Consider the following 129,825-nt stretch of genomic DNA (forward strand, 5'->3'; position numbering starts at 1 on the left):
GCTATTAATACGAGTACATTTAAAAAAATAAACATAAAACATAAAAGTCATAATATTAAAATCTTTATTTCGATCCAATGTATTGATCGACATACCTCTGTTTAATAATGTTTACTTCTTTACTTGTTGAGCCATAACAATCCGTTACTAGGTTTCGGTCGTATATCAATTCCGGTTAGTGCTCCCCCAGCTTGATCATTCCACTGGAGAGTGATCAGAGGTCTTACATAAACTGATACCGGTGTGGACTAATAGGTCCATACGTGACTGACTAAGTACAGATTAATCTAATCTAAACTAATACAATCGCCTTATTATGTTCAAGAAAATCAATTCTTCAGAATTTTCTCTAGACATTGCAAACTGATTGACTTTTCTATTGAAACGTTTCTATTGACATTGCATGAGCATAATGCATAGATATATAAACCATTATAAAAATCAGGAGTTTATAATAAAAAAACGTACCCAAAAGAAGTTTTTTCTGTAAGTTGGCAGCACTGTAAAAAAAGATTCCAATTTATTCCAAGCCTTATAGTGATCATCAGTTGTAGTATCATTCGTTTGCAAATATAAATTCAGTATTTTGAAAGAGTCTTCTACTTCAGAAGGCTGATGAATAATTACATCCACGGAACGAACCCTCATTACTTTCCGTTGCGCTTAGAATTGGATCCAGTAATTTAGAGCTATAGTGCTCAATAATATCGTCATCTGCAGGAAAGCTTGATGTACAAATTTCACAAGTTCAATATAATCATTAAGAGTAGCATTGGAAGTTATTTTAATTAAGAAAAAAAAATTGAACATTTGGTTTGGAAAAAGGGACTTCCCCTAACAGCAAAATGCATTTATACTTAAAACGAAAATTCGACTTATGGAATGCACTTTCTCATATTCCTATCGGCACGGAACAAAATTTTTGTTCGGTTATAGAGAAATTCGAGTTATAGAAGTTCGAGTTATGAAAACAGAATTGCCTTAGTGCACTGTTTTTGGTTCGAGGTATGGAAAATTCGAGTTATAGAAATTCGAATTATGGAAGTTTACTGTATTAATATAGTATATAATGTGTACTCATTATGCTTTTATCAGCTGTTTTTCTAATAATACTTTAGATTGTTCTAAGAATGCCCACAGCCATGTTTATGTGTTTTGAGCTCAAAAAATCAATGAATGTGGTCGACCATGTAGCGTTCTCACTGGACAAGGACTTCTGTCTATTCCTGTCTGTCTGTTTCTGAAATGATCATTTCAGGCATTTAGATTATTTAGAGTTGATTATAGTCTTAAAAAATTCTTTGAAGTATTTGAAATGAATTCAGATTTTGTATTTTATTTCATAATTCCGGATACATAAATAAATTAAAATATTAATTAAATTTAAATTATAAGACTTTGTTTAAGGAAAAGGATTAAGTATAGTAATCATGATAGTAACTAATTGAGTTATATGCACGTTGAAATTCGAAAATGTATCCACAATTACATTTTGTGACGAAAAGAAGCATTAGTCAAACTGAATGTGTTATAACAGATCAGTAGCAAATATTCTTGTATCCACTCTTTTTTTATGTATATTGTAGTAAATTAAATTAGAAGATATTATGGAACTTTGATTATGCTAACGTGTTTCGAAACGGTTGCTCTTTTTTCGATTTTTATAAGTCAGTTTTTTTATGGAGTATTCCTGCTTCTTGGCGACGCCCAAGAAAATAATAATAAATTATTGGCTTAAATTGAATAGCAATTGTAGTAAAAATTTAAGATAAATATAGTTCGCTGATAATATCTAGATTTTCTAGATATCAACTTAACAGAAGCATAGGAGAGATACAGTAATAAAAATAATAAATCTAAGATATTCTTTGGACCACAACACATAAGACAAATAAATTAGAAAATAAGTCATAATCAAAGTATCAAAGTCCGAAGACTACTTTCTCTTTGCTGAAGACAACCTCTACCACTACTGGCAGATGTATTTATAGTCTCTTTAAATTTAACTAAAAAGCTTACTGCCACATTGTCAGTGGACTAAGTTATATAATTGAATGCATTTACTTCAGTTATTAACTCAAAAACAAATCACCAACTTAATAATTTATTATAACATTAGATCCACTACTTAATTATATAATCTGTTATAGTCACGGTTACCGAGGTATTGATGCGAGACGTAATCTTTGGGTCTTACCATCTGGGGAATTGCTTTATTATGTAGCCGCTGTAGCTGTGTTGCTCGATCGTGATGAAGATGCGCAGCGTCATTATATTGGACATACAGAAGATATCATGTGGTAAGTAAACATATTCCATAAAATTACTTATTAATAAAAACAAAAACTTTAAATAACTTATATTCTTAGCATGGATGTGCATCCATCAAGAGAACTTGTTGCATCCGGACAGAAAGCAGGTCGAGATCGTAAATCACAAGCGCACGTACGCATATGGAGTACTGAATCTTTACAAACCTTATATGTGTTCGGAATGGGTGAATTGGACAGTGGAGTTACTGCCGTAGCATTTTCACAATTGGTAAGTAATTCCCAATATAACTATATTATTTTAATTAAAAAAAAATTAATTTGTTTGATTATTCAAATAATAATTCCATAGAACGGTGGTAGTTACATTTTAGCTGTGGATAGTGGACGTGAAAGCATACTATCTGTTTGGCAATGGCAATGGGGACATCTATTAGGAAAAGTAGCTGTAAGTTATTATAAAATATCCTACATCTATTATACACAAACCATTTTTATTTATATATTTTTTCTGAAGACATTGCAAGAAGGTTTGTCGGGAGCAGCTTTTCATCCATTAGATGATAATCTTATTATAACACATGGACGTGGTCATTTGGCTTTTTGGCATAGACGTAAAGATGGTTTCTTTGAGCGTACCGATATAGTGAAACAGCCCTCACGTTCTCATGTCACAAGCGTTCAATTTGAACCGGATGGCGATGTAATCACTGCTGATTCGGATGGTTTTATAACAATCTATTCAGTCGACTCTGATGGTGCTTATTTTGTGCGTACCGAATTTGAAGCACATAACAAAGGTATTGGTTGTCTCATCATGCTGGGAGAGGGTACTTTATTATCAGGTGGTGAAAAAGATCGAAAAATCGCTGCATGGGACTCACTGCAAAATTATAAAAAAATTGCCGATACAAAGGTAAGCTGGAATTCTAAATTATTATTATTGAATTAAACTACTAAATCACTAATAATAGCAAATAATTTTATTGTACATGTACTATATATTATTTAATTTCACGCAAGGGTAATTTATTTTTAAAGGGTTGCATTCAACATTTTTTGTCTTAAATGGCTTGTTTTATATATAATAAGATCATTAATATGAAAGCTCTTTGTATAGTAGATTATGCTCATTATACCATGTTTCTACTGCTTACTTAGTAAGCTACTTAAATAACTTTAAGATTTTGAGGTTTCCATAGACGTAAGTTACTTATTGCATGTGAAAAAGCTTTTATGTGTCAGTAAGTTCACATAAAACGAAGATGCTTTTTGTAAGGTTACACTTACTGAGTAAGCAATGGAAACATACTATTCTGCTACGTTTCTAGTGGCTTACTTGAGATTCAAATAATTCAATTAATCTCAAGTAAGTTAATTGTTCTATCAAAGCCAGTGGAAACGTATTATTACATTCAATATTTTGGGTCTAATTTCCTTCGTTTTATTTTTAAGTACGTTAAAAAGCACGGAAGCTCTTTGTGAGGTTAATGAAATTTACTTAGCATCCTTAAGTAAGTTAACTGGTCTAACAGTAACAGTCGAAACATGCTGTTAGCCACGTTAAAAAGCAAAGCTTTCTAAATGAGACAAATAGAAACATTATATTAGTCCCTATGATTTCTTTTTATACGAAGCTATTTTAAGCGGACATTTCGGTTAGCCGCACAGATATGGTAGTTTCGTCTGGACACACTTTAGAGAGTTTTCATTATATTGAATACTTTTAAGAAATATCTCCTATATATTTGTTATTATAAATTCTGTAATTCAATCATTAATAACTACATGAGAGATGCCCTGAATGATTGACTCAACAATAATAAAATATTTAAACATTTATTGTTATTATAAATTTAATTATCAAATTTATTGCATTGATATTAAGATATTGAAATTGAAATTGAAATATATTATTTACCTCATTACATTAACAATAAATAACACTTAAATTGCGAGTAAAATAATTCTTTACAATAAATAAACAGAAAATTAATCGGAAAACATTTTTTTTAGCTGCCGGAGTCTGCTGGTGGCGTACGCACTATTTATCCCCAACGTCCGGGCCGGAATGACGGCAATATATACGTTGGCACCACACGTAACAATATCCTTGAGGGCTCTTTACAACGGCGATTCACACAAGTTGTTTTCGGACACGGCCGTCAATTGTGGGGTTTGGCCGCACATCCTGAAGACGAGCTTTACGCTACCGCTGGCCATGACAAACACATCGCCTTGTGGCGTAAAAATAAACTTATTTGGAGCATACAAACGGGCTATGAATGCGTTTCGTTAGCATTTCATCCATTTGGTACCGCTCTGGCTGCTGGCAGCACTGAGGGTCATTTACTTGTAATAAATTGTGAAAATGGTTCGGTGATGTTGACATTGCGAGTGTGCGGTTCACCGTTAAATTGTGTTGCCTACAATCAAGGTAAGTCTTAACACTTTGATGTATTTGACAGCGAATCATTTGTTGCAAACAAGTGACCTGGAAATTTTATTTTTATTGAAAAATCTATTAAATACAGTAAATATATTTTTTTTTGACTTAAATCAGAGAATATAAAATTTAATATTAAAACAATTTTTAACTATTGTAAATAGATTTTACTATTTTATATTATATTATATTCTAATGGTGTTTCAATTGGTAAAAATTAAGAGAATGAACTTAAATCTAGATTGTATTCAATCTATATTTACTCTCGATCTGTCAAATTTTATTGTCCAGTCGAACATAGAATCAATTCAGACTTTATTTGCCAAGTCATTTAAAACAGCTGTTAGTTTCAGGGTGATCGGAGGTACTTTAGCGAAATATCTAGAGTGTTATAAATTTATTTCAAGTGTTATTTATTTCAGCTGAGATTGACAGCCGAGAGATTTTGCAATTGAAAATGAATATTGCTCTAAAAATGAATCTCGATTAAAAAGTTGCCCCAGATTTACTAATCGAAAACCGCATAAGTGTTTACAAATAAGTCATATATTTTTATAAATGACATAACACTTCGTTCAATAATGTGTGTGACTGACACATAGATGGTTGCACTAATACTAAATAAATACTTTTTTTTCGAAAGTGTCAACCTTTTTAGGCTTACTGTCAAAATCATATGTTAATCCGACCATTTGTTTACAAGTTACAGTGCTTTAAGTGACGCTACTTTTGAGTTTTCAAAAAAAAATGAATTCAAAGCAATTCCGTGTGCTGATTTATCATTGTTTTTTAATGAAAAAAAATACTGTTCAATGCCAGGAATGGCTTGAAAAATATTATTCGGACTCTGCTCCATCAAAAAGAAGCATTTGTTATTGGTATGCCGAATTCAAACGTGGTCGTACAGACACCGATGACATTTCATCTACTGGACGGTCAAATGACGCTGTTATTCCGGGAAACGTTGAAAAAACACTGAAAATCATTATGTCCGACCGTAAAGTGAAAGTGAGGGAGATTGCTGACATTCTATAGATATCAGCAGGCAGTGTACACACCATAATACACGAACATTTGGGTATAAAAAAGGTGTTTTCCAAATGAGTGCCGCGTTTGCTCACACCGGAGTAAAAACAACAACGAATCGATGATTCAAAGAGCTGTTTGGACATGTTTACGCGCAATAAGTCGGAGTTTTTGCGTCGGTACATCACGATGGATGAAACATGGATCCACCATTTCACTCCAGAGTCAAATCTGACTCTGGATGCGCATGGAATAATATTCATCGACTATCTCCAGAAGGGAAAGACCATCAACAGCGACTATTATATAGCGTTATTGGAGCGTTTGAAAGACGAAATCGCAAAGAAACGATCTCATATGGCGAAGAAACAGTTTTGTTCCACCAAGACAATGCACCGTGTCACAAGTCAATGAAAACGATGGCAAAATTGAACGAATAGAGCTACGAATTGCTGCCGCACTCACCGTATTCCCCAGATCTGGCCCCCAGCGACTACTGGCTCTTCGCAGACCTCAAAAAGATGCTCCGTGGTAAGAGATTTGGCTCTAATGATGAAGTAATCGCCGAAACTAACACCTATTTTGAAGGCAAAGTAAAATCGTTTTACAAAGGCGGTAGATTGCAAAACCGTTGGAATGATTGTATCTCCCTAAAAGGGGACTATGTTGATGAATAAAAACGAATTTTGGCAAAAAAATGTGTTTTAATTAGTTAGTCACACACATTATTGAACGAAGTGTTATATGATATATTTTTCTTTAGTATGCAAAAGTGTACATATGTGCTTTATAACACAAAACACAAATTTCTAACGAGTAAACATTTTTGCCTTAGACATCCGTCCTTATAGAAAAAAAGAAAAGAAATTATAGAAAAAAAGCTGTTTAAACAAATATTTGAAAAAACTCTCTTTTTGACATGAAAAGAGGGAGATTTGGAAAATGCTGTCATCCAATAGTTTAGTTATGGTTCTAGACAATTTTAGACATAGAAAAAACAAATGTTTTGGTGTCTTCTTTACGAACCCCGGTAGACATCTAATATAGAAGATACCACAGGCCATCCTATAATCCAGTGTCCTATTAGAAAAATGATGATAACCTTAATATTTCTGTTTTTCTTCTGTGTACCAAGTCAGAAGTTCGACATTTTGAGTAAAATGGCCAAGTAGCTCTTGTCCTGGCTCCTGAAGAGTCCACTTCCTATTTGCCGGTCGCAGAAAATGATCATAAATCAATCTACGGCCTCTATGACTGACAGGAGCAGAGATTAAAATAGGAGTTTCCGTTGAAGACGAGCCCGGTCGGGTTGGTTTATCTGCCCGCTCATTTCCTACTATATTGTAACGCTTAATCCTGGTTTGTTTAAATTGTTCTTATAGCTTTAGAAAGCGATTTAGTGACTAGTTTTATAGTATTTTTGGTACAAAGTTATCAAATATTTCGCACACCTAAATCTTTTTGCAATATATTCAAAAATCAAGCAACTCAAGTACCCATAGCCTCAGCAAGTTTCTTTGATTTTTATACGGCAAGATTTCTTCATACGATTTTCTGTAGTCATTTATGTTTTCATTAAAGGTTACAGACAGGTATTAGTCTTTAAGATTCTGCAATTTAGTAACTTCTTTTTGTATTTTTTTTATATTATTTTAAAATACTATTATTATAATATATAATATATATCAACAAGATATATGTATAACTGTTTTCAAATATGAACTATTGATATCTTCTTTTAATAAATAAACTATTATTTTTGTTTGATTTAAACAAATGAAATTATTAGTTTAATACACGTATGAATTATTTTTTAATATTATTTATAAAAATATAAATCTAAAGCTGGCAAAACCCAAATAGTTACATATATTTTTATTAATTTTTGTTTATAGTTGGTGACATGATCGCAATGGGCTCACAAAATGGTAGCATTTATCTTTTCCGTGTCTCTCGAGATGGTTTCTCATACAAAAAAGTGAATAAAATTCGTGGCTCCCAACCGTTAACGCATTTGGACTGGAGTATGGATGGCAATTATGTACAAACAGTAACAATTGATTTCGATTTACTTTTCTGGGATGCAAAGTCACTCTCACCAGAGCGCAGTCCCATTGCCATGAAAGACGTTAAATGGTTAACAAGCAACTGTACAGTCGGCTTTTTGGTTGCTGGCATGTGGAGCAATCGCTACTACAGCAACACTACTTCGATCATAGCCACCTGCAGTCGTTCATCTACACAGGATATGCTAGTTTCAGGCGATGCAGATGGTTATTTACGTTTGTTTAGGTAATATTTACATATTTTTTTTTATTAACTTTTCAATACTCATATATTATGTGGAAAATACCTGTTTATTTTAGATATCCATGCATTAGTCCACGTGCAGAGTTTCATGAATCAAAGGTGTACTCTGGTATGCTTGCATGCGCACGTTTCCTTTACGGGGATCAAACAGTTGTTACAGTGGGTGGCACAGACGCTTCCCTCATGGTCTGGGATCTTGTTGAGGAATAGCTGAAATGGCCACCGTGGCGACCCGCTGCACAACATGAGGCGCGCTATAATGACTATTGGCATAGACGTTTCTCGAAAGCGTCGTCAACCGGCTTAGATAGTGACTCCAACGAATATCAATAGCTGGAATTGAATGTGCTCTAGTTCTTAATAGCAATGACCTTAGTATAAGCGCAGCTTTTTATATAATCAGATCTAAAATAAATCGAAGAGGCATTATTTTTTGTCTATTTTGTTATAGAAATTATCAAAAGAAATTTTAAAATTGAAATTAATAATCGTAAAAAAAAAACCTTTAAAATATTTGCAAATAAATTTTTCTTTTTAAAAATTTTATAAATAAAATTGTCCCAAAAATATAATATTTTTAATTGAAGGTTGTTAAATTAATTGGAATTGGGTTTCAGTAAAAATGTACTAAAATAAATTAAAAAATACATATCGAAATTACACTAGAACAAAACATTTTTTATATATAATATTTAAGAAGCCTTCAATTAAAAAAAAAATCAGAATAATTATTTCATTTGAATTAAAGAATTAAATTACTTCCGAAACAAACTTCCAGAGGAAATTAATTACAAAAAAGCTTCCATTTGAATTAAATAATTAATTTGCATAAATTTTACAAACTTCCATTTTAAATTGCCTGTTTACTGCATTCGATATTCATCGAATGCTAAATGCAACATATATATTTAATTTATACATTAATTTTTCTATTTTATAAAATATATTTTTAAAAATTACTCCGCATCCTTTTATAATAGACTTACAGCCACTGGTGGATTCAACAGTTAAAATCAAATATTTATACCTAACATGACATTTTTACTAATCTATTTTTATTTCTTTATACTATATATAGTTTTATATTATATATTCATACAAACTGTATACATATCAATATATTAATGACTTCATATAAAAGCATTTGTGTTCAATTTTAATTCAATTTAATTTATGAAAGTACATTAATAATTTTAATTATGGAGGAATAATAAAAATTATAAACAAGAAATTAAAGCACCTTTGAACAAGTTTAAGCAAATATTGTACTTTATTATAGACAAAATGTTGAAAATTAATAAAATCAAATAAATAATTGTTATAAAAAAGTTTTTTTCTTATATTTGTTAATAAACTTAAAATAGAAATAATAAACTCTAAAAGTAGCCTTTCGACTTATACCATGTTCTCACTACAACTAAATCAATTTATGTTAATCAAAGTAACATTCGGTCTTTTTCATTGACATAAGTTGGTTTAAGCATGTAAAAGAGCTTTTAAGTGTCAGAAAGTTTGTATAAAAGTTTTTTCTTAGATTTATTAATAAATAGATGAAATATTGGAAGGCATCTTTTTACACCAAAGCCGACTTATACCATATTCTCACTACAACTAAATCAATTTATGTTAATCAAATTAACATTCGGTCATTTCCATTGACATAAGTTGATTTATGCACGTGAAAGAGCTTTTAAGTGTTAGAAAGTTCAGTGAAAGTTCTAAGAGAGCTTTTGTTTGTTCACATTTGAACTGTATTGTTAGCAAAATTAAATGATTGATCATGGAAAACGCAGAAACTACAAAATATGTTGTGTATAATATTTATTTAAAAAAAACAAACATTTTAAAAATTCTTACTCTTTGTTTATTTTTTGCTTATTTACATTTTGTTTTATGTGTCAAATATGTCATTTCAATAATTTCCCTTTTGGAAAACATGTTTTGCAATTGGCTTTTTCTTTTGTAAGCAAATCACAAAAGAACAACCGTTTATTTTTATAATAACATATGAAACAACAACACTGCTGGCTTATTTAGTCCAATTTTTTTGAAACCGCTTAACTAATGACCAGCTCAAATTGCATGATTGATTGCCAAGATTAAAAATTCGTCTATTTGGAACGGTTTTTGGAAGTACGTACAAAATTTCCAGTTAACTGTCAACAAATATTTTACAAATAATACTCAATTCTTTTTCATTTACTAAAATTAAAAAATTATGCTCATCTCTCAAAAAGCTCAAAAATACAAATTTCATTCACAATCATGTAAATAATTAAATATTCTTACCTATAATTGTAAAGAATTATTATTCATTTTCGAAAACTTTAAATTTAAATTTTATAACATGTTTTGCATATATAAGCCTAACACAATTTCCGGTTCTTCCAGAATTGCCGCCAGAGGTAGTACTTATTTTATGTTGTTCTTTTGCGACATACTCACAAAAGAAAAGGACTAATGTTGCATTCGACATTTTAAGAACAATTTCCCTTTATTTATTCTTAAGTAATGCCGTGAACGAATGCCGTAACATCTTAATGTTAAAGATCTTTAGTGAACGAACTTTGCTACTGTTGATTCCCAAAAGTTAAAGTTTTACATTATCGTTTCAGGTTTTCATTTGGGAAATTTTAAGTTTCAAAAAAAAGTTCAATTTCTAAAGTATAGAATATATGTTTAAGAAATAGAATAAATATTTATCTATTTCATTTCAATGTTTTAACTAAAATATTAAATATCTCCAAAAAAATTTAGCAAATATATCATATATTAAAATTTATTCATAAATAACAATCCAGCATATGTGCAAAGTAAATATGTTATTTTGTGAAAGTAGTTAAAAAGCGTGAACATATGATAAATTTAATAATCAAATTACAATATTAAGTCGTGTAAATCGATATTTTTGCTTTTTAATTTCAGATGTCAATTCAAAATTTTTAAAAGCTAAAATTACAATCAAAACTCTTATGTGAATCTAATATAAACTCTTCTTGTATGAATTTTTATTTCTGTTGATATTTGCTTATCGTTTTTTATAACTTAAAATTTTTAAGTAAATTAAAATTTTGTGCAACACTTCACTGATGTTATACCGAATACCAAACAAATTATCAGACTTGATGCCTCCATAATTCATAATAATTGACCAAAAAACAAGTTTTGGTCGAGATTAAATTTTAATCTCCTAAGAAATGATAAATATTTTTCTGTGCAACTCTACAAATGGCCTAATATCGTAGATTTTTTTACGATCTTAGAAGAATTGGAAGAAAAATATCAAAATCTATTTAAAACAAAAATTGAAAATGCCGAAATGAGTAAATTTTTGTTAAATTTGTTTAGTAATAGTTTTATACATAATTATAACTAAAATTTTTTAAATTATTGTTATAAAACTATAACAATAAACTATACTATTTTGTACAAAATTATAATTAAATGCTTTATATATACCATAGAAATTTATCAAAGACACGAAACGAAACATTACAAGAGAAAAACATCAAAAATAATCTCCAATGTATAATGTAAACGATGGAGATTAAAAATGCAGATTAACTTAATCTGGTTCTCTTAATCTCACAATGTAAACGTAGTATTAGACTACCAATAGCATTCATGTTTTTATACGGACAAATTGCAATTATAATATTGTGCAGTAAATCCAGTCAGAAATTTTATTTCTTAATTTTTGTAATACGTTTTTGTCACATATAAAAATATATTTCACAAAATTCCGCATATAATAATTTTTTGTTTAAATTGATGATATAATTTCGAAAAAACAAAGTTACTTGTAAAAATTCAAAATGCAAAGTTCAAATTAATATGACAAAATTATAATCTGGTCACCTTAGCAAAAATTACAAATGAAATATGAAATTTGATTGGTAAAAAAAATTAGTTTCTTATTCCATACTGTGCGTGTGTGTATAACTCTTTTAGTAAAAGATTTGAATTTGAATTCTAGATTTTAATTTCGCAAACAAGTAATTTACGGTAAAGTCAAAAGAACAATATATACTACTTTGTTTTATATTGTTATAAAGTGCGAATCTTGATTGTAATACAGACAATTAGGTAATATAAAAAGAGAAGAGGTAAGTTTTACCATTAATATTGATGATTTCTTCTTTTGCTTTTTTATATATAAAATTAAAATCTATAAATGCTTCATTCCAACCATGAGTTAATGTTTTTCTAATATTTTGAAATCTATAATAATCAGGAAATATTACATATTCATAAGTTTAAACAATAATATTTTATATACCATAAAAGTGCTAAAACATTAAATTGACATACAAATTTCAGAATAATGGCGTTTTTGTTTGGTAAATCTAGATTCAATCTAGATTTACTCTTGATATTTTAAATTTTGTCGTCCAATGAAACATTTTTGAAATAAACCAACATTTTTGTAGTAGTATGAGTAGACATTTATATATTCCATGAATATATTGCATCAAATTACACTTTATTTGTAAAGTCATATAGAACGGCTGTTAATGTTAGGGTAATTTTGCAACTCTTGCAAAGTGTCTAGAGTGTTAATAATTAATCTCGAGTGTTTTACATTTCGCTCGAGATTTACCAATCGAAAATAAAATCGAAAATTGCATTAAAAGCGAATCTCGATTGATAAAGTTGCGCCAGATTTTCCGATCGAAAACCGCATAAGTTCAAAGTATTACTAATGTAATTGTTAGCTGCGCTGCAAAACAATAACAATGGGGTGAACCAGCAATTAAACTGCGAAATGTCGTTGGCAATGCGATTTTAACATATGATACGGTGCAAAAAAATAATATAAACAAAACGACAAGTGAAAACGGAGTTTCGCGAAAAAATAGCGTTTTATTTTTATTTTTTTAATTAATAATTATTTCCATGTTGATGCACCTCATCCTCAAAAGTTAATACACATGAACTAGTGTTAAATAAGCGAGTGGTAGAATGTCATTGTCGCTCGATAATTCTATTAAAATCTGCAGTTTTCATTTATTTACTACAGAAGTTAAGTTTTAAAGTAAATAATAAATAAAAGACTTACATTTAAAATTTCAAACATTTCAGCAGATTTTATATTTTATATATACAGTAGATATATACATATATACAGTAGAACTCTCACAAATTCGAACTCTAAAAAGAACTTTTGGTTATTTTTAGAACTTTTAGTTTAAATTTTTGAACAAATTCTGCTTTCCGTTTTTTTTTTTAAGTTTTGTATAAATTAGTTAGTTAAGACATGTTATTGTGCGTATTTTGTGTCAAAAAAAATAAAAGGGGGAACTCCCATAATGAAACGCATTAAAAAATGGAAGTTCAAAACGGATCTGAGTTTTTAATACCGATAATGATAATTCAAACAACATTGAAGATAACGTTCCCAATCTCACACCAAATATGTCTTATTCTGAAGCGATTAAAAGCATTAATATCTAAATAAATTGGTGCAAAAAGAATGATTCGTTTTTTACTGATCACATGACCAATCTTTTAACTGTCCGTAACGATAACATTGTAAAAAATTTGACTAAAACTAAAAAACAAACAAGTATTACTCAATATTTTATACAATAATACCTAAAGAGAATTGATTTCAACTGTAAAAAAAATTTTTTGTATAGAATGTTAATTTTTTGATCATTTTTTATAAAGTTCAGAAATTATAACTGCTTTCGAACTATTCGAAAAACCAAATGGTTATAATTTGAGATCTTCTACTGTATATTTTTTTATTTTTTATATATAAGATTTTTTCAACTATTCTTTAAACGCCAAAATTATTCATATAAATCAAAATAAAATTTTGTAAATAAATACAGCTGACATGTGTGATGCGTTGCCAGTTACTTTCGCATGTAATTCGTATCATATCAGCAAAGAAGATCCAGATCATTGTTTGCTGAAACGCAGCTATTAATAATGCCATTTAAATGTATGGACGGCGGCTATATTTTAATAATTATCGTAAAACTGTTTTGCAAATTATTTATTTGTTTATTTTTAACTTCAATTAATGACAAATATTGATGTTCATATTAATCTAAATCTTATATAAAAATATTTGCTTTTCACAAAACATATTTTACAACTTATCAGCTGTCAACCTAAAGTTCGCGCTTTGTGCTAACGATACATAAGTAATATTTAAAATTGTGTTAATAAATATACAATGAAACGTGATTATGAATCAGTGGCAACACCAATTTTCTAAAAATGTGAAAAAGTTAATCTAGTAACGTGTACGTCTAAAATTTAAATTTAATATATATATCATTCTATTTAAAATAGATATGTATTTAGTTTTCTACATCATTTGTAAACAATTATATGTGGTTAACGTTAAAATAAACTCTTCAAGCGCTTTGAAATGATTTTAAGTATAAAAAAAAATTAATTTAATTAAGTTTGCTAATCATAAAATAAATATGTTTTAAATATTATTAAAATTTTTTGTTGACATAAATAAATTTATTAAAATATTTTTAAGAAAAGATTTAGTTTTCTATTTTAAATGTAAGCAAAAGAATTAATGTAGTTCATGTTAAAATAAGTTCCTCAAGCGGTTTGAGTTAATTTGAAGTATGAAATGAATGAATTAAATTAAGTTTGCTAATCATGAAAAATATATTTTTTAGCTATTTATTTAAATTTTTTAATAACATTAAATAAATTTATTAAAACATTCTGAAAAAAGATTTTGCTATAAAGAACATGTTATCAGAGCTGTCAAAATATTTTTTCCACATCGTACTTGCATATCTTGCTTTGAACGAAAAGAGATTGAATGATAACTAGACATCATTTTCATTCGTTTCATATTTTTCTCAGTGCGTGCTGCGAGACTTTGTGCACTAATATTTAATATAAGAAATAATAATAATCATCTAATTAATATTAGCATAAATTTATAGAAAATATGCCTTCGGCTGCCGGAAAGTCATCGAGCGGTTCTATAACCGCTACTGAGAAAAGTTCAGACCCGTCGATTAGCAGCAATGCTGAAAGCAGCACCAGCATTACAAAGGAAAAAAGCGTTGCTATTACTGGAGTTGGCGTATCAGGATCTAATACAAGCATTGACATCAATAATCCAATAAAGCAGTCTATTACTACCATTGAACATAAAATACGTAATTTGGAAAAACGCAAGGTAATTAACATAAAATTAATTTTATAAATAGTTCTACAGTGTCTGGGGTACAATAGTGATGCCCTAAAAAGCAACTGTTAAGTGTACAATTTTAATTGTTATTATTTTTTTTTTAATATAATGCTTTTAAGTCCTTTACTCTATATATGTTATGGTTTAAATAGTAGAACAAAATGCAATATAACCCGGCAAAATATGAAATTCATTTGAAGTGCATTTATTTATTGAAAATAATTGTTTGACAAAAGTGCTTTTAAGTTAAGTCAAAGTGTTAAATTAAAATATATTTGAAGTTCTGAATTGTTTTATACCACCATTTTTGTGATGTCGCTCTTTGTCGTGTTCTATCGGTACGTTTCGCAGATTTTCGCGACGCCATGTTTATTGCAGTTGCCACCTTGTTTATACACAAAAAATAATACACGAAAAGTGTAAAGCAGGTAAAAAAACAAAAATTGATAACAGAATAAACAAAATATACAAAAAATTTAAATAAAATATACAAATTGGCTAGAGATGTTGAATGAAAATGTATGGACCTTAAAAACTTTGCATACCACTTGTCTCAGTACTCAATACGAGTGAAGAACTTTTGTTTTGTTATTGTGTGATTTGTCACTGATAAAATCCCTTTCGCAGCGGCCTTTGTTTAAAATACATTTGTAACGAAATGCCAAATGCGTCATAAACAATATTTTATGCTCTTTTGCATTACTACTGTTTTCTGCAACTGTTTATGAAAATAAAATGAATCTGCCAGTAAACAAACACGTATTGCGCATTTGTCTGCTAATGTTTGCTTTCGTTGAATCCCCGCTATTTGCTGATATACTAATTTATTTATTTTTGTTTACTTTATTTTACTAAGCAAGAGAGTTCAAGTAAAAGTAATAAAAATATGTTTTTGCTTATACTATACTTTATACAAGTGTTTAATACTATTAAATTTTCGTGAATAACTAGACAAAGTTGGAATCTTACCGTGCAATACAAGCCACAGGAAAGGAGTTGAGCTCCGATCAAAGAGCTGCGGTGGCAAAGTATGACGGTGTGATCGCTTCTTTGGAATTATGTCGAGATCTTGCTAAACAAATGCAGCAGTTCATAAAGGATGGTGAAAAGGAGCAGAAAAAGCAAGCACGCAAGGTAAGTCATTATAAAACTACTTTACTCAATTATTATGATATTATGACTCACTGTCTGTCTCTCTATTTTTTGTAGGATATAGTAATAAAGGCGCAAGCCGAAACGGCCAAAATTCGTGAAGTGCTTATTATACAAAATATCCTAACTTGTTTTTCTGACGAAACCATTCGTGCTGACTTCCTTAATGGTGACAACGATGCGATTAAGTTGGAAGCAAGTGATTTTGAAGCATTGGATAAATTGTACGTCTATACAAATTATTTAATTAAATTTATAAAATAATTATTTGCTTAATGTCACAGTTATGTTGATGTTCAAATACGTCGTCCTGAAACAGTTGATGATGCTTTATACGCTGCTTCTGCACAAAAAGCTGCTGAAATCTTCTCCATGACAATTGATAATCGCCCAAAACAGTACGGAGAGACAACATTTGAAAATTTGCATAAGATTTTCAATCAAATTCAGGACTGTGGGTATTTGGATAAGATTTACTTGCATGGTCCGGAACCAGTTTCGGATGAAGCAGTTGGAAATTTGATTGAAGATACTGTAGCTGTAGAAGAATCATTAGAAGAAGGTGTAGAGAAAATGAATTTGTCGGATGGTGATAATGGAAATGCTGAGCTACAATCCGTCTCAGTTTCGAGCAGTGACAGTTGTGGTTTATTGCAAAATCCCCTTCCCACGTTGGAGTTCACACAGCAGAAAAATATTGTAAAAGAAGTTGAGGGTCAGTCACAACAGTTAAATACCCAAACTTCCACACAAACTCCAACTGGCATGCAGGCTCCAGCGCAAGTTGCAGTTGTAACTGGGCAAAATTTCCAACCAGGACCACCTTCCGGTACAGCAACTCCTGTCCATTTAAATATGTATCCTCAGCAAATGCAAATACAAGCTCCTACTCAGTTACAGCAGGTACAGCCAGGTGGTATCATTAATGTTCCGCAAGTTCCACCACCACCTCAGATAGTTGGAGGCCCACCCACGCAGCAGCGTCAACTAGCTGGTAGTCCAGTAGGAGCCCAACTATCTCAAGGTGCACCAATGGCATTGCACGGAGCCCCACAACCAGGCCATTATCCACCAACAACGGTACGTGCTGTCGAGCAGGGCTTTTTTAAGCAGCAATATTTGCAGAACATACGTCCGTTAGCAGAAGTAATTGGTGGTGGTAATTTCTACTTCCTGCAGGACAGTGAGTTGGATTCGCCGGAAATTGGTACTGTAACAGGTAGCGCTGTACCAGTAAACAATGTTGTCTATGATCAACAACAGCAACAAACTATTCAGCTGCAGCAACAACAACAACCAGCACCTGTTAATATTATGAATCCGCATACTGAAATTCATACGCCTACTGAATTGCATAAAGTTCAAGAATCGCACTCGCAACAACAGTTAATAGTAAATAACATGCAAACACAACAACAACCCCCCACACAACCGATTCCAACACAAACGTTCACTAATCAGTCATTCCCGCCCATTCAACATGTACAAACACCAACAATCAACAATAACAATACCCCAACTCTAAGCAGCACCACACCAAGCCCAATGTTTCAACAAAAACCACAATTATTTTCCCCTGTTAGCACATTGCAGCAACAACAACAACAACTTTTGCATCAACAGGATGTAATAAATGTGGGTAATAACGCGCAGCAGCAAATATTGCTTAATGACCCACAACAACAACCAATGATGATTATGGCACGATTAGCTGCGCCTCAAGCAAGAATACCACCTCAGCAGGCACCACCTCAAACTTTAGGTATGCAACCAGGTGATGTTACTACTCCTAGTGTCGGATTTTCTTTTGATAATCCAGTCGTTTCATCTCTCTCCTATGAACAACAAGTTCAACAACTGGCAGCAACAGGAGCTTTGAAACCGAATCCAACAGAAGAAACTAAAGGCACAGAGGAAACTCATAACTTCAGTTCCGATTCAGTTAAAGAATGGGAAGCTTCGCTTACTTCAACACGTCCAGTAACAAATAGTTCATCGTTAGCTCAAACAAATGCTACTGCTACTGCCGCTCTTACAAATGTTTTGAAACCAGGGGGCTTAGATGGTAAGTGGAGTACTGAAGTAAGTAGTGTAGTAGCACCGCAGCCATCAAATATAGTACCACGTAAGAATGAATGGGCCAGTGGTGGCAACAATAACAACAACAACAATAATAATAATAATGGCGGCGGTGCCAACAGTTATGGTGAAGCATCTACATCATCCGACAATTCGCATGAAACTAACCATTGGAACTCAAATCAACCAGATGGCGGCTATGGTGGACGCGGTGGTGGTCGAGGCCCTTATCAACGTCGTGGCGACGATCGACGTGATCGTGATGACCGCCGTGATGATCGTGGACGAACAGGAGGAAGCGGTGGATATCGTGGTCGACCTAACAATTACTCATCACAGCAAAACGGTAACCGTGGTAATGGCAGTAGTGGTATGTACTTCAGAAATAATGAGAGTTCCTCAACCGGTACATATTACCAAAATGGTGGTGGGAACATTTACGGTAAAGACAACACCCGTTATGAGGGCTCCAACAACTACCGCAACACTCGTAACGGCTCTAATGTTCGTGGCAATGGACCACCGCGTGCAATGGGACGCAACAATAATGGTAGTAACAATGGTGGTTCCTCCAATGCATCTTATATGAATCCCCGACAATCCAATAGGATGCCCATGGGTGGTGGCTTAGACAAAAACTAAAACAAGCAGCATTTTATTTGTTTTAAAAACAAATCATGTTTAGAGAAATATAAGAACCCAGAGTACATAAAATTAATATCTAAGAAAAGCGCAAAAATAAAAAAAACCTAATAAAAAGTTGAAAATAGCAAACATCATGAATTACTAAAAGAGTTATATATCTAATTTATACGAAAAGTAATTATTATACAGAAAAGTAAGAAACATATATACTTCAAAAGAAACGAAAAACATACTAATTTCATTAAGAAACTTTATTTTATGTTCATCGTTTTTAATAAATAAAAGTAATTACATTAATTATATTCAATGGTTAAATTGTTCTTAAAATAGCTAAGAATTTAGTAATTAGCTTCTACTACTTAAGAAATAAACACCTATTAAACTGCTTAACTTACTGCTCCAGATCTGTAAAAGGCTGCGCTTCAGAGGATTTGTAGCAGAGTGGGCATTTAATAGGAGGAAAATAATTTAAGACGCAATTTTATGATTTCATGCAATCTTAAGTATAATAACAGTATTTTAAAAAGAAAACAGATCCGAATAGTAATTAAATATGAGAATTAATTTTTTTATTTGTTAAATAAAAATTTGTGTTTATATATCTATATACAAAACAAAAAGGATTTTTTTAATAATAACATAAAAAGATGGAAGGTCGCTTAATTTAATGTGGATTACATTTATGTTTTTGAAAAAAAAAATTGAATGTTGATTATTCAGATTAACATAAAGCATATCAACCATTAACAACAAAAATTTCGCTCGTAATATTTTGCAGAATGAATGAACTGTACAAATTTCAGATATAATGTAAGAGAGATGTACTTATTTAGCGAATTAGACTATACGTATTAGTTTAACGGTCAATTAATTTATGTTAATATATTTTTTCAACTGAAATATTCTTCACCGCGTAATAAATACATTTGAATTGAGTTGATAAGCAAAAGAAAGCGAAAAGCAACAATACGCATGCAAAAACTATGTAAAGAAGAAAAATAATATGAACAACGATGTATGTCTTGCATACCAAAATTTTGTATTAAATTCATTTAAGTTGAGAGTGGACAATAGTAAAGTCTCTGTCTATTGCAGGAGAGTTATTGCAAATTAACAATAATATTAGAGTTTATTTTATTGAAATCAGATGGAACTGCTGCCATATAATGTACTTTTGCAAAACTTCACTTATTTAATATGATTATAGAGAATTTGGGAGAGCTGATCTCATGAAAGTGAAACATGGAAGAGTATTATTACACAGAGAGTCCAATACCAATCTGTGGACTCGTACAACCTAAATTTGAGCTACAGAAGAAATGTTGACATCAAATAGGATAGAAGGATGGAGGAAATCAATCTCAAAGAAATAAATAGTAATATTGTTTAATAAGCATTGAGATGGAACCAAGGAACGAGTTAATAAATGCAATTAACCCAAAAAAAAATTGCTGCAAATTACTATATTAGAGTAAGATTTTAATTAATAAAAGTTACTCTGTGATTTTCCTAGTACAGAATTACATATATACATATTAACAGGAACGTAACTTAGATTAGTCATAAAAATCTTTTTATTTATCATAATTTCTTACAAATGCTTAAAGCAGACATAAATCATTTAAATATACATCATTTCTGATTAAATACATCACTTTATTTATATAGTATATAAAATTATATAGATTATACATATATCCATATATAATTATTTACAATATATACTTAAATAAATATATAAAAATATACTGCAATTATTTTTACATTCAAATTATACATAATTTCTGATTAAATACATTACTTTATTTATATAGTATATAAAATTATATAGATTATACATATGTCTATATATAATTATTTACAATATACATTTAAATAATTATATAAAAATATACTACAATTATTTTTACATTCAAATTAAACATAATTTCTGATTAAATACATTACTTTATTTATATAGCATATAAAATTATATAGATTATACACATATCTATATATAATTATTTACAATATATATTTAAATAATTATATAAAAATGTACAGCAATTACTTTAACATATTATATATTACTAGTCTTAATTATAATTTATATAATCAATAATAATCTATTTACTGTTATTTGTATTTATAAATATACCATTGCATAGGTGCATTGCTATATATATTTACATATACATGAAAACTATATATATATATTAATACAGTCAAACCTCTCTATAACGAAGTTTTGTTGAAGACAGTAATTTTTTATTTTTTTTCATTTATTTAAACCTCTCCATGGCGAAAACCAAGTTCAACACTGAACTAACACGTTTTAACTTATGAGAAACTTCTTTCCGAGCTGTATCCTAATCGATTTGAGCTTGTAAATATGTTATTCAGATTATAATTGGGATGAGGACATTATGCGCATTTGCTGACAGTAAAAATTTTAAATGAAAGAGTCATCACTAAACACACCTGTGTGCTCTCGCTTTTAAGACTAGTGCTAGAGAATTTTTAGAGATTTAGAAATCTTGAGTCTATTAACTTGGTCAAATTTCTTGACAATAAAAAAAGTTAAAATGTCCAAACAAGCAAGAATAACAGATTTTTTTTTGAGCTGAATAAAATAATTAATTATAATATATATAATAATAAATTTAATAGTAATTATTAAAAATAATTATTCTAAATACAAACCAGTATATGATTAATGTTTTTAATATAATATATGTTTATAGGAACAAATATGAATTAAATATATTTTTAAAATAAATACGTATATAAATCCCAGTAAAAAAGACAATTAAAAGAAAATTTGTCTATAACGTAGTTTTTTGCAGGCATTACCGACTTCGTTATAGAGAGGTTTGACTGTATATAAATATGAAAACCCTTTTTTATGGGCATCTATTTCAGCCTTGAAATGTTGTTAGGCCTCAGTTTCTATTTTGCGTACGTAGTACGTTCCATAAAATTAATAATTTTTTTAACCAAACTGACTTTGCTGATTTCATCGGTGCTCATTTAAGGGAGCTGGCACTATATTTTATATATCTAAAATACGGTAATTTGTCATAGTTCAAAATTTTGTAAATAGTTTTTAGTGTGTTACCACTTTAAAGTGCTAAAACAGCAGCATAAGTACTTTTTATCACAGTTTTTCTTATTAGATTTTGCTACTCTACTAATTTTGATAATCGGAATTCTTTTATATTTTTAAACATGTACTGCCAATTAGTATCCAGTACTGCTTCTTATTTGGATTTTTTATTTATCTCTTGACTACTGCACAAAAACCACAGCCCTCCAATAATAAATGTGGTACCAATTGTAGATAAAAAGGTGATGACTTCTTGATAAATGAATGAAGCTAAAACAAACTGAATATATTAAATTAAATAAAAGAATATCAAAATATTTTAAATATATTTTACCGAGACAATATAATTTGTTGCGGTTGTAAGCACGGTTACGAATATTGTTTGTTCGGCTGTTTGCAACGCTTTCAAAAAATATCTCCAATTCATAACATTACATAAAATCATTAATAAAATTGGCAATACACGAAACACATATTCTGAACAATAAAATATTAAATAAATAAGTATTAACAAATTAAATAAAGAAGAAATATATTACCCAAGGAAGTAGCATATGCAGAATTGTTGAGGGGTAAATGTGATAGGTATTGTTTTTCCACTAAAAAGGTAGGTAATTTCCCAAAAAAACTGCCACCAGCAGCAAAAGTTCCAGCGATGATACTGTACCGATATTTATAAAAAGCATCCATTATTTTTCAGTGATTAAAATTTTTCTATTTATATTTAATATTATGCGGCAAATAACAAACGATTCAGTGTAAGTCTGACAGCTCAACAGCTGATACACGAAAAAGTAGTGTTGATAAACGATTTCATACGAAACTAGTGCCAAATTTGTGTAGGAACAAATTTTTAGTTTAGTTTTATATATTTATGTATTTAATATATAATAGGGGTATTCAGGATGTCTGTGCATCGTTGAATGTGCATCATTGCAAACTCAAATATTCGTGAACGCACTTTGTGCATATTGGTCTTGAAAATATTTAGAACAGCTGATTTTTGTTTTTGTATTTATTTACTTGTAAAATATAACTCAAATTCGATTTGCATAATTTTAAAAATGCCAAGAAAAAGTGAAAAGCACAAAATATTGAATACTGTGCAGGATTTTACGGTTGCGGAATTAATGGGTAATTTAGATTGGTGCATTTATATGTTTAATATAGCAGTATATTTATATTCATACAAATTTCAGAAACTGATAGTGATGATGACGATGCAATGAGTGAAATTTTTGATAATTTAGAAGAAGACATTTCCACTGTGCTTATGTGCCGTCGTGGAATTTCATCAAAAGTTCCAAAATCTATTGAATGGTCCACTGATCATCGCCTGTGATTATAAGCTGCATGTTGTTGTTGGCATGATGAAAATATAAATCGTAAGACTTCAATTTTTAAACAAAAAGAAAATTTTTTTCAGATGGAGATTCAGTGTGATGCATCATGGAGAGGTTGCGAGTGATTCAGCATATCCTTTATCAGAATATGTATTAACTCCAAATAGATATAATGCGCATCAGATGAGTAGATACTTAGGAATTGCTTTCAATGTGGGACATAGCACCTACCGAATATGTATTGAGCACTGCTTTGGCATATTAAAGGAAAAATTTGAAAGTCTTAAAGAACTACGGATGCATCTCCATAACATTAATATCTATAAGTATTGCTCCAAAAATACCACAACTGAAAATGAGATTGTGCCGGAAATATCAGCATCATTTAGCAGAAATGGTGAAATGAAACGGCAAGAAGTATTTTCATTAATATTTAATGGTTAAATATAAATATTTGTAATAAATTATCAAGAAAATAAAAAAAGGAAAGAATACTCAATAGTAATAATATTTATTATATATATGTATACATATAGTAATTGATAACGTAATAACTTAAAAAATTAGATTTGCCGAACATGATTTCTATATTTCAGATCTAGCTCGTACTTCGCCAAACGTTTCTTCGATTGTAATTCTGACATTTTTATATGTACACTGCTTTATATTTACAACTTTAACAGTTCAACAGGTATCAATTTCTTCAAGACCTGCGCCTGTTGAGTTACACCTCTGACTTTATTTCCTGTAACTTTGTCTTAAATGGCGTACTTTAAACCGCAACATATTCCAAGTTGCGATAATATTTTTTGATTCTATAAGTTTCCTATAAAACATTTGCGCTGTTGGAGTCTAATAGAATACAAAAAAAGAAATGAACTCTATAGACAAATATATAACATATAATATATACCTTTTAATATACCTTAAAACCTTCAGTTTCCTCAAGGAAATCTAGAATGAGATTTACCTCATTGTTGGTCCACTTTTTGTTGCTATATCTCCGAATATTTTTGGCCAGCAGCTCCGACATTGTTGGACGTAAAATAAATACAAAATCCAACAATTGCATAAAATCATAAAATTACAAAATGACAAAATAAAAAAAAACGACCGTTTCGCTAAAGTATTGCCCAGCGAACAATAAAAAAGTAGTATCATTCACAATAGAGTCTTGAAAATCAAATATGCAAGAGGTAATTGGTGTTGAAAATATGGTCTTGAATATTGTCTTGCAAATCAAGTGCAGAATTATTTACAAGGGAATTGTTTTTGTAAAATCAAATAATTTTGCACATGCAACGATGCACAGACATCCTGAATACCCCTAATATTTATATTATATATAAAAATTTGTTGTTACTATAATGTCACTTAATTAGCCAAAATTTACATAAACAATAAAACAGTAGCGTCAGAATTATTAATTAAGTTAAAATTATAGTAGAAGCATTAAGTTATTTTACTTTTGTTTGTATATTATTTATATATTATTTCCAGTGAACATTCACAATAGACTGATTTTAAATTTGGCTGCACTAAAACTTAAGCCGAAAAATCGTTTGGGAATAAAACCTAAATCTGAAGATTTTTAAGAACATTGTTGTTGTTGCTTCACATGTTTTCAGGAAATGTAAAAAGCAGGGAATGTAGAATGCTGTGCTGGAGATTGTTGTTGCAGAATTAATGGGTAATTTAAGTTTGTGCATTTATATGTATATTATAGCACTATCTCGGTCGCAAAATAGATATAAAATCAAACAATTGTGAACAAAACTTGAGAGTTTCGCTAAAATATTGTCCTGTGAACAGTGACAAAAGTAGTTTTATTCACAATAGAGTCTTGAAAATCACATATGCAAGAGGTAATTGGTGTTGAAAATATGGTCTTGCATACTTCCGTGGAAATCAATGCAGAATCATAAGAAAGGGATTTTTTTTTTGATTTTTGTAAATTCAAATAATTTTACATATGCAACGATACACAGAATACCTCTAGTAAAGCAAATGTCGCCGTGTTTGAGGTGGCGTCGAGAATCTGTCACCGTTTACGTGCGAGCCTGGCACGCTGCGCTTAAATAAACAGTGTGCGGTTTACTGTGTGCACGTATATCGTGTTTATTTATTTGAATTATTGTTATTGAAAAGAAGTAATGGTAAGTTATTCAACATAATAAAATTATTTTAATAATAAACTAAATATTCAAATTAAATTGTTTTTAATTGTCTGCATAAAATTATAGATGTCTGCTGAAGAACTAATAGAAGCAGTAAAAGAGCACAAAGAGCTATACGACACGAACCATCCTAATTATATGAAAACAAAACTGAAATGGATAATATGGAATACCATTGCAAAGCGTTTACATTTTACAAATGGTGAGTGACTTTAGGGTTTTGAGATAAACTCCACTAAAATCCGATTTGAATCAAAGCAATTCAAATGTTGCACGGGTCCCCTGTGCATGACGTATTTCAGGCTGGACTTCTATTCTAAACATTTTTTTGCATATACAAAATATTAAACTTTCCATTTATCTCGGAGTTGTATAATTAAAAATTTCCTAATAAGTGTTAAAAACAATATTAATTTATTACAAAACTGAATAGTGCTACTCTCCCAATCATAATATATAAACATATGTGTAGAACCACACCTTTACAGTAGGTTTTTTTTTTATTATTAAGCATTAATGTGCAGAAACCCCACAACTTTTTAATAGTGGCTATACATATATATATATATAAAGTTATTAATAAGTAGTAATAAAACTAGTTATGTGGAATGAGAATTGGTAGTTGATAGAACTTCACTAGCACAAGTAGTGTAGTTCCAACAGATGCTACAATAAGTAACATATAAACCTCATACTGAAGTATTTCCAGAAATGGAAAATAAAGGTCAATAATGAAAAAACCAAGGCTCTGTTTATTACGCGTAAGTGGAGACAGAACCCGTCGAGAGTGAGAGTGGGAGATATGGTAATAAACTGGGAGAATAGTATTAAATATCTAGGCATCACGGTGAACAAACGATTCACATGGTTTAAACATCTTCAACTTCAAGAATTAGCTGTGCCAAAATTGTTCATCATCTCCAATCACTATTCAAAAATAAAAATCTGAATACTAAGAACAGGAAACTGTTATATAACCAAATAATGCGACCGTTATTTCTATATAGATGTGTAGCGTTTAGCAAAGCCTCAAACACTACTATTCACTACCTAGAAATTACACAAAGCCAGACTCTGAGAAGACTTTTCAAGTACCATGGTACATATGGACAAATGACATCCTCATGGACCTCAAGATTGATTCGGTCAAAAAATTCATAAAGGATAGAGCATTGAAATTATTTACAAAAACTGACAGAGTTACCGGCACCGCGTTATCGAATCTCAGAATGGTTACAGGCTCCTCGGGTAGGTATGCAGATCTGAGGTCAATTATTCTACGAATTCTCATATCACCTAACTATACTTTTATTATTGCACCTATTAATCAGTTCTTATACCATTGAACTCCAAAAAATATCTATATGTATATCTAAATTTAATTTAAATCTAATATAAATTATATAAAGCCATGCAATAAATTGTATAAAGCTTGATTAATTTTTTTTTCTTATTGATTTTGCAGGAGAAAATGCAAAAACCATGTGGCTTAGATTAAGAGGCAGCTATCGAGATGCAAGACGGCGACAAATAAAAATGCAGAAAAGTGGAGCCGAACATATAAAGCCATGGCGATATCAAAATAAAATGTCATTTCTTGAAAAATTTACATCAGTTGGAAACCGTGAAGGTTATACCTTTGATCATACCTGCAATGATTCTCAATTTTCATATGATTCCACAACATATCTACCTTTTGAAATGGTTGAAGTAGAAGAAGAATGTAAAGATGAAAGTGAATTACAACCTCAAGATGACGATAATATTGTTGAAGTGGGTAAAGAAATTAATTACGTAAAGGAAGAAAAGAAGAATTTTGATAATGATTCATGTGATCTTATTAAACGTTCAATGCAGCCTTACCATCAAAGTTTAGAACAATCAGCAGAAGATACAAAAAACATAAATCAAAATAAAAATAAAAATAAAAAGAGCGAAGAAAGTAGTGAGAGAGATCCTCTTTATACATTTTTCATGTCCATGTATCAAGCTACCAAACAAATGCCACCCATATATCAGCATAAGGTAAGATCACAAGTTTTTCAATCAATATCTGATGCAGAAGCAGATATTCTAAACATGACTCCTCATCGACCATATTCAACGGTTTCTAATTACTGCCATTTGGATTCATTTGATAATTCGTAATATAATATAATATTATATTAGTATTAATAATTAGATAAGATAATGTAAGTCCAGCAATACATTGCGTTCTCTATTTTTTAGAGATGTTGTTCCATAATTATAATAAATAAGAGAGTATAATAAATTACCTCAAATAAAAGAAAGGCTTTAATCATATATCCATTATTCCAAAATTATAATAATAAAGTATTTTTATTATAAATTGTTTGTAAGATTTGAACTTACCTCAAACGAGAAAAAGCTTCTGTTCTGTTGTAATTATATCTGAAGTTAGATTAATTAAAACGTATTTTTTACTTCTGAACCGATATTTGCTATCGGCTCTCAAACTGAGTAGTTTCTATAAAAATATTTAATAATTTTTTTATACTCTATACACAATACTAAAATTCATAACTTGAGCTTCGTATCTAATACTGGATTCTCAAGATAGTTTTGCTTGTAATTTTAGCTTAGATTACTCCAGATAGAATATCGCACAAAAAGCTCCAAACCCCCAAATCGAATTATATTCCTATTCCTTTTATAATTTTCAATCTAGTTCCTTAACGCTTATATTCTTGTGTAGTATTATTATGTTACATTCTAGGTATTTTATTTTTTTTAGTCTCCTAACTCAGGCTTCAAATACAAAACTCAAGTATCCATATGAGTTATCTTTAAGGATCTCGTTTTTCAAGGTTTTGCAAGAAAGGTCTTGTTCACTATTTTTTTTAGTAACTTACATTACATCATCATTACAAAGTTACTAAACATTCAGCATCAGTTTTAGTATCAGTCTGTAACGAGATTTTTTTTTTAATTAGATTCAAATAAGCTAAGCTCGTCTTGGAATTTTTGTTTTTAAAAATTTACTAGTCTTTAATAAGATTTTTTCTTTAAGCTATGAGAAATTTTATATTTCCGAATAATTTTTTATCTGTAATAAGAATCTCTTTTCGTTTGAGCGATGACAAATTAGACTTAAATAGGCTAAATCGTCTAGAATTTTTTTATATATTTTATAATATTTTTTTACATTTTTATAATATTTTTTTATATTGTTGTATTTTTTTATATTTTTATAATATTTTTATAATATTTTTTTATATTTTTTTATATTTTTATAATATTTTTTTAATATTTTTATAAACTTTTTATTTTTATAATATTTTTATATTTTATAATACTTTTTTATATTTTTTATAATTTTTTTTTTATATTTTTATATATAATTTTTATATTTTTTTATAAATTTTTTTATATTTTTATAATAATTTTTTTATATTTTTATAATAATTTTTTTATATTTTTATAATATTTTTTTATATTTTTATAATACTTTTTATATTTTTATAATATTTTTTTATATTTTTATAATATGTTTTTATAATTTTATAATACTTTTTTATATTTTTATATATATTTTTTTATATTTTTATAATATTTTTTTATGTTTTTATAATTCACCAGTCTCTAATGAGATTTTTCCTATAAGTTATGAGGAAATTTTTCCGATTTACCAATCTGCAATAAGAACGTTTTTTCGTTTACGCCACGACAAATTAGATTCAAACAGGCTAAGTTCGTTCAGAAATTTTTTTTATAGATTAATAATTCTGTAATAAATCTATTTTTCCCTTTGATTGGAAAAAAAACGATTCAAACCAGCTAAGTTAATCTAGAAATCTAAAAGATCTAAGATCTAAAGAGGCTACGTTTGTCCAAAAATTTAACTTTTATAGATTCATAAGTCTATTGTGAGATTCTTTTGTCCTTTGTCCTTTGATCTGTGAAATATAGATTCACATAAGCTGAGCTCGTTCAGAAATTTTATTTTTAATGATCTTGAAACAGAACCGTTTGCCTACATCAAAAAAAGTATTCACAATATAATACTGAGCTATCCAATTACTATAATTTAAACTAGTTTTTAAAATTAAATAGATGTAACAGTACCAAAAAGAAATATCATTAGTTGAAGTTTATGTCCAAAGATATTCCATATATAGAATTATTTTATATATATATTTTAAAAATTTTTACCTATATTATATATATATATAAGATTGTTTTCAAATAACATTGCTTATTTAATTATTACAAATATTCTTCAGTTATTTTAATATTTCTTAAATAATTCATATAAATCATAATTTATAAATAAGCATAAAAATATTTTTTTATTTATTATAATTTAATGTCTCATCTTTTCGCTTATTAACAATTAACAAAGTCGATCATGTTTAATTTAAACCAGTCCTTTTAGAAAGTAATTGCTTATACGTTTCGATCATTTAAGCCTGATAAACTTACACAATAAAATTTATAAATATATACTAAGATATTTATATATTTGGAACAATGTTTTTTTAATGTTTATATTAAGCATAATAATAAAAATATAAAATTATTAATGCTTAACATATGCATAACTATCTAAGATATATGTATGTTTTAATTTATAGATAAAATTACATAAAATTTTATTAAATAATTTAAAACAAAGGGTATTGGATTATTATTCTAATACAGTTTGTTTGAACAATTTTAATGTGAATTATAAAAAATTAAATAATTAATTATTTTTTTATATAGTACAAACAATTTATTGATATAATGCAAATATTTTATTATATATCTATTGAAAAAGAAAAACATAAAGCAAACAAAAGTAAAAGAATTAAACTTTGTATATATATTTTTATAAATAAAATTTATCTATATCTATATTTTATAAATACTTCAATGAATTATAATAATGCTCTCAAATAAGGCCATTTAATTATTTTGTCGTGTTCTATTGAACGATTTAATTGAGTTTTAAAAGTTCAAATTTTTTTTTTAAAAAAATTTTTTAATACTTTTTTGATAATTTTTAAATGATAAAGGAGATATGCACGCTTTCATGTTTAGTTTAGTTGTGTTTAAGGTAATATATAAAAAATGATAAATTATGCAGACAATTTTTATACTACTAATGATGCATATCTACATATAAAAGCTGAAATTATGCATCAAGTATAAGGAAAAAAGTGGCTAACATAGCTTGCAGGCTAAGCAGAATTAATTCTTAACAGTTAGGGTTAACATAAATATTTGGGATCATTAACAATAATAATAAATTGTGGAAAAAAATAAATATTAAAAAACTAATTATTTTGTTGGAATGTAGCAACATATAAAATATGTTGTAAAATAAAAAACAAAAAAAAATTAAATAAAAATATCTCGATTACTATTTAATATCATAATATAAATAGATAGTTAAAATATAATAGAATTTTATTATTAAGAACTGTTATAATAATAAGTCATAACTAATTGGCTTCTACTATTGCTACAAACTGTACGAGCATTTGTGATGTTCGAGTAGACTTAGTATATCCTTTTCGAATATTTGGAGAAAACATATTTATGTTTAAATTTTTAAAAAATTCAAAATTTTTGAACACAGCAAATTTGCATTGTTTCATTTTATTTTCGTTGTTTTTTATACAAATACAAATAACTGCAAATATTCGAACATTTTCGAGTAACTCGCTATGTTAGAGAGAGACAAATGCTCAAAGCTTGTTATAGCACGAAGCATTAGTTTTTTACATATAACATAAAAGGATAACAGATAACAATTTTGTTATTAACTTAACAATTTTAATATTTAATCAAAAAGAATAATCTATAACAATATAATCAATAAGTAATCGAATTCTATAAATAATTCAAAGCAACTAAAATTTACATTGGCATTGCACAATATTAATTTGAAGCGTGAATGTCTCCCTTTCAATCCGTTCCATCGTATATTAATATTTAAAAAAAAAAAACTATACTGGCTTTTATTTTTCTATAATTTCTTTTTTTAATCAATTATTTAAATTTTAACATAAATTAATTCAGAAATATATTTTAAAATAAAAATAAATTTACTAAATTATTAGGAATCGTATAGACTTTAAGTCATATTCTCAATTTAATTCTTATTTAATTTTTAGGATCCTTAATGTTTAAATTTTTTTTCTTTTATTATATTACTAATTTTTTTTAAAAATTGTTTTATTTATAAGTTCGACATTCAGTATTTATTTTTGTGTATATAATTGAAATTACAATTGAATAAATTCTTTTTTTATATGTATATTTCAATTATAAAATTGTAAACATATCTCTGCAATAAAATTGATATAGTACAAGATAATAATATTTGAATTTAAATAAAATAAATAATGAACTATATAATATAAAATAAATAAATATTATTAATGATATAATATAATATACCATTGCTTTTGGAAAATTTAAGCTGTGATGTTATAACAAAAAATATATTGAAAAAGAATATATATACAATATTTTTCTTTTAATGTTATATTAAGTTTTTTTTTTGAAAATTTATTGATTTTTATTTTGAGTTTGATATTCAATTCTATGTGTATAATATATTACTATATATTTCAGATTTTTATCATATAATATATATATATATATATATATAATAATAATATATATATATATATATATATATATATATATTAATATATAATAATATATATATATATATATATATATATAAATATTAATATATAAACTAATATATATGTATAAGTGAAATTCAAAAATTAAATTTTAACTTTAACAATAATAAAATGAACAGTTCTTAAGAAGTGACTAAAGTACTAGCTTGAAATAATTTATTACAAATAATAAATAAACATTTATTTATTACTGTTGATATTAAAGATATATATTGTATAATTTTATAATCATTGTTTATAGGAGTTTGTTCTGTGATGTTTTAAATTAAAAAAATTTGAATTAATTCCTTAATTTTTATTTTTATTTATTAAACAATTATGAAACGGCAATGGCAAGATGTTTTTGGCATTTAAAAAAACGATTTTATAAAGAAAATTATTATTGTGTATATTAATTAATTACTTCTATGAATATTTGCTTAAAAAAAATAAGCAGTACATATATTTTAAATGCATTCGACATTTTAATGAATAAGAAGTTTAAGATTATGTTAATATATGCAAAGAATTAAATTTTATGATAATTAATTATTTATATATTTTTTAAAGTGAAAAAATACAATTTTTTTTTTGTAAATTTATTAATAAAATAAAAATAAAAATTAAAGAATAATTTTAATGTTTTTCAGTTTCTTAGATAACTATATACTATATGTATACATACAAATAGCTCCTTAAAAACTTAAGATCTTAATACATAATGCGCTATTAATAAATATTTACTTTTACATAACTGTGCAACATTTTTTTGAACTAGTACTATCACTGACCACGTCGCCCGTCACACCGCTGAATTTATTCACTGACGATGCAAATGCCGGATTCTCAGCACTGTTTATACTACCAAAATCTATTGCATTTGGTAACAGACCTCCACTTAAAGGTTGGCTGCTTATCGTATGTCCATCGCCCATAAAATTGTTATTGTTGTTGTTGTTATTATTAGTTGAGGCTCCTAAAACAGAACCATTTTCATAATTAAGTACGTTTGTACGTGATAACGAACGTTGTTTTTTTAAATTAGCCAATGTGGCACCCGCAAAGGATGAATCCAACTGCGCTTGCTGTTGATGAAGATGATGGGTGCTTGCTGTATCTGCATTTACGTATGAATTTTGTTTTTATAATGTATAGGCCATCAGATGCACGATGATCATTTTTAGTACAACACAAGGAAATGGTAGATATATATAGATGTATTTATATATACATATATATATTTTTTTTAATTTGTTAATGTGGTTTTTAAAGTTGTAGAAAATTATTCGTTGTACATATTTAAAGCGATTAACAACATACAAATGTGGTATGGTAGAATGCAAAAAATGTTATGAAAAGAGAAAAAAAAAGACAATGTGGTTTATTTACAATACATAATTTACATATACATATGTATATATATATATATTTATATATATTTTTAAATGAGTGTGCTAGTGTAATAAATAGTAGGGCATGCATATGAGGCGTTAAGTATCATATTAACAATGCCCTGTTGAATAAGATATAGTTCAGAAAATCAAAGCTAACACGTAATTAAATGTGTGTACATATGTGATGTGTCGCAAGCTTAATGTAATGGTGTACCACTTACCGACAAGCACTGTCACCTGCACATTTATTTTACCATTTGTTGCCTCTTTGCTTGATTGTATTTGTACAGCTTCTGATGCCAAAGTTGCACCCGCAGTTGTCGCATTACGATCTGTAACTATGACAGCAGCTGCTGATGTGGAGCGTTGATGTTCACCACCGCCAGTTTTGTAGGCACTCATTTGTAGTTCATCATTCTCTCGACCATCTGGTGGCCGTCGTGGTATTAGGGAATGCGTTGAATCTATTGCATCAGCAGACTTTGAATGTGTTAACAATAACCCACCGTTAAGCACCAAACTACCTTGTTGTTGTTGTTGTTGTTGCAGTTTCTTATCGTTATTATTATTCGTATTAATGGTATTGTTATTATTATTTGGTCCTTTACTTAACCAACTAAGGCCATTTTCTGTTGTGGTTGTTGCGTTCGCTGTATTTGCTGTTATATTATCATTGTGTATATTTGAATTTGTACGTAAGATATCACCATTTGGATCTAATGAAGTGTTTGTGCTATCGGGTGCTATATAAACCTCTTGTGCTTGTAACCGTAATCTAGCTTCTTCAACTGCATCTTTTTTGGTTGTTAATGTTTTATCACGTAACGAAGTGCGACGAACCGATTGTGCTCTATTAGAATTAACAATGAAGTTTAGTTTAGTTTATATTAGATTATGCTAAAATTGTTCATTTCTTTAGTTACCTTGTATTGTTACTCTGTGAACGCCTGACACGGCGTCTTTGTGCTTCAGCTAAACGTTTACTTTCCTGTTCCGTTTTGAGTTGCTCAATACGTTCGCGTATTTCTGGATCTTCACAAATATCTGATAGTAAATTAAAATTAAAAAAAATGGTAAAATGAAAAATATATATTTTTTGAAGTCCATACCTGACGGCGTTTCATCATCTTTATTTCTCACATTTAAATCTGCACCACACTGTGCTAGCATTTCTAATACTTCCAACTTATTTAAAAAAGGAAAACATTTTTTTATTCACATTTTAAATTTTACTATAGTATTAATACTTACATGTCCCCAACAGGCCGCTGCGTGCACTGGTGACCACATATCTTTATCTAAGGCATCTACATTAACGTGTTGTTCTAGGAGGTATTCGACTACATGAACATAACCATTTGCGGCAGCAATATGCAGCTAAAAATAATTATACGAAATTGAATCATTAATGGATATGAATATGTTAAAACATAATGAACATGATTAGCCATTGATGTAAAATATATATTTATAGTATCGTGGAAATAACCACAGATTTTCTAAACTAAGCAAAGGTTTACCAAGGATCATGTTATACAGACAGTCATGATCACGTCAAATGAGAAATTGCTGTTTTCGAGATTTTCGTTACGTTGATCAAATGAATGTTGTTCGGTTATAAAAATTAAAAGTTGGGTTTTGAAAACCAAATAAGTATAATTTTGTGTGTATATATAAGACCCATAAGGTAGAGTGTCATGGGCTCGTGAAAATCAAAATTGTTGTAGTCTTCAATGCAAATTATAAAATTAAGACAGAGAAATAAAAACAAATGACAGTTTCAATTCGATCATGAGAGCTGAGAAAGAAAGAAAAAGATAAGGAAAGAGAGCGAATGACAAGATAAGGAGAGAGATAGAGAAAAAATAAGGAGAAAGAGATAGGAAAAAGATAAGGAGAGAGAGAGAGAAAAGATAAGGAGAGAGAGAGAAAAGACAAGAAGAGAGGATAGAGAAGAGATAAGGGGAGTGAGAGATAGAGAAGAGATAAGGGGAGTGAGAGAGAGAGAAAAAAACAAGGAGAGAGAGAGAGAGAAAATAAGGAGAGAGAGAAAATAAGGAGAGAGAGAAAAAAAATAAGGAGAGAGAGGGAAAAAAAATAAAGAGAGAGAGAGAGCAAAGATAGGGAGTGAGAGAGAGTAATAAAGAGAAAAGAGTAGAGGGACAGGGAAGAAAGACAAGGAGAGACAAAGAAGGAGATGAAGATAAAAGTAGTAAAATAAATAACTAACTAGTAAATTATATTACATATAGAAAAATATATAAATAGTGGCAAAATAGCGGTTAACTAATGCAGATAAATATAAAACTAAATAAAGTCACTCTGGATTATAAAAATAAATTTGTCCAATTGTTGAATGAAGAAATATATAATTGCACAGTATCATCAATTAATCATTGCTAAGTAATTAGCAGAGATAATGAAAAAGATATACAAGGGAACAGAAAAAAAATGATAATAAAGAAAAATATAAAGTAGTCGAAACAGAGCAAAATTAATAAAATTAACTATTCCATTAAATAAAATCAATGTATATTATGGGAATGGGTTGATCACTGTAAAGATGGGTTGAAGTGACCATATGTAAAACGTTTAGGGAAGTTCAATATACGCGTCATATAAACTTCACTTTAAAGTAATGTAATACTATTTTACAGTTCTAATACAAATCGGAGAGCGTAGAATTTTTTATATAAGAATTCTATACAACACATCTAGCAATTCAACGGTTTTCAAACGTACATATATTATGTGTTTATATATATATATACAGTTTGTCAACCTTGTGTTTGCAAACTGTATATTTATATATTATTCTATATTATATATTTATTATATTATATGTTTATATATACATTATATTCTTGTTTATATATATATTATATTATATGTTTTATATGTAAAAATATATTTCAAACTTACAGGTGTGGCGCCTTGATAGTCTGGTTCTTCTAAGTCTTTACCACTTTGCGCTGCATCCATTAAATCCCTTAACATTTGTCGTTCTGTCGACGAACGTGTTTCATCGATAAGTTCCTGTGTAACACCACGTTTCGACATTTCAGCCTCAATATAATCTAAGGTATTCTCATCATCACATAAGTCATATGGCATATTACCATCGGTATTAACTGCCAACAAATTAGCACCATGATCAATAAGTATACGCACAAGCTCCAAATGGCCACAAGTAGCAGCTGCATGTAAAGGTGTCCATTTATCACTGTCCTGTGCATCAACATTAGCACCATATTCCAATAATAATTTTAACATTTCAACATTATTGTCAATACAACACTGATGCAACGCAGTGAGACCGTCCTCATTGGCTGCATCTGGTGTGATGTCATGCTCCAGCAATTCCGCCACTTCTTGCATATCATTGCGACTGGCAGCTTCCAGTAGCACAACACTATTCTCGAAGGATATATGCCTCCCGCTGCTATTACTATTACGAAAATGATGTGTTGTGGTATTGTTGCCAAGATTATTCAAATTGCCCTTGGCACGCTGCAGTTTCAGCCATTCCTTATCTTTCTGTCGTGCCACTTTCAACTGTTGAGCGCGTCGTCTAAAATAACAAGTAAAAGAAAATAAAATAATTCAAAAAAATGTTTGCCAACAAATATTTGCAATTGCGATTTGGTTTAGATACTCACAATCTGGCCAGTTGTAAACGTTCGTGTGTGGGTAAATTTTCCACTGTTTGCATTTCAGCTACCAGATCGGCATGCTCCATTTTAAGTTGGGACTTAAGCGTCTCATCGCTTTTGCGATTCACCAATATACCCTTGACCATTGTGCTTTGTTGCTTCTGTTACTTGGCCGTTAAAGTTTTATTTACAATGATTGGTTATGATTATGACGTTGTGATATTTGTATAAGTTCTTTTAAATTTCATAATTGAAGTAAAACTGCAACTTTGATATGTCTGTGTTTATTTATATTTTTGATTAGTAATTATATGTTACTAATTTTAGTTTTATTTTTGTATGCAAATTGATTATTTACATTTTCCCTTATCTGTGTGCTATAGTATACAAATGCTGCCCAATCGTTCCTTCGCTATAACTTGGATAAGCTCAATTATCATATTTCTATTAATTTCTGAAAGTATCTCTAGATAAGAAGATGAGATACTAATTATTTGGTTTTGCTTCTGTTACTTTTCTCTATGAAAAAAATCTGAAAAGAAAAAGTAAATATAAATATCAAAATAAAATTTTATTAAACTATTTTTAACGTATAAATATGTATATTAATTTATACAGAAGTAATATAGAAGGCACGTCTAACAGTTCATCACGGTTTTTAGACTCGACAAAGACCATATGGTTAATTATGTCTTCATTAATTCTAACATTTTAATAATAAAAATTTTATATTATTTGTTTTTAAATTTGATTCTTAAAGTCTATTATGACGAAAGAAACCTTATTTCTTAATAGAAACTATTGGTTTAATAGAGCGGTATTTTTGAACAAAGGGAAACAAATGACTACAAAATATTGGTTCAAATTTTCCATTTTCCCGCTGAACGAATCGTTGAGTAATATTAGCATAAGTCCTCTGTATTAAGTTCCCAAATAAGGTGCTATGCACAACAAATAATGCCTCTACAAAAACAATAGTATTGAAATTAAACAATTAAAAATAAAAATAATTTTAATTAATTCAATTATTCTACAACTGGTTTATGATTTCATTTTAATATAACACAACAAATGAATTTGTTAATGAACTTTCACAGCAAATTAACAAAACTCCAAAGTACGAACATACAAGTCAACTACGGTTTTGAGTCCATTGGTTAATGAACGCTGACTCTGACCTTCAAATGTGACAGGGTACGAATTCAACCCTTAGTTCTACAGTTTCAAAAAATCATTTACGAATAATTAAATATAAGAAATAATTCCAAGACCACTGATAATGGGTATTTGGCAATACCTATCGAAACAGCTGTATGGTCGGCCAAAAATTCAATTAGTTAATAAATATTAAAATTTTATTTTTGTACTTTATTACTTTTTTATTTATTAATATATTTGCAAGTTTAAGGAAGTTCATCCAAATTTAATTGCAAAAATCAGATCAGCGGTAAGGTCTGCGTAGAACCATCGCTACAAATCCATGGATTAGAATGAATAGTTTAGAAGTACTATACCCACAATCATGCACCCATCAACAAAAATGTCATAAAAATGCATAATAATAACTTTTGGATATTTAAACTGTCCACTACATTAAGAATACTCCAGGAACTTTGTGGAAGATTAATAGGATTGACTAAAATTGTAATCCAATTGAAAGATAAGGAAAGTTTTATCGACATATAACGTATTAAAGAAAGTTGTTCGAAATAATAGATTCTACTACAATTCGTTGTAGTCGTATTGTTGCAGAGTAGTATTGTTCCATTACGAAATTGTAAAGATTATATGATAAAGGATCACCTTGTCTGAAGCCTCACAGGGTATCAAAAGGTTCGAAGAGAATTGATCCTAACTTGACGTCATTCTGCAGAGTCTTAATATTACAGTAATACTGAGCTCAGCCTTTATGGTGTAAACGGAATTTCTTATATGACTATCAAAAGCTGATTTTTAATCGACAAAAAGGTAGTGAGTGTCGATATTATGATCTTGAGCTTTTTCCAGAATCTGTCGCAATGTAAATATCTAGTGGAGCGACCAGGTCGAAAGCCGCACCTGTAAGGCTCATTCAGTGAGTTGGCATTTGCATTCAACCTTTCATACAGTATAGCTGATATATAGTTGTCGCAAATCGTCGGGTCACCTTTTTTAAAGACCAGAAAAAACTTGCTTGACGTAAGCTTAGGAATTACAAAACTTCTTTTGTGTCTTTATAGCTTACTAAAATCCTTTAGAAAGTGAATCCTTAGCAAGTTTAAGATATATTAAATACAGTAATGCTGTTTGGAGAACTTACAGCTGACTAAGTTCCTCTAGAGAATGTGTTCTTAGCAGGTATAAGATATATTACATACAGTGATGAACATTAAGAAAAATAATTGTAACTGATTAATATTCTTTAAGAAGTGCGTTCCCAACTGGTTTAAGATATATTAAATACAGCGATGGTCATTAAGGAGAAACTTTGTAGCTGACTCAGAATCTCTAGGAAGTAAGACCTTAGCTGGTTTAAGATATATTAAAAACAGTGATTATCATTAAGAAAAAACCTTGTAGCTAACTCAGATTCTCTAGGAAGTGAGTTCTTAGCTGATTTAAAATATATTAAATACAGTGATGTTGATTAAGGGGAAACTTTGTAACTAACTCAGATTCTCTAGTAAGTGAGTCTTTAGCTGGTTAAAGATATATTACATAAAGTAATGGTCATTGTGAAGAATTGTATTTGATTAATATTCTCTAAAAAAATGCGTTCTTAGCTAATTTAAGATATGTTACATACAGTGATGCTCTTTAATGAGAAACCGTGTGACTAACTCAGATTCTCTAGGAAGTGAATCCTTAGCTGATTTAAGATATATTAAATACAGTGATGGTCATTAAGGAGAAGCATTGTGGTTGACTAAGATTCTCTAGTAAGTGAGTCTTTAGCTGATTTAAGATATATTAAATACAGTGATGTTGATTAAGGAGGAACTTTGTAGCTAACTCAGATTCTCTAGTAAGTGAGTCTTTAGCTGGTTAAAGATATATTACATAAAGTAATGGTCATTGTGAAGAATTGTATTTGATTAATATTCTCTAAAAAAAATGCGTTCTTAGCTAATTTAAGATATGTTACATACAGTGATGCTCTTTAATGAGAAACCGTGTGACTAACTCAGATTCTCTAGGAAGTGAATCCTTAGCTGATTTAAGATATATTAAATACAGTGATTCATATTAAGAAAAAGTATTAACTCACTAATATTCTCTGGTAAGTGCGTTGTTAGCATATTAAAGTTATATTAAATATAGTAAAATAAATTAATATAATACATACTATTTAAATTTGGTTTAAACTAACAGTTTTGTTAAGCCAATTTGTTTATTCGTTTATTTTATGGGATTTTCGGTGGCATATTATAAAAATAAAAATATTTGAATAAAAAAGAGACATGAACATAAAACAAATTTGTGACACTCCAGAAGCCAAAATTATGTTTATTTTTGAAATTTCTATCTTAAATGTTAAAAGTTAAGCCTATTTAATATAACAGAGACACTTCCACGTAAACACGTACTGACATTTTAAATTAGAAAACATTGTTCACATTGTGGATGTATTCTTCCAACTCTGAAAGTTTTTCATTAAATTATTATTTTCATATTTTGGTTACTGAAGCATCTTATTTATATACGTAATCCAAGTACGTGGGAGGCAGCAAACAGCAAACTTGGTATCTGCGTATTTGCATTAATTATGTCATTATAACAGATACATAAGCACATATATACTCGTAAACAAAAAAGAAGAAGAAGAAGATAATATTCAGTAATAAAATTGATTGCATTTTAATTTGTATTAAATTTTACGTCTTACTTAATTTAAGTTGAATTAATTAGCCTGCCAATAGCACGAACATGTGTAGTTAAACTCACATCCTGTTGACATAAATTCACATCCATGCTACCAAAAACAGACGAACAAACAAAACCGGAGGAACACGAAAGGCTTTAATGAGAATGAAGAAGGAAATAAAATAAACAACTAAGTATTAGCTTACAGATACAATTATTCACAGATACAGATAAACATCCTTATATTGTACTTATGTATACCAATTTCCAGCGCCGTCGTATACCCCTTTTCGAGAACGAATAATGCATATGATATTTATCTTGTAACCTTTCTATTGAATGGAATAGAAATCCTTCTTTTGACATGAACTCTGCACATTTTATAGCAGGACTTAACATTTTGTGTTATCTCTGCTCGGACATGTCCAGTTATATTCCCGCACCAACCTAGCGTTTGTTTCATTCCATTTTATTAAGTGTGAACAATTCTAATGCTGTTTGGTTGTGTGGCTTAGTTTTATGTACTTTTCTGAGGTTTTTATGGCTTATTTGATTTGAGAGGTGGAGTCTTGACTGTGTGACCCACGCACCATTTTGCTGCAAAACCGAAAAGCGAGGGCAGCAAATAAAAGAAAAATGTTTTAGATACAAATGCAGTTGAGGACTTGGTGAAGATAATTAATTAATTTACTGAGAGTAGTTTTTTACGGAAATGATTTTTATTGAAATTACTGCAATTAATTACAAATTTCACTTAAAATGTTATATAGCAAGGATATGGGTTTTAAAAAAAAATAATTTAATGAATAAAAAAAATAAGCAGAAACCTCTAAAATTAAACATTAGGAAAATAAATTGTATTTGAAACTCAGTAAATTTATTAGGTGTTTAAAACTTGATAAATTAATGTATAGCATTATAAATACTCTTTAAAAATATATATATATGGAAATTAAAAGAAACCAAAAAAGTCAATTAATAAAAATTCTCTTTAAGAGACTCGAAACGCTTTCTTCGGTGTAGCAATTTTATAGTATGTTTCCACTGGCTTCATTAGACAAGTCAACTTACTTGAGATTGCTAAGTAAATATTTTTAACCATACAAAAGCTCCTTCACATGTTATAAGCAACTTATGCCAATGTAAACGACAACTTATTTGAGTAAACAGTGGAAGCGTAAAAAGTAGAAGGAAAGCCACACGGGGCCATGGTAAATGAGTACAGTGCCTGGTCAATCACTTTCGTTGCGTTTTTGGTAAAAAAAACTCTTGTATCAAAAACTCTTGATTTTGTGCAATCGCAGAACACTCACAAGTATAATTGCGAACGGTACTGATGTAAACATTTCGCGTTACAAAACACGTACAAATTTCTGGTCTAAACAGATTACAGTGTTTTCATAAAGTAACAAAGTATAAAACTAATTCAATATTATTTATATTTTTTATACAATACTAGCTGACCCGGCGAACGTTGTTTCCCCTTGCAATTAATTTTCCTGGCTCAGCTGAGTTATAATATTTGTTGTTATTCAACTTAACCTTTAGCATTTTAATGCGAAAATTATTTTAAATTGATTTTTTCTTTTGAACTACAAAAAGTCCACATGCATTACTTATGTTACAAATATTTTCATGTTACTTCAAATCCTTATAAGCACTACATTTTAAATGAAAAAAAATATCAATGGATATTGCAAAGCGTCGTAAGAGCGATGACTGTCTGCAATCGTATGCACTGTGTTATCTCTGCGTTGTATTCGTATATCTCGACGTTCAAATGCGTCGCCAACCATAACAACTGCAACTTCTTTAATAATCGGTGCATTATATCGGCCCGCGTGCTGCCCAGATGGTACTTTGTCTGCTTTGATGACGATTGTATAGTTGTCGTTTAGCAGTCTGTTTGAAACGGTAGTGAACAACTGGACCAACTGGTTGTGATTTTTTAAAAACGGTTCTAAAATACCCACAATTTCTTGCTCCTCCATCTGCTCGATATGGTTGTACTGGCAACGTGCGTTTATTTGCTGCTTCTCATCACCCATGAAGTAGATTTGCAGAAATTTGGGATCATTATTGGGCATCAGCATTAAAGAACCAATTTGGTGATACACTTGGCCCTGAAGCTTAAGCGTTGATTGAAAATTGCGACCAATCTCATTCTGAACGATTTTTGTTGTTCCAAATGATGTCATTTGAAAGCACGAATTGAATTTGCGAATTTTACGAAAAAAACAATTTAGATTGAGATGTAGCTCCAGCCAATAGTGCTTTCAATGGTTCTAGCGGTGAATTCAATGGTGGCAATACAACTTTTCCAGATGCGCAGCAGAAACCGGCCGATTCACCTTTGTATTTGAGTGCATGACAGTGGTGGCACTGTTTGTTCATAGCACCGATTACAATTCGTAAATGTGACGAATAGTCGATATCCGACTCATATTCATATTGTTTTTTTTTGTACGTTATTTATACCTTTATATATACGTTATTGTACGTTATTTTATAATTCTTCTTTTTTGTGTGTGTTCAAGTGAATTCAAGGATGGTTTAGATTCACAATTTGGTCCACTGGATAACGTTTTTTTAATTATTACTATATACTGCGGAATTTAAATGCACTTAAGCTATACAATTTTACGATTCATTTTAGAGATTTTAAACTTTTTAAACAAATCAAAGTAAGCATGGATAAATTTTAAATTTCTAATATAAATGTATATGGATAACAAAAAATAAAAAATTAATTAAAAAGACATTATCCAATGGGCCAAATTGTGAATCTAAACCTTCCTTGAATCTACTTGAACACCCACAAAAAATTTCATCAAAATCGGTTCAGCCGTTTAGGAAAAGTTCACTGTCAACACACGTACAGAAGAATTATATATATAAGATATTTATATATATAACAGAAATTAAATTGCATTGCATTCTAAATTCTTTAATCCAATTAAGATATTTTTAAATCTTGGAAAGCTTGGCACATGAACCTATAATCCATGCAAACTAAACTTAACGCTTTAGCAAGTACAGCGCGAGGAATCGGCTTAAAAATCAGTAAGAACAAAATGAAAAGCATGCGAATTAAAACAGAAAATTAAACTCTACTTTATGTTGAGGATATAGGTACCGATCAAAGATGTTTGTGAATTTGAATACCGAGGTAGTATGGTTGCAATTGACGGGGGAGCCAATGCGGACATTGAAAACCGAATACGAAAAGCTCGAGCATCATTCAAAAAATTTACTCGGATCTGGAGATGTCGCACCCTAACTCAGACGACTAAGATTACATTATTTAACGCCTGTGTTAAATCAGTACTGTTGTATGGTAGTGAAACATAGCACTTTACGTGAGCATCTGTCCAAAAACTGCAAAGCATCATCAACAGATGTCTTCGGCTAATTGGTGGCCGGGTGTGATCTCAAATCAGCGACTATGGCGTGCAACTATGCAAGAGTCTCTCAAGATAGTAATTCGACAATGGAAATATTGGTGGATTGGACGTAGCACATGCGGCACTAATCTGGAATACGCTAGGCAGTAGAACCCGAGGACGACCACAAGAACGACTTGGCGTTCTTGGTGAACTGAGATATATTTCTCGAAATAGGTAAAATTAGAAAACTTTTGTACAAACTCTTTGTGAATAAGTTATGTTTATACAATCAAATATTGTACAGAACATGCCATAATGTTTTTGTTTCCGTTGTCCGATCTGCAATATGATATAACGAATTTTTTTTTTTTATTTAACAATATATCTTTATTGAATAGCTTTAAATTAAAGCATAACAATAAGTTTTAGAATCTTAAAAAGTAATAACATTACATTACAAATTATTTTATATAAACATACAATAATGATACATATAATGATTTGTAAATTATTTGAAGGGGCCTCTGAATAAGTAGCCAGGGCTTATTTACCAGATATCACGGTGTATAAGTTGAATTAATCAGGATGATCATTAGGAAAGTAGGATGGCGGGTCTATCGTTCCGTTTTAGTCTAGAACAAGCAGTCATATTAGCAAGAGGTCTATCCAGCGGATTTACATGGTTTTCAAGATTTAAAAATGATATGACGAATGGATATAGATTTTATTAATATTAATTAATGTTTATTAATTGTAGAGTTATTGTCCTGATGGTGACTCTCGAGAAGAGTCGAATTATAGAATTTATTAAAAAGTTTCTCTGAGGATGGCTATCGAAGATAGTCGAAATATCGGAATAATATTTTAATAACATATAATTTATATAATTTATTTATAGTTTTTATTTTGTATTTAAATTATTATATAAAAAAACATTATTTAAATAATATGTTATTTAGCATTTTCCATTAAAATCTTTTAAGTTGTAAAAAGTCATAAAAAAAAACTTCATAGCGGAAGATATATTTTATATTTTCTATTAAAATTATTTAATTTAAAAGTAATGAAAAAAATCTCTATGACGGATGTGGGTGAAAACACTGTAGTAACAATTTCTCTTCAATAGAGCTAATATTTACGAAAATTTAAAATAAACAATTATGCAGGCAAAAGGGTCAAAAGCAAAATATTAATTTATTATACAGTAACTTAAACTAATTGCAAAAATAATTATTATTTCATTCGACTCGGTGAACCTTTGAAAAACATCAATAATTTATTGCAGGTCAGAAAATCAGAAAATCAGAAAATCACTACAACCAACTTCTTTTCAATACAAAATGAATTGTGTATTGTGAATTGTGAAGGAAATAATTTATGTATTGTTTTTTAATTACAAATAATTTTTATATATCAACGGTGAGTGAAGTGATAAAAATTTTTACATTCATATACAATATCTTAAGTGAAATTTATGTAAAAATTTAACAATGTGTAAATTAAAATAAATTTTTTCTTTCAACATAAAAGCAAAATGCTGTTTGCATGAAATTAAAAAATATCTGCAGAGCAACAGCACTTTTTTTTCAAAATGAGAAAATTTTCACTTAATAAGAAAAAGGTTAATTTATTTACAACGTCATCAACAGCATGTAGTAAAGAATATGCACAACAACAACAACAGCAACAAAATATGGATAATATAAAATTCATAAAGAGGTGAGATTCGTTGAGTAGTAAAAAACCCATATTTATACCAAATTGGGGTTTAGTAGTGAAATTCTTTTTAAGACATAAATAAATCTTCGACTAATTATAATTTTTCACTAATGCATTGAGAGTGAGTACTAATAATGTAAAGAGCTATAAATTCTACTAAGAACAGCAGGCAAGGAGCTTAGAGGTAGATTAGAGGCAGCAGTATATGAGTTTCATAAAGTTTGGTATGGCAATGGGACCCTAAAAACAAACAATCATCTCCCGCGCAATATGAAAATAATAAAAATTCTTTCATAACAAGAACAAAAATAAAAGCAATGACAATGAAATCCACGTTGATGTGCACGCCCGGTATTTTAACTTAATCAAACTTTCATCCTGGCAGGATAACCGTAACTGAATATTATCATATGAGTAAGTAAATGCGACTTATAGGGATACATAAATGTATCTGCACTGTTTGTGTGGGATGGGTAAAAAATATCATCGCATGATGTCTCGATTTTGTAACTTTTCAACGTCTTGCCTTTGTAGTAATAAGTAGTTCAGTTTAGTGTGTATGTGTGTACTATTCATATATACAAACAAACTTTTAACATTCGTTTTTTTTTTGTAATAATAAAAAGTAAAAAATACTTAATTAGAAATCAGTAAAAAATTTCGTTGCGATAAGATATCACTAATAATAAAAACGCGCGGGCAATAAAATTGCATTAAATAAACGTTAAAAGCAGAACCTTTTACATACATACTTATACTTACTTTATGTAAGGTATAAAGGGAAAAACGATGAAATGCAAATTCTTTGAAAAATTACATCCAATTAATGAGTATCCTCAGTTCAAGGATGCTTTCAAGTAAATTGAGTATCCTTTCTTCCCTTTTTAAATTTTTTGTCGTGTTTTTTTTGCATTTTTTTGCATTTTTTTTCTTCATTTCTATTCATGTAAAACGCAGTAAAAAGCTTAGCTAAAGAACTAGCAAAAGATGCTTTGACATAAAAACTGTGAAGAAAGTGGCAAAAATAATGACACTTCAAAAGCACCTTCATCGTTGTCCATGAAGAAGGAAGAAGCAGAAAAACGAACTGAACTCATAAGGACATAACTAAGCATGAAATACTACTGTAGTGCTTAAAAAATTGTGCCATTAAGCGAATGTGAAGGACTCCCAGCGCATCATATTGATGCAATACACATGTCAGAGAAGGATCTTAAATTACACATCAAGCATGTTGCCACTGTGATAAAAATATAGTGGGAAGCAATCTCAAGCACAGTAAGAATAATTTATGCTTAAGCCGGATGTGTATTAATATACATAAAAAAAAAAAAATTATATAAAAAATTGTTATTCAATAAAAAAAATTATTGATATAATAATTTTAATGAAAAAAAAAAAAAAATAAAAACAAAAGCTGTAAATGTGATGGCTAAATATTTAAGTATATATTATTTCAAATAAAATTATCAGTAACTAACACTCATCAAGATTATTTTTATCGTTAAAATAAAGTACTCACCTAGTACTTTCCCAAGCAGTTCAACATTTGCTATGAAGAGTATGTGTACTGCTGGTTTAATAATTTATATAATAAAAGTACAGAATATATTTACTAAAACTAAATATTTTAATATCTGCGTTTATAAAGAAAACTCATACACTAAAAAATATAAATACATCAAATATTATTTGACATGAAACGGTTAAGTAAACTTAACATAATGCACTCTTTGTTTTATCGATTTAACACAAATAGGAATATGAAAGCAATTTACTGTTAGCTCTACTAAAACTAATATATACTTAAGCTAATATATGCTAAATATAAATACATTATATATATTTAAAACTCAGTAAATCAAAATTTATATCCAAAGCTAATATGTACTAAACCTAAAACATAAATATTTTGAGTATATATAAAACTCATTAAATCAAAATTCTTATATCAATCCCAAAAGTTACTATTAGTAACTACATATATTCTATATATTTAAAATTTAGTAAATCAACATTTTTATCTAAAACTAATATATACTAAATCTAATATATACGAAATCTAATATATACGAAATCTAATATATACGAAGTCTAATATATATTAAATCCAAAACATACTAAATCTAATATATACTAAATGTATTATAAACTAAATCTAATATATACTAAATTTATTATAAATTAAATCTGATATATACTAAAGCTAATATATACTAAATTTAATATATACTACATTTAATATAAACTAAATCTAATATATACTAAATATAAATAATTTGCGTGTATATAAAACTCAGTAAATCAAAATTCTTATATCAATCCCAGAAGTTTCTATCAGTAACTACAAATATTGTATATATTTAAAATTTAGTAAATCAAAATTTTTATCTAAAGCTAATATATACTAAATCTAATATATACTAAATTTATTATAAACTAAATCTAATATATACTAAATCTAATATATACTAAATCTAATATATACTAAATCTAATATATACTAAATCTGATATATACTAAATCTTATATATACTAAATCTAATATATACTAAATATAAATAATTTGCGTGTATATATAACTCAGTAAATCAAAATTCTTATATCAATCCCAAAAGTTTCTATTACAGAAGTTACTAACTACCATATATTTGAGTTTGAAGAGTTTACTTTAATTTTCCATAAATTAATATTAATTGATTAACTCATTCATCTAAGCTAGATAAAAATATATTTATAAAAAAATCTAATGCTTATATCCGAATCATAATTCTATATTGTTATTATGTATATCCAAACTATCAGTGTGGAGCAGATCCCCAGCATGTGCTTATATAATATACTCATACCTTTACAATTAAGAAAAGTAGCATATTAAGCGAGACTATTGCGATTTGGATATATTATTATTAAGTTAAGGGATTAAGTATTACGTACATTTACCCCTATTTATTGATTTAAAGTATGCCTTAAAATCCAACGTACTCCAGAAATTATTTTTTACACAAAATCTACTTTTTTACAAGTTTAATCAGGTTTTGTAGGATAGAGAATTTATCGAGAAAGTCGGATTTAGAGAAATACTCTTAATCCGTGAAGGGAGTACATTATATATCTAGGTCCCCCAACTTTGTAATAATAGTAATATATACAAATTAATCAGACTTGTTGTATATACCATTTAATAAAAAGTTTTTATATAAGTAAGTTATAAAATGATTTAATTCAAATCTATTATATTAGAAGAAACAATAGATTTTACTGTAATCTGTCATCTATTGTGTTAAACTCAAACTTAATAGTGCGATTCTTTTATATTAATACGAAGACTGTATGATATATTAGTTATACATGAAATTCTTTGTATTATTACTAACTTTTATATTTATTTTTTAATATATTATAGTTCTCTTTGATCTTTATATATTTGCTTATACCATTTTTTATTTCTTCTGAAATATAGAATTTTTCGAGGTCCTTAAATTATTTACTCAAATTTCTACAAGTGAGCTATTTCACAATTTTTTAATAGAGAGGTTTCGAGAAGTAGTGAAAGTAGTAGATAAAGTCAAATCAGGTAAATACGATTTATCTAGTAGCAGGTCTTAAAGTAATTTCAAAAATTGTGCATTGTAACTGCTCATGTATAAACTTGTAAAGGCTTTGAAAGAATAACGTAGTATTCTATTATTGTTATGCATTTTAAGTTGTAGTTGATCATAATTACAGAAGATATGTAATTAATTACAGAATACAGAAGATAGACGATATCAAGCTAATAGAACATTTGCGTTTTTTGAAACGCGTTTATCATGAAAGGTCCACTCTTTCGGTTGCTTTTTACACCAATACATTTTTAATTATTGTAAATTTCTATGGATAACGCTGAAATATTTGGAAATACCATTTGGACTTGGGTACATCGTACGTTTTTGATCGACTGTGAAAAAATGCAATTCTGCCTACAAGTTTTTTATATGAAAATACAAATGTTTACTACATCAAAAATCTCAAGCACTATATAATGGATTTTATCTCGAGCTGATCTCGATATCCTGAACTCTTAGCATCTTTGATACTCAAGTGACCACGGTAAACCAAATTTGAATTAAATTAATCCATATGAGGGTCTAGAGTTTCCATGTATTTGCCACTTTTTTGGTTTTTTTTTAAATGGACTTTTTTTTTCAAGAAGTTGTGGCTACTGTAGCATTTTACTGTAGCTAGTGACTCAAGCATGCACAGTACTCCTGAAATGCATTCGTTTAGCTACATTTTGATATTTCGAACTTCTGCAGCCACCATCTGTAACTGAATTGTGCGTTCGAAATATTCTTCATAGTGTTGTTACTACGATACCATACCATGATACCATAATGCTGACATGCAATGGTTTTTTGTTACTTGAAGCAACAGATTGATTTTTATGCCGAAGTTGAGTGCAAATGTTTTCATAAATGTCGTCATTTCGATAAACATAATGGAAATGTTGAAAAATTTCCTGCAAATATTAATAACTATTTTAATATCACATGAATTTAAGTACTCCTTTATGTATTTTCCTTTATTTTTCTCTATTAAAATATATTCATCGGCTATTAAACATGCAACAGATATTTTTAACTATAGCATGAATAGTCTTATCTGAGGTGTAGTTAATATAATCCATCATAGTGCAATTGAAAAAATTGTGCTATGTGATACAAAATTTTAAAAAACCCAGTGACACATATAGATTTTCTTATTTTTGTATTAGGAAAATCTCATGACTATGTGTCTATAAATTGATACATTAGGGTATCAATTAAATTGTATTGTATTTATAATAATAAAAATAGACATAATTAAAAAATACCAAGTAATTAATTGGCTGTTTAGTGAAACTATGTCTAAAGAATAATTAAAAATTTGGCAGAATAGAATAATAAGAGATCTCATTTTAAGCTTAGCGATTTCAACTGAACAGAACGCACTTTGGATTTCGAATGAAAGCCAAAATAATTGCTGTTGAGGACATTCAATCTTTGGAAGAGGGTAGAAACTTCCGACCTATTGTCTACTTTTAGATAAAGACTTATGGTCTCATTCACCTCTAACCAGAGACAATATTTAGTCTCCTCAGAGACCAAATATAAGAGACTTGTTAAGATGCTAACGCAGATCATGATGACCCATTAGATGATCTGTCAACAACCACAGTTTAGTTCTGTTCGGGAGGATCGTGCTGCCGTATTTGAACGGTCGTACTAACTCTTTACCCTGGCGGTTACCTAATGAGTCGCGCTAGTAAAACATCTTTCGGCTATAGACTATTTTACTATCAACTAGATTCCGATCCATGACTGGCTGATCTAGTCATTACGTAATTATCTGCGGACTCGATACCATAGATTTCTGTGTAACCAGGTATCCAACAGAGCACTACTCTGTTAAAAATTCGGTAAAACCAAAGCTAAAATTTTTTTTATTTTTGATTAAAAGTAAGTGTTAGTATACTATGCGTTACAAAGAACATGAAGAGAATAATAAACATATGTTAATCAGATATTAATACAGATAAATACAAAAAATAAGAAATAACATAGTGAATGAGTTTAAGAAATAGGGTGCAAATATTCCAATCCATATAATGAATAAGGCATCAAAAATATTGCCCTTGGCTTCGGTGAATCACGTTATTAAGAGAAAAATTCTAACCATAAAAATTGAAATTCAAAAATAGAAATACATGTACTAATATGTTACATGATCAGTTCTAGCCATATAAAAAATAGTATAGATTTATCTACTACTATTAATTTCTGAACTAGTAGGTAATTGTCTTATTTCCATTATAACTGGGGATCAGTTTGTTCTTCCCCATAATTTGGTGTTCAATATTCTTTTCGGCCATCGGATTTAAGGAGCAGCTTCTTTTGCATTTTCTTTGAGTTTTTCCATAGAAAAGTACTAACTTCACATTTGAATTAAAACACAGAGTTTTGTTTTTAAAGAAATTTTGCTAGAGTTCCATATATTGGTCAGTTAATAAAAACCTATCCTCGCTTTGAAAATGCGGTAGCGGACATCTTCGTCAGTTCCGCTTTTGTTCGTCATAATGCTACCTAAATAAGTAGCATTATGAATAAACGTGGATAGAGATAGATATATCTATATTTAAAGAAATCTTCGGAGGATAACATCTTATTCTTACGAAGATTGTCCGATAAGTTGCGGAACATTCTAAAATTCATAATATCTACGGTTGGATTCCATCCAAATTTAAAATTGTAGACATATATCTATTTTTATAAAAATTCTAAGAGAATACCATCTTATTCTTAACGACATTATTCTATTAATTGCTGAGTATTCTGAAATTCATAATAACTACAGTTGGATTTCATTCGGATTTAAAATGGTAAAGATATATCTATTTTTATAGAAATTATTATACCGTTTAATTATTATAGACATTATCCCATTAAATGCTGGGTATTCTGAATTTTATAATATCTACGGTTAAATATAGAAGAAAAAAGAACATTAATTTTTTCTTCTCAATCTGACAAATTTTTTATAAGAATGAACAAAGGTACATAAGATATTACGTGCTAGAAGATATGAAAGCACCGAGAATGATTATATATATAGAATAAGTACATTTGACACCACATGTTGTAGTAGGTAGTAAGAATATAACTAAGTTCTTACAACAGTACCACAAATCTCATTTGCTTAGTGTATGTAGATTTACCACTAGTCATATCAATCTAATTTATTTATTATTATTGTTAAGGGATGTGACACTGCGACCGTCGGGTCTTTTGTGGCCCCTTCTGGGTTGAAAACAGGACTTATAAGAAGTCCTGTTGCGTCAATAAAAAGTAATATAGAACCTACTTTACAGCATTTTATTGCCTATTCCACAATCTAATTTAAGCTAACCAAGAAAAAGTTTTAGTTTATTTAAATTAATATATTTTTATATAAATTGATTAATCAAAATTAAAATTGATACAAATTAACAAATGATACAAATTGATACAAATTTTAGTACTCGTATCATATTCTTATTAAATACTCCACATTGTTTGTATAAAGGAAAAACCTTTTCAAAGGAAATATTTAAATTTATAAAACTTATAGAGTTTAAATGTTCTTATTTTTTTAAAATACACGAAAAATAAAGACTTTTCACTCCGATTATATCATCATGCTTAATATTTGTTAAATAAAGATCCATGCTTTTTGTCTGGATAAAACATAAACATTTAAATAATTATATATCGATTTAATCAAATTAAATTTATATTAAGACACTTCAGTTAAACATTTCTCATATTTAAACAACATTACTCGCTTATTGCCGGATTTTACAGAATATTACCGGTTCGAAACAGTAATCAGCGGTATAGCTGACTGCGAGTATCATGTATAAATCACTATCAATAAGTCATTACAAAAATAACTGAAAAGTTACTATTACGCGCATACACGACTTCTCAAGATACCAATTACTACTGGGTTAAAAGTGCTTTCAAATAACAATTTATTTTTAATAAACACGCAGTCATTAATTTTGTACAATCCACAGTCAGTAGAAATATTCGATTTGTTCTGCACTCGAACTTTTCTTTCATCTGCTTCAGAGAATTGTTATCTAACTATTAAATTATTATTTATATCAAAAGAAAAATTTGTTTGTATATCAACACTTGTTTTTAAAGTGAACAATAAAACCAATTTTCAACCATTAAAAAAAATCAAAAATTAGTAAAAAAAAACCGATAAAAATAACCGAGACCGAGACCGAAACACCCACATCGAAACTTTAAAAACTTTCTGGCAACACTTTTTAATAACACATGCAAAAATATCTTTGTAATTTGGCTTGCCTTGCAACTGTAAATAGTAATTTGCGAATGTACTTGGAGCGTATTGCTTCCCCCAAGTGGTGGGTGTCACTGAGTAAACGCACACACAGACACAATTGAAAAATGAGTACTGCAAACACCGCCACCGACAAGAAAGCATAACAAAATAACTGCAAGGATGCATTTTGGCATAAGTGCTTTGAACGCAAGCTTATAGGTTCGCATATTTATGGAGCAAGGTGGCTAAGCCACTCATATATGAACCCTGACAAAGAACGATGTTCAATTGTAGTGCTGTATTGCTGTATTTCTGTTTGGCTGTATGGCTGTATGGCTGTAGTGCTGTAGTGGTGCACAAAGGGGGGTTGGTTGTTGCTGTCGTTACGATGACAACCGACCGTTGTCGGTAAGTGTGACCCACTTTTTATTTATACAAAAAATCACAGAAAAATAATAACATAAAGTAAACGAAAAATATAATAAAAATGCAGTGAAGTAGAATTTGGCCCCAAGCATAGGAAGCGCCTTCCTCATAGGACGAAAAACGTAATTATAAACGTTTTAAGTGCAAATTAAAGCCTGTGCAGTAATTTTATTTGAAGTGGATATTTAAAATAATTTTGAAATTATTACACAAAGAGTTGCCACATGGGAAATTTACAATGTGCATTAATCTTTATTTTTGCACGACATTGTGTAAATGGTATTAATGGCTTTTCACAATCAGAAAGAACAAAATAGTGTGTTTTTAGGTTGAACAAATGTTTAACGAATAAAATAATTATATATAAATCACTACAGTTTATCTAAAGTGTATCTTAAGTGTAGATAAAGTATTTTTTTTCCTAATTTCAAATTATATTTTATTTAAAATAAAATAATTACTGTCTGCTAGAACTCAACTGACTCTAGAGAAATATACAACTGCACTGTTTACTATACTTCAGTCAATTATACACTTTATTATCTTAACTAAATAAAACCATTTGTAATTATCTATATACTTAAGTTCTTTCCCTAAAGTATTACTTCGATTTGTTCCTTGTTCAAATGTTATTATACAAGCGTCTGATGTCATCTTGTTGGCACTAGATAGCGCTGTAAATATGACGGTATGTTCACAACAATATAAATCTAGTTAATATTAACTACAATGATTCGGAATAATAAGTAGGAGTAAATCTAAGTACAAACGTTTAGATTAAATAAAATAGGTTAATGGGTAGTATTCAGTATGGTAGCATTCAGTTCGCTAGGTACTAAGTCATTTTTTCTCCTCTCTCCTCTGATTACTGGAATAAAGTTTTCACAATGCTGTGAAAATCTTCTCCATTCATTCTCCATTCATAAGAAGTAGTTTAGTGGGTTCAAGTCTCACACGGTTGCTTTCGATGTTTCTACCTACTGTCAAAAAATTCAGTATGCTCAAGCTACCATTCACTTATTATAATAAATTAAGCAAAATTTATTTTTCAAAATATAATTTCGATTTATTATAATAAATTAATAAACCAATAAAAATAAAGCAAACTCTATTGCTTAAAATACGTCTTCAGATTGATAAATTCGATTTCGACTCAAAAAGTAAAAGCTTTTAGATTAAATAAAATAGGTTAATGGCTTGTATTTAGTACGTTCCAACTGCCATTGACTTATAATAATAAATTGAGCGAAATCTATTTTCCAATATATAACTTTAGACTTAAAATTTAATTTATTATAATAATTTAATAAACCAATAAAAATAAAGGAAGTTCTTTTCTTTTAAAATTTGTTTTCAGACTGATAAATTCGATTTTCTCAATTTAGACTTTATTCAGAAAATGATATATTTTCTAAAATACAACTTTAGACTTAAGCCAATAAAAATAAAGCAGAAAGTCCTGAATTTTGGTAAGTTTATTTTGTACACAAACTAATTGGTCTATTTCATAATCTCTTTCAATATATTCAATGTATAATTAGAATCTAATTATTAAAACTAAACGCAATTTAAATCACAATAACTTTTATTTATTACAATAAATGACATTTATTAAGATACCAGTTTGGAAATACAGCTGTTAAGTAACACTTTTCAAAAATGATATTCAAGATGCTGAAGCCTGTGAATTCTGAGAAATGTAGAAATCTTTGCGCGTATCATAAGATTGATGGGTTCATTGGGGTAGCTTCTTACGACTTCTTAATATTGTTCACACAAACGACTAAAAGTTATTGGTGATTTTTATGGAAAAATGTCCAATTTTACTTGCCGATATTTTAAAAACAAATTTATTATATATTGTCATATAGCGTATCGACAAAATTGTTTAAAATATATAAATGTTGTCAAATGGATATACACGGGAAATAGGAGTCTTGCCATTATTATGAAAAATAATATTTATTATTTAATTTTTGCTATTAATGTTATCAATAATCATTTTTATTAATTATACTTTTTGAAGCAGAAATTTTGCACTGATATTTCTGTCCTTCGGAGAACGATACCGAACAATTTTTTATATTCGGATAGTTCCTGACTTGAGTACAACATTTCACTAATCTTGAAACTGTAAACAACATAATCTTTACGAATTAAGTAACTTGAGTCTGAATTTCTGGATACAAGGTATTCGATGTTAACGAATCAGCTGATAAGCTTACGGATGAGGGCATTTCTTCTTCTTACTAGACCAACTCTTCAATTGCGTAAATATTTAACGTAAAATACATTCGTAAACTATTTACAAAGTCATAGACTAATGCCAGAACACTCATACAGTTGAATGAATTCAGACACCTTATACAGTTGAAAAAAGAAAGAGTTCTCAGTATATATAGAATTGGATTCAGACCACTGATTTCATAACTAAACACACTCGTCAACCACCTTTTTAAGATAGGATAAAAGGACATTTGCAGATTCTGTGAAAGGCAAAATGAAAACTCTGTACAGCTTATTTACGGGTACACAATTGTCATAAAACGGGTCTGGTATTGCCATCAAGATAAATTTAATAAAATAACATAACTGATATTGAGTCTGAAGCCAAAGAATATTGAAACCATTGTCTTTGTAATAAAAATAATAATAATAGAATAAAAATAATAATAATAGAATAAAAATAATAATAATAGAATAAAAATAATAATAATAGAATAAAAATAATAATAATAGAATAAAAATAATAATAATAGAATAAAAATAATAACAATAGAATAAAAATAATAATAATAGAATAAATATAATAATAATAGAATAAAAATAATAATAATTGAATAAAAATAAAAATGATAATGTATAACTATTATGATAAAACCAGCACAAAATTCAGAATTAATTTTTTGTATTGCTCTTCAGTCTTTTAATAAATATTTTTGTTATATGTTTAATTTCATTAATGTACTATATGCCTCCAAGGAAGAGTAGAGAAAAACTTAAATATCTTTATTTTAATCAGTAAATAATAGTTTTCTATAATATAATAATTTTTTTTTATTATATATTCGTATCTATTAATTTCTAAAATAAATTCTAATGACTAATGACTTCTAATATATAAGAAAAAATATGGTCATAATAAAAAAAAACATTTTATATATAAAATTAATGTAAATAATAAAATATTTAATTTTATAACAATTAACTATAAAACATTTGTTTAAAGGTACTTAAGTCAATACAGATTAAAATGTTTATAAATTATGGAAATTTTATTACAATTTTAAACAAATATAAACACAAGTGCTTGTTATAAACTTTTGTTCATATAAAGAAAAAATTCAGAAACCATATGTAATTTAAAAAAAAACACTTTGTCGTCTAAAGAATAAATTCCAATAGTTCTAATATCTGTTTTTACAATTAAATGATTTAGTTACTCATAGACAAAATCAAAATAATTATATCTGTAATATATAACTCTGGTTTGAGTGCTAAAAAACATGTCCTATTAGTCAGCATAGATTTGACAAAATATTTTTACTGATAAGAATGTGTTAGATAAAAATGACAAATGTTTCTATCGATATATATACAATATATTAAGAAATTTTTTGTCAAATGATTCAGTATATATTATACACTACAAACCTGAAAAAGTACATATTTTAAATCCAAACAATCCAAACAACCCAAACATATGTTAGATTTTTTATTGTCAAAAAAATGATTTTCTTAAGGTCTCGACTCATGCAAATCCAAAAGACTAAAGCTTATGATGAATAATAATGAACAGTTACAAAAATTTGAAAAAAAAAATGTGGTTTCCACAAATTTTTGAAAATATTTCAAATATATCAACTCTGAATCACCTAATTTTCTTAAGTATTTAAGTACAACGAAATATTTGAAAAAGAAATTTAACAATGTTAAATAGATTAAAAGTTTGCTCGAGTTTCTATACATATGTATTAGACTCTATTTCTAATAAGACAGCCACTGATATCTTCAAAAAAAAAAAAACTTGTTTGTACCATGTACACAATGTAGAAGATCTTTTTGGCTGAACTGAAATCAGGGATAAGCCATAAATAAATAGTTACTTGTGCCAAATTTTCAAGTCTCTTTCAGACATCACTTAATAATGAAAATCTCCTGTTATAATGTTAAACATCTGTACAATTTGTCAATCGCATATGTAGATTATATATATTGGAACCCTATTTTTAATAAAGCTTGCACGTGTATTTCTAAAGAAGAAACAGGTAGTTTCCCCATGCAGACATTTTTTGTTCCAACTAATATTAGGGTTTACGATTTTAAACGCCGTTCCTCAGACACGTCAGACATCTTTCAAAAATAAAAAACTCTCTCATGATGTTATATATCTATTCAATCAGTCCAACACATATTACTCAATAAACACAGTAAGCAAGCATTACTTCGTCTACTTAAAATGTGTACCCGTTCTACTCCCCATAACGTCGCCGTCTGTTCAATTATTTCATCAGTCATACAAAACTCTGAACATCTAATTCTCAAAAATGAACCTTAGTAATCTAGTTGAGTGGTTAAAATTCAACTCTATGTGTGTAATCTATCTATGTAAAATCACAGAAATCTGTTGATTTCAAGTGTGGTTCCGTCTTACACAGGGAGCAAAGTTTTTTGACCTTTATTGCAAGCTATAAACAATTTCCATATACTTTCTCCGTATCCCTCTCAGCCTAATAACTTTTTAAATAATATTTACCTCTATAGTATTTTCCCCCTATCAATCCTATTTCCCTTTTAGCATGATAGGTTTAATCCGCTATCTGATTGCGGGCTTCCCCACTTACTAGTGAGCTATCTAATATGTTACCTGTCAAGAACATATAATTAATATTAATTATTGTCACACAGTCATTGAGAACTTATTATCAATACCAAAAATCTTAAACTTTGGTCACTTAGCTTTTCATATTCCAAATCTATGAATGAACTTTAAAAGTGTATAAATTCTATATTCTAATCAATTGCAGTTAAAGTAGAATAGAAAGCCACATAGGAGATCGACAAATGCAGTAGTCCACTACTGCTATATAGTTAAAGAACATTTTTGATTCAACTTTTAAAATCACACTAACTAAAATAGACACCAACGACTTGATGTTTTGAAAAAGGTTTGTGTCTTTTTAGTTCACATAGGACCGATATCACAGTGGTAACGTAAAGTCTCATACGTTTTAAAACTGCCTTAAATATAAATTGAGTCAACGAAGTTGGGGCCTTCACCAAGACTAAAGTCAGTATTGTGAGTTGGGTTATGACTGTCAAATTGGTTCTCACTGCTAATTCTTTTTTGTCCAGTCCTTTGTGCTTGACAGAACTTGGTAATGAGGACTATTTCACATTGGACTAACTTCATACTAGTAATATACATCTCAAAACTAACCTAAGTATGAATTAAGTCAACAAAGTTGGAGGCTTTACCAAGACTTAAGTCACTATTCAGAGTTACGTTACGATTATTAAATTGACTCTTACTCTTAATTACTTTTTGTTCAGTCCTTTGCGCTTGACAGAGCCTGTTAATGCCTACTATTTCACATAGTTCTCATTGGGTTGACTTCATAGTAGTAATAAACGTCTCAAAACTAATTTAAATATGAATTAAGTCAACATAGTTAGGGGCTTCAGTAACAAAACTTAAGACACTATGGAGAGTTAGCTTACGACTGTCAAATTGGCTCTTATTGTTAATTACTATTTGTTCAGTCCTTTGTGCTTGAGGGAACCTGATAATGACTAATATTTCACATAGTTCACATAGTACTGACTTCGTACTAGTAATATATCTCTCAAAACTAACATAGGTATGAATTAAGTCAATAAAGTTGGAGGCTTTATAAAGACTTAAGTCAGTATTAAGAGTTAGATTACAATTGTGTTAATTTGTCTAGTCCTTTGTTCTTGACAGAACCTGACAATGACTACTATTTCATATCTAATACTAATAGTATGTAGTTATTTATTAATTAAGTCTCCAGCAATTTTATTTAAATGTATAAAGAATTGTAATGGTGGTAATAAAATAATATAAATTATTGTATATTAATTTAAACTAATATAATTATTTAATATATGTTTTAAATGAAATTATATACTCACATTACTATATGTTTTTTTCATAAAAGTTCACATCTCAGATAAAATCGACAAATTCACCAAAAAGACACAAGTCCTAATTGGAAAAAAAAATCCTTTTATTAACTACGAAGTCCATAAATTTTTAACGTAAAGAGAAATCGCAGAGATTTTAAATTTGTCTATTGAACGTCATATAATTTTTTATGGCTTGGCTTATAGCCAAATTGCATTAGGATATAACATTTTTAAGAACATCTGGTAACACTAATAGCACAGGAATCGGATGTAATTGTACAAATACAATTTTGTGCACTGTAGCGTAACTGCAGTGCACATTTGTGCAAAAGTCCAACAGGAAACCGAAGGAACTGAACAATGCAACTTGAAGTTTTTGGAATTTTGCAGCGCAATTTAAACAGAAATAACTAAAACTTCAGTATAAAACTTTATTTCATTGAAGTTTATTTAGAAGCTGTGGTTAAGAGATTATTTCAAATTTTACAATAAACCAAAAAATAAAAAGTTTAATTTATTTTTATTTGTTTTAGAAGTAAAAATATGGCACCTTATGTTAGTTTAAGTAATGCAGAGGAAAATAAAAGTTCAAAATTTTAATCTGCTTTAAGCACTTTTTAATGCCATTCTTTTTTTTTGCATAAATTTTGCTTATTTACTTTCCCTCTGGTTAGGTTATCATGAACGATTAGATTTTATTTATAAATACTAAAAAAAAAAAAAAGAAAAGAATTTTGTTAAAAATGAAAAATAAATTATTAATTAGTTATTTTTCCTTCGAAGTATGACACTCTTAGCAAATCATTTCACCTTTAAAATGTGCTGGAGGAAAAAAAAAGAATTCACTTTCATTTCCGGTTTTAATTTAATTTATTTCACTTCACTTGAACTTAATTATATTTACTAAAATTTTATATTTTCTTATCAACAGAGCACATCACGTGAAATGTCATTTCGTTTTGATTTTTTTCTATTTTTTTTATAATTTTAGTTCGTATTTTCTCAAGTAAATTTTACTTGGTAATGCCGAGAACCTTGGGCCAGACACTCTCACGCACCAAATGTGTTCGAAAGACTAAAAACGGCAAAAATTTCTGTTGGTAAACGGCAGTCAGTCAATTGCAAATTTCACGTAAATGTTTGCTCTATTGGAGGGAGGGTGGCTGAGGGTAGCGAACAGTAGTGGCAGTAGGGGCGATAAAAGCTATGGAAAGATAATGGTGTTGTTGAAGCAGAAAACGAGCGAGAATACCAACTGCCACGAAACCGTACGAAGCAAGAACCAAAACCAAAACCAAAACAAAACAAGACAGCTGCGAGTGTATCTGTACTCCAACTTCCTTCCACATGATTGCCTCTGGCTGAGTACCAGTACCAGGTCCAAATTGAAAGTTTACCTACCTACCGCAAACGAAAATATTGAAAACCTTAAAAGGTTTTAACCTTATTACTTTCAGCTCAGTGTGCTATTGAAGGCAAACCAAATTTGTATCCACAACACAACTTTTTGTTTATTTTTGAGTAAAATTATCGCTCTCTTGGCTTGTTTTTATTGCTATACATTGTGATTTTTATTGCAGTATGTGCTTAGGAAGGGGAGGCTTGGGGGAGCGTATTCCTTAAAAGCAACACAATAGATAGCGGCATCCATAGACGGAAATTTACATTATGTTTGCGAATTTATGGGGTGTTGAAAACATTTTGTTCAACAGAATTTATTATAAACCTCACAATTTTTTTTAGTATTGTTTTTGTTGTGTTTGTTGTTGTTGCAGTCACTATCTTTATATTTGCGCTATGCTACTCTGTTGCTTGGTTACGACAGATTGCCGAGAGATTGTCAACAAATTAGCAACAAAAACGTTGCAAAGGATTTGCAACAATGTTGCAGATGTCAATAAAAGGTTTTTTATTTGTTGTTCTCTCTTTTGTTTTGTTTCTGTCGGCAACATTGTTTACAAGTAGTCATTCATAAAATTAGCTGCCTTGGGACATTCGCGGATAGGGCAGAGATTATCACACCGCGTATCAAGACGTTTTTATGCTAAGGATTAGGCAGCGAGCAGCTGTTTCTGGTTCGTGTAAATTCGTTGTTGGGGCGTTTATGCTAATGAAAGTAGGTGTTAGAATTTATTCAAATGACACTGATTGATTTACATACATGAGAAGCCGCTGGAGCATTTGAGATTTGCATTTCTCGCGTTGGAAAAATTTAACGCTACATTAGCAACGAAGTGAAAACGTGCCTTTGAATTCCCGCGCACGTAAAATATATTCAAATACAATAAATCAAATTTGTGATAAAGTCATAATTTGTCATGTCATCCCACAGTTAAATAAATATTTATACAGAAGTTTTAAAGCAAATCTGAAGGTACCCATATACTCACAAACAATCTCTACCAGAAGTACGATGATGGAATATTTTTTACAAAATTTTTTTTTAAATGTAATTTAACAACAGTTATGACGATAGTTACTATTTTACTGAATAGAAACTATAGTAATTTGATAAGGAGGTTTCGAAAAATAGTAAACTACAACAATAAAAATTCTTTTTATATTATTTTCAGTAACTGCATTACTGTTTCGAGTATTGCCAAATATGCATCATCAGCGAACTTTTTGAATTATTTCTAATATGTTGTTTAATTATAACATATAAGAAAATACAAACTTTCGTGAACAAATGTTTACAACAAATATTAAAAAAATCAAGCATCTGCTACTATGCAGATAAGAAGACGTAAATGGCGTTGGATAGGCCACAATCTATGCAGACCTAATGGAAACATTGCACGTCAAGCTTTGAGATGGAATCCTCAAGGCAGTCGTCGAACTGGAGCGCCGGCTAAAACTTGGAGAAGAACAATTGAAGAGGAACTAAGAGAAGCCAACTAATCCTGGAGTGACATATGCCTTGAATCAAATAACCGAATACGATATAAAAAGATGGTAGAGGCCCTATGCTCCACTAGGAGATAAGGATAAGAGAGAGAGAAAGAGAGATTTAATGATAACACTGCAAGACTTTATTTTTTGAGTGTTCAAGTACCAGGGATTGAATTTGTGCCCTGCCAAATTTGAAGCTCAGAGTCAGTGTTCATTAGCCAGCTGATCCAAAGCACTATTTGGATCGTTTTGATCGATTCAAAAATTGTTGACATTCAGTTGTCTGGATGGTGTATAATTCCATTAGTATTTTGTAATATATGTTAACAATGTTTTCATTTCAGAAGACGTAGGTATATAGACTAACTGGCTCTTATATATTGATATCTGCAATTTATATTACAAGCAAGAACTTTATGATAATCCTATTGACGTTGTTGACTATATTTATAAATTTAAGGTAATATTTTAAGAGAAACCAAATATTTATTATTTGAATTGTATATGGTATTAGTCATACCTTTAAGGACCATTTTATGTAGAGTGTCATGGGCTCGTCATGAGCAAAATTGTTGTTGTTTTCAATGCAAATTTTAAAATTGAGAGTAAGAATGAGAGAAAAATAATATGTGCATTCAAATTTGGTCATGAGAGCTAAGGCTATCTGTGCCTCGTCACTTAGGCTTAACAAAGCAGTGTTATTCAGTAATAAATGTCAACATTTATGTCTTTTAGAAGCAAATTATTATAATTTCTGCGATACTCTACCTAACATGCATTTTCGTCAAAGATTAAAAGAGACAATTTTGACGAGCCTATGACACTCTACATAACATCGCCCTAAGTGTTTATTAGTAAGTCGAGTAATCTAAAATATTTTGCTATTACTATATATGCTCTTATTAATACCTCTAAAAAAATATATATTAGTAAGCCGAATATTCTTGGTGGCACAGTTTCTTCAACTTTCTTAGTACATATTTAAGTAGGAAACTTAAGAGTAAAATTGTAAGACCAGTGCGATTTAAAAACGAGATTTATTCTTTTAAGAACTACTTGTATATTTGGGACCTTCGTCGTTACGAAACATAAAATAACAGAATGTGATCATTTAGACAGAAAGTGTTCTATTGTCTCACGTTGGAAGTAACTAAATTAAAAATTAAATTAATTATAAAGTAGTTATTTATTTTACGCGTATTTGAAGCTAATAAATAAAACGTCAAATAATTAATAAAAAAAAAATGAAGCAATAATTTTAATAAAATTTCCATTAGGTCTAACTAATTAACATGTCAATTCGAGTTTAACCGAATTTAGAGGTGTCAATCACACAAATAGCAAATTTTAACATTTTATTATTTCCAAAGAATACAATATGTATTTTTCAATTACAATTATGAATTTGATTGAAAGTGTAAATAAACTGAAAATGTTTTCTATTTACCGTAAACAAATTTGTTGTGATTTCGAAACTCAAAAATGAATTGTTTACATAACACCACATTCTGCGAAATACCCAACACCCAACACCCATTTATCAAAATTTTTATTTTCAAGAACAACCAAACACAAAACTTTAACCTTATAAAGCAAATACAACGCGCAATTCTTTTATTAATTTTGTTTTGATAATTTTTATTAAAACATTTGGTAGAATTTATCTCACTCATATTTTGAGCATACGTCGCCAGATAACGCGATTAGATCAATCTGACATACATAAATACATATCATTTTTATTTATTGTTTATTTATATATAAACAATTTATTATAGCATATATGTGTTCGACTTATACCGCAACACCTCAAATTAATAAGCCGTACAAATATTGCGTACAAATAATTTATCACAAGTTTGCATTTTTATCGCGAAATGATAAAAAAATAAAAGAATTATTGAAATTATTTACTGTACCTAAAAATAGCGAAAATTAGATATATTTTTTTTTTTTTTGTATAATTAAAGCATCATAAGATATCAAAACAACGACGTAGCTTTGTTAATATGGCCTCATAAAATTGAGGAATTGCAGCCGTTAAATAAAGAAGGGAATCCCAACTATTTTTGGAATGCCACCTCTGAATCACAATTTTTAAACAATATAAGAATAATTTAAAAGTCATTAATGAGTTAGTGTATCGGGACACTTTTACTCTTTGATATCTGGGAGGGTTTCTGCAGAGTCCCACCCATCTCACTGACTTATTTATGTATTCCTTAAAAGTTTCGTGATTATTCGATGACTGATCTAAGATCTGCGTACCACCCCGTGCGGCTAGAGATTATTCTGAAATTACATATGTTACATCGCGAATAGTAGCTTCAGGGCTCTGTCTCTTATGTATTTTATGACCGGGTCTATTCTAAGGTCTCTTAACTTGTCATTTATGCGGATGTACCAAGGCACTTTGAAGTGTCTACGGAGAGCCCAACTTTAAGCAATTTGTAGCTTCTGGATAGTATAGTTGGCAGCTTTGCTATACGCGACACACCCATAGAGTAGTGCTGGTCTGATTTTCTGGCTGCAGATATTAAAAATATCGAAATTATACAATTTTATAATGTTAACATTGAAATTAGCCATATCAAAAGCTACGTTAAACGAGGAAATGCAATGATAAATAGAAAAATAATAGTTAATCCATATAATAAATACTGAAAGTATTTATAGGACTTTAATTGAAAAGTTCAATAAATATCAGGTATTTATTGTATTACGATAACAAAAAAACAAGATTTTCAAAACAATAATTTGAAGATAAGATATTCATCAACTGATATATTCATGTCTATCACTGACCATCATCATTTTAGTACATATATTTTTATTTAAACAATGTGTCAACATCTAAAAATTAAGATTAAAACATACACCCAACAAAGCAGAATTTCAATTTTCTGTAGAGATCAATGATGGACTTTTAATTGTCAGCTATTTTGACACAGTTTCTGCACTACACTATATACCGAAATACGTACACGAAATTTAGTATCCGAATTATCGTGGCTTAAAATATAAATCAAGTACAACTTTGGGTCAGTTGACTAATGAACACTGATTCTGAGCTTTAAATTTGGCAGGGCACGACTTTAATCTCTGGTACTTGTAGTCCCAAAAACTTATTTACGAATAATTAAATACAAGAGTTATTTCCAAGACCACTGATGATAGGTATTTAGCAATACTGGAAATAGCTGTAGGGTTAGCCAAAACTTTAGTTAATGAAAATAATATAAAAAGAGTTTTTGTTGTTGTAGTTCACTACTTTTCGTAACCTTTCTAACAATAATTTAATTTATATTATTGATTATTTTTTATTAGTGGTATAAAGAAGCGCTTTTTTGTGTACAAAAACAAAACAATGAAATTTAATTCTCATTTTGTTTAAATTATTATACCTATATCTATATCTAGCGATTAGGAAACAAAATAAGTTTGTTTAATATAAGAATTCATTTTAATGTGCCCATAAATCTCCAGTATAACCAAGAACGGTTAATGTTTTTAATTTACGAGAAATATTTTATTTTAATCAGACAAATTATTAAAATGAAATTGCAATAGAAATTAAACTTTTAAATTCATTTATTACTCAGTAGAATACTCAGTATGAGGCTCTTACTCAAGTCTAATATTACGAAACCCTCAACGGGAAAAATTCTGATTGTCATTCGATAAACTGCATATCTTTTGTTCGGTTAGAATCAGTTCTCCTCGCAATAAATCAATTTCATTAAGATTAAAGTATATAGCAATTGTTAGCTGAATCCACGGTTGCCACTTGAAAATTTTTTTCTGTACCAAAATTGGTTTAAAAAGGTACCATTTCTGTAAAAAAAGGTCCAAAATTTTTTTGGACCTTTTTGTTTTCTCGTTCTGTGTTTTTTATAGTGTTATAAATGAACAAAATACAAAATAGTGCAAAGTTGCATTTATAAAAAAAATTAATTGGAAATATCCACAACAAAGTTGGGTCGTCAAAAATGTACCAGTTTTTGAAAATGAGTACCAAACGAAAAAAAAAAAAGTACCAATTTTGGTACTAAAGTACTATAAGTGGCAACTGTGGCTGAATCCTACTTCTACATTCATTCTCATTGGAGTCCACTACATCGTAACATAGCAATAATATTTACTGATATTAACTCAAGTACAGATACTACTCAAATCTGAACAGAGTAAAATTCCTATTGGTCAGTCATCCTTATCTAATACTTCAGTGAAAAACACAACGTATAACCCTATTGTGTGTTTGAGCTCTTAAGAGCTGTAATTAAAAAACTATATATACTTTTAGTAACATTATATTTATTATATATATATAATTAGCTTTTATTGTAAATTCATTACTTAATAATATATTTCAACTTTTTTGTAATTTTTAATTATTTTTATATTACTTTTTGTATATTCGCTAACTTTTACTTATTTATCTTTTTACAAGACGCATGTCAATAAATTGATTTATGCGTTAGTATTTTTAACAATTATGGCTGATAAGCGATACAATGTCAAATATTTATTTAACTGAAGAAAATAAAAAATAATAATATATTGCTTTTTGCTTATATCGACAAAGAATTTTTTAATCAAATTACAATATATCGCCATAAAATTATTGACGAATTTATCACTTTTTCAACTGTTAGATTTACCTTTAAAGGTTGATTTTATGTCTATACTATATATAGTATAAATGTGAGGGTACCACCATATTAACAGATTTGGATTAGATATAAAATTATGTCAAATCTTATCTAATATTTACTTATTTTTTTATTACCTATTGGATGGTTTCGTCGTTTTCAGGTATTTTTGCTAAAGTTATAACAAATTTAATTAAAATATTTATGAAACAGAGATACTGAATAATCCTTAATCTATTTAAGGCATTTATTAGAAAAATATATATATGAATATATATAAAAATGTATTTATGTTTCAAATATATTTTATTGATTTTAAAAATACATGATTTATAAATAAATAATATTGGATTTTTGAAACGAAACACTAAAATAAAAAACCAAAAAACCATTATTATTGGGTAGTTCTGAAAGTGAGTCCGTTTTCGTCGTCCTAACTATCATCATTTAGAGAAACTAAATGATTTACTTAAACAGAACAGATCAGAATTGATCAATAGAAAAGTTATACTGTTCAATTAAACAGATATAAGATCCCAAGCTTTGTATTTCGTTAAAACCTTAACAGTTTGAATGGAATATACCTACCACATCCACCATATTCTCCAGATCTGACACCTTCTGATTATTATATTTTTTGATTATTTTGATGTTTTATAAAATTTCTTTGAACGTTAAAACCTTTGTTCCTAATCATGTCAAAAATGATTTCAATCAGTTTTTTACCAACAATAGTGGAAAATTTTGTGAGCATGAAATCATGTTACTGCGATAAAGACAGCATTGGACCAGAATGTACAGTATATAATTTAATGAAATATTTGTTTACTATAAGAAAATATCGCTTTAATACTAATTTTATTAAAAACTTAAATAAATTTAATAATTTCATATATCTTTCTCAATCTCCAAACTTACTTTTATTGAAAATTTAGTTAGACTTATAGTCCATTCAAAAAGTTTAATGATCTCGATTACGTTGACAATATAGGTATCACAATGCATTATATGCTGGACCCTAAATATACTCTAAGATCCATTATAGTAAACTATTTTGAGCTGGGTCTGCTTCAGTCCTAGTACCACTGCTGATATCTTCAACAAAATATAAATGATGTCAATGAATTTTACTATCTTGGGAGTATCGGGGGTGTTCGGATTCTGTTGTTATCTTGCATATTAACAAACGGGGTCAAAGAATTAAATAAACTTAAAATTCGACTTTATAAGAAACGTTACGTCCGTGCATTCGTGAAATTATAAACAAAGTGCAACTGTTTGTGAATTATTGTGTAAGTTACATATGCTGACAAACGTTATCTTCAATATAGATCTATAATGTCTGAATGCCTATCAAGAAGGAAATTAAGAAAAAAAAAATTGAATTGGCTGCGTTAAACCTTGAAAAAGACTAAAAACGATACAGCGAGAATGATGGATAAATGGTGTCCGCAAAGCTCAAAATGGAGAGCTCATCCATTTATTCCCTATATGTACACAGTATGTGTGGATTGTCAGAGTACAAGAACCTGTTCGATTATTATTTTTACATTTCAATACAAATTACAAGGTACGTGCTCCGTAAGCGTTAATTCGAAGCGCATTTGAGGCGCTAGGTTCGGATCGCTTGGTGTTTTTATGAAGTAGACCACTAAAGCTCTAAAAAAATAAACTTTTTAAGTAAGTTTAAGAATATTAATATTATAAAATTAATATTTTGAAATATTATTTCATTTATCGTTCTTTAATATAACGAGATTTCAAATAAGATTTATATATCATATAGTTTAAAAACAAATTAAATAAAAGAAAAACCAATTTTTTTCTTTGAAGAAAGTTCTGTATTTTAATTTCTATAATTTAATTTTGTTAGTTTTATGTTTAACTTTAATATTACTGATATCATACATCAATTTCAGAAATACAAGTTAATAATTTTAATAATGGCAATGGTAAAAAATTAATGATTACGACTACGAAGAAAGACTAAAAGAAAAATGATAGCAATTAATGTAAACGCAAAAAGTACGAAAGAATAACGCACATTCAACTAATCAAACTATGAAAGTTTGAAGATACGAGTATTCCGCCAGTATGAAATACTCGAATGCTTTCCGCTATCTACGAGAAGAAAATAATTTAGATTTTAATATAATTTTACGGTTTATTTTCGCTTTAAACAATTAACTTGCTAGGGTGACATAGCGTGAAAGAACCCTGTTTCATTTTTTATTTACCGGTTAACTACGAAAAGTACATAATCACACAGAAGAATTGCAAAAGCTATAAGTTAATTAATATTGGATTAAAATTATATCAAGTCTTGAAATTATCATTATATATTATTATTATTATATATTATTATTATTATTGTCATTATATATTTTTTAAATAAATTATTTTTCTATATCTGGAAAAATCAACACATTACAATTTAAAGAAAGCAATATAAGATCCCTCACATAGCATATGCTTTTCTTTTTGAAGCTTTTTACAATACCAGATAGTTGATCGTGATATTGTCACCGTCTTCTTTCCTGTTTATGGTTCTGTCTATGGTTTTAAGTACGGGAAGGCTCTCTAGCGTCAGTATTTTGTAGTGGTTTTTTCCCTGTCTAGTATTGTTAAGTTATCTAGTTCTGATCTCTGTTTGGTCTCTATTATGTGTTATGCTAATGCAGTTGTTTCTTTACCTCTCTTCATATCATTCTGATGTCATTCTTCAGCATTTTTCTCACTTAAGCCTTCTTATTAACAATAAAGGAGGATCCCTTTCTAAAACAACACGTTAAATTCCCCAAAAAAATGTTCGGTTCTGTGTTTTAGGATTTACACTTTTATTTCGATTATATTTTTTGTCGTCATCAGGTGAGTTCCTAAAAGCTGTATGCTTATTTTAATATATAATATATTTAATATATAATATATTTAATATATAATATATTTAATATATAATATATTTTTAACATAATTAGACGTCTTATCCGTAGGATATCGTATATATATATATAAATACATTACATTAAACAGGGTTTGAATACTGAGACTTGTAGACAATTTGACTTGTTCGATCAATTAAGCTAAAAGATATTCCGAAAGACCAATGATAATAACACACCTGTATGGTATCCGAAACACCTGTATGGACAACCAAAGAATTCACTTGATTAAAAATTAAATTTTTCGAGTTAATATAATTTACTCATTATTACTCCCTTATCTATACGAAGGCATATATCTTGTCATAGGACATAACATTCTCATGATATTATATTTAATTAAATATTATATATTTATTTCTTTATGTAACCGTGTTAAAAACAATATCCTAACTCAAGATCATGTTTACTTCAGCCTTTAGACCAAAATCTATTTAGGAGTTTGGGTTGATTTGATGGATGGGTTTAAAAGTAAAGATATAAGCACGTAAGGGGAGATTTGACTCCTTATTTAATGGAAGTAAGAGTAGCGGTATAACAGGCGTGCGAGGTATATAGTTTATTAGCAAAATTTGCAAATAGTTGGTGAAATTTTCTTCATTAAATTTTGATGTGTGATTAGCCTTATAATGTTTCTAAGGTCTTGCTGCAAAAGACTTGAGTGATTGCAATTCTTTAGATAGTTGGAGAGAATTTGTAATAACAGAGAAATTATGATTGCTATAACTGATAGAATTATTATTCCAAATCATATCAAAATTATTATTGATTTGCTTGATATATTTTAATATGCCGTGAGGATTAGAGTTTGATATATGTGGGGATGTGGAGCTATTGCAGTTTGATGTAAATATTCATTACTACACTTTATGAAAGAGTGACCAAAAATCAACATTAGTTTGATTTTAATACCAAATTAAATCATTTTATTATATACAATTCAACAATAGTCAAGTTCTTGCTTTGGCAGAACAAACACTAAATTAAATATCCATATACAATACATATATCACTCACTTTGTTAATATTAGAATATTTTTATATTAGGTATTAAAAAGCTATTATAATGTACAATACAATAAGATCATTTTCTATATATAAACTGCAATACTTCAAATAGTGTTTATGTTACAATACTCAAAACAATCATACATACGGATATATGTATACCAATTCATTAAAAAAACTTTAAATGAGCAGATAATTTATTAAATAAAATGCATGTGAGAGATAAAAATTATTTAAATAAACAGTTTTTTGTGTGCAAATTTAAATGTTTAACGCCGCCATATAATAAAAATTAATTTAAAATGCAAAATAGCAGACAAGGTGAACAAGGTACACGGTTTGGGGTAAAAGTAACCAAATTGGAGTTTATTTTTATTATTAATATTTTTTTTTTTGTTTCATTATTATTTACATTTACACATGCGTACAACTTATTTTATTTATTGGTAATTCACGATTGTCTACGTCGTAAAATGTACAATTAAGAAAAAAAGATATTTAAATAAAATCAATATTATATACGATTTTTCATACGTCCCCATACATTTGTGCAATTTTATATATTAACTTAATGTGTTATATTTTAATTATATTTTTTTTTTCATTTTATAGCTTTTTAAATTAGCTTTTAAAAATAAATAATCAGAGTTTGTATAAATTAAGTAAAAAAATTTAACTGATCTTTAGGTTAGGTTAAGTTAGGTTAAAGTGTATATGGTTAAGAAGTTAATATATGAACACTTACACCTTTAGTGACATGACATAAAACCTTAATAAGATTTCTAAATATAAATGCAATTCATTTAATAACAATAAATGCTACTTTTACTGGCGCTTGGAAGAGGTTAAAGTTCGACAATGACTTATAAGACCCAGTTTAGTAAGTTACTTATTAAACGGCTTAATATCACCAGCTGTACTGAAGTATTGCTATAAGGTGTTTTTTTGAGAGATTTGATTCTTATGTCAAGTTTGAATCACTATTGGAGTCTAGTGTTAATAAATTTTTCAACAGAAAGCGGATATATGTTCTATATACTTTTTCACTTCAATATACGTTATCAATACCCGATCTCACTTCTACTTCAATAAGCACTTCGTCAATAAACACAATTGGGACAAATCATTGATTTAAATTACTGATTTATCGATTCCTAACAGGCATTAAAAAAAATATACTGCTTCCCCAGCTGATGTGTCTACTTGTTGAGATGGTAATGTAGGTTAGGACGAGGTTAGTCAGGTGCACTGCTAACAATGCCATACTGTTCAAATGTTAGTCCTAAAAAATTTTAGAAAGAAAATATCTTTAGATGTCACTGAAATTATTTTAATATTTGTTTAACTTTTTTTCGCTTTTAAATTAATATATCTTGAGTTCTATGTGCTAAGCACTACATCTTTAAAGTCAAAGATAATGTAAATTTCATCGTTAATGGCGTTGGATAATAATAATTTTAATAATAAGAATAATAAAAAATTAATGATTACATATACGGAGAAAACCTAAACAAAGTCGGAACAAACCTATTCAAAACTGGAAAAAAGCAAGTTTTATCATCAACGGCACGATATTGGGACACGATCTGAAAGATTTTTTTAAGACAATCTACCAATCAACAATTAATATTTAATCAATTAGTGTAATCTTCGACCGTTGACCACTTCGTTAGTGTAATCCGTTGTCTGACCACTAAGATCATAGTCTCTGATACTACTAGACTACTTTATATGAAAGTAGTTCAAATCAATAGTCTATGGGAACAACCTTGAGTGCAGTATTTGTGACATATGGCTTCAAATTATTGTTAAAACGTTGAAATATAGACCACTACAACGTAATTACTAATACGCTTAATTGGCGAACATATGTACGAAACCATATTTCATCAATAGTACCATAAACCTAGTTAACGAATAATAAAATAGTTATCTCACTTAATTAATTTGTAAATTTGTTTATTTTATTTTAATTTGTGAAATGAACAATGAAAATATGTTTTAATTTTATTAAACTTGATTATGACTCGATCTGTCACCAACAGTAATTTCTTGTAATTTGCCACAAATTATACTAGAATGTGCAGAATTGATCGTGATAATGTCATAATACTAATTATCATTGGTTATGATTAATATAAAACGTTTATGACTCATTTTAAATTGTGCAGATCAGAAAAAAGAATAAAAACAGATCAGAGAACTGCATTCTACAAAATCAAACTGCAAGCTGCAGTTTAACTGGTAGTTAAATGCATGGAAATGTTAAAATTAATAATACATAATCTTAGATCGCATATGGAAAAATTTTGCTTATATATACATATATATTTATATACTGAATTTAATTGGATAAGTTGCACTTTTTACATATGCCATTTAAAATATTGAACAAAGAACTCTAAAGGTGCGTTCTTCCTTTTTCTATGAGAACTATACTTTTAGAACGATTATCACATTGCGTGGAATTCTAAATTATTCACCAGAAATATTAATGGAAGGAATATACTCGCATAATAGGGCACCTATTATTCGAATTCCAAAGAAAGAGCAAAGCGGATTAATCGTTTGCATAATGGCAGTTTGAGTTCTTGAATTATTAGAGGTTGACGAAAAAAAATTTAAATTAAATGTTTTACTTAATTTTGTTTTATTTTACACTTTTAAAATAAAAATAAGAAATTTCGAAGTATAGAAATTCTACTGTACCTCATATGGTCCAACTTAGTTCTAAATTTCAACAGAAATTTTTTTTTATTTCATGTATCGATTTTTTAGAACTATAAGATTGGCATTTCTTTATTTTATTTTTTTAGTGCTGTTATTTAGCACTTGTCTTTTTCTTTATTCTTTGTTATTAGTGCTATTTGTCGAAGTTTTTGCCATCTTTGCAACTGCTGTATGTATGAAAAAACCGAACTATTGGACTTATGCACTAAGAAACTTAAAGACATGAAGATAACAAAATATATAATAGACATATGGTTATATCCATAATTAACCAATTAATAGATATTTTCAGGAATTATGAGTAAGTTTTATTACGACATATTTGTAAAAATAAAGATAATTAGTTGTTTATAAAGACACAGATTTAGAATTCTTCTGTTTTTTTTTTGGTATGTATTACTTGTTTCTTTCTGATAATTTTAAACAACTTATATTGAATATGAATCATAAATGGCAACCATTTTATGCTTTCTATATTTCTGTTTTACTTGTTATCTTAGAAACATAACTAATGGTATGTGTCCAACCATTTCAACTTTGAAAATTCGACATCACCATTATTTTTATATGTAAGTAATATATAAATATAAGAATCAAAATAATTTATTTATTATTATATATATACCTTCTGCTCAAAAAGTATCCGGATTTTGTTGTTTGTTAACTACTCCTTAAGTAATAGACCTTTTTTTTTGTTATGTTGGAATACCCTTTCCTGACATATGGTGCAAATTTGAGCGCCATCTGTCAATTAGTTTGTTTACAGCAGCTGTTAATGTGAGACTACCTCAAGTGCATTTACCGATTGTTACTATGGAAAATTTTTGTTTTACGCGATTTTTTTACCAAACACGGCACCACTGTCATCGCTCAGGCACCATATTCACCAGAACTGGATCCGTGCGCCGTTTTCCTGTTCCCGAAACTCAAATTGCCCCTTCGTCGTAAGCTCAAGGAACTAAAAGCCATACCTTCACGGGCCTACGAAAAGTGTATGGAAGATTGGATTAAGCGTTGGCATATGTGCATCACTTCAGAAGGAGCATATTTTGAAGGAGATAAAATAAATTTGAAATAAAATTTAAATTTGTGTGTTTTTGTGTTCTATTTACAAAATCCGAGTACTTTTTGAGCAGAAGGTAATTCATGACAAAACACTATGTAGAATTAATATAGTGGTATGCATACAATATATATTATAATCGACAACAATACAGTACAATAATACTAGATGTTGTATTGAACAATGGTTTTAGACTAAAACAGGTACATATGTTATGAACGTCACAGTCGAGAAAGAATATGGCAAAATCAAAAAAAAAAAATCTCTCTCTTTCTCTCTTATTCTCTCTTCTCCCAGTGGAGCATAGGGCCTCACTAGAAAAAATAGTGCAACGAAAAAAATTTGTAGACGAATCAATTTATTTATTAAGTCAACCAGTAGTATTAAGAGTAATCAAAAGAAACTTCTCCAGTAGTGATAATTCCCGACGTGTATTGAAAGTTTTAATGAGTACATTTATTCAATTGTTATCCATAAAACACAAAAATCAAAGCTAAAAGTGATCTATCATTGTCTGTATTTTATTAAGATGACAAGGATTCTGAATTTTTATAAGATTGAATTAAATCTTCTACAATATCCACTGCCATTCACATACATGCTATTGATATCTAGATTTATTGTTAGATATCGATAAGTTTATGTTGAGTGGTGTGCTAGATTATCTTGTTAAGAATATGTTAAGTAGGTACTTTTGCATATAAATTTTGCAAACTAATCAGTTTGCTTTGATGGTATTTTATAGAACCAATATCTATAAATATTTAGATAAATAAATCCCCACATGTTGTGCGTATTTTCAATCCAACAATTTCTGATATCAGGGTTGTAAGAACAACCAAATTAGTGTGAACTAAATTAAGTCTACAATTAAACCCATTGCTCATATGATTAAACTAGTTTGTTTAGTTGTAAAAACTGTGGGAAAGAGAACTTTGGGAGAGAACACGTGCGTAAACTAAGCTACCACAAAGCCAAAGTAGCTTTTCAAATTTCTTAATTATTTCGTAGAATAAAAAAATTAAAAATTTATAGAATTAAAAAAATTGATCAAAGGAAAAACGGTACCGCCTTACTTAACTCACACTCTAGAGACAGTTAGCACAATTGCAATTAGGTGCCAATAAGTAAAAATTGTAGTTTTAGTGCTTTTAGTGCTACTCGTTTTGCTTTTTTAGGTTTAAATCCTATTAGTGCGGTTGCTGTGCCTCAGCGACGAGTTGGCTGACATGATAAGAACGCGTAGTCGTCGGTCGGTGCTGCTCTAAACTGGAATACCAGGTGATTTGCTGGTCTTTTACTTAAATTAAAACTTTTCAAATCAAGTTGTCATTGTATATATACATATATTCAAAAGATTTCTTTACTTTTTGCTTTTTGCCATGTTTTCTGATATTTTTTTGTGGTTTTTCATGTTTTGAAATAAAGACAAATTTTTTTTTTTTTGTCGTATCTTGTATCTCATTTTACAGTGGATTTGCGCTGTGATGTGTGTTGTTGTTATTCTACGGTTGCAAAGGTTAGAACAACCGACATGGGAACAACAAAACATTATAAATAAAAAATACAAATAAAAAATAGAAATAAAAATAAAATGAAAATATAAATAAAAGATAGAAAAAGTGTTAGAACAACAGAACAGCGGATTGCTGGCTTTTTAATCTTGTTTCCTATGCGGTGCAAGCTTAGTACGGCTTAAAAACCTGTGATGTAATCATAAATGATTTAAAGCTTTTGAGAATTCAATAAAAAATCTATTTTTTTATAAGCATAACAAAATTGTTTTATATAAAAAGTTTTTATTTAATATGTGTAGAAATTCTTTTGTAAGCAAACATTGACTTTATTGAATTGAAATTCTTCAAATGACCTCACATCGTTTTTCATATCAAGTGATTTATAGTGTATAATATTAACATAAACAAAAATCAAAATTTCAAATAATTTTTTTTTACAAAAATCAATCATTTGTTTTATAAGAGAAGATATAATAAATTTCTGCAAAAATAGTTGGAGACATGCTTTTTTAAATTACAATGTTTATAAGATTTAATAATATCCTCAATGTTCATAAGAATCAAAATCATTCTTGAGAGGCAAAACATACTTAAATTGAATTATTATTCATAATTATTCATATACAGACAGAATCTAAAACCTTATCTTTGACAGTAAAGCGATTTACTTAGAACTAAACCGAGGAGTGTTATTTACCAGTTAGTTTTAAAATAAAATTTTAATCTTTTACTATAATATTATTTATCTAACATATTAACAAAGTAGGTTTTTTTGGGATAATATCTGCTAGCTCTATGAGACGGGTGTTAAAACTACTTCCAGAACTCCCAAAACCCAGAACTGAGTAACAGAAATCGTATAAATAGACTTGTTGCATCATACAATAAATGAACAAAATAAATCCGTTCCAAATTCTATCTCATTCCATTAAAAAAAGTATTTTATTTTTGTTTTGTGGTAGGTGGTAATCATCAAAAGCCACAGTGTGAGATTTAAAACCACTAAAACCACCTCTTAGGAATGGTCATAAAAGATTGGAGCCACGTTCAGCAGATGCAACCCCATTTCAGTCATTAATGGTAGAGAAGATAGCAGAGAAACTTAATATTTTACAAGTTCAATTTATTTAAGCTGGATTAAAAAAAGGATATATTTTTAAATTGATTAATATAACTAGATCATGACACACAATATGCTGCACATAATAAGAATTATAAATAATATTCCCAAAATTGTTATGCATGGAGTTTTTCTCATAATATGAAATATCAAAAGTCATTGACAGTGAGTGAGTGAGCAGTGAGGGCTCGATGTGTTAACATATATCCTTTGGAGATACTCAAATATCTTAAGTAAATCATGTAGAATCATTTTTTTACAGCTTAGGTATATGTATATATTTTTTTATAGCATACTTTTGTCTCGAATTGTCTTGGTATATAACTATTTAGTTACTCCAAAAGAACAATAAGTGATGTACATAAACTTAGAGAAAAGAGAGATTAATTAGTTTCATCACATCAATCAATAAAATTTATAGGTTACATATTATATCAGACGTAGTGCTTCACACTACGGTACAGAAAGCTGATAAACATAATATACCATATTATTTACAGTAGTCTCAAGTATATAAAAATACTGAACCTATATATATATATATATATATATATATAGAAAAATAAAAATATAACAATCCTAAAAACCTGATCATAAACATAAAACCTGATCATCATAAAAATAAAAACAAAAGTTATCAAAAAGTAATACTATAAAATAGTATAATATCAAATCTATTTTTTTTTTATGAGTAAAAGTCTCATTTGAAACAATTTTATTGTGAAATTTGTTAAACGTTTTTCTTTTTGCACTACAATTAGTCATTTCTAGGCATAATAATAATTTATATTTTATTTCGGCAAACCAGTAAAACTGATTTCATGTCATCATTAAAAGGAAGATTTAGTCAAAAATAGATATCTACGACAGCATATATTAAGGATTGTTAAAAAATTAAATTTAATATCTGTATATATTTTTTTAAAACTTTATTAGATACTTCATAAAGATGTTTATGTGGGAACTCTTAAAGAGGAGGATTGCTTTTTTCTTCCTCTACTATGTATGCTCAACAAAAGTCATTAATTTACACAAGTTCAACCAACTATTTAAGGAAGCAAAAAAACGGGTGATCAACGAACCTATTAATCCATAATATGATTACTATAAGACTAAATCGTTATTTGGAGATATATTTAATAACAAAATCTCTAGGGTAACGTAATGGACCTACAGGCAGTCTATGCGATCACTGATTCACACTTATAGCTGCAAAATTTGATTTTCAGAGTAGATATTCAATAGAAAAAAATGTCGAATATTGATATATGTGAACAGTTGACAATGAAATGAAATAATATAGGAGAAGAAAAAATTAGAACATGCAACCTTCCATGTTCTATGGAAAATACTATGCAACCTCCCAGCGGTGGCAAGACGTAGACGTGACTACCTTGGAATCGGGATCTTAGTCTCAAATCAAATAGGTAAAATTAGAATTGATTTTATTGGGCTTTTCCGCGCACAATAGATCTTTTAGGTCGGGTTGCATTCATAATCTATTATTTAATAATAATAATAATAATAATAATAATAATAATAATAATAATAATAATAATAATAATATATATAATAGTTATATTAAAAACAATAATCATTGAAAAACACTGAACTCATATAGCTTTGATACATATTTAAACTATTTAACTTAATTTAAAGACAGCTTTAAGAAATTTTGTAATAACATTTTTATAATTAATAAAGTCAGTGATGAGCTTTTTAATGAATGATGTCATATGATATTAAATTTGCAAAAAAAACTCGTTCCAGTAATGCAAAAAGTATTGTTCTTTCAATAATTAATTGAAATTTTTTAAAAAAAATATTTTCGCGTGTTAGACAATTTTTTTGCTATTAATAAATTAATAAAAACAAAAAAATAAAAAAAAATTATTATTCATATCTATAATGATAATAAATGACGTTGCTAATAGGTCACTTGATCGCATATTCCGAAGTTTTCAATTAATTAATTATATGGAGAGAGAAAAAAAAAACAGAAAACAATTTAATTGATTATTTCTAGATTTGAAAAATATTTCATATTTCCTAACTACTTTAAGTTTACATGATAGATACTTTCATTTAAATGATATGAAATATTTAGTAATATATATCTACAAAAATACTATTTTAACTGTATAATTAATTAAATTAATAAATTATAAAATCAAAAAACAAACGTCAATTTAATTTTATATATTGCTTTTAAATTATATATTTATAATTTTTTAATTTTCAAAATTAATTTCAAATCAATTAATACAAAAAATATTAAACTTTAACCTGAAGAGCTAACCTTAAGAACTCAATTATATTAAATTGTACCACAAAGAAATGTCACCCACTTGTCATCTGACATGCGGAACATGAAAGCTATTGTGTCTACAAATACAATCCGACCATGAATTTGGAACTGAAAATCAAATTCATTCATCAAAGCAAAATATTCGAATTTTGGTCACTTGACTCAGGAGCACTGAGCACTGAGCATTGATTTGTACACAATTGACAGTTTTGTGTGGCAAACTTTGAAGTGAACGTAATTTTAAGACGACACTGTAAACATTTGGGTCACATCGAAGGCAATCAAATATTTTCGAGAGAAGACAAATTATATTTCAGTTTCTAATTAACAATTAAAGAAATAAATGAACATTTATTGTTAATATAAATTCACTTGTAAAAGAAAGAAATTTGTTATTCAAATTGCAATACTGAGTTTATGAATTTTAAATCATTTGGGGTCACATAAAAATTGATTGTCATCTAAACGAAGAATCAGGTTAAGATCTAAATGATTTTAACAAACTTGAAAGCAATTAAAGATACTGCTATCAGAGTATTGGAATATATAAGTATACTAATATAAAATTGCAAAATAAATTATTTTCTACCTTATTGGGGTAATCATTATGTTCCAAAAAATTAAATTCCGAATAGTGGGTTAAATACGTAGAATCTCTTCTCTGCATTATAGAAATAAATTTTATCATTTTGATTATATTTATTTATATATTAATTTGATTCATTAAACATATGTTACAGTAAAAATGAAATTTTAAAATGAAAAAGAATAATTCGCCATAGATTCTGACAATCTTCCTTAATTTCAAACAACATATCTTTAAGATACCAACATGACATTCAAATGACTAATATCTATTCAATAGATTTAACAAAAACATAAAAATATATGTAAAGTTTCCATTTTCTGTAACTTATGCTGGTTAAATGTAGAAAGTACCACTAAATCCAAGTTGGTTAGACGATGTCTTAAATAAATGGTTTAATAGAAATAAAAAAATAATCGGCTAGATTTCTGGAGACGAGAGATGCGATGGTAAAGACACAATAAATAAACTGACAAACGATGAGGACTTAAGCTTCTCTGTAAGATCTCTGAACACGAAAGATTTGAAGAAAAGAAAGCAATTAAGAAATGTACGATTTGAGGACGTTTTGATCTTAATAGGAACTGATCCTGACCCTATTCAATTGTCAGACTGTATCTATGCTTAGAAACATTAAATATAAAATAACTTATTTCTTGGTTAATAGAATTTACTTGTACTAAATTACAAATAAATTATAATCCGTAGCACTAACAAATTAAGATTTCATCAGTCTCTAATAAAAACTCATCAAATAAAATATAACAAATGTAATTCGAAAAAAAAGAGTTGCACTTCTTTTATGATTTTAAATGGGCTCTTAATTTTCCGGTGAGAAAATCTTGTATAAATCATGTTCAAACAACTTCTTAAAGGAAACTAAATTGTCGCATATCGGACAAGAACTTTGAGATTTTCCTTGTTTAAAGTGAACGTACGTCAGTCAATATTGAACTCAGTGAAGAAGATTGCTTTAGTTCCCGAAAAAAAACATTTTTACAACTCTGTATGTGAATTTAGTTTAATTGTCAATATATCGGGGCTTTAATTTGCAAATTTTTGTATAAGTAACACCATAAGATATTTAACAAGACAAGTCATTTGTCTTAGCTTTGGCATTGCAAAAGGGAAAGCAACTATTTTTCGTCTTATGTCTCCATTCCATCTGGGCTAGAAGAAGATTTAACATCTTTGGTACCATTTTTATTATCCACTTGACAGGGATGTCCGCCAGATGTCGTAATCAGTGTTTGTGTAAACAATATACGAATTTACAATTTTAAAGCATAGTAGTCTTGAGAATCAAGCTATAACGGCATATTAGAGAAAAACTTAAGCAGAATACGATTTAAAACTATAAGGCCCCTTTGAAGTGTTGAAAATTAAGCTTTTTCGACATATTACATAGTGAAGAAAGTTAAACAAAATATAATGTGAAACTTAAAAATCTAGTATTCCAAGAATCAAGCTTTAAAGGAATATTACAGAGTAAAAAAACTTCAGCAGAATTTAATTTCAAAGCCTCTTTTCTCGAGAATCAAGCTATAACAGCTCATTCCAGCGTTGAAAAAGTTAATTTAATATATCAAAGCTGAATATCTAGCGAATAAAGTTATATCGACATATTGGAGAGTGAAAAAAGTAACTCAATGTATAATTTTAAAGCCCGTTATCTCAAGAATCAAGCTATATTGGCATACCTTAGAATGCAAAAAATTGCTGAAAAAAGTGAAATGTACCAATTATTATTATTATTAAAAGAAGGGATTGTACACTGCGACCTAAAAGATCTATTGTGCCTCTTATTCGGGTTAGAGTGTTTCTCCAAACACTCTAACCCTGTTTAGAGTATTTCTGATTTCTTTAATGAAAGACAGTATAGAGCCTTCCTTTCCTAGTCTTGAATCTTTATGATCCATGAAGAAATTTACCAAAACACATTATCAAATCTTAACATCCCAGAAATCGTAATCTTGTTATTTATCGTTATCATTTATATCACTAAATAATTATTTCAAGTAGACAGTAATCTTTGCGTTGCAAATACTTGCTTGATATTTTAAGTATGAGTTCATAACCATGTAAACATAAATCACTATAAAAATAAACACGACAAGACTTAATTGTATTTGAATTAAGATTAATAAATGATGAACTTTGGACGCAAGACACGTAACTTGTGTCACTAATTGAATCACAATTGGATTTGTACTGCAGGAACTCATTGTTCGTCTCCAAAATAACAAAATCTTTTAAATTTAAAACTAAATATGTTGAATATAAGATACAATGTATATTTGACACACATAAAGTTTAGAGGAAATTAACAAAATATTGGATTAAAAAATAATAATATAAAAATAAACTTCAAAGATGCAAAATGCAAGAGAATTTTCTTTGAAATCCAAAAAAAATTTCTTCAAGAATTTCAATCAACATTTTTTGTTTTGCAAAAAGTAAAATTCATGTCAGTGTGTCAAGGATTGAAAACAGGATTCCGCATGAAATCAAAGAAGTCCGGTTCAGCAACTAGAAAATTTCAAAGCAGACATACCAATAAAAATGCTTAGAAGTAGAAATTCTATTATAAAATTTCTTTGTAGTTGTCGTTGCCACATTTCCATTGGAGTCGCCAGTGCCATTAGTAGAAAAGGAAATTTCTTTCAAGTTCTGCGACTTGATTTGACGCTTTGGCAACATTGAAGTGAAGTACTTAAAAAAGTAGAAACTACTTTATTGGCCATACACTGGACATAAATTACAATGACAGCAGCACTCACCTGCACTGCATCATTTGTTCAGGTTGGAAAGCAAGCATAACTCGTAGATGAAAACCTCGATTTGCTAGCAACTTTGTTATCTTGTTGTGTGGTTGGTTGGCTGATGTAGTTAATAAGTTTACTATGTTTACTATTGTGCAAAGTTGTTGTTGTTATTTCGCTGCAATGAAAGTGCACCACACTGCACCAGAGCTGCAGCGTGTTGCACGCATGCGCAAGTGCTGCATTGTTCGAATGCTCAGCCAACACCAGATTCGATTCAGCAAATTGCTTTGGATTTGCTCTTGAACATTTCAAATTTTTTGGGTGCAGTCGGGAAAATGCCTGAAATAATGGTTAAATGAATTGGAACAGGTTTGTGTTAAGTTGCTTCTAGTCGCTTTTTATGGGTTTGTAGCATTTAACAAAAGAATTTACCAGCTTTGCAGTTAATTTATTCCGTTTTCAGGCCAAAACAAAAACAAAACGTACAGATCAACAGATCTGATGCATGAGCGACAATGACAGCGGATGTAAGTTTATTTTTTTAATTATTTATTACTTTTTTATAATAATAATTTTCATGATTGCTTTAGAAAAAAAAACATATTTACATAAGAACTATGTAATTAGGTGTAACAGCTTTAGTAAAATTGCAGATCGCAATGGCTTTTTGTATACGTTCACTATTGTCTGTCATATATACTCGTATACGTGGGAAGCTTTATATATATTATAATAAGAGTTTATTATTGAAGAATAAGGGTAGAGTTAATTAAATATAAACAGAGCAGAGTAAACAATATATGTTAATAATAATAATACTTTTACTTTTAAAGACGAGATACGAAGTTGTACATATAGATATTCTACGAAATACTTGACATATTTAATGTTAGTTTAAGATGAATAATTAAAAATTTACTAATTATATAAATTACAGTTATAGTTACTGTTCCTAAAATTTCACTACAGTTATAGGTACTATTCCTAAAAACTATTATATGAAAACATCTCACATTTGCAGAGACATTTAGTCATTGTCAAAGATCAATAAAAAACGAAAATATGGTTTTTTTATATATTTAATTCCAGTCATAGTTATACAGCTGTGATTTTACAACCTCATTCGACCTCATCAAATTTCACTCCAATTTATAGTTAATATTCTTAAAAATGTTATTATTTAAAAAAATTACATATTTGAAGAACTATTTCGTTATTGCCAACGATTAATAAAATATTTGCAAAAATAGGTTTATAGCGTTTTATAGCCTGTAAACAATCTCGTCAGACCTCGTCAAACCTAAATTTCACCGAAAGAAATACTTAAACAAACATATAAGGATCATAATTATAAAATAATATTTTAAATACCTAACGTGACCTAAAAACGTGATGGTCTTCAAAACGGATAAACACAGTCTTATGTGAAGTCACAAATAACATAATAAATGTTAATTCTAAGTATGAATATGTAGAGAGAACTAAGATAATAGATAACTAAAACCCAACAAAAAGCGTCATGGGTTGAAATATGTTATATTGCACAGGACAAAGAAGGACCTTTTAAACAATTTCTGTTTGTTTCTAATGCTGCATGCTTTACGGCATATTACATTAATAATGCTTATATGTTTTATACTTATCTATAAATTGGCTACAAACTAATAATAATAATAGTAACAATATTAATTAAATTTCATTTAACTTATCACACTACGCAAACTACATAATGTCATTCTACATACAGCAATGGAGATGGAGTTGTCAAAGTTCTAGACTATCTGGCTGACCGCAGATATTTTACAGATGGACGAGGAAACACGAAACTAATAAATTAAGAAGTAACTTGTAAACCTATTTAAAAATTTTAAGTTTTGTATAGGAGTATGGATATCTGCACTTTAGGCTTGTTTATCTTTATGCTCTCTATTAATTTTTTATAGCTTTTTATAGCTTAGCATTATTGCATTTTGAAGGACGCATAATATCAGTATTTTGCAGTGATATTTATTATTAAAATTATATATTATAAAAGGTTGGAATATTCTAATCAACCCATTGTATAGAATTTTAAGTGTTCTACAGCAATTCTGTGGGATGTTCTAAATATTATTTTAACTAGAGATTCTCTTTCATATTAGTTTTTTTTTTTAAAATACTCCCAAAATCGCTGACTGTTCTATATAACGAATATGACATCGGCTGTGAATTGTTCAATGACAGTAGTTTGTCGTTTCGTTAAATTGGACATTCGTTAAATTTAATATTTGTTATATTGGACCACTACTGTATTTAAATTTATTATTTTTAATAGTAAATCAACATTAATATAATGTTATTAACATCAATAATGTAATAATTTAATACATTATAATAAAATAGGGATATAGACTCTGTTTTTCAAAGTCATTGCAAGGTGCATGAAATACAAGAATGCTATACTAAAATTGCAAGAGTGCGAAAACATCTCTGTTGTAGACTGGCAACATGAAACAGCTGTTTTTGCAGCATACCACATTCACATGAGAGAAGCAATGGCAAAATGTCAAAACAGCTCTTTTTTGTACATTGGTTTAGGTATAGCAAAAATGCAAGAAACTTTGTGCATGTATTTTGTTGTTACCTATTGCAAGTTTGCGAAATCTGTGCATTTCGTGCACCTTGCAATGATTTTGCAAGACAGTGTGAATACCCCTAATGAAAGTCGTGTGCGAGTTTGAGTAAATTGAGGGAAATAGCAAATTATGTCGGTATGGCAGCGAATGTTGGTATTTACCAGAATTTCGAGTAGAGTAAATTAGATAAAAATTAGTTAAATTAGGTGTTACCCTTGCAAAAATGGTATAATATGTTTAATAAATTTGCAAATTTTTAACCAAAAATAACAAATAAGTGCAGTAAATAAATATTTACATAAGTACAGTGCAAAAAACCCCTAGGAAATTTCAATTTACTTTACCTCAATTTACTCGAACTCGCAAAAAGCCATAATAATACAATACTATAATATATTAATGATAAATACATTAAAAATCATTATTATATTAATGATGATTTACTATTATCAGTAATAAATTTAAATACAATAAATGGTATTACATCAATACATTAATTATGATAATTATATTATATTATTAATATAACAAATTAATAATATAATATAATGTATTAATGATGATTAAATTAATCATATTTTAAAAAAAAAAAGAATATATTACATCAATACATTATGATTATTATAATATATTATTAAGATAATAAATTAATAATATAATATAATGTATTAATAATGATTAAATTAATCATATTTTAAAAATAAAACATTATATTACATCAATATATTAATTATGATAATTATATTATATTATTAATATAATAAACTTATAATATAATAAATAAATGTTGATTGATTTAATTATATTTTAAATAAAAAAAAATTATATTACATCAATACATTAATTATGACAATTATATTATATTGATTATTGTATTATATTATTAATATAATAAATTAATAATATAGATATATATATTAATGATGATTAAATTAATCATATCTTAAATAATAGAACATTATATTACATCAATATAATAATTATGATTATTATATTATATTAATAATTATATTATATTAATATAATAAATAAGTAATATAATAAAATATATTAATGATGATTAAATTAATTATATTTTAAATAATAATTATATTACATCAATATATAATAATTATGATTATTATATTATATTAATGATTATATTATATTGCTAATTATATTATATTAATATAATAAATAAGTAATATAATAAAATGTATTAATGATGATTAAATTAATCATATTTTAAATAAAAAAAGAATATATTACATCAATACATTATAATTATAATAATATATTATTAAAATAATAAATTAATAATATAATATAATGTATTAATGATGATTAAATTAATCATATTTAAAAAATATCAAAAGGTTATATATTCAGATTTCGGGAGCATTCTTCCAAAACCAAAGACCTCACATAGAACTATGTAAATCGGGAAAACACTTGAAAAGGTGAAAATTAAAATGTGATTCATATAATTTTTATCAATTTCTCATCATTCATAAACAATTTATTTGTATTAAAGCAGATAAAAGTGAACAATTTATTTATTTTTTATTTATAAAAAAAAGAAACACACGTTTGGTTAAATAAAACGCGGTCACGTGCATACGCATTCTGCTTGGCTGTAACGAAGCTGACTGTTAGCTGCCATGGCTAAAGCAGCATCTGAAGACGTCGTACCAGTTCTAGACAAAGCCAGATATTTCGTAAGTTAAAGATTCAATTCTTTGTAAGAAGACTAAGACTCTTCTCTGAGACTTTGTCGACGAATAAAATAATTAAATTTAATTATGTATACATAAAAATGAAAATAAAAGCTGAACTCGTAAAATTGTCTGCTTAGATTTGGGGCAAAATTTGATGTTATTTACATAGATTGATCAAGTAATTAAGAAGAGAAAACAGTGGATAGTGGATCAATTATGTTCTTGACCCCTCGAGCGCACAAGAAATGCTAATAGCAAAGACGAGAGTTTTGTATTAAACAATTAAATATATTTTTAGCGAAATTAACTAAAATAAATTTTTTGAAATTTACATTTTAAAAAATAATTTAAATCAAGCAACTAAATAAGTTTTTATATAAAACTGTTTTTATTGTACTTTCGCCTGTTGCGTCTGCGCACTGGCGATTTTGGTTTCGCTTCACTGAACTAAACTGGACATGTCTGCATTTATTTTATTATTTCTTATTTTTTTTTTTTGAAACCCAAATAAATATTTTCATTAAATATATATAAAAATATTATACAAAAATATTTTTGTTTATTTTTTTTTGTAGCTTGATACTACAATTAAATAATAAAATAACTTCAATATGGAAATAATGGACCCCAGTTTATATTTTGAAAATTGTTGTGCTCATTATTCATTTTTTTACTAGGAATTATTTTCATCTCTAGAACTTTTTTAACCACTAACTGCACTCACCATTCAGAAGTGCCTTTGGGCAGCATAATTTCAAACAACAATTTTTGTATTTTATACATTATTTTTATTGTTGGTGTTGTTAAATTTAACACTTTGCGGCTGCATTAGCATTTCTCTCTTCACTTCTTTTTTCACACTTGCTTCAACTTTCTTTAATATTTTTTTTTTTGCTTTAGCTATTTTTAAACGCACAATTAATACATTTTGCTTACAAATTTAATTGATAATTTTTCACACATTTTTCGTAACATTTTAATATACTAATTTCATTTTTTATTTTGCAATTGTAGTTATAAACAATATTTTTAAAGCCATCAAAAAAAACACAAAACCGCAATTAACAAATGATAATCCGACAAACAACCGACGTGCAATACAAATGTAGAGAGAATAACGAAACAAATGAAAGAAACGATTTGTTGTTACTGCTCTCAATTTTCAATCAAAATGATCACACAAAACAGTGTTGCATTTTGTAATTTTTTAAAAGGAGAAAAGGGAATTTTCTTTGAAATGATCAATTGTGCGGTAAATTTAAAAATTGCAATATATAGATCAGCAGATCGATTCCAATAATTGCTATCGCTAAAACCACATCGCTAAAATTCTTTAAATGCATTTTAGCGACCTTTGTGATTTTGCTAACCCATAACGCTTAATTTCTATTCGCAAATTTCCTGAACTTTGAAAAACAGCTGATTGCTCTGGATAAATCGCTAAATCACCACAATTCGTATTCTGCTAAATTGACAATAGCCAAATATCGTTAAAAACGACTAAAATTTCTCTAATTTGATTGTTTTTGACTGTTAGGTATTGTCGCTAAAAGTGAAAATATTATTTTTTAAACAAATCGACTAATTATTTTGTACTTATTTAGTATCATGTTCATATTTACTTTCTAATTTAGTTATTGTGAAAGAAATAAACTTGCATTTTAAGATAAAATGTAAAAAAATTATTAATATTCCAAAAATTACCTCAATACTTCAAGGGTGACGTGGAAATTTGCACTTGTTGTTTATTAATAAAATAATACTAAAATAATAAACATATAAATAAATACATATTTTAATAATTCATCAAATTAAAATTAAAAATTAATTAATATTAAAAATAATTCTTGATTATTTCTTCTTTTGCTATAAACACTTTAGGTATGGAGTCTTGTGTTTTAAAGTCATTATCTTAATTTATTTCTTCGTCCGTGTTTTCAGGGTACTCAACATCATCAACGCATCTTCTTACAACAGCCTGAGAAACATTAAATAAAGAGCTTTGGCCCACAGAATGCTGATAACATCCTATAAATACAGTGTATTCACTTTTTTTGGAATTATTGAATATTAACTTACCCTGAGAAAAAAAAGACAAAATATTTCAATAAAACTCGCAGAAATATGGCAAATAGGTCTTTTCAGGGTCTTTTCTTATCAAATAGTCCATTATTTACCTAATCAACAAAACAATGTAATTTTAATTTAAATTTCACAATGGCTAAATACTTTTTTGACACAGTATCTACTTCTAAATTTCAAATTTAAATTATAATTCCAACTGATATTTGTTTACAATTTTTGTTATTTTGACATTTCAATGCTTTTCAGTATTATCCACATCGCCGGATAAATTTAGTGAAGAGATTCTGTTAGCAGAATCGCATGATCACTTATTCTCCTAAAATAAACGAATCGCTTATTTAAGAATTTTAGCGATTGGAGATTGAGATTGGAGTTACCACTATTTGCTTACTCATTTCCCATTTAATCCGGAATCTTATCCACCTTTATGGAACGGTTTCCATCATTTGAAAGGAGAGTGCTCTATGACTGCATTAACTACAAGCGCAAACCCAAGATGGCAGCCGCTTTCCCGAATCCGCTATCTACTAGTCTTCTCACATCGAGCGTTTGGATGATTTTTATTATCTCCCTCGCCCAAAGATACTTTCCCAGGCTTCCGCTGACATTATTCATTCAACTCAATTTTTATCGATCTACTTTGTAATTCTACTTATTGTCAAGACCAAATTTTAATCCTGTTCTTAATTTGCGTCGAAAACAATGTCAAATTTGACAGTTTCTTGTGAAATTTTACAGCAAGTAGCCGAAATGAAAGCACAATCAACTATTGTCTAAGCAATCCAAATGGTAACATGACCAGTGGAGCACTCCCTTAACGAATCATCATCCGATCCCTTTTTTTGTTTGATAGTACGAATATATTATAATAATTCCAATCTTATTAAGGTCATATACAAAAGTGTTCACATTACTCTTCACATGAATGCAATATTCTATTCAAGACTACAGTTGTATAACTATAATATTCTTAACACGCCCCCGCTTGATTTGTCCTGGTAAGAATAAAGCCTTCCTACAGTAAGCTACAACTGACTAAGCCCAATTGAGGTGAGGATATAACCACGTGGTAAACAGTTACAGGTCATGCATAAATACGTCAATTTGCAAAGAATGTTTTGGTATTCTTTCCATATTTCTAGCTAAAAGATCACCTCGGGCTACAACAACAACAACAAGTCGGTGCAAATTCTACCGTCATCGCAGTAAAAGATTTAGTTTGCTCTTATTTTCCGGATTTCGACGTAACATTAACTCTGTGGAAATAATAAATGATTGTCAAATAGCATATGTAGAGAACACATCATCGTTTATGACTCTCTTGAATTCGTTTTAAATATTCCAATGCTAAAAATTTTCTATAGAAACTCAATCTCGCAAAGGTCCTCATGAATCTTCGAATGATAATAATAAGGTATTAAAATAAACAATACTTATTGTTATATGTCCTTGTTTTTCTAATTTATGTTGCAGCTATTTGAGCCAGTGAACTTGAGCACTTTTACTCTCTATTAACTCGGGCTATCTTCGAAACCCCTCTTTACGCCTTGACTGAATTATTGTTTATCACTTCATCAGATTAAGGAATAATTGACCTCAGATCTGCATACCTCTCTGAGGACCCTGTAACCATTCTGAGATTCGATAACACGGTGTTGGTAAGTCTGTCAGTTTTCGCAATTAATTTCAGGGCTCTATCCTTTATGTATTTTTTTATCGGATTTATTATATTAATAAAAAAATCAATTTTACAATAATATTTATCTAAAATACATTAATTATATTATTTATTTTAATAGAAAATATTACATATATATAGTGATATATTCAGGGGCAAGATTTAAAATTTAGAACATTTATTTTGAAAGAACTTATGAACCTAACTAAAGCATAAACTTAAATAGATATAACATATATATTAAGGCAGATCTTTACATTTAATATGTATTATGAAATTATTAAGAAGGGCAGTAATTAACATACACATATTATATTATAAACTATATATACATAAACTACTTATATATTTCACTCTTTAATTCCCTAATTTATACATCACAAATTATATGGCATATTTTTAATTGACTTAATTCTATTATAATTATTTCAAAAAACATATAAATAAATATAAAAATAAATCTTACATAGATACATACATATATATATATATATATATATATATATTATATATATATATATATATATATATTGGATTTATTTTTAATTTTAAATTAATGAGATTTTACAGACTTTTAATTTTAAAAATAGTATCTTAAGAACAGAATTTCAAGAGATATAAGTTTTATTTTTTAATTAATATGGATTTTGGGTATATCTTTTTCAAGTGGAAGAAGGAAGAAGAGTGAATTTAAATTAAAATAAAAAAAATATACCTGAAGTTCCGATAATGGATATATCATAAACAGCATTATCATGAAAGTCTTTTGCAGCGTTACGTATAGCATTTGATTACAGCTCCTGATCAAGTTAATGGAGTATATATATATATGGGATCTATGAATGGAATGCAATTTGTAACAACGAAAGAAAATGTTTCGAAAATGGCTGGGTCTACATCCTGAAGTCACTCGTCGCCAGCAATGACCCAGTGCCGTTCAACACCTCCCAAAGGGATTTTACTAGCAGGTCCCAACGGGTTACAGTACGAAAGTACGTGCTGGTGTTTTTTGTTGAACAATATTTTCTTCCATAATAATGCTATGATAATGCTATTTATCATATCAGTCACCAAGTACACTTGCAAATATCCAATTGATGCCTTGAGAAAAAGGTTCTCCATTAGCTACTCATCCATCACATAGATTTCAACATATTTTTTTACTATTGTGTAAGCAATTAAATGTTTTCTTTTTTTTGTATTTTACTAATTATCGAGTGAAATTTTTAGCGATCTCAATCAAACTGTCTCTGTTCACTGAATCAAATACCAAATAGATTAAGGAGGCGGTCAATCACACCAAAACTGACCTACAAATAATAGTCCGTTGTGATAACTACCGAATAGATATGTAAAGAAAAAATACAATATATAAATTTAATATAAAAATTAATTACAGTTTATTTAACACTTACCTTCATCCAGTTTCAGAACCGTATCCAACAATTGTTATGAACTCGATGAAATGACAGGTTAACTGGATTTGTAGTGGAACAGTTAAAATGTACAGGCAATAATGCGATAGTATTATCGTTATGTCATTCCATTATAACAATATTAGACAGTCCATGAATAAATAACTATATAAGCTATATAACTACATAAATAACTTACTAATTAATACCAAAAATATTTAAAAAGGAACGAATGTTCATATTCTCAAATATAATTAATACATAAAATTCATTATTCTAAAAATTAATTAAACTATATATATTCTTTTTTATACTATAATCTAATCGTGTGTAAGTTATTAAGAACTATTATAGCTTAGCTCAGTGGTGTTATAATAAATATTTATTAATTAATTGTTGTTGAAGTAGTAGCACCGTTACAAAGTAAAACAGATTGAGTTAGAATAAATAGTAAATAAATGTAAAGTTGGATATATAGTCATCTGGTTATAATCGGTTCATTTGTTTATTATGTTTGGTATAACTTCAGTTCGATAATAGTTCATCATCGTATACCAAGCAGATGATTCTAAGCATGGTTCTAATTCTTCTATAGAGGATTAGGAAACCATTAAATTTTAGTACTTTATTTTTAATCACAACACCTGTATGTTTAATAGCGTAAGAGTTTAATTTTGTACATAGTAGATATATAGTATATAATATATATATAAACCTAAACGAAATAGTTTATATTTCATTTAAGACTCTAGCAGTCATTGAGCAAAGTTTCGCTCGCCCATCCCAACTGGGCTACTACTACAACAACAACATCATATTTAGTTTATAACATTAAAACTATATACTAGAATTTTAAGTGGTAAATACAGAAACTATATATGCTAAGATGTTTCCAGTGTTAGCAAAAATATTGCAAATATATTCTATAAATATTCTATCATCAATAATTATAATTAAGTACATACTTATATATAAACTTATATGTAATATTCTCGTTACTGGCGGGGGAAATATATATAATATGTTTTTTTTAATTACTTTTAAATGTAAATTGTTTCCATATATATTTATTTTGGCAGATGTGTCTTAAGTTATTATATGGAATTATAGACATTGGCACATGGAATAATAAATTAGCTATAAAACCTATGAAGGGTTTATTTAATAGTTCTTAACTGTGATTTAAGAAAAATAATTATTATAAAACGATATACAATTTAAAAATCTATTTTCATATTAACATAGAAAATATATATGTTTCATCAATATAAATATATTGAAAAAATTCTATTATGATTAATATAAAATTATTTAAAAAAATATGCTTAATAAAAATCAAAAAATAATGTATGAAAAGTTTATTAAGCATTGATTACAAAAACAAAAATATTACAAATAAAATTATAGAAACAATTTAACTAAAAGCAAAATAAATTGAACAAAACATTTAAAATACAAAATAAAACAATTGGTAGATTGGAATATATGCATAAAAAAATTTAAAATAAATAAAATATTCTATATAAGATAATCGAATGTTAAAAAATATATTGCTCATAAATCTTACTAATAATTATCGACGAATTCTTATGATTAGGTAGTAACTGAAAACCTGAGAAAAATGTTTAAATATATTAGAAAAAAAAATTTTAAATAAACAAAATATTTGAAACTTACTTAAGGATACACATGTCACAGTAATATATCATAAATTGCTCTTAGAGGGTGTTGAGCAGATCACAATATCTTGGTGGGTTGGTTTTTTGCAATTATTCGAAAGATTTATAGCATCGTCAGCGTTTAGTTCACATTCAGTTGTCAAAATGGTTGAGGATGAAGCAGATGTCATTTCATTAAAGCCACTATCCGTTCGGTAAAAATTAGCTTGGTCGTCCTTAGTAAGACTATCCTTAATTGGATTTAGATCAGTGTTGTTCGTAGTGCACGACATTTTCTTTAACTCATCGTTAGGTTCATTTATTAAAATTTTTCCAACTAGTTTTTGCTCGCCTTCTTCTAGTTCTTCTAACCATTTAGCTGTGAATGAGTGTGATAGATTTTTTCGACTGGCAGAACGTCTTTTCGCACGTGGTGTATCCGAATTGGACGAACTACATTGACTCAATAAGGAGAGTTGTGAGACCTGCATATCATCCTCTTCAGCTTCTAGCATTTCAACAGTTTCATTGTGTGTGAATAAATCAGTCTCTGAACTTAAGGATTTTGATTGCGTTTTGCTTTTTTTTGAACAATCAACTTTGAGTTGGCCAACTTTGGCAGTAAAGCTATCTGTACAAAGTTCTCGTTCCTCTAAACACAATATGGGAGAAGAGCTACGATCAGGAGTAAATTTATTTTTATTGATTATACTAATATTTGCCTCATCAAAATTTTTTAAGCTGTTATCAAATTCCTTATGGCGATAACTTTCCATTGATACAACTTTTCTTTGATTATCCTGGAAAGATTTATTTTCTTTATTACTTGGAATGCTTGCAGCTATTGGTGAAAGTTGTAAATCCTCTTGAAACATTTGTAGTCTTGATCTGTGCATAGCGGCATTTGAACGCGGCGAAGAAAATCCATCAACATGTGAAATTGGAGACATAGACGTGCGGTTAATAAAACTATGATCCAAAGTATCATCATCATCCAGTTTGCCTGCTATTGTAGTAAGTTGTTTACGGTTATTATAGTTATGGCCTCTTGAACTGTTTGCTTCTTTAGTCATTGAATCGCTGTTTTCATCTGTATCGTTGTTTTCGTTGTCTAAAACAATTACATTATGCATATCAAAAAGTTTACGTCGCATAGATGTATCTTTAAAATCAATTTTACTGAAGCAGGATTTATAAATGCTATTCATTGATTCTTCAGCATAACTACTACTATTAGCTAGGGCTGGTTGAAAGTAAGGAAGCAAAGCTTCCTCCAATTCTGGAGGTAAATGAACTGGCAGTGATAGTTCAGTTTGTGTACTACATTCACGTATGCGTTTAGGTTTTGTTATAGGCGTTATATTATGCAGTTCTGAGAGAGCAATTCGTTGGTTGCGTAAAGGACAATCTACCGGGCTTGGCACAACTTGTTGATCCTTGAAAAAGGAACTAATAGCAGACTGTGCTTTAGCTTCATATTCCGGATTTGGTGAATCATAAAATTGCGTTTCATGTGGTTCTAAATGTGCTGGCTTAAGGCTTGACACTTGCTCAATCGACCATTCAAATTGTGTTGATGAAAGTTGTGGTGTTGTAGAACGTTGGAAAAGCGAAGGACTAAATTACATATGACAAATATAGTTATAAATAATAAAATATTAATTATAAAGTTAAATACCTCTCAATCATTGGCAAATGCAACCGTTCCCATGTTGCTTCAAATGGATTTTTCACACGATGGAAACGTTTTGCTGGTGGCGTATTTATTATATGCTTATGACCTGATGAATCAAAAACATTTTGTTTTGGTGTACGTGGATGTTTCGTATTTTTGTTAGAAGTTATTTTAGTTTTTGGTGTTGTTTCGTTGTTTACTGGGCTGCTAGTTTTCACACCTCGCTCATATATATTAGTCAAATTCATCTCACATTTTTGTGGCGTTATATGTTCGAAGTCCATAGTTTTATAATTCAGTCGCTTAAGTCTCTTTAAAAATCAGTCTTAAAATAATAATGTAATTACTAAATATCAGAGCGCGCCAACTGACATTCCCATATCAATGTTCAAACCGATTTAAACAAACATCAGGCGGCGTTAGCTATTCCGTAAAATATCCCTGACAACCGTTGATAATTTAGGGAAATTTGTAGAGTTTCCCAATCAAAAAAATTTCTTTCACATTTTTTATTTATTTTTGAAATTTATTTGCTATAATTATATATATAATAATATTTATTTAAATAAATAAAATTATATTTTTAAATACAATGAGAAATAAAATCATTTTTCATATTCTTAAGTAATTTGCATGAGAACACAAACATTTTCTGCGCAAAATTTTATTTGATAAGCTCCATATAAGATATTTGGACAGACAGACATTGTTTTTATGCAAGTCTTGCAGATGTTTTAAAATTATTATAATCGATTTAAGGCTTCCATAAGCATCCTTAAAATATTTATAGTTTTATATAAATTCAAATGCAATATAAAATGCTCACCAATAACTTTTTTGTGTCATTCATTTTACATAGATTTATATAAAAAACTTTTTTTTATAAAATTATCTGCAGATATTTTTGCATTTACATGTATTTATCAACCACAAATTTATTTAAAATTAATTACTTGCAGTAACCTCAACTTATTCCTAGACAAGCAGAAGTTGTTCTATTGGAACATTCATGTTAGAAGAATATACCTATATTTGCATTTTTTATTAAAAAAAAAATAATTAAATATAATGCTATAAATATAAGAATTATCTTATACCATGTTTCCACTCGTTTCATGTATCCAATTTTGCTCATTAAGGCTGCTAATAGCATGTGCTGAGAAAGTGAGTATTTAATAAAATCTTTATTTTTATTTATTGAATATGTAAAAGATAAATAAAATACGAGTATATTCAAATGATTGATGTACAATTATATATTTAATTTTCTTCTGTGATATATTATTTAGTGAAGTTTATTTGTATCTAATATATAGCGGCGAGAATTCAAAAAGTCAAGTACGTATGTAAAAAGAAGATCGTATTAGTATATAATAGTTTTTTGTTTTCATCAATTATAAATGCAATATATATTTAAAAAATTGATTTGTAATTGATTTGTAATTTAATTAAACTTAGAAGAAAGTAACGCTATTTGTTATTTTTTAATAATTATCTTCTTTAGATATATAATACATTGTTTTCTATATACACCTATTGCTTTATTTATGGTATTTTCATAAACATTATTACGGTGTTCACGGGGCACTGGTTATGGGGTTATGTGATGTGTATTAAAAATAATCTCTGTGCACCGTAAACAGGCTTTTGTGTAGGTTATCTGGTTATTTTTACACAATCAGCTGTTCTTTGTTATTATCATCAGTTCACAGAAATTCCACTTTGTCTTTGTCTACTTTTTCGGATTTTGTTAAATATCGAAAATTAGATATTAATATATTATATATAAATTTTTTTATTTTGCGTAGATCATTTTTACTTACTTTTGCTAAATTTAAATGTTTGTTTTTATACGAAACGATCTATAAATGTTAGTGATGCCTATTTAAAAAATTCACAATTTATAGTGCTATTCGGTGAAATTAATATTTTAAATATTAAATTTTATATTATTTTTGACCACTACAAATAACTACATACAACATAATTTGTAAACAAGGATAGAGGTCCTGTTAGCATAAGCACATAACCTATATATATTAAATGGTTTCCAATTTCTGCATTTTTCACCTTGAATTAAATAATTTCTGTTAGCACTATAAAACTAAATATTATCTGCTTACAATTGAATGGTAAACAAAGAAACCCTCACCTCAATGTACGCGACCAAATTTTGACATCTGTTGCCAAAAAAGGGATGTCAGCTACCAAACCAGATATTCTCTGTCAGCTACTATACATTTTTTTATGTCACATTCATTTCATACAATCCCGATTTTATGTCGCTCCCTCTGTTTATACAATAATGTCAACTTTTCTACATATAAAAGCTCTTTCACATGTAATAATCAATTCATTCCAATATAAACGATTAAATCTAAATTTGAATAACAAAAATTATTTTACCTGCATTCTCCCATACATTTTCTTATGTCACATTCATATCATACAACTCTGTTTTTATATCCCTCCGTTTTGTTTATACAATTAATGTAATTTTCGTCAACATTTTTCATCTACGCACGAAATACGGTATCAAAGAGAAAGTGCTGCTAAACTAAATAAAAGAGAATGACATTATTGACATTATTTCTACACATAAAAGCTCTTTCACATGCAATAATCAATTCATGCCAATATAAACGACTAAATCTAAATTTGAATAACAAAAATTATTTAACCTGCAGTGGAGACATTGTATTAACATCTGTTAACAAAAAAGTGATGCCAACTCCCATACATTTTTTTCTCACATTCATATCATACAACTCTGTTTTTATATCGCTCCCTTTTGTTTATACAATTAATGTAATTTTCGTCAACATTTTTCATATACGCACGAAAAACGCTATCAAAGAGAAAGTGCTGCTAAAATAAATAAAAGAGAATGAAAATTTTGCAGCACTGCTAAACGCTGAAAACAAAGTCTTTTCAGCTGTAGATACAAAAAATAAGAAATCAATTTTATGCAAGTTTTTAATTAAAAAAATTAGTGTTTTTCATTAATTTAAATTAAAGAAGAAAACGTGAAAAAATTAATAAAAATTAGGATTACCTAAAATTTTAGAAAATTTTTTACTAGAAAAGTTCCTATTTGTAAAAGGCTACAAAATTCATCGTAAACAGCGCAAAAGTGACAAAAAAGTCAAGATTGTGCTACCTAAAAAAAACGAAAAATCTAAAGGAGGAACTGCCGGCCGGTGTGACGAAGGTGGTGGTGGGAGAGGTGGGGGTAAAAATAATAATAATAGACCAGGCGCTGAGGATTTGACCCCGGCCTCTACGAAAAAATCTACTAATTCATCACCTTCTCGAAAAGGAAAGAACAATCTAGAAGAACACAGTCAAGCGCATGACCATCAAGTGCAAGTGGAAACTGGTGAAGGGAACGAGGTCAGCAGAATTGGGAAAGAAAAGTTACAAACTGATTTATCAAACAAACAGGACTTGACAATGCCAGAAACAGGTTGCAAACATTTTCAGGCCTATGTAAAAGAACATACCCTTGACACTTTTCGCATATTGGATGCATTTTTCTCGACACCTATTAACTCTCAGGCGCGAGAAAAAAAAGTAAGTTTACAAAACTATTTTGTATATACTTTAAAAATATTTGAATGTTTATATTAAATATTAAATATTAAATATTTGTTATCATTACAAAATGAATAAATAAACTAAATTTTAGGCGCATTCGTGCTGTTGCTTCGAGTGCGGTAGTTACGGTATGCAGTTATATGCCTGCTTGCATTGCATTTATTTTGGCTGTCGTGGCTCACATATTACCGGTCATTCTCGTGCCAAGAAACATCCAATCTCAATGGAATTGTCGTATGGCACATTGTATTGTTATTCATGCCGCGATTTTATATATGATTCTAAATGTCGAGATCTAGCTGCAATTAATCGCAAGTTAGAAGCAACTGATTTGCAAAAAAGTTTGGGATTTCAACCATGGATGCCAACTTTAAAAGAGACGAATTTAATGATTATGAATCCACGTCGGCGTGTTGTGCGTCCTAACGAAACTATTGGCTTGCGTGGTTTGGTCAATCTGGGCGCTACTTGCTTTATGAATTGTATAGTGCAGGTGTGTGTGTGCGTTGGTAAAATTTAATTTGTTAGGTTTGCATGATTGTAAGGCTATATTCACCATTTGAAATTATTTACTTTATTGCAAAATCTGAAATGGGAAAGCTATACAATATTTTCTATTTTTTTTTAATATATTTTTTTTATAATTTTCACAAATTTGTTTTTCTCAAAAATTCATTATTTTTTATTTTTAAATTCGTTAATTCTTAAATTATTGTTTAATATTTTGCAGGCACTTATACACACACCGCTCCTGAGTGATTATTTCCTATCCGAACGTCATGAATGTAATAATAAATCGTCTATGAAATGCTTAGTCTGTGAAGTATCGCAATTGTTTCAGGTACATATTTAGCATAAAACTATTTATTAAGGTGGTTCATGAATGGAAAGAGGATTTATATACAATATAAATCAGGACTAACAATATAAATATATTACAATAAGGAATTAGTACTATAAATAATAGTAAATAATAATAAATCGTCTATGAAATGCTTAGTCTGTGAAGTATCGCAATTGTTTCAGGTACATATTTAGCATAAAACTATTTATTAAGATGGTTCATGAATGAAAAGAGGATTTATATACAATATAAATCAGGACCAACAATATAAATATAATACAATAAGGAATTAGTACTGTATAAAAAGGGATTAAAACCAACTATATATATAATGTACATAATGAGTATAATAATATATATAGTTTATAAACAAAATAAATCAGGACCAACAATATAAATATAATACAATAAGGAATCATTACTGTATAAAAGGGACGAAAACCAATTATATATATAATGTATATAATGAGTATAATAGTATTGATAATTCTTCTTAGTTTATTAGAAAAAGTTAGCATAAACTATTTCTAAATGTTGATTCATAAAGTCATGAATTGAAAGAGGAATTTGGTTACAGTTTATATACAATATAAATTATAATATAAATATATTAATATAATACTATAAGGAATAATTACTGTATAAAAAGGACTAAAATCAACTACTCGAACTTCTATAACTTTATTATGTGCAACAGGATTTAGAGAGCCGGTTACATACAATTCTTTGATTCAAAATGTCCATAAGTCGAACCTTATCTTTGCAAAATGGTACTACGAGTTATGGAAGTTAGACTGTATGTACATATATAATCTACATAATGAGTACAATAGCATTGACAATTCTTCTTAGTTTTTAAGAAGTAGATTTCATCTTAAATAATATTAGGGCTAATCCATAAATTATAAGAAAGTTCAGAGGAGTGTATATACTGTTTAATATCATTTTAATTAACTATGTGACAACTACTATATTTCAGCTGTAAATTGCTGAGAGTAATATTGGATAAACCCAAGTGTTTTGTTTGTAATTTTACCTATCAAAAGTTTATATTTTGCATTGAAAACAAATACAATTGACAGCTAAAATTAATTAATATTAAAATTGACAGCTGATAGCTAAAATTACAAATAAAACTCTAGTGTAAATTTAGTGTAATTTATTGTAGACAGCGAAGAACCTTAGTGTTTTTTGCAGAGTGGAAAAATTCAATTTCGTGCAATCTTTATTTTTTATACATAAAAGGTTTAAGGTTTAAAAATGTGGACAATAATTAAAAATATCAAGTTTTGTGACTGTTAACAATAGAGAAAATGATTATAAATGTGGTGTTATAACCATTTCTGCGGCATATTGTTAAAAATAGCTTTAAGTTTTGCTATCAGAGGAGCAAAAAAAAAATACTCGCATCTTACGAAAGAAAACACGTGATGCAACAACAATGCTCTTAAAAATATTCAGAGTTAGATTTTACTCGCAAAAATTCTTACGTCTCAAGTTCCAGTGCAACCAAATACAAAAATCAGTCTATTGTGAATGCACAGTGAAAATACGTTGCAAAATTCAAGTCATCCGTTAAAATCATATGAGCATTTCATTTAATAATAAATTCAAATACATAAATTAATTAATTAATTTAAATATATAAGATAAAAGTGGTTAGCATTGCTCTTCATTATGTTATAATTATTATATTTTATTTTATTTAAATAAATTAATTTTTAGTGCTCACAACCAAAAACATATGTCAAAAGAAAGCATTTTACATACTTAAAAAGTGATGCCACTTTTTTTTCAACCAGACCTAATGCTGTTTTTTTTCAACTCTGAAAGTAAAAATTATGGCTGTCTAATTTTGGCTACAACGATAGAAATCAAAAAAGTCACGATTTTGTTCTGATTGGTCTATTGGGTGAAATCATATGGCATAATTAATAAAAATTTTTGTATAATCAGTTTTGGAGAAGAATTGGGAACAGGTTATCGGCTGCAATATAGATTTGATAATGCGTATATGCCAGAAATTTATTTGTGCTGTACATATTGGGTGTGTATGAATAATTCCTACGTATTAAATCAATTAAATTCACATGGATTACCGTATGGATTAACGTATTGTTTTGAACGGTCATATTTATGTTACACTATGGATATATAACTTATATATATTTTAACAGCAATTTTAATGGTAATATTATTTGTAAAATCTATATTCGATACAACGTCTCTAAGACTGTAACGAGACTGGAACTTTTTATAAATAATTCGAGGGTTTGGAATATACTTCTTAGTAAATGGACATCAATTCCAAAGTGTGTGAAGATTATTGAGTCGGCCAAAATTTTGCACTCGTTATAATTCATATCAATTATACTTACTTTATAATGAAGATTCTAAGGAAACACTTAGTCCTACTGGTGTATTGTGTTACTCTAAAAAACTTTACGGTTTAAAACCAGAGGGAAAATTTAATAAAATTTAAAATATTCTTTAAGCATATATATTGTAGGTAATTGAAATTTTTTGGGAAGCAAGACGAATATTATTAACAGTAGCAGCTCAAGTAACTACAGAACATACAACTCTTCAATTGATGTCGTTTGTATTGGAATGACAAAAACAATAACAACAACAATAATCTTTTTGCAATTCATTGAACCTATACAAAATCTATACATTTTGAACAAAAAATCAATATTTAAAGAAGAAAACTGTGTCATTCCATCAAGAGAATACATGGGTGTACAATAAGGTAATCATCACGCTAAAATTTCATTTACTCAGCAAAAGATTTCTCCGTGTTGCAGATTAAGTATTCTCTAGATTAAGCTTCCGTTTTCAAATAAATAAAGTAAAATAAAACAAACATTACATATATAATTTTCTGCAATAAATACCGAACACACAAAATCCTACAGACAACAACATATTCTTTAACTTTTGCTCACCAAGTCTTCGAAAAATTTCACTTCAAATCCGGATATTCGAAGACTCCGAATTTACAAAAAATCCATTTTTTTTTCAACTCCGAAGACTTCGTTTACTATCCCATTAATCGAATTTTCCGTATAGTTTGTAAAACCGAATACGTACAACACTAGTATATCTCAATCCTACGTGAGGCATACTACAAAAGAGGTTGGGGTAGCTGAAAACAGATTGTCACTCCAACCTAAGCTGATCTATGTCTATCTGTATACTTTTTCTTTGTGCTTAAAACTCCAGTTTCTGGAGCTTTGTCACTGTCACGACTTCATAACCATGTAATGGTTATGTCTACAAATGTATATCAAATGTAGAGGAGTAAGTAGCTATGCCATTTTGTAGATTATACATATATACTATATAGTTTTTGTAAAAATTTTAATATACACATACATATAAATATATATCATGTTTTTATACCACACAGGAATTTTATTCAGGTGTACGATCTCCGCTAAAGCTGCACCGTTTGTTACATTTAATATGGAATCATGCTAAACATTTAGCAGGCTATGAACAACAAGACGCACATGAATTCCTTATAACAACACTCGATGTATTGCATCGGCACTGTGTTAAGGCAATGAATGAAAATGAGAGTGTCAACAAATTACCGCCAATCGCTAAAATCAACTGTCCAACACAATGTAGTTGCATTATTGATCAAATATTTACTGGCATGTTGCAAAGTGATGTAGTCTGTCAAGTGTGCAAGGGTGTTTCCACGACAATTGATCCCTTTTGGGATATATCACTTGATTTGGGTGAAGCCGAACATGGCGGAGCCTCGCCGAAAACACTTATCGAATGCTTAGAACGATACACACGAGCCGAGCATTTAGGTTCTAAGCAGAAAATTAACTGTTCCACGTGCAATTCCTATCAGGAATCAACAAAGCAACTCAGTTTACGTACGTTACCCGTTGTTGCTAGTTTTCATTTGAAACGCTTCAAGTATTCGAAAGATAAGAAAATAGATAAGAAAATATCGAATTTTATATCATTTCCTGTGGAATTCGATATGACTCCTTTTATGTCAGAGAAAGACAAGGTTTATGGTGATTTTCGCTATTCATTATATGCAGTTGTGAATCATTATGGCACAATTGGTAGTGGTCATTATACAGCTTACGTACGGCATCACAGGGATATTTGGGTTAAGTGCGATGATCATACAATTACATTGGCTACTTTGAATCAAGTATTAGATAGTGAGGGGTACGTATTTTACTTTTACATTAACTATTTTTATTGTTCTTTAATGGTTCTTTTTCCTTACAGATACTTGCTCTTTTATCATAAAAATATATTGGAGTATGAATAGAACGCGGTATTAGCCAGGGCGTCACTATCAAGAGAGATATGACATTGAAGACGTCATAACGCCAGTACTATAATGCAGTATATATACTGACAAAATAAATAAATGCATTACATATATACTATATACATATAGTTTTGCAGTCCCTCCTTTCATCATTTACGTCGTGGAGTTCTACATAAATATAATTGTTAGTTTACTTGTGTGTTGTGTGTTAAACATTTTACTTACACTTAAAACAATTTTGCGACTGCTCCTACAGAGATTTGAAGAGAGACAGACTGCATTTTAGTATATAATTATGTCAGTTACTATTTAAAATTTTTCATATTATATGGAACTTCTCTAAAAGGCTTAGTTCCAAAGCTGTTTTCTTTATGTTAACAACTACTGAAAAAAAAAAATATATATAAACGACATGACAAATATTTTCTAATGCTAATGAGATTTATTCTAACAATGTAAATTTATAGTTTTCGTTATACTGCCTCTTACTTATTTAAAGCAAAAAATATTTAAAAAAAAACTATTTTTCGTATAATAGAATAATTAATTTAATTATTAGGTTAATTAATTTATTTTTTTAACTATAACTTTATATATATATATTTTAGTATGTACAAATTTCATTCTGTTCATTCTTAGTACTGTCCAAAAGCTAAATTTTATATATAAAAGTAGTATTTAATATTAAAAATTATACGTATTGAAATGTTTGAATTATTGTAATTAATTGTGAAGACAACAAAAAAGAATGTATTACATATGTGTTATATATACATATATAATTATGTGCAACAAAAAAAAAAAAAAAAAAAAAAAAAGGGACTTAAGGAGTCGCATAATGAATATTCCGAATAATAATAAAATACATAATTAACAAAAAAAAAAAAAATAAATGTTTTAATTGTAATTTAATTAATCAATAAATTTATAATAAATTTATAATAAATATAAATGTTGTAAATCTAAAATATTGTTAGTGGCATTTAAGGTTTTTTTGTGTTTATACTGTACTGTAATATTTGTAAATTATAGTAAGGTTTAGTTAAAATCTAGTCTGATTAGTTATTTGCTAAATGATATATATTATATGTAATTGATATTAAGATATTAAAAAGCAAAATGTTTTTATCAGAAGGCATCTTTGTACTTTTATGAATTAAATATCTCTAGATGTATGTGAAACAATGTATTTATGTATGTCCGAGTTTCTTAATAAATAATCCAAATATTTGGTGTTATTCAATGGAGTTTATTTTGATACTATAGTTGCATAGATATATATATATACTTATTTGTATGTGTCAGAAGAACTTTTAATGTTTTAATTTAATGTTTAAAAATTTTAATGTTAAACGAAAACATTTGTCTTTACCGAGTGGTGTTAAAATCGGAAAATACCGATTAAGTAACATTGAAAAAAATTTATTATTAAAAACAAAATTTTTTTTTAAATATATTAGAGAATCGCTGATACTTCAAAAGCAATTCTTAAGTCAAGATATAGTGTTAATCACTATTATATCAATTATTTTGGCCCGTTTTTTTCGATCGACTTTGAAGAAACTTACTTGGTTTTTTGTTACCAGAACTTTCAAGAAAAGAGTAAAGCAATTACCTTGAAACGTAGCTCCCATCGCTGTTAGTAATAATCACAACCATAGGAGAAATAATTTCATAGGTAAGCGAATTTTAAATATCCAAATAATATCCAAAAAGTTAGTTCAATGTTTTGGATGTATATATTATTTCAAGCCAAAAACAAAATAAAAGTTTTTACTTTTTTAATAATTTAAGAAATATTTATTTTCAACTATCCAATATGAAATAAGATATAATAATTTGGGGTTTGATTATAATTAACTTGAGGTTCTGATGACATATATCAACATAATAATTACATTAAACATTTTTATTTTATAAGGACTTAGGTGGATACTATAGAGTATTTCGTCTGTAATTATATTTAACTTCTATTTTTAAATATCGATGTGATACTATAGCTGTAAGATAAAATATATATGTTAAGTTTTATCCAGACATGAGGTTCTGACTATATTAAAAAAGCCGACGTAAGTAAGAGTCGCTTTAAGAGAATTATGACATAGGCTATATCATATAGCAGAATGTAAATGAAATAACATTTAGGAAAGTGAAAGAAAATTCAATTGAGTTATAATCCAAGTTCTGGAATCTAGCGCTATGGTTTTAACCTTATTTGCTTTAATATTGTACTATTCATATATATCCAGTTGTTGGCGAAAAAATGAAATTAACGCGAAAAAATTTTCGTGCGATGATTTATTACGATATTCGACTTGTATTATCAAGACAAGAGTGCATTGATGAATTTACTTCCACATTTGGCGATGAAGTTCTATCCTTTGCCACTGTGAAACGCTGGTACAATGATTTTAATCGTCGCCGGAGTTCGTTTACTGAGAAAATTTGTGAAGGTCGACCAAAATCAGTTAACATCGGTTGTGCCAGAAAACATTGATGCTGTGGAAAAACTGATAGTAAAAGATCGTCATATGACATACTGTGAGATTGCACGATTATTTAGAAGTGAGAAAGGCCAACGTTTGTTCTCGTTGGATCCCCTATGATTTGACGAAATCTCAAAAAGATGCTCTTTTCGATTTGTGCACATAAATGCTCAGGAAGTACAATAACGGTGTCTAGCAAGAACCCTAGTATAGAAAAGTTAAGAATAAATAAATCCTGCCGAATTTGGATAATGTAATAGATTTTTCGTCTTCACCGAGGAACAGAACTATCAAGAAAGTATTTTCCTAAGAACTTATATCATCTGCACGCCGATGCCGGGTACTCATAGAGAAAATATGCTATAAAAGACGTATATAAGATCATAATAGGTGACGAATTATGGATATATGTGTATGAGCCGGAACGCAAACGGCAGCCGACTTTATGGTCAAACCGAACAACAATAGTTGTTCGCGCTCACAGTGCTTCGAAAGAAATGGTCGCTCGTTTTGTCGGGAAAACTGGTCATGTGGCTACTATACCATTACAGGAACGTAAAAGAGTTCGAATGGTACACAACCATTTATTTACTGCAAGTCTTCAGTGAAATACAGAAAACAAACAAGCGCCGTCGGATCATTGTCCATCAAAACAATGCGAGTGCTCACACATCTCGTCTAACAACCGACTATTTGAACATTCAGAAAATCGAATTAATGGCTCATTCGCCGTACAGTCCTGATTTGATCGTACAGCCAAATGAATTCTTCTTGATACCGAACATAAGAATAAATTGCGTGAGCAAGAAGTAGAAGAAGCCCTTGAAATATCAATTGAGAATCAAACCAATGCGTTCATTTTCAAACTTACTGTTCTTCATAATTGTTTAAAGACAATGATTTTATTAAATAAATTAATTTTAAATAAATTAAATTGACCTCTTATGTATTATTAATATGTTAGTGTTACAAAAAAAACAAGTCTCAAATATTGGATCAAATCATCGTCTTCTGGTCGGAAAACTCAAAATCATCGTCAAAACAAAACTTATAAAACCATATTCGTTATTACACTGGTTACTAGTCCCTGTTTGCAAGTTGTTGACGGTTTCGGGTGTGCGACCGATTTTGTGTGAGACATAAAGCCAATCTATAGAAGAAGCCCTTGAAATATCAATTGAGAATCAAACCAATGCGTTCATTTTCAAACTTACTGTTCTTCATAATTGTTTAAAGACAATGAATTTATTAAATAAATTAATTTTAAATAAATTAAATTGACCTCTTATGTATTATTAATATGTTAGTGTTACAAAAAAAACAAGTCTCAAATATTGGATCAAATCATCGTCTTCTGGTCGGAAAACTCAAAATCATCGTCAAAACAAAACTTATAAAACCATATTCGTTATTACACTGGTTACTAGTCCCTGTTTGCAAGTTGTTGACGGTTTCGGGTGTGCGACCGATTTTGTGTGAGACATAAAGCCAATCTATAGATATAAACAAGGGTTGGGATGCCCAATATTTTAATTAATAATTAATTAATAATAGAGCACTTTCAATAATAAAGAAAGTATGATTGGAAGATAAGAAAAGAAAAACATTTACTTTACTATTGTTAAAATTTTGATGTAAGTTAGCAACACTTTTAATTTGTGGGAATTTGTTGGTATGGAATTGACTTGAAATCATAAGGTTTTAGATGTAGCAGTTTTAGAACAGTGATGCACTAGCAAATTATATAGTAAAACCTATTAGACCTATTTTTTTCAGTATATATGGTAATTTTTTGTAGTTCACTGGCTATTCTTAATTAAAAGCATTGCTTCTGTTAAGGGCTTAATACATATTAGGCAAATACAATACGATCTACTTCTACTAATAAACGAAACTGACAGAATATAGCAAATATAGATATATATTATAACCGCTATAATAGAAAGTATGGATAAACGCTCAAAATAAAATAGGAACTTTAAGTCAATTTATATTTAGATTTTTAAAGATGAAAGAGCTAACCATATAGGTAGACAATATAAACACTATTAAAAATATTAAGCAAAAAAAATCAACTTCAAGTTAATACTATATAGTGATCTTGACAAATATACTGAAGGAGCTATACAAGATGGAAAAGAGGAATACTTCGAAAAAAAGCGAAAGAAAAATAAATAGATAATTAGATAAATAGATAATGATTTAATACCAAAGAATCTTTTAAATACACAAAGAGCAGGGAGTCTAGAGATAGTTCAATAAAAGATCAGAGGGAGCAAGAGAGATATATATCAGAATCGGAGAGAGAGAGAGAGAGAGAAAGAAAGATATCAGAATCAGAGAGCGAAAGAATGAGAGAAAGAAAGATATTAGAATCAGAGGGAGATAGAGAGAGACAGAGAAAGATATCAGAATCAGAGAGAGAGAAACAGATCAGAATCAAATAGTCTAATTAATTATTAAAAATCTCAGATATTTTCTTTAAAATCGACTGTGTAATAACAGTGAAATAACATATGAAAGAAATGAGTAAATTTACCGATCACCTCTTAGTCAAAACAGATAAAAAATTGGCACTAATGTGTTGTGATTAAAGTTTCTAAATAAAAGTTGTATGACAAAATGTATTACGGTTTGATGATTTTTTTTTAAATATGAAAATATTTATGAAAATTATTGCTTGAATTATCTCTATTTCGTCTTGGTCTTATACGATGCAATCGCCGATGTGTATACTCACATTGGATTATAAAAAAATTCTTGAATTAAAAACTTTTGAAATACGAGTCCAAATATTAACAGAAAGGTACCGTGTTTAATACTTCTAAACAAGACAACATAAACAAATCTCTGTGGACTATAACAACAACAATAGTAAGAGAAAATTATAATGATTTTAGATCTAGAATTCTGTGATAGAGTAATGTTAAAGCTGTTTTGTTACAATGTCTGGTTGGAATCAAGGGTGTCCGTTAATTCTTTTATTTTTCCAAGTGTCAATTATATAAAACGTATAAAAAAAATATATGTATATATGTTATATCGTGGTATGAACTGAAACACGTAGGACTCGCTATTCGTGGTAACTGTCTATACTACGGGGAAGATATATATCACTGATCTAGAATAACTTATTTGAATACTTTGATGGTTATTGATGCTGTAGTAAAATCTGCATTTATAAATATATTAAAACTCATTAAACCCCGGTACTTATCTTGAATGTAAGCGGAAAATATAGAGGAGATAACGCAGCACCTAAAAAAATTTAATTTAAATTGTATGATATAATCTTTGAAAGATCTAACGAAGTGTTATATAATTAAGTTCTTTCAAGAATGTTAAAATAAAACTTGGAAAATTATAAGGTTATTTTTAATAAGAAATAAAGTTAATGAAAATTGATTTTTCCAGTTAGTTTACTGTCAGTATTGCTTTATGAATGTGAAACGTAACTCATAGTTGTAATAATGCCAATTAAACTGTGAATACTTATCCCAAGATTTCTTCTAAAAATTCTTAAAATATTTTGACCAAACATAATATTGATCGATCTGCATTGAATTTAAACAAACTTGCGGATATCAACATGGAAAGAAAGTCTAGTTGAATTGATTACATACTATGATAAGAACAGTATAAATTATGTATAAAAGTCTAGATTTGTAATCTGTAATATAGGAAGATTACGTGGCAATATCTTCAACAAATGGAATACCCAACTATATTGGTGAATTATTGACAGAAGAGAAATCTTCAGCATATAGTACAATAGATTTTATAGTTCGCGGTATATAATTATCTCTTCTGCTTATAGACTATTTAATATCTAGTTTCTATTTTGAATAATTTATTCTAATTAATACGCAATTTATTTAAAAATCAAGGATTTTATAATTATTTTACTTAGTGATGCGTTAAAATATCTCTATCTTTTTAGTAAATAGTTTTAATTTCTCTAATATTCCGTCGCTAATAATGGAGAGTTTTGCATTTAAAAAGTAAAGTGGGAGTTATTAGCATAAATGAGGTAAAAAATATTAATTATTATCTATTTCAATCTTTCAAATTAAGCTTTAAATAAAAGCATATTTATTTTAAATGTTCAAAAGATAAGCTTTATTATATGTAATATACAATATTTTAACCATTATTTATTGCAATTACTCAGCTTTATTTAGCTTCAGAGGATTCCTTAGCTGGAGGTCGATTTTTTACCAAAAAATCAGCCAAAAACCCAATTGGATCTGCTGGACGTACACGTGAAACAGTCTGCAAACCCTTCAATAAAACAGGTGCGACAGTTTGATCCAAGTATTGGCGTGTAGGTAACTTATTTACATCAGTTGGTCTTCTGGACTGTTGTTGAGCTGCGGCGCTTGTTGAAGGCCCGTCGTCAAATTTTTCCACCACTTTAAATATTTAAAACATTTTATAAAATAATTACTAAAGAATTCTATAATATTACCCCTGGCCTTTCCTTTGCCTTTCATATTATTGCGATATTATTGACCTTATCGATATAAAAACAGTAATTAAAAAGAGAATGTGTTTTAATTTTCTTGATATGAAAACCGTTTTTTTTCTAAGAAAGATGCAAATACAAAGCCGGCAATAATTAACGGATTTAATGAGTATATGAAAATCAGATGTTGCCATATTTGAAAAAAAATATTGCATAGAAATAAACATTATTAAAACATGTTACGATGTAAACTTATTTTACATGTGTCAATAATTTTCGGCGAAGAACAATTTAAATGTTTACACTTCAACTTTTAGAGCTTAGTGAAAAAGCGGAAAAAGGAGAAACCAAATTTACCAATTGATGTGATTTGCCGCTCTATTTTCCGTTTGTTTAAAGTTAAACTTCTTAAAGCATATATGAAAAATATGTGTAAAGCTTTCGAATATTTGTTTGTAGAGTTATTTTTTTTTTAAATTGTTTCTTAATTCTCAATTTATTTTTTTTTAGCTTTTATCAAAACTTGTACCCATAATATGTCGTAACAGACCTTTTCGAGACAACACTTATTAAGCCGATCGATTTAAAAGATTAGTTAGTCTTTAATCTGACGTATTTGCATTAGTTTTATATAGCACAAATGATTAAATTCAATAAGTTAACCGAGATAACCCAAAAATGCGATGGTCTGAATATAATATTGATAGATAAATTATTAATTGTAATTTCTTGGCATTCTTTTAAATTCGTTTAATATCCTTATAATGTCCCGTTGTTTTAATGCTCTTAAAATTGATTTTAAGGTCTTTCTTTTGCTATAAAAATAAAACATTTTGTATGTTTACTCTATCCATTTTTAAAATGTTTAAAATCAACATTTTTGTTTATCGCTTAACAGCTGACTGATTGACATTTACCTTAAAAGTGCTTTTAATTCTTGTGCGTAAACGCTCTAAAAATTAATTTTAAAATTTGTTTTAAAAGTGATTTTAAGACTCGCGTAAACGTAGTTTATGATTATCAAATGTTTGTGCAATTTAAACGAAGTGTCTTAGTTAAAGCAATTACATCACAACGCTGGAAAAATACTGTTGACGTCAGTATCATTTTTAAATTCTTTTATAATTACAATTCTGCATTAAACGTTATTTTTTTTTTTTTTTAAAATGCTTAATTTCAATTAACAATGCTTATTAATATTGTATTTACACTTTCAATTATTAAACCTCATTGGCACATATGTATATTGGTATGAATGGAATTTGAATAAATAATGTACTTATTAATGCACATTTTTCGAGTTAATTGCAATAATGTAAACATACTGTTAAAGAACTATCAGGATTATACAATCAGATTATCAGGAGCAGGATTATTATTGTGTTATATTGCGCTAATTAGTTACTTATGTTAAAAATAAAGCTTAAACATTTGTTATTTTATTTTTATTTATTTAAATATTTCGACGTTAACCTAAAGGCGTTTTCATGACACGTTTGACTAACAAATATTAATAAAGACATATTAATAACATTGATCAGCAGTTGCTTCATTAATAATGTTTATTTTATGTTTAAATTTAGTTGACTGTATCGTATTTACAAAATTCAGTATTATGACTGATTCTATGGAATATTTCACTGTTGTTCATGATCTTTTGTAGCTTAATGCAAAAAGATAATAACGAATTAATGTAAGAAAAAATAAAGACTAAAGAAAAAGTTTACAATTCTGACAAAAATTAGGGTTTCCATAAACTTCAAAGAACATTTTCTAAAAAAAATTATAACTTTCAAACCTTGAAGAGAACAGAAACATATGATAGTAAGTTTACACTGCATGTAACAAGGAATAGATTTAAAAAAAAAGTGCAATAATTTGTGATCAACACAACTACAACATAATTATTATTTATATTAAATAAAATATATATTTAATCATGTATTCATTGAATTAATTAGATGAATATTATTACAAAATAAAACAAAATAAAATTCAGTTATCTAAATAAATAAAATATATATCATAGCAATTCTCAAACAAATAATGAAATAATCTTTTTCATTTTTTTGAACGCTGCACAACACTGATGTCTACCGTTAGTTTTTAGATAATTCTATGCTTTATTGGAATTTGAAGAACCAAAGTGAATCAAGTACGCTTATTATACGCTTATAAAATTTGTAAGGAAGTAAAATGTTTCGTCCTAACCTCGCTGGTCCGTTTAAATCCAAAAAAAATAAGCGTTCGGCTAAAAAGCCGCCCGCGGTCAATATGGAGGACGTTGAAAAGGAATCTGATTCATTTCTTAAAAAAGTTTTTAAAGTGGAGTCGTGTGTTTGCGATCGTCCATCAGTGCATCTGGTGTGCTTAAATTGTGGTACTACCACGTATGGTAGAATTCAAATGCTGTGTCCAAAGCATAGAAATGTAAGTAAAATATGATTAACTACATATAGATATTAATATGTTCTAATTTGTTTCAAAATTTCTTTGTTGTGTTTGTTTGCCCAACAACAAATTTCGACGCAGTTGCGCTTCTTACTATAATTTGCGCAGCTCTCTTTTTCTTTTTGGACATTTATTTGTAACCGAGTTAATTGCTCCGAAGTTCGACAGGTCTCAGCTGTGGTCCTATTTATTTTATATGTACTTTATAGCTTAAATAAATTACACAAAGCGTTTTTCAAAAAGCGGTACTACATATTAAATGTGACGTATGAAGTATTTATGCGTGAAAAAAATATATAATTAACGTAATTTATTTTTCTACACATGTTGTAGATATTTGTGGCGAATGTTTGCATTTAGTTCTGTCAAACTGTAAAATTTAGTTTAGAATATATGTTGTTGTTGCCGGCAAGGATCCTCTTCTGTTGTAACTCGCTGGGACCTGCTTGTGATGTTCCTTTGGGAGATGTTGGGAGGTGTTGAATGGTATTTGTCGGCGTTGGCGATGAGTAGTTCGGGACGTAGATCTGACCGTTCAGCTTTTGTAGTCCCTTTTGTGTGTAGAGATTGAATTTGGTCGTCGAATTTAACGAGTGGCTCTGGGACGTAAAGTCGGCCGCTTTTGAAATATTGAGCTAAAAATAACTGTTGATCCATATATTTGTGTGCATTTCAATTTGCTTCTCTGCTTGTCTAAGTAAATCTAAGCAAATAAAAATTAGTATATAAGGTTTATTAGATTTCTATAAATATTCGTTTTAAATAAACGAATATCTATAAATATTCGTTGGGTTATCAGAAATGATTTCTATCTTTTTTATCTCTTTTATATTTTTTATTTTTTATACAAATTTGATCATCTTATTTGGGTGTTCATAATAATCACTCAAAAATCAACCAACATTTTTTTAATAGTTTTATTGCATTTCATTTAAGTCGGTTCAGATTTAGATATTGGTTCTTATCAGTTCCTGTTGTTGTTGTCATAATTGTAATCTGCTGGGACCTGTAAGCAGATAACATGACAGGATATACAAGACGATTCGATTACATGGGTGGGAAAGTGGATGGGTAGTGGTTAGGGGTTTTATTAGTTTCTAATTACTTAGGTGGGAAAGTGGATGGGTAGTCGTTGGTAGTCTCAGTTTCTAATTTGTATCAGCTATAAAATTAAAAATGGGATGTGAATATAATACCTTCTGATTCTCTATGTTCAACATTCGGATTGTAATCTATTCTATTTTAATTTGACTTAAACAATTAATGAAAGATGAGATCAGACACTCAAACTCTATTAGATTTTACTAAATATATATTGTAAAAAAATTGTGGTTCGCTTTTTTAATGACACATTATTGTTGTTGTAACCAATATGGGATCGATGAGAGTAAAAATTAGAATTGATTACAAGGCATATATGGTACTTGGGACAGAAAACTGTATCCTTGAAGCGGTTAGACGGGATAGATAGTAGATAATGTAAGAGAAAAAAGAATATGGGTGGAGTATTGAAATTTGCCCAAATGGAGGTAAAAAAAATTTTGTTACTTAAGTTGGATAAAAAATCAGATAAACGATGTCAAAAAGAGTAGTAACTGCAGTTGAGTTACACATTAGGAATGGATGTGGTCCAGTAACAAATTATCAATCTACAGCCCTCACTTGGTACAGATCAGCTCTTACTACATGTAAAAGATGTTTATTATTCCTGGGAATATTAACTAACTTGTTAAAAAATGGTTAGAAGCGTGTGGCGATACAAATACAAAATTTCTTACCATAGAAAGAAGGTGCTTTATCAAATGAGACGCCGTCTTACAATACAATTTAGTTTATTTTAATGACAAAATAGTTTAAAAACTGAAATAGTAAATTGAAATTATGTATCTTTAATGAGATTGGGAACGTTTATCGATATGAATTCTAAATTGCGATACAAACTGTTAAATATTGTGAGTTATGCTTCAGAGAAAAATATGAGGTAATATATATAATATATAATTATTTTTATTACTCTAATACTTATTCCAATATATATTTAAAGTAAAATGGTTTCTTATAAGTATTTGTTTTTATTTACTTTGTTATTACATATATCCATGTATAGTTACTTTAGTTTTTTTCTATGTAAACGTTATAATATATTAATAAATCTTTTATTTATTAATTTTTTAGGTTCAATGGTTAATGGATTTTGGAGCGTGTCCTAAGTGCAATGCGGATAAAAGTCAAATAAAAGAATATAACGCAGCCCGATCTGTGCGCGCAAATAATCCTTAAAACTTTAAAACTTAAAAATAATTAATACACATTTATTCATATACAACAGGTACCTAATATGCTCAGTATTTGCCTTCAAAAAATAATAAATAATATTTTTATTTTATTTATAGTTATTAAAAGGATGCTTTCATTTTAATACATTAATTTAATTTATATTCAAAATATACATCATATTAAGGAATATACTCTTTTTCGTTGAGCTGTTAATCTATATTTAATAAAAATGAGTACGGAAGAAGTCATGTTTATAGTAAATCTATAAATGTCATTAAATTAAAGAATAATTATATGTTAAAAAAATATATATTTTATAATTTCATTATAAAAACTTTTTATATCATATAAAACTATCAATATCATATTACATATATATTATGCATATAAATGCTATGTTTAAGAAAACTATTAATAGATAAAATTATGTATTAAAATGGTTTTAACTTGTTACTTGTGTTGTCGATTAGCACTTGTTTCAACAATTATCAAAAAAACATAAATCCATCACTGAAAAGAAAAAAAATTGCAGAAATGATAAAAAAAACTATATAGAAATTTTGTGTTATTGAAAATTATAACAAAAAGTAATATATAGCTAAAATAATACGTATATATTAATCAAATATACTTTTTACTGATTTCAAGTATTTAACAACAATATAAAAGCTATAATATGTTAGTGTTATATATTTAATATATTTAACACGTTTATGAACATGTAAAGAAACATTTTATTTTAAATAAAAACAAAGATCAAATGGCACCATTGCCTACAAAACCTATTTTTTTAACTGAGTATATATTTGAGTATCTATTTTTTGTAAAAATTTATACAACATTTGAACTGACTTAACTAATTTTTTGATCTGTTTTAGTATTGATTATAGGCTTAAAGTTTTAGCATGTAACGTATTGAGTTCAAATCTGTAACCCGTTTCTCTCCCAGACATCTGAGACTTTAACAATAATGATTAAAATAAAGAAAAAATGAATTTTGTATTTTTGTAGAAAGCTCGCTATAGATAAATATTTAATGTTATATCCCTTTATGTCTGAAAGGGATGTATTTTTAAAATATTATGAAATCATACTGTACGGAAAAACCGTTCTTAAGAACTGATCTTTTGGAAGGAAAGTAGAAGGATATGGGAAAGGAATCTGCGGCCGTTGTGCTCAAGTGGGCTTTGGCACACAAAGTCACTACTCCAATCTAAATATATTATGAGGATCAAAGATCTTAATTTAAAATAGACAGAACGTTATTGATTCAATTGTTAGGGTTTTCCAACGTTTAGACTTTCAATGACTATTCTAATAGTATAATGTCTGCTATAAAATTTGAAAATAAATAAGACTGAAAAGCCTTTTAATTTTTAAGTCCGAATCATGTTAATTTTAAGTAAAATTTCAAGTAAAATTAACATGATTTTAAATTCATTTAAGTAATTATAAATTATTGTTATAACTAATTTTTAACAATTATTAAATACTTTATATTAACATTCAGTAGTAACTTAAATTGTTTAAAACGTTCGTATTGAGTATTCCATTCCCAATTTTCTTCAATTATCACTTAAAGATAGTTTTTGATAAAATTCAATAAAATCTTCGTGACATCCATGAATGAAAAAGCTTATATTCACTATTTAAAGATTTCGTTTTATTATTCAGAATATTTCAATGAATATTGCATTCCTATGTGTACATATAAAAATTATCCATTGATAACCTGCAATCACCTTTTGCGCGTATTAAATTTTAAGGATTCTAATTCCTTAAAGCAGTAGAATGGCATGCAATCTTCCACTTAAGCACTATGTGCTCCTTAGGTAAAGTTGTCGGATTAACTTACAGTAAACTTAAAGTAAAAACAAAAAAAAATTTTAAAAATAAGTGGTAATAATAGGATTTAATATGAAAAGATTTGCATACAATAATAGAATCACTTACTTCAGATAAAATAATAATAATGGAGAATGGAAAGTAACCTGAGAGACGCGAGTAATTGAAGTAAACTGCACGAAAGTGAAATACAGAACAAAACCAATCCTTTTTAAATGTGAGAAGATTTAATCTTGTATTATTAAATTTTTATTTGAATTCATAGAACCTGTTTATTAAAAATTAAAAATGTTTATATAAATATATAAATAATAGAAATAATTAATTGCAATTACAAAAATGTGTACCATTGAATATTGAAAGCATGGATCCCAATTCACCAATGGATCTGTTGTACATGTTTTTGGTATTAACATTGCCTGTGCTTTTTTAATCCTAGAATATGTTAAAAAAAATGGCAAAAGCATTTTCCAAGTTAAATCAATCCCAGAAAAGTGAAAAGGGCATATGACACAGTTTCGAGGTTTAACGATTTTGTTGTATTAATTTGTCGACGTTTTTCAATACGTGTTTTTATGGAATTGTCGCAATCTCGTTAAAAATATTAAAACAAAAGCATTTTAAAACAATTTTATTCATTTTATTATTTTTCCTTTTGTTGTGATTTCAATGGATATTCCATATAAAGGACAACAATACCATTCAGAAAAATGTAATGGCAAAAAAATGGGTCACCGATTTAATGTACATACACGACTATTAAAAGTAATATATAAAATGGGCTTAAGATTTTAAGAGGGGAATCGACGAAATTTGAACAAATTTTTCCCTATGGTATTATAATGAATTTTTGGTAACAAAAGGTGTTAAATTTTTAATTAAATTTTTTGTTTTAAAAACAATTCAAAAACTGTTATTAAACTATAAAAATTATTATAATAAAATATAGAAAATTCAATTACAAAATTTAAAAAATTGAAATATATAACAGCTGTGTTGTTGTTGTGGTGGTGGTTTGAGTAAGTGCTATTGCGCACTTTTACTCTTTTGTGGCTGGGGGGCTTATCCCTGCCCCACACGAAACTTTAACTATACTAGAATTATTATCATTTATTTATATTTTAACTGATGACGGACCATAGATCAGTATATCTTCCTGTGCATCGTAAGATAGACTTAAGTTTTGTTAGAGCGGGGTTAGGCAAAGTATCGACTTTTGTGAATAATAGCTGTGAATTCATTCAAGAAATTGTATAAGAGTTCCATCAGTAACATATACGATGTAGTACAAAGAAGTCCATTTTTTTCCTAATAGATGGCTTTATTTATTTGTTTCACACGTTGTGTAAGTCCGATCGTGTGCGCTAGATGGCGTTAGGAAGATAAGATTTCATACTAAAAAATTTATTATTACATTTTTTTATATGTTATTTCAATATATTTATGTAGGTATACTCAACTCTAACACAATTTTATGTCAATCCAAAATCTTTCTATTATTTCTTTCATTGATTGCAGATTGGAGCAGATTTTAGAGACATACGAGTAGGATTAAATCTACCTAATACTTGAAATATGATAACATTACTGAAGTAAGAGCTTATCTCATCCGGCTTGCGGTTTTTTTTAGAAATTGACGAAAAATTAGTAGTCACTGATGATTAAATCCATAGATGACTTGGGATATGATTGCATTGTTGCCTTGAAATCTATTTCTCAATAACATATTTTTGAGATTTGTGAACCGATAGTAATCTCTGTGGATATAATCTACTATTTAAAATAAATAACATTAGAAATGCAGATGTGTAGGATTTAGCTGTATATAGAAATTCCATATCTCTCATGTGAAGTGACTTTTATTAAAGTCTTGGACACGTGACAGTACAATAGAGATGAATAGAATACCGGTGATGCTGAACTCAACGCTTACCTAAAAGAGGTCGCGACTTCGGAAAACCTTAAAAATGCCAACAAATTCGTTTTGGCAAATCGTGAAGTGAAGATAAAGTAGATAGCTGATTTCTTAAAAATTTCAGAGAAATGTGATGGCCATAATTTACATGAATATATGTCTATAAGAAAACTCTTTCTAGGTGGGTGCTGCCAAAAACAACAACGTGTCGATGATTCTGAGAGATGTTTAGTGTTGTTGAAGCGAGATAAAAAAGACATTTTCATTCGGTATGTGATAACGATTGAAACTTCACTGGTGTATTGGAAAGAGGAAATCGCAAAACAACGGCCCCATATGGACAATAAAAGTGTCCTTGGCGAATTGATTTGAAGATAATTGTGGAAAAATCGGTTATTTAGAGCAACTTTCTTTACTCCGTTAAGATAATATGTTATTTGTTGTAAGTATTTTTTTATGAAAGTCACGATATCTCAAGCATAAATTTTGATTGATATATACTGTAGTAGAAAAACTTGCTCAAAATAGCTGTGATACCCCAGCTGTCGTTGAAACACAATGCCTAGGAAATGGATATGCGGATAGTTAAAACTCTTCCATACATCGAATTCTTTGTTTATATGCATATTATCAGATTTTTTTTGGAAAAATTTCAAAGTTTGCGTATAAACAATATTAAAAGAACCTCATGCATAATCTCTACTCTTTTTAGGTTGCAGATTTTTAGTGTAATTAGTTAGATATTCCCAAGTGATTTTCTTTAAGCTATAAAAGATATGATAAGTAATCACTATCACACATAATAATAAACTTTCATTAAAATAGAAATTCCAATTTTTTTTTATCAAAACGATAGCCTTAAATCAGCTCTCATCATATCAATTTATTAAAAAGTCCAAAACCGAAACGAGAAATAAACCAAGTCTAATAAAACTTATTATTGTTGTTGTTCTAACAAAGGAAAAGTCATAAATCCTTTTATGCACCATCACAAAGTTTACGATTATTAAATAACTTCAATTCTTCAGCAAAGCAATAAGCACAAAAATTGTACATTACAAGAATGACTGCATCATTCCATTACTTCGTTTTCTATATAAATATGTACAGATATATATATATATTTTCAGTAGCAATGAGAAGATATATATTGTATCTATGGCCCCTAAGAGCAGGCAAAAACTGCTGCAGCAATAAAGGAATTTGTGCTTTAATCGGAAAAACGCATTTGAGAATAATACGAGTGCATACAGATTGCAAAGGCGGTTCTCCTAGTAAAATTGTAAAACATTCTAGAATGGAAAAATATACAAATATTGTATATATGTATGTACTCGTATGTAAACAAAAAAGTCCAAATATACGCACACAGGAGGAGTACAAATATATCGAAGATTACGTCCATGCAACACAATGAGATAAATTGCAACAAACCAAAAACAGGATGCTGTGGCTGCAATTCGAACATTGTAAAGGCAAGGCATCCCAATAAACAACAATAACAGAAATAACATGGATATTACGAGTATCAGTTCTTAAGGATCAAGTTTTCAATGTGCACAAGAATGGATAGATTTGGAATTTCGTCGGAACTGAATACATCAATATGGTATTGAAAGAACCCAACAATATTCGTTGCAAAGTTATTAATCTCTCAACTAATTGCAAAATGTATAAAATTCTCCGTTTGTAGTTTTATTTCTCCACAAAATTTTTAATCTATTCCTCACCAAACTTAAGGTGAGTGAAAAAACATAAATAATGAATAAATGTTATATGTTTATGTTTTCAATAATCAATCAACTCAAAAAAATAATTGCGATAACAGAGGTGTTATAAAATTAAAATAATAATTTTTGTTTTTCTTAAAGAATATTAATTTATTAATTAATGTTAATTAGGTTCTCTAATTCTCCATCAAATAAAATATATACTTGTGTCAATCCTCATTAAAGTCTTAAAAATCATGTCACTATATGTCACTTAGCTTCTTTAAATATTCTTTTTAAATTCGAGAATGCAGAAAATTTATGTTCAGATATTATAGTTGCGCAGACAAAATAATGGTTTAGTATATACTAAAAAACCACGAGCAAGTTTCTACCTCATATATTGTTTAAAAAACACTTTAACGTCTTTCTGAAAAACAAAAACAAAATTCAGGATATTTTATCTTGAGTACTTTACTTTACTTGCCATGGGAACATGATATTATGCTCTGTTAAGATCTTTTGGAACTGTCTTTGTTCTTTTTTTCGTCTACATCATTTCAAAAACGCTTTTTTCCGATATTTTAGCATTCGAAATACCGTGTCTTGTATATTTGCTCGGTTAACATGAGCTAATCATCACAGAAGTGCTCTAGAATTGTGGAAAGCTTCCGTCTTTAGAATCTGCAAGTGACGATATGTACTACTGCTTTTGGTGCAACGTGATAAACAGTTAAAGCAGTGAAAGCAATAACTTCGCTAAATATATATATAAAATTATTTTGAAATGTTAATCGAATGAATCATTATAAGTGGGTTCCGAGGAACCTTTAAGGGATCAGAGGATTCTAATAATGGACATTTTAATTTTAGTTGCATCAAATCAAATACTGACGCAGTATGATTGGTCATATCTTGGTTCCCATGAATCCTTGAGGGATCACAGCATTTTTATGGTGGGTATTTGAACTTTAGTTACAGGAAATCAAATGCTGACGTATGTTAGTACGATTGGTGATAAAAAGTGCTTATGGAGTTTCTAAAAGAAACAGTTGATAAAGAGTCGATAATGAATACTTTGTTGATATCATGCTTGACTTAACTTTAAAAGAAGAATATTGCCATACGACATATATGATGGAATCAAATAATGTCAGGATTCAAGAGAAGTTCGTAAGGACACGGTTTTCAGTCTCACTCTCTGTTATGTTAATATATTGTTCCACTTAAAATGATATTTATAGAAGAGAGTATGTACAGCATAATGGTGATGTATTGCGTTTAATGAAATATATAGTTCCTGCGACGATAAAGATTAATCGTTAAAGATTAAGATAATAAATATATAATTATATATTTTTATACATAACACATAAAGATAATAGGATAAAGATAATTAAATTAAATAAAGATTATAATTTATTAATCACATTTATTGTCTTTTTTTATACGGAACTACGAATGAAGCAACTATAATGTGTTGGAGACCGTTTCTTCACTGACCCGACAAAAATAATAACAGCAAATTTGTGAAATCCACTCAGCTTTATCAGAAAGTGGGTTAAAAAGTGGCTTAAAAAGGACAACAACGGCTTGTGTAACTCACCTTCTCATGACAATGATGGCACCACAATGGCAATAGATACTCCGAGTAGAAGAGCTGAGAACTATATAAGCACACGCGCTCCTAATCTTACCTAACCTACAATTGGTGAGTTATCAACACAGATAGTTGTGATATCCCGGAAGTTTTGTTGAGGTGCAATGTCAATAATATATGTAATACATGTGTCAGAATACTATTTCGATGTTCAATTAATTTCGACGGTTTAGATAAATTGACAGCCTGGCAATTGTTAAGAATTTATTTTCGTTCATTTTATTTTATTTTAGTTTCTTATATATTAATTTATTTTATTTTGTTTCATTTTAAATATTTTTCATTTATTTTATTTTTTTAATTTCTTTAATTTTGTTTTATATATTTTATTATACATTATTTTATTTTATCTTAAAATATTTTATGTTTATCATTTATTTTATTTATGAATTATGAGATGAATTATTTTATTCATTTACTTTTTATTGTATTTATTTATATTTTATTTACTTTATTTTATTTTAAAATATTTTATTTTATGAATTTTATTTTAATTTATTTTATTTAATTTTCTTATATTTCTTTTTATTTAAATTTATTTTATTTATTTTATTTTGTTTATTATATTTATTATATTTTATTTTCTCCATTTATTTTATTTTAATACTTTTATTATTTTATGTTATATTATTTTAATTTTTATTTTATATAAAGAGCTTTTTCGAACAGTAGTGAACTACAACAACAAAAATATTGTTTTTTATATTATTTTAATTAATTAAATTCTTGGCTGACCATTTTTGGATGATAATTTTTATTTTATATAAAATATTTTTATATATTTCGATTGTTTATATTATCATTTTTTTTATTTTATTTTAAAATTTTTAATTAATTTTATTTTAAAATATTTATACTTTTCGTTTGCTTTATTTTATTTTATTTTTATTTTATTATATTTCTTTCTTATTCCATATTATCTTATTTTAATATTTTTATATTTTTCGTTTGCTTTATTTTATTTTACATTTATTTTATTATATTTCTTTCTTATTCCATATTATCTTATTTTAATATTTTTATATTTTTCGTTTGCTTTATTCTGTATTATATCAATTTATTATACTTTATTTTGTTTTATTTTATTTTAAAATGTTTAATTAATTTTATTTTACAATTTTTATTCTTTTTGTTTATTTCATTTTATATTATTTTATTTTAATATAGTTTATATTTGTCATGGATATTATTTTATACTTTTTATTGGTTTATGTTATATTATTTTAATTTTTATTTTATATAAAATATTTTCATATTTTTCGATTGTTTTATTCAGTTTTATATTATGATTTTTTTAATTTCATTTTAAAATTTTTAATTAATTTTATTTTAAAATAATTATACTTTTCGTTTGTTTTATTTTATTTATTTCTTATTTCACATTATTTTATTTTAATATTTTTATATTTTTCGTTTGCTTTATTTTGTTTTATTTTATTTTAAATATTTTAATTAATTTTATTTTAAAATTTTTATACTTGTTTACTTTATTTTATTTTATTCAATATAGTATTTTTTCTTATTCCAAATAATTTTATTTTATTTCAATGTTTTTATATTTTTCATCAATGCATTTAAAAGGTTTGTATTTTTGGGAAAATTCTTTATGTCAGCTATTTTTTTTTTTTTGATTCAGAGTAAGCGTCTTTATTTCCTTTTTGAGATAAATTTATAATTTAATGAGATACATATACATTTTCTTCCAATTTATATATTACCCACATTGAAATGTGCTAGTTTGGTGCCGTCAATAAAATTATGTTTTACAAGCGAATAATTTCTATGATGTGCTTGAGATAGTTAAATCGTTGAAGAGATTTTTCCTTTATGAAAATTCCACTTTTGAATACTCAAAATAAAATTTCTGCAACTCTGCAATAATTTTGATTTAATAGAAAAATCGTAAATTGCTTTGCCAAGGAAAAATCAAAATTGGGTTAAGTTGAGTAATATTTTTTGATTAAAATATGTGCAAAAATGAAAATATTTTTAATGTCGAAATAAGTCTTGTATAATTCAGTACACAATAATAATTCTATAAGTTATTAGAATTCTAGAATTTCAGTTGTGGTACAGTATTTTTATTGATCAATTTAAGTTTGAATAATATTTAAAGAAATTAAAGTAATTTATAATAATTTATTGTTGAGTGATTTTAATACACTGTTATTAATTTGAAACTAGTATCCGTATGAATGTTAGCGAGAACAATCTATCAATGACTACATTAAAATATAAAGTACAAGCTGGAAATAAAGTCTATTATGGATTAAAACGACTCACTACAAGTAATAATATTTCGCAAAAAAAAATACTAAAAATGTACAAAAGATTGCAGCGATTAAGATGGGTTGAACATGTGATAAGAATGCCGGATATGAGAGTACCGCTTAAGATTTATGAGAACGAATTAGGAACCAGCTGAAGAAGAGGGCGACCAAGAAAACGATGGAAAGTCAGTGTGCAGCAGGACTTGGAAGAAATGAATATAAGAAATTGGATTTATGGATTAAAACGACTCACTACAAGTAATAATATTTCGCAAAAAAAAATACTAAAAATGTACAAAAGATTGCAGCGATTAAGATGGGTTGAACATGTGATAAGAATGCCGGATATGAGAGTACCGCTTAAGATTTATGAGAACGAATTAGGAACCAGCTGAAGAAGAGGGCGACCAAGAAAACGATGGAAAGTCAGTGTGCAGCAGGACTTGGAAGAAATGAATATAAGAAATTGGATTTATGGATTAAAACAACTCACTACAAGTAATAATATTTCGCAGAAAACAAAACTAAAAATGTACAAAACATTGATTTGTCCAATAGTAACATATGGCCGTGAAAGAAAACAGGATGTATCGCATAAGATACAACTACGAACTAAAACGGTTAGCTGAACCTGATACAATCACCAAATTTATGAAAAAGCAGTGATTAAGATGGGTTGAACATGTGATGAGAATGCCGGATATGAAAGTACCGCTTAAGATTTATGAGAACGAAATAGGAACCAGCAGAAGAAGAGGGCGACCAAAAAAACGATGGAAAGATGGAAAGACAGTGCGCAGCAGGACTTGGAAGAAATGAATATAAGAAATTGGAAAACAAAAGCAAAAAACAGAGAAGAATGGAAGACTGTTGTTACACAGGCTTAGGTTCTACATGGACTGTATAGTCACGGATGATGATGATTTGTATGAATGCTAAACTGAATCATGGTTGATAGAAACTATTTTTAGAAACAAATTAAATTTGATTTTAAAAATTATTTAATACATTTATTACTTTCCTCAACCTTTGCCACAAACATTTAGCCTGTTATTTATCAAGCAACTTTAAGACAGAAAATTAAATGATTGGTAGGAAAATATTATTACGGTTTCGAAGAGAATAAAGGTAACTAACACATCATTGAAGAACTTTCCAGTTTAGTCAAGAACAATGTATTGTTTTTAATTTTATTTTATTCGTTAATATACTCTTCTCTTCTTGTACTTTTCTTTAATTTATCGATGCCTTTTATGTAGAACGATTTGTCTTTGCTCTTAAAATATACCTCAGTTTCGGTATATATTCGAGGTAAATTTTTTTCAATCTAGCATCATTTTGATGTCTCTAGAAAGCTAATAGTCAAAATCTGAACCCCCAGCGATAGAAAAATGAGTGTGGAAGCACTACCTATGGTTTTCATCGATTTCTATTTTGTGGTTTTTAGTGCTGTGTTAGTAAAACCGATATACAACATTTCGATGCTTTTTTAATAATACGATTTATCAAGTGCTCCAAAATATACCTCAGTTTCCCATTCCACTTCATTATTTGATACAAATCTATTTCCCTGGAGCTATCTTTTCAAGTTTGGAAACAGGTAATAGTCACTGGGATGCAAATCTGGATAATATGGTGAATGACGAAGCAATTCGTACTGTAATTCATTTAATTGTGCGGGTGCAAAAACCTTCGATTGATGTGAGCGGGTTCTTTTTCTCGATTTCCTCATGCAATTGATCCAATAATATGCAATCGTAGTCTGATGTTAGTGTTTTTTCTATTTTCCATATAATCCATGAAAATTATTCTACTTGAATCTCAAAACATGGAAGCCAAAATTTTTCCAGCGAATGGTCGAGTTCGTGGCCGTTTGGGGGCATTACCTCCGGACTCTGCCCATTCTCTGGGTTGTTGTTTTCTCTCAGGCGTGAAGTAGTTTGCAGATAAACATTTTAATGTTTTGAATGACGAAGTCGTTGTCGTGCTGAAAACTTTTTCAAATCCAAATATTTATGTAAAATATTCGATACACGTTCATATGGTATGATATGTTTTTCATCTTTGCTATCTCACGCAATTTAGTTTTTGGATCACCTAACATAATGTCAAGGATTGTCGGACGATCTTCATCATAAACACTCGTAGGACCACGTTTAAATTTCGCTTTCCAATAATTTGTTGTTGTTAACGATGTTGCAAGGTTGTCATAAACAGAATCAATTACCAATTTGATACGGTCATTATTCACTCCTTTCAAATGAAGGAATTTTATTACTGAACGATATTTAATTTTTTTCATTTCATAAAAAATCACTAAGGAGCACTATTGTTTGCAAAAACCTAACCAAACATTTCTTCAAGTCTAAATTTTTACAGCTGTCGTTTAAAACTTGCCAGATATATCAAATATAATTGATTTTGTTCTGGCGTTGTCAACTATTATGAAGTGAGGTAATTATCAATCCACCTATTATATTTTACTGACTTCCATTAAATTTGCTGTGGTGAAAAATATTTAATTATCACTGTCATTTTTGAACCACATTCTGAAATGAAAGAATAAAATAGTTGATTCGATTCAGTTGCTTATTTATAGATTTTTAAGAAAGCTACTTTACGAGCAGATAAATTAGCCATAAAAAAGTGCATTTTAACTGTCAACATTTCTGGTCTCAATATTGAAGCATTTTTATTCTTTGTCTTGAAACAAAAAGAATTCGATTTTATGTGAAAACTTCATTTTGATTGACAGTCGTAAATGTTCGACATTTCCACAACTGCAAATCATCACTTAAAAGTCATAATTCCT

At 28.4% G+C, this 129,825-nt stretch overlaps 9 protein-coding genes across 15 annotated transcripts in view; 5 read left to right on the forward strand and 4 right to left on the reverse strand.

Moving 5' to 3' along the window:
* LOC119681941 (echinoderm microtubule-associated protein-like CG42247) overlaps window positions 1-8,514 on the forward strand; it is a 12,549-nt gene extending 4,035 nt beyond the window's left edge. The window contains exons 2-8 of the mRNA XM_038095256.1: window positions 2,151-2,300; window positions 2,370-2,541; window positions 2,623-2,718; window positions 2,788-3,186; window positions 4,287-4,707; window positions 7,638-8,034; window positions 8,109-8,514. Of these exons, the coding sequence (XP_037951184.1) occupies window positions 2,151-2,300; window positions 2,370-2,541; window positions 2,623-2,718; window positions 2,788-3,186; window positions 4,287-4,707; window positions 7,638-8,034; window positions 8,109-8,262 (1,789 nt within the window). The 3' untranslated portion in view covers window positions 8,263-8,514. The remainder of the gene's footprint in view (window positions 1-2,150; window positions 2,301-2,369; window positions 2,542-2,622; window positions 2,719-2,787; window positions 3,187-4,286; window positions 4,708-7,637; window positions 8,035-8,108) is intronic.
* Window positions 8,515-14,844: 6,330 nt separating this feature from the next.
* LOC119665962 (caprin homolog) lies at window positions 14,845-19,129 on the forward strand. Its single transcript, XM_038075222.1, has 4 exons — window positions 14,845-15,220; window positions 16,184-16,366; window positions 16,442-16,608; window positions 16,669-19,129. Exons 1-4 carry the CDS (start codon window positions 14,987-14,989, stop codon window positions 19,103-19,105), a joined length of 3,021 nt encoding a protein of 1,006 aa, XP_037931150.1. The 5' UTR covers window positions 14,845-14,986; the 3' UTR covers window positions 19,106-19,129.
* Window positions 19,130-21,884: 2,755 nt separating this feature from the next.
* On the reverse strand, window positions 21,885-22,956 carry LOC119670289. Of its 3 annotated transcripts, XR_005251699.1 has the most exons (4): window positions 22,733-22,956; window positions 22,528-22,670; window positions 22,206-22,473; window positions 21,885-22,147 (listed from the first exon to the last, which is right to left on the reverse strand). XR_005251699.1 is itself a non-coding variant. In XM_038080492.1 (3 exons), exons 1-3 carry the CDS (start codon window positions 22,881-22,883, stop codon window positions 22,365-22,367), a joined length of 393 nt encoding a protein of 130 aa, XP_037936420.1. In that variant the 5' UTR covers window positions 22,884-22,956; the 3' UTR covers window positions 21,885-22,364. The 3 variants fall into 3 exon arrangements, 2 of the variants coding, with proteins under 2 accessions (XP_037936420.1, XP_037936419.1); XM_038080492.1 differs by having other exon boundaries at window positions 21,885-22,463; XM_038080491.1 differs by having other exon boundaries at window positions 21,885-22,473.
* Window positions 22,957-25,418: 2,462 nt separating this feature from the next.
* On the forward strand, window positions 25,419-27,952 carry LOC119672103. Its single transcript, XM_038083069.1, has 3 exons — window positions 25,419-25,692; window positions 25,780-25,915; window positions 27,179-27,952. The coding sequence occupies exons 1-3, from the start codon at window positions 25,690-25,692 to the stop codon at window positions 27,859-27,861; spliced, it is 822 nt and encodes a 273-aa protein (XP_037938997.1). The 5' UTR covers window positions 25,419-25,689; the 3' UTR covers window positions 27,862-27,952.
* Window positions 27,953-33,014: 5,062 nt separating this feature from the next.
* On the reverse strand, window positions 33,015-89,757 carry LOC119667809 (protein phosphatase 1 regulatory subunit 16A-like). 4 transcript variants are annotated; one of them, XM_038077135.1, is made up of 8 exons: window positions 89,396-89,757; window positions 37,408-37,933; window positions 36,671-37,319; window positions 35,000-35,125; window positions 34,858-34,933; window positions 34,672-34,792; window positions 33,970-34,598; window positions 33,101-33,471 (listed from the first exon to the last, which is right to left on the reverse strand). In XM_038077135.1, the coding sequence occupies exons 2-8, from the start codon at window positions 37,545-37,547 to the stop codon at window positions 33,101-33,103; spliced, it is 2,112 nt and encodes a 703-aa protein (XP_037933063.1). In that variant the 5' UTR covers window positions 37,548-37,933; window positions 89,396-89,757. The 4 variants fall into 4 exon arrangements, with proteins under 4 accessions (XP_037933066.1, XP_037933065.1, XP_037933063.1 ...); XM_038077136.1 differs by lacking the exon at window positions 89,396-89,757 and adding an exon at window positions 60,786-60,871; XM_038077138.1 differs by lacking the exon at window positions 89,396-89,757 and having other exon boundaries at window positions 33,015-33,330; window positions 37,408-37,547.
* Window positions 89,758-95,355: 5,598 nt separating this feature from the next.
* LOC119672017 (protein aurora borealis) lies at window positions 95,356-97,616 on the reverse strand. The gene is made up of 3 exons (XM_038082967.1): window positions 97,186-97,616; window positions 95,527-97,124; window positions 95,356-95,461 (listed from the first exon to the last, which is right to left on the reverse strand). Exons 1-2 carry the CDS (start codon window positions 97,464-97,466, stop codon window positions 95,555-95,557), a joined length of 1,851 nt encoding a protein of 616 aa, XP_037938895.1. The 5' UTR covers window positions 97,467-97,616; the 3' UTR covers window positions 95,356-95,461; window positions 95,527-95,554.
* Window positions 97,617-100,193: 2,577 nt separating this feature from the next.
* LOC119669194 (ubiquitin carboxyl-terminal hydrolase nonstop) lies at window positions 100,194-106,438 on the forward strand. 2 transcript variants are annotated; one of them, XM_038079018.1, is made up of 6 exons: window positions 100,194-100,755; window positions 100,871-101,272; window positions 101,510-101,574; window positions 101,760-101,805; window positions 105,036-105,826; window positions 105,890-106,438. In XM_038079018.1, exons 1-6 carry the CDS (start codon window positions 100,636-100,638, stop codon window positions 105,930-105,932), a joined length of 1,467 nt encoding a protein of 488 aa, XP_037934946.1. In that variant the 5' UTR covers window positions 100,194-100,635; the 3' UTR covers window positions 105,933-106,438. The 2 variants fall into 2 exon arrangements, with proteins under 2 accessions (XP_037934946.1, XP_037934937.1); XM_038079009.1 differs by lacking the exon at window positions 101,760-101,805 and having other exon boundaries at window positions 101,510-101,620.
* A 6,088-nt stretch (window positions 106,439-112,526) lies between these two features.
* Window positions 112,527-113,026, reverse strand: LOC119672819 (protein dpy-30 homolog). Its single transcript, XM_038083963.1, has 2 exons — window positions 112,890-113,026; window positions 112,527-112,833 (listed from the first exon to the last, which is right to left on the reverse strand). Exons 1-2 carry the CDS (start codon window positions 112,912-112,914, stop codon window positions 112,595-112,597), a joined length of 264 nt encoding a protein of 87 aa, XP_037939891.1. The 5' UTR covers window positions 112,915-113,026; the 3' UTR covers window positions 112,527-112,594.
* Window positions 113,027-114,916: 1,890 nt separating this feature from the next.
* Window positions 114,917-117,877, forward strand: LOC119672228 (uncharacterized protein CG13380-like). Its single transcript, XM_038083229.1, has 3 exons — window positions 114,917-115,316; window positions 117,513-117,666; window positions 117,731-117,877. Exons 1-2 carry the CDS (start codon window positions 115,083-115,085, stop codon window positions 117,615-117,617), a joined length of 339 nt encoding a protein of 112 aa, XP_037939157.1. The 5' UTR covers window positions 114,917-115,082; the 3' UTR covers window positions 117,618-117,666; window positions 117,731-117,877.
* Window positions 117,878-129,825: the final 11,948 nt, after the last annotated feature.

The sequence above is a fragment of the Teleopsis dalmanni genome, chromosome 1, assembly GCF_002237135.1.
Source record: "Teleopsis dalmanni isolate 2A chromosome 1, ASM223713v2, whole genome shotgun sequence".
NCBI lineage: Eukaryota > Metazoa > Arthropoda > Insecta > Diptera > Diopsidae > Teleopsis > Teleopsis dalmanni.

Coding starts and splice junctions, on each gene's coding strand:
- LOC119672017 (XM_038082967.1), bottom strand. CDS start 97,466: ATGGACTTCGAACATATAACGCCACAAAAATGTGAGATGAATTTGACT. Junction 97,125..97,185: donor CATTTGCCAATGATTGAGAG/GTATTTAACTTT, acceptor TATGTAATTTAG/TCCTTCGCTTTTCCAACGTT.
- LOC119667809 (XM_038077137.1), bottom strand. CDS start 37,547: ATGGTCAAGGGTATATTGGTGAATCGCAAAAGCGATGAGACGCTTAAG. Junction 35,126..36,670: donor ACTATCAAGGCGCCACACCT/GTAAGTTTGAAA, acceptor AATTATTTTTAG/CTGCATATTGCTGCCGCAAA. Junction 34,793..34,857: donor AGATGATGAAACGCCGTCAG/GTATGGACTTCA, acceptor ATTTACTATCAG/ATATTTGTGAAGATCCAGAA.
- LOC119672228 (XM_038083229.1), top strand. CDS start 115,083: ATGTTTCGTCCTAACCTCGCTGGTCCGTTTAAATCCAAAAAAAATAAG. Junction 115,317..117,512: donor TGTGTCCAAAGCATAGAAAT/GTAAGTAAAATA, acceptor TTAATTTTTTAG/GTTCAATGGTTAATGGATTT.
- LOC119669194 (XM_038079009.1), top strand. CDS start 100,636: ATGCCAGAAACAGGTTGCAAACATTTTCAGGCCTATGTAAAAGAACAT. Junction 101,621..105,035: donor AAGTATCGCAATTGTTTCAG/GTACATATTTAG, acceptor TATACCACACAG/GAATTTTATTCAGGTGTACG. Junction 105,827..105,889: donor CAAGTATTAGATAGTGAGGG/GTACGTATTTTA, acceptor TTTTCCTTACAG/ATACTTGCTCTTTTATCATA.
- LOC119670289 (XM_038080491.1), bottom strand. CDS start 22,883: ATGGATGCTTTTTATAAATATCGGTACAGTATCATCGCTGGAACTTTT. Junction 22,671..22,732: donor TGCATATGCTACTTCCTTGG/GTAATATATTTC, acceptor TTTATTGTTCAG/AATATGTGTTTCGTGTATTG. Junction 22,474..22,527: donor CAACAAATTATATTGTCTCG/GTAAAATATATT, acceptor TAATATATTCAG/TTTGTTTTAGCTTCATTCAT.
- LOC119665962 (XM_038075222.1), top strand. CDS start 14,987: ATGCCTTCGGCTGCCGGAAAGTCATCGAGCGGTTCTATAACCGCTACT. Junction 16,367..16,441: donor AGAAAAAGCAAGCACGCAAG/GTAAGTCATTAT, acceptor TATTTTTTGTAG/GATATAGTAATAAAGGCGCA. Junction 16,609..16,668: donor TTTGAAGCATTGGATAAATT/GTACGTCTATAC, acceptor TTAATGTCACAG/TTATGTTGATGTTCAAATAC.
- LOC119672819 (XM_038083963.1), bottom strand. CDS start 112,914: ATGAAAGGCAAAGGAAAGGCCAGGG. Junction 112,834..112,889: donor AGGCAAAGGAAAGGCCAGGG/GTAATATTATAG, acceptor AAATATTTAAAG/TGGTGGAAAAATTTGACGAC.
- LOC119672103 (XM_038083069.1), top strand. Junction 25,916..27,178: donor GCGTTTACATTTTACAAATG/GTGAGTGACTTT, acceptor TTGATTTTGCAG/GAGAAAATGCAAAAACCATG.